Genomic DNA, 144,179 nt, shown 5'->3' on the forward strand with positions numbered 1-144,179 from the left:
GGGCTCTGTGATGTCTGTGAGATACTAACTGGAAATAATACCTCAGAGGCTGATTTTTTTTTTTTTGCAGATCAAGATTAACACAGATAGAGGAAATCTCCAGGCAATTCAAAAGCCTAATTTTAGCCTTTGCTTCCTCCTACCCATCATGCCTTGTTCCAGAGTAACTAAAAAGTTGTCAAAGTTGAATTTTTTTATGGTATTTGTTAAGAGCTTACTATGTGCCAGGGACTGTACTAAGCACTGGAGTAAATATAGGCCAGTTAGTTTAGTCACAAGCCATGCCCCACATGGGCCTCACAGTCTTAATCCCCATTTTACAGATGAGGTAACTGAGTCACAGAGAAGTTAAGTGATTTACCCAAGGTCACACAGCAGACAAATGGCAGAGCTGGGAATAGAACGCAGGTCCTCTGACTCCCAGCCCCATGCTCTTTCCACTAGAGCATACTGATGCTATTTTGATGCTATCGATGCCTGTCTACTTGTTTTGTTTTGTTGTTTGTCTCCCTGTGAGCCCATTGTTAGGCAGGGATTGTCTCTGTTGCCAAACTGTACTTTCCAAGCGCTTAGTACAGTGCTCTGCACACAGTAAGCGCTCAATAAATATGACTGAATGAAAGAATACTGGTTCTCAAGCCTTGCCTCAAGAGACAGGGTCTTTGGGTTTCTCAGGATCAAGTTCAGCTGTCGTAAAATGCTTTGGATCCTGAGATTTGCCCTCCATGACCCACCCCTACCCTCTTTCCAGTCACTGCCTCATCTCCACCAGGCAGTTTGTTTGGCTCAGTGGAGAATTCTCAGTTCCTGCAAAAAATTGACAGAGAAAGGTTGCTTAAGTGATAATCTCTACTGCTTTGTAGTATAGCAAGCAGTAAATGGCTGCCAGGATCGATTAACCATAGAAACAGTCTGAGGCCTTTAATCAATCACTAATGCTGGCACTTCAGCGTTTACTACAAAGGAAAAGCTTCCTGGGTCTGGAGAAAATTGCAGAAGAAAACCGTCCCCAAGTGACGGCCTCCTTGCTTGAAAGGACCTCATTACACTGGAAGCTCCCTGAGGTCAGGAGGGGTGCGTTTTGCTTTTGTCGTACTCTCCCAGGCGTGCAGGGCAATATAGGGGCTCGATAAATGCTACTGATTGATTGATCATTAAAGGGGTCAACAGGGACTCGTCTTAGAACTTATTTTCTACTGGGTAGGTCAGAGACCAGCCAGGAGAAAGAGCTGGTTATGGTGTGAAGACAGTGGGTCATCAGGGCTGGCAAGGAAGGTTGGGTGTCCATTCGTCTGGTTTTATATCAGGCTATTTGGTTTCCTGATGGTCTGACCCCTGTCTGGTACCATTACAGAACCAGACATCTCTATGTCCGTATTTATTTTAAGGTCCCAGCCTCCCTCTGCCTTGGCTCCTGCCATCAAGTCTCATCGCTCGGAAACAAGAGCAAAATAGAGGGGAATGAGATATTTGTCCTTTTGAGTCAAATGGTAATGGAACACAAGCAGCTTCAGACGTGTTTTCCTGAAGATCATTGAATCTGAAACATCAAACCGATCCCTAAAGAAGCCCTTGTTAACACTGCCTTGAAAATGGTTCTCAACACTCTGACCTGGGAATCAGAGGACCTGAATTGTAATTCTAACTCTGCCACTTGCCTGTGATATTGGGGAGGTCACTTGACTATTCTGGGCCTTAGTTCTCTCATCTGAAAAATCGGGGCTCAATACTTGTTCTCTCTTCTATTTGGTCTGTGAGCCCCATGTGGGATAGGGACTGTGTCCAATGTGTTTATGGTGAATCTATTCTAGCATTTAGTTGAGTGCTTGGCACATAGTAAACTCTGAACAATAAATCAATTAATCAATTGTATTTATTGTGCATTTACTGTATGCCCGGGAGAGAGAGTTGGTAAACTTATTCCCTGACCACAAGGAAAAGCAGTATTCCTTAGGGGAAAGGACATAGGCCTGGGAGTCAGGGGATCTGGGTTCTAATCTCGGCTCTGCAACTTGCAGGCTGTGTGACCTTGGTAAGCCATTTAACCTCTCTCTGCTTCAGTTTTCTCATCTGTAAAATGGGGTTTCTGTACCTGTTCTCCTTCCTTCTTAGACTGTGAGCCCCTTGTGGGTCAGGAACTGTTTCTGACCTGATTAATTTGTATCTTCCCCAGCATTTAGAAGAATTCCTGACACCTAGTAAGTTCTTAACAAATACCATCATTGAAGGACTTTTTGAATTATTAATAAACTTCACAGTTTTTACATGGGTTATTCATACCTACATTAACATCACCTCCTCTTCCTTCTACACACTCTCTCCTTTTTCTCCCACTCTGTTTATCGGTAACTATATGAGAACCCATCTGGGGAAAACTCTGACCCTCCAAATGCCCCAAGACTCAGATCCTACATGAACTGATCAGTCAATCAGTGGTACTTATTGAGCACTTACTATTTGCAGAACACTATACTAAGCACTTGGGAAAGTACAATATAACAGAGTTGGTAGACACATTCTCTGCCCATAGCAAGTTTACAGTCGGGAGGGGGAGACGGACATTAATTTACTTCCTATCACAGAGAAAGCAGAGAGACTGAAGATGTTTAATGGATTTTTAAGCCCAGTGTCTTAATTTCCTCTCTGCCTTGGGCCTATAGACGTCGGCTTATTTTTATGACTGTGGTAAGAAGAAGCATAACAGAATCTCATCTGCCACAGCACCGATGAACTTTTGCCGAACCTGGGTGTCTCGTGTGCTCTGTTAGATTCCCAAACCCATGAGGGGCCATTTTCACTCGAAGTGGTACTTGGCATTTGAGGTTACACATTCTTCACTGAAAAATAAGCCCCCCACAAGAAAACACCAACCACACAGAGAATAAAACTGAAGCAATCATTTCGCCATAGTTATAATGAACACTGCACCATCCACAACCACAATTAAAACACAAACACATTTTTCTTCAGAGATGGAAGCCATATTATAGGGAGAATGTGTATTGTAGTTTTTAAGCACTGAAGATTGTTCAATATTTAACAATATTTTGGGAAGATTTAGGTGATTGCATATTCTCCCGATACAAAATATAATTTAGGACTTTTGTAAGGAATGAACCTTTTGTGCATCCCATCACTCTCCTCCTAATGAGCAAGCACTCTCTCCGATATAATTCACTTATCTCTTATCTCTGTTACCTTGCTGTCCTGTGCAATTATCAAGAAGATGAGATTGTAACACCTAAATCGAGGTGCATTTTTTAGTAGTAGTTCCCAATTCTCTCAAAATCCATTCTTGTAATTTCAAATCCCCAGGACCCTTGTTTAGGATGAAATTTTCCAGCGTTGCTGGACGTGGCAGAGAAAAAGGTGTTAGGATGTTTCCCCAATAAGTTATCCTGCTAATGAACAGATGAAGGGCAGGTCAGAAAACATTAGTAACTTGTGGAGGGTGGAATTTGAAAATGACTCTCCGCAGGTGGCTTTATGGCTTGATGGAGACTGAATAGGGAAAGCGCAGTCATTTGAGAAAATATTGCAAAACCTGTGGGCTGGCATTAATTGAAAGTCGCTTCTCACATTATGGTAATAGTTAGATGTCTCAGTTTGCATCTTCCTAACGTGCCTTTTCCCTCTGTCTTCTCTTTCTCTCTCTCTTCCCTTCACTCTTCCGTAGAAACAGTTACCTTTGCTCCCTTTTTTCAACCCATCATCAATAGTATTTATCATCAATAGTATTTATTGAGCGCTTACTTTGTGCAGAGCACTGTACTAAGCGCTTGGCATGAACAAGTCGGCAACAGATAGAGACGGTCCCTGCCGTTTGACGGGCTTACAGTCTAATTGGGGGAGACGGACAGAAAAGAACAATGGCAATAAATAGCAATAAATAGAGACAAGGGGAAGAACATCTCGTTAAAACAATGGCAACTAAATAGAATCAAGGCAATGTACAATTCATTAACAAAATAAATAGGGTAATGGAAATATATACAGTTGAGGCTGGTGTGCCTGCTAACCTTTACTGGATTTGAGACGATGCTAGCTAAAAATATACCATCTGGCCCTTGGAGGGGCTTAAAGTCTAGGGGGTAACAGGCAGGCTCAAGCTATTTACAAAAATTGGGAGTAGGAGAGAAAACAAAGATATAAAAGAGAGTAGCAATAATGTGTCAGGATGAAATAATGAACTGTTATCTCAGCCTGCTTCAAGAGTAGTAATAGTTTTGACTAAGTACTTACTGAATGTAGAGCACTGCACTAAATGTTGGGGGGTGGGAATTGGACATGATCCCTACCCTTCAGGAGGGCTCACTCCTGAGGATATGTATAAATCTGTAAATGCTAGGGGTGGCTATTGAGTTAACACAATTTAGAGTGCAGGGATTTCACTGCAGAAGTCTCTTTTTACGGTAGTTGTTAAGTGCTTACTATGTGCCGGGCTCTATATTAAGTGCTGGGGTAGGTAATTAATTAATGTTGGTATTTGTTAAACGCTTACTATATGCAGAACACTGTTCTAAGCATAGGGGTAGGTACAGGGTCATCAGGTTATCCCACATGAGGCTCACAGTCTTAATCCCCATTTTTCAGATGAGGTAACTGAGGCACAGAGAAGTTAAGTGACTTGTCCACAGTCACACAGCTGACAAGTGGCAGAGCAAGAATTTGAACCCATGACCTCTGACTCCCAAGACCGTGCTCTTTTCACTGAGCCACACTGCTTCTCAAGCTAATCAAGGTATAAGCTAATCAAGTTGGACACAGTCCATAGCCTACATAGGGCTCCCAGTCTTAATCCCCATTTTACGGATGAGGTAACTGCGGCACAGAGAAGTTGAGTTACTTGCCCAAGGTCACACAGCAGACAAGTAAATATATATATATATATAGTTCCCAAACTGCAAATTATCCTCTCATTTTATAGCTCTTTTAGTGCTCTTTCAGGAGAGCATTATGGAATTTTCATGCTGCTCTCTAATTTTGAGATAACACTGCCTTTAACTGACTTGAATAGAGTAATTAGAGCCCATTTTACTTTAACAAAGATAACGACAGACCTCTAGTGTGTTAATGCAAGGTGCCTTTTTGCTAAATAGGCTGTAAAAGATAACACTTTGAAAATAGTCATATGTAGGCTAAAAAATACTGCTGCTTATTTTCAATGTGATAAGACCATAAGACATATTCATTCATTCAGTAGTATTTATTGAGCGCTTACTATGTGCAGAGCACGGTACTAAGCGCTTGGGATGAACAAGTCGGCAACAGATAGAGACGGTCCCTGCCGTTTGACGGGCTTACAGTCTAATCGGGGGAGACGGACAGACAAGAACGATGGCACTAAACAGCGTCGAGGGGAAGAACATCTTGTAAAAACCGATGGCAACTAAATAGAATCGAGGCGATGTACAATTCATTAACAAAATAAATAGGGTAACGAAAATATATACAGTCGAGCGGACGAGTACGGTGCTGTGGGGATGGGAAGGGAGAGGTGGAGGAGCAGAGGGAAAAGGGGAAAATGAGGCTCTAGCTGCGGAGAGGTAAAGGGGGGATGGCAGAGGGAGTAGAGGGGGAAGAGGAGCTCAGTCTGGGAAGGCCTCTTGGAGGAGGTGATTTTTAAGTAAGGTTTTGAAGAGGGAAAGAGAATCGGTTTGGCGGAGGTGAGGAGGGAGGGCGTTCTGGGACCGCGGGAGGACGCGACCCGGGGGTCGACGGCGGGATAGGCGAGACCGAGGGACGGTGAGGAGGCGGGCGGCGGAGGAGCGGAGCGTGCGGGGTGGGCGGTAGAAAGAGAGAAGGGAGGAGAGGTAGGAAGGGGCAAGGTGATGGAGAGCCTCGAAGCCTAGAGTGAGGAGTTTTTGTTTGGAGCGGAGGTCGATGGGCAACCACTGGAGTTGTTTAAGAAGGGGAGTGACATGCCCAGATCGTTTCTGCGGGAAGATGAGCCGGGCAGCGGAGTGAAGAATAGACCGGAGCGGGGTGAGAGAGGAGGAAGGGAGGTCAGAGAGAAGGCTGACACGGTAGTCTAGCCGGGATATAACGAGAGCCCGTAATAGTAAGGTAGCCGTCTGGGTGGAGAGGAAAGGGCGGATCTTGGCGATATCGTAGAGGTGAAACCGGCAGGTCTCGGTAACGGATAGGATGTGTGGGGTGAACGAGAGGGACGAGTCAAGGATGACACCGAGATTGCGGGCCTGCGGGACGGGAAGGATGGTCGTGCCATCCACGGTGATGGAGAAGTCTGGGAGAGGACCGGGTTTGGGAGGGAAGATGAGGAGCTCAGTCTCGCTCATGTTGAGTTTTAGGTGGCGGGCCGACATCCAGGTGGAGACGTCCCGGAGGCGGGAGGAGATGCGAGCCTGAAGGGAGGGGGAGAGGACAGGGGCGGAGATGTAGATCTGCGTGTCATCTGCGTAGAGATGGTAGTCGAAGCCGTGAGAGCGGATGAGTTCACCGAGGGAGTGAGTGTAAATGGAGAACGGAAGAGGGCCGAGAACTGACCCTTGAGGAACTCCAACAGTTAAAGGATGGGAGGGGGAGGAGGCTCCAGCGTAGGAGACCGAGAATGATTGGCCAGAGAGGTAAGAGGAGAACCGGGAGAGGACAGAGTCCGTGAAGCCGAGGTGAGATAAGGTATGGAGGAGGAGGGGATGGTCGACGGTGTCAAAGGCAGCAGAGAGGTCAAGGAGGATCAGAATGGAGTAGGAGCCATTGGATTTGGCAAGAAGGAGGTCACGGGTGACCTTAGAGAGAGCGGTCTCGGTAGAGTGGAGGGGACGGAAGCCAGATTGGAGGGGGTCTGGGAGAGAATGGGAGTTAAGGAATTCTAGGCATCGATTGTAGACGACTCGTTCTAGGATTATAACTAGGACATATAACTATATGATCGAATAGCACAGTTAGCGATACAATTTTTTTTAAAGTTACTTATGTTGGTTGGTTTTTGGATCTTGGGTAAACATTCTTGCACTTCATTTCCTTTGGGAAACTCAATTTGGCTTAACACTCTTAGTTAACACTGTTTTCAAGGAATCCATTAAGGAGCAGAATAAAGCTGAAAATATGAAAACACTAGCAGGTATTATTGATGTGTAAAGATATCTACCCATATATAAAAGTATATATGTACTATTTATATTAATCAAAGAATGGGTGTCCATCTCACTGTCAATTGGGGGCGGAGGTTACATCAGAAATAGTTCAACTACATTTATACTGTTCATTTTTCTGCAGGCTGAATGTCAAAATTTTCTCTCAAAATTTTCAACTCTCCAAGGGTTAGGGAAGAAAATACAAAGCAAACCGAACTTCCTTTGACTCCAAACTGGCCCCTGAATTAACAGCCCAATCCAGCCTTGGCCTTAAAGTTAGAATGAAATTGATTTCATGTTTATTGATTGTATATTGTGGGAGAGAGAGCTTGTTCTTTGTTTTTCCTTTGATTTAGTCTGGTCAGGACCAGGGTAGGGCCTTGGGAAAATCATAGACTATGACTTATTTTATTATTTGTATCCTGCTCTGGACAGAAGAGATTAGCACCAATAGAATTCTTTCCTGTGCTTTCACTAGCATTAAAAAAAAAATAATTCTAAGATCAATGATCCATATCTACTTCCCACAAGCAAAAATAGAAACGATTACCACTGAGATCCCTGAATATATTTCTATAAAATCTATCGCTCAATCAACTGTATGGATTTGAACAAGTTATGTTTCTACCGGTCTTCGTTTAACCCTTTCTGCACCTGCTTTTCTGTCTTCCTTTCTCGAGATACTGGCAGCAGTTTCCCCACTTCCCTCCACCAAATCTTTGCTCAAATCTACTTTCCCTATCTCTGCCCTTACAGAGCAATAAAAAGGCCAAAAAGCTGGATGCAGAAGGGAGCCTGGGTAATCCGGGAGAGAGGTTTGTTGGGAGAAGAGGGAAGCCTGTGTGGGTAGATCAATGTAGGAAAGCAAGATATCTGGAGAAGAAAAGACACACCCACCAAAAGAAAGAGGAGCACCGTCAGTTGATCAATCGGTCATATTTACTGAGCCCTTATTGTGTGCAGAACACTGTACTAAGCACTTGAGAGAGTACAATGCACAGTCGGTAGACACAGTCCCTGCCCGCAGTGATAATTTAGTTATAATAATAATAATAATTATGGTATTGGTTAAGCGCTTACTGTGTGCCAGGTACTGTACTAAGCAGTGGGGTAGATACAAGCTAATCAAGTTGGACCCAATCCAGGTCCCACATGGGGCTCACAGCCTTAACCCCAGATGAGGTAACAAAGTAGAACTAAGAAGTGAAGTGACTCACCCAAGGTCACACAGCAGACAAGTGGCGGAGCTGGGATTAGAACCCAGGTCCTTCTGACTCCCAGGCCGCGCTCTGTCCGCTAGGCCACGATGCTACCCAGATCCCATAGCGGGGAGAACAAAGAAATCGGTCTTCGACAGATGCTCACCTACACCCCTTGGAAGAATGAGGCGCGGATTCCTTAATGACATCTCCTAAGTGAAGAGCACTGACCTTTCTTTGAAACAGACGCCTGGACATTTATTAACTTAAAAGACATGAGGCTTCCAGGGTGTCAGCTTAATTTGAGTAGAAAGATCAAACACCGCATCCTCATGCCATTACAGGAAGTCCCTTCAGACATTTTCAAGTGTAATGTACGTTTAATAAAAGCATAATTTCCTTCTTGTGACAGTGCTCAGGATTTTCAATTTCCCCGACACAAAACTCATTAAAATTTTGATTATATCTCTTGCTGGTGAAATCTGCCGGGTCTTTGTTTATCCAAAGCATGATCGGTTCATTCAATTGTATTTATTGAGTGCTTACTGTGTGCAGAGCACTGTACTAAGCGCTTGAACTTAGCCGCTTGTCAGCTGTATGACTTTAGGCAAGTCACAACTTCTCTGTGCCTCACTTACCTCATCTGTAAAATGAGGATTAAGACTGTGAGCCCCACGTGGGACAACCTGATCACCTTGTATCCTCTCCTATGTGCAAAGCACTTCGTAAGCGCTTAACAAATGCCATTATTATTATTATTGTTATTATTGGAAAGTACAATTCAGCAACCGATAGAGACAATCCCTACCCAACGGGCTCACAGTCTAGAAGTTGTTGTTGTGATTATATTGCCACTGACTGCCATTTTCAATTCAATAATATTCATTTACCTTTACAGGGCCCCCTTATAGGTAAATACTTAGTTATAATACCTAGCAACACTAGAGTGTTATCCACAAATTGTATGCTTTTGTAGAGTGACACTGTACAATGAGGCACAAACTATTCTCCAAGGTGCTAGAGATGTTTAAGAGCTTCCAGAAAATGCCCCATTCTCTAATAAACCATTTCCCGTAATATAGAGATATGTATCTTGTGCAGCTAAGAAAACACTGGGTTTTTTATTTCCTAGTAGGCAGTAGGATGCTATGTAAGCAAAGAGAAAAAGAGAGTTGAAGCAATAAGATTTGGTGTGGATCTTACAGAAGTATTAGATTCTAAGTTAAGAGCAGGTGCCTGGTCATTTACTTTACCTCCGTTATCTGTTCTCAAGCCCCTAGTACAATGCCCTGCCCAAACAGATAAACTTGCTTCCCTTGTATGACAGTTCATTAGAAAATGAAACTTCGTAAGTCATCAAGAGAGTTAAACTCTACAGAGGACAGGGTGGCCTATGATAATGAGTCGGTTTTGTTATTTTGTTATCAAACTCCAAAATTAATCACTCACCTTAGCTGCAAGTCCCTCACAATATTTATTCAGTAGTATTTATTGAGCGTTTACTATGTGCAGAGCACTGTACTAAGCGCTTGGAATGTACAATTTGGCATCAGATAGACAATCCCTGCCCAGTGACAGGCTCACAGTCTAATCGGGGGAGACGGACATAATAGTAATAATGATAATAACTGTGGTCTTTGTTAAGCACTTACTACGTGACAGATACTGTTGTAAGCACTGTGGTAGATAATAGGATCAGACACAATCCCTTTTCTCACACAGGGCTCATACTCATTGGACAGATGAGATAACTGAAGCACAGAGAAGTTAGGTGACTTGTCCAAGGTCACACAGCAGACAAGTGGCGGGGCTGGGATTAGAACCCAGATCCTCTGACTCCCAAGCCCTTGCTCTTTCCACTAGGCCGTGCTGCTTCCCTTCCCTTCACTCATAAACTGAATATACGTTAGATGCTCAAATGTAAACTCCTTGAGGGCAAGAATCATGTTTGCTTACTCTGATATTCTCCTGAGCAAACTTAATACAGCACTCTGCTCACAGTAGGCATTCAGTGAATACTACTGAATGATCGATTGCCAAACTGTCTAGACATGTCCGCACTGGTTTATACAATTTTAAATTCATAGTCACGGAGCCAGCGCGGCAGTGTTTGAAAACAATAAAGGAGGCCCATTCATCCTGGGTCACACTCAGCGTGCCAGACTTGTGGCTGGCCACCTGGGGAATTAGAAAGTCATCAAGCCTTTGTCTGGGCTTTGTAGCCTCTGTAAAATGTGTATGGAAAGGGGTGGGGGTGGGGAGATGCGGGGACGGAGGGTCAAAGACTGGCCTGAGTTTGAGGTCAGAGCTTAATCTCCCCAGCGAAGACCTTCAAACCTGCTCCTCTTTTCTTGCTGACTCACAAAGCTTGTCTCCCACATGGGGCCCAAAAAATCAGCTTCCTCATTTTCAATTAACCTTTAGCAACTGAAATCAGTAGATGTGAGAGGAAAGAAATCTTAATTGAAATTTATTATCATCTCCTTCTGAAGCTTGTCGAGCAGCAACCCACAGATTCAGATTGGTCAGAGGCAGCGGGAACCAGTGGAAAGAACACGGAGTTGGGAGTTAGAAAACCCAGCTTCTAGTCCCAGCTGTGCTGCCGGACTGCTGAATGACCTTGGTCACCAGGTGACAAACTCTCCTTCCAGTTTGCGCTCGTTTTACAGATGGAATAAGTGAGGCAAACAGGGTGTAGTCCTCCTCCAAGATCATAGATTAAGATCACGTCTGAGGCTCAGGCCAGCTTTGGGATTCTGACTCCCCAGGTTCCAGTCTATCCACCTCCCCTCTCTGTGAAAGCTGAGATTTTTTGTTGAATACCTGAAATGAAGCCGAGACAATGCAGCCAACTGGGAAGAAGGTCACTGGCTTGCTGTGTGATCTAGGGAAGTCATTTAACCTCTCTGGGCCCCAGTGTCCTCATCTCTAAATTGAGGTAATAATACTCTCTCTTCCTATCAGCCTTGCTGTGAGGATAAAATGAGATTAAACAATGCGAATGTGCTTTGGGAACACACAAATGCTCTCGAAATTTCAGGTAGTCTTATGTCTACTGGACAGCCCTGACTCTACTGAAGATGATACAATTTTTTGAAGTTACAACAGAGAGAAACATCCTAGACTATGTATGACATGAAATGTGCTCGATAAACTCATTATTGTTCTAACCGAGACTCCCCTCTCATCTTCCCTAGGCTGTTAAAAATAATATATCTTGCTGCATTTGAAATATATATTTGTTCTCTTCTGAAGCAACTTGGATTGAACGTCCCTCACACTGCCATAAAAACAATTAATGGTAAACTCTGCCATTTGTCCTATCTTTTATTGTTGGTTTTGTGTGGGGCGCCTGGCGATATCTTATTCATGAACAGTTCATGAAAATGTCAGCTGGAGAGCCTGGGGCAATCAAGCATCTCAGCTGCTGGGGAGCTGGGCAGGCCTGTTCTCACTGGCTAGCCCTGGAAATTCCAACTTATCCCCACCTCCTTCTCAAACCTGAGTTTGACGGCACATCAATTGAAATACCACAGGGGTTTTAGGAGCATTTTTAGGATTATGCACTCGATGGGGCAAGGAAATGTATGCAAGAACTGGAAGTTCACCGTGGGCACGGAATTTGTTTACGGTTACATTGTAATAATAATAATGATGATGGTATTTATTAAACGCTTACTATGTGCCAAGCACTGTTCTAAGCGCTGGGGTAGATGTGCGGAAATCAGGTTGTCCCAAGTGGGACATTTTACAGACAAGGCAACTGAGGCTCAGAGAAGTTCAGTGACCTTACCGAAGTCACACAGCTGATAAGCGGTGGAGCTGGGTTTAGAACCCACGACTTCTGACTCCCAAACCCGTGCTCTTTCCACTAAGCCACGCTGCTTCTCAGTGTTTATGGAGTTCTACCCAAGCTGCTGTTTTGACTATCCACACTGAACCAATCAATGATATTTATTCAACATTGCTTAAATTTGTATAGAACATCACACTAAGCTTTTAGGAGAACACACAACAGCAGAGTTGGTAGAAATGTTCTTTATCCACAAGGAACTTTCAGGCTGGGTGAGAAAAATACTAATATAAATGGCTCATGCCCCTGGTCTAGGAGAACAGTAAGGCCTCCACCTCACCATGAAACTAATTCACCTGCTAAAGCATCTTTCCTTCACCACTCCCTCCAGACCTGGCTTAAATGGACGAGAAAACAGATCACATGACATCAAACAGTGCAGCAATTGAGGGAGGGGAGGGTATAAAGAACACCTGGCTACAAAGAATGGGGCTTCTTGACCTTGAAAAGGTAGAAGAAAGGATCTTCTTCAGCTCAGGAGGAGCTGAGGGAAAGTCATGAGGAGTAGTTTGGGCTCCTGGACAGGGAGGTGAGTCAGATGCAGTCCTGACTTGATAAGAAAAAGTCAAGAACCGTTTGCCCTTTGTAACTTGATTTGTTTTGTTCTTTTGATCTTGTACTATTAGGCCCTCTTTTCCTTTTCTTCAACTCCCTTCTGCATTGCCCTCACTTGATTCCTTTCTTCATCTTCCTTGGCACTTATGTACATATCTGTAATTTATATTAATGTCTGTTTCCCCCTCTAGACAGTAAAGCTCACAGTGGGCAGTGATTGTGCCTGTTATGTTGTTGTAGTATTCTCCCAAGTGCTCAATAAAGTGCTCTGCACACAGTAAGCTCTCAATATATACGATTGACTCAATTTTATTCTCTACTATAAACTTGTATGATTTGAATTACTTTTTATAATTTTGCACTGACACTGGAGTGACCTTTTTTTAATGAAGCTATATACTTCTTCCTCCTTTCTGGTGTAAAGAGGGGATCCATGCATACTTGTGGTCTGGGGACTCTTGCCCCAGTTAGGGTGACACTTTCACGAGGAGGGGCTAGGTTTCAACAGAGCTTCTCCAAAGTCAGCTCCTGGGAGTCAGAAGGACCTGGTTTCTAGTCCTTGCTCCACCACTTGTCTGCTGTGTGGCCTTAGGGAAATCACTTAATTTCTCTGTGCCTCGATTACCTCGTCTGTAAAATAGGGATTGACTGGGATTCCCGTTTGGATCATGGACTGGGTTCAACGTGATTAGCTTTATGTACCCCAGCACTCAGTATAATGTCTAGCACATAGCAAGCACTTAAATATCATTTAAAAAAAAAAGGGCCGGAGCGCAGCTCCATGAATGATCCCTATCCCCATTGTGGAGTGTTATAACTTCAAGTTCCAGGATAGAGTTAGTGCTATATCCCCCATAAAGTTGGGGTACATTAGCATTGATGCCAGAGTTGGGAAAGTGGGGAACTTTTTGCTCACAATGAAATTCCAGTGAATCAGGTAACAAATATTTTGGATGGGGCATGTGAGGCTGTTTGGCATCAGTACAGCTAGGGATGATACATTTGGTCTAATTAAGCAGCGGTGCTAGTGCATAACGAAATTGGAGTTTTACTTAAGATAACAGTTTGCTTGGTGGCCTGTGTTTTGCCTTGAATGAAAGCATTTAACTTTAAAAATGAAAGCCCCATCTCTTCCCAGAGAGCAGTAGGGCACGGCTAATCTCTATTCACGTCCTCTTTCATACATGTCACAATGGAGAGGTTCAGCTTTATCGGCGGGCGGTGGGTTTTCTGTTCCTTTGTCAGGCCTGTGCCATCCCTCGGCTAGAGACGGGGCCGGCGCCTTCATTGGAGAACCCTATAAAAATGCATTAATCTCTCTAAATTAGCAAAACGGACCAGAACAATGTCTCCATCTGGGACAAATGAGGTCGTTTTTCATTTTGAAGAGGCCCGTGCTGTCCCTTTGTTCCCCTGATTTCTGAGGTAGCCCCATTGGCCGGATGTAGATTTGCAACCCCGTGAAGTAGGTTTCCAAGACCCGGCCTCAGGCAGGAAGTGTTCTAAGCGTTCAGCTCTTACAGACTGCTCTCTCTGAGAGGTGGGCCCACTCTTCTATGCCATATGACAGAATTGGCAACAGAGAGGTGTCTAATCTTCTTTTGCACTTGGAGAAAGAGTTCGTTTTATCATTCTATTCCAACTTCCAAAAAGAATAATCCCAATTTTCCTGGCTTGTCAGTGCAGATCCTGCAAAATGGTGAAAGATGCGGCAACCTGTTTTCTCTTGAATTTGGCAAAAATGGGAAACGTTTTGTCTAACTGCAGTGATCAATATTAACTTCATCATCAATCTTTTTGGCAACTGATAACTGATGTGAATTTCTATGTGCAATGCCATCAATAATCGCTGCTTAATTACTCTAAATAGTAACGGCTACATTAAGCAGCAGCCACATTGCTGTTCAGACTGTCTGCCATTTTCAGAATCTCATGTAAACTATAGGCAGTGTTTTTTCTGAAACCCAGAGAAGCTTATTCTATTTTAACTTACCTGCAATCAGAAAGATTTCAAAAATGTATGCACTGAACCAAGAGAAAATGATGTTGGTATTTGTTAAGCGCTTACTATGTGCACGGCACTGTTCTAAGCGCTGGGGTAGGTACAGGGCAATCAGGTTGTCCCATGTGAGGCTCACAGTCTTAATCCCCACTTTACAGATGAGGTAACTGAGGCACCCAGAAGTTAAGTGATTTTGCCCAAAGTCACACAGGTGACAGGGCAGAGCCCGGGATTAGAACCCATGACCTCTGACTCCTAAGCCTGTGTTCTTTCCACTGAGCCACGCTGCTTCTCTAGACACCCTGCTTCAGTGTGGCTTCAAGAAAAGAACACAGGACTGGAAGTCAGGATACCTGGGTTTTAATCCTAGCTCCGCCACTTGCCTGTTGTGGAAACTTGGGCAAGTCACTTAACTTCTGGGTGTCTTAGTTTCCTTATCTGTAAAATGAGGATGAAATACCTCTTCTCCCTCCCTTCCTCTTAGACTCTGAACCCCTATGTGACAGACTGCCTGATCTGATTTTATTGTTCTCCACTGCTTGATCTTCTTGCATTGTTTCTTCTCTACTGCTTAGCACAGTGCTTGGCACAGAATAAATACTTCATAAACGGCACTATTGTTATTATTATTATTATTTTGCTACCCTTGAAGCAAAAATACATCACCCCAAAATAAATGGGAAGCATACCGGAGTATTAAAATTTGTTTTGAATCATATGAAGTTCCCTCTCATCCCTGCCTTCTGCACAACATTGTTAGGAATTTTAAATGCGATTTTGGCAGACTGCTTCTTTAATCACTGAAAACACATAGGGAAGAATGCGGGGACTGCGAACAACTTTGTCTTCGTAATCCTTGGCTTGAATCTGGGTAGCATCTGAATTTTCAGATCGGCACATGTTAAGCATCTTAGTTGCGTTGATGTGTGAATTGGGTGTTAGGCCGGTGAGTGAGGCTGAAATCAATCTGATTTTACTTGTACACTCTTTAAAGAAGACTGAGCAATTTTCAAAATCTACCTCATTCTGCCATTAAAGGAAGGGATGGAAAAGGCCAATAATGTCCTATTAGTGATTCTAAGTCAAACCTTCAGGAATGGTGCAGTGTTATTTTAATTTTGACAACTCAGTGACCCTTTTGGGTATCAAAGAAAATCTGATCATCCTTTTCTAAACAAAGACTATATAAGGGATTAAAAGACTGTTTGAGGGGCTGATGTTTATGTAAGTAAACAAAGGATAAAACTGTAGTTATATCAAAACAAGTCAAACAGTAGAATTTGAGTGCCTACTGTGTGTGGAGTATTATACTAAGAACTTGGGGGAGTACACTGAACAGACAGTAGCATGTATAATTTGTTTTAGACTAGGTCAGTACCAAGAAATTATCAATTACTATTCGACATCTTCTAAGTACAGGTGAGTATAGTTAGTGCTTGAGAGTCTACAAAAGAGCTTGCCCTGAAAGTGTTTGCAACCTAGTTGGGGAGACAGAAAAACTGAGGCGTGCACACACACACTATCTACAAGGTTCTGTGACAAGCTTTGGAGGAAGAAATTGGTGTGGATGTGCAGCTGCCTGTAGTTTGTTCTGGTTAGAAATGGTGCTGAGAATAGTCAAGGTGATCGAGGAGAGGTGACACCTCCTCTCCACTCCCAGTTTGCAAACCTTGGGCAGCTGGACTGACCCCATCTCCCTGGACAATATTCTATGAACTGGACTGACCCCATCTCCCTGGACAATATTCTATGAATACTGTGAACAGTGTGAGCATGTCAGCAATGGGAAGGTAGAATAGAAAGCTGGAGAGATGACCAGCTAAACAACTTGGGCCTAAAAAACTCTTTTGCCCTAATTATCGGATTCTTTCAGAAAATAAGCCCTGATTTTGGCTGCCACATATGCACACAGTGAAACCAAAGCAAATTTTAGAGGCTTGGAATAATAATAATAGTGGTATTTGTTAAGTACTTACTCTGTGTTAAGCACGGGGGTAGGCAAGAGATGATCAAGTCCACAGAGACCTCATGGTCTAAGTAGGAAGGAAAACAAATATTGAATTCCCATTTTGCAAATGAGGAAACTAAGACACAGAAGTTAAGTGACACACCCAAGGTCACACAATAGATAAGTGACAGCTGGAATTTGAACCCAGATCCCCTGACTTTCAGATCTGGCCTCTTTTCACTAGGCCACATTGCTTCTATTGATAATAGATTTGTGTGCTATTATAGCTAGCAGTTCTAAATTGTATGGATAAAACTGGAGGTTTTTCAACTAAAATATAATGCCACTCTAGAGTCAGTTTTCACAGTTATCACACAAGTGCTTTGTACAATGCTCTGCACATAGTTGGAGTCAGGGCTCATGAGTTTGAATCCCGGCTCTGCCACTTGTCAGCTGTGTGACTGTGGGCAAGTCACTTAACTTCTCTGTGCCTCAGTTCCCTCATCTGTAAAATGGGGATTAAGACTGTGAGCCCCACGTGGGACGACCTGATTCCCCTGTGTCTACCCCAGCGCTTAGAACAGTGCTTTGCACATAGTAAGCGCTTAACAAATATCACATTATTATTATTAGTAAGTGCTCAATAAATACGATTTCTTGATTGATTACCAAGTGTGTTGGAGTGAGAACCTAAATGTTTTAGGGGGTGTGGATTAAAGTGCATAGGTGATGCAGGAAGGAGGGAAAATTGGGTGGGAAGCAATGAGAGATTGGTCAGGGAAGGTTTCATGGAGGAGATTTTAGTAGCATTTTGAAGATGGGAAAGTAGTTGCCTGTCAGATGCGACGGGGTAGGAAATTCTAGGCAGGAGGGAGGGGATGATTAAGAGGCAAAGAGCAAGTCCCAGAAGGTTAGCATTAGAAAAGCAAAAGGTGTTGAAGCTTCTGGTTTCAATAATGTGGTGCTTAAAACTAGAAGTTAAATATCAGTTTTGCGAGAGTGTAAGCTCCTTGTGGGCTGGGAGCGTGCCACTTCTTAATTTCATACTTCTCAAGCCCATAATTCAGAATACCACACCAAGTGGGTGCTCTGTAACTGCCACAGCTACTTAGCTATGATTCTTGAATTCATGAACCTCAAGAGATTCTCATCTGTACTAATGCCAGAATCTGTACCTCTCCACCTTAATCCTCTGCCCATGCTGAGAGTTTGTTATCCTTAAAACCACAGTTGAGTGAGTTATCTACTGAGTCATCCATCTACTGAAAACCTTCAATTAGTGATTATTTCGGCTTGTGCATCAGTGATGCCTCACGGAGTTAGAATCAAATGGCCTTTCAGCAGAAACGACCTTTTGCTCTTGAAAATATCAATCACCTTTCCTGGAATGGAGGAAAGGCATATTTGTAGTGCACATATAAACTCTCCAGCTGTTCAGTGTCATCCCCAGGATCCTCAACCGCAGAAGCAGATGCAACAATCTCTTCATCTGGCTTCGTGTGCCCTTTGTCCCAGAATACTGAAACAGCTATGAAGGGATGTGTAGAACAAGACTTCAGGGTCTTCCAATCTGCTACGGAGAACCGAACGATGCTAAACGCTTTGAATTTTGTTACTATTTTTATCTTCACAATTTTGAGGCAAAGAGTCACCTAAAGAGCTTGTTTGTTTAGGTTGAAGTGACTTAAAACATTCCAAGTCCTTATTTTGGGAGCTTTCAATCACTTGTCAGAGTTGAGAACATGCTTTTCTCGGTCCTATGATTATGGAGCCATATTTAAAAATTAGAAAAGCATCATTCCCATTGCCAAAGGGCTCTCTGAGTTTCTCCTCATCATTGCTCTGATCCGAGACTCTGACTGTTCCATTTGCGTGGCGGTGTCCTTGGCCTGTTTTATTAATACCCATCTGCATTATCTATGGATAATCCCCTGATAAGTGTACCAGAGAGAAGCCTGGGTCATCTTACGTGGATCTCTGCTTCAGCTGGTCCAGATTTGCTTTCTTCCCCCATCATCTCTCCCTTTGGATAGCAAACACCTAAATCCTGACCGTAAACTCGCGCCTTAGACTGAGACCTGTCCCCAAAATGAACTTTCTCCCTACCATTATCCTTAACCTTCGCCAAAAGCAACAACCAAACAACGTCTAGTGAAAGGAGCCGTTTGAGCTAGGGTTAGGGCAGGGGCCACTGTTGGCTCCAAGGAGGTTCGATGCTGCAAATCTCTATGGCCAACCTATCAAAGAGGGCTGCCACACCGGTTCTGATCCGAGGGACGTTCTCTTTTGGGGTCAGTGTCGACCAAAGAGTCACTCTGACCATTACAATCTACCTGCTTACGTACAGCCTCCGTCGGGTCCGTTCTTCTGCTATGGGTTCTCATCTAAATCTGTGTCCTTCCATGATTGGTTGGGAGTGGTGATGGTTTGTGATCCTCTCCGTGGGCCCCCATCTCCTCATCTCAACTGGTTGCAGCGAGGGCTCGTGGTAGGTTCTGGCTTCCAGAACCTCTGTGGAGTCTTCTCTTCTGGTGGCCACTATTTCACAAGCCTAGTCTTTCATCCTACACCTAGCCTTCCCCCTTGCATCCTTACCTGCATTCCACCTTACACCCTTTGGTATTCCCTGTCTCTTAACACATAAATCTACACAATAGTAATAATAATTATGGTATTTAAGTGCTTACTAAGCACTGAGGTGTGTACAAGCATGTACAAGTGGGGACATACCTTCTAACTTTTGATGGATACCCCTAAGCCATCTTGACAACTAGAATTTGTCTGCAGGTGGACTTGAATTGTCATTTGGCTCTAGATGGTTCCTTCCACCCGCTCACCCGTAACCTCCTTCCTGGCCCCTGGACTTCACCCCCGCCGTTCTTCAAAAATCATTTCAATTCTCTACTTCTCAATGCTGTTGGAGACATGACCGTCGAATGACCATTTTTCCTGCTTTGATTTGGTTCAACTTTTGGCAGAGCTAAGCTTAGACTGTAAACCCCTTGAGGACGGGAATCGTGTCTACCAACTCCGTATACTGTGCTCTCCCAAGCACTTAGTTGAGTGCTCTGCCCATAGTAAGCACTTAGTAAATACCACTGAAAGCTAAAAGCTGAATGTCAAATGCTAGACGTGAGTGCAATTGACTTGAGGTGAATAACTGGTTTCTCCTGCAGTATCACTCAAGTGACATGGTAACTGATAATAGATGATGAGACAGAATTAGAATGTGACACAGCTTGATATTTCTCTTCTACAATTCCTAATATGGCTTTTCAACTTCATTAAGTTTGGGAATCTACAGGTCAGCAGTTTCTAACCTTTGTTGTACACTTCCCCACCTCCCCCGTCTGTCTCCTCCTCCAACTTCATCTCTCTCTGGGGCAGAGAGGTGCTTTTGACAACTGTGCTATTTTAGAATGAAATGATTCAAAGGGAGGAAGAATATTCTAATCCTGACAGTCACGCTTCAACCCAGAGCAATAATCATATTCAAAATGAAAACTCATCCCACAATCAATGTGAGCCAAGCAATTAGTTTAGTGGTACTAGGGCTGGAAATTCTTTCCAAACTTTCTAAAACAAGTAAGACAGTAAAAGGCAAGTAGAAGGCTATGTGACTGTGGCAATGAACGTCGCTCAGTGGAAAGAGCCCGGGCTTGGGAGTCTGAGGTCACGGGTTCGAATCCCCACTCTGCCACTTGACAGCTGTGTGACTGTGGGCAAGTCACTTCACTTCTCTGGGCCTCAGTTCCCTCATCTGGAAAATGGGGATGAAGACTGTGAGTCTCATGTGGGACAACCTGATTGCCCTGTATTTCCCCCAGTGCTTAGAACAGTGTTCTGCACATAGTAAGCGCTTAACAAATACCAATATTAATACCAACATTATTATCATAAGTGGCAAATATTAATCTGAGTTAATAATTTCAGTATTTGTTAAGCCCTTACTAGGTGCCAGGCACTGTACTAAGAGCTGGGGTGGATGCAGGCAGTGAAGGATAGTCACTGATAAAAATAAGTGGTATATGACTGCTTACTGTGTGCAGAGCACTATACTAAGAGTGTGGAAAAGCATAACGAAACAGAATTAGTACATGTGATTCCTACCCAAGAGCAGCTTAGAGTTAACAGCAGGAGTTAGCAGAGTGTTGATTTTTTTTTCTTCTGCTATCATCAGACCACTATACTAAGCTCTAAGGAGAGTTCGCTAGATGCAAAAGAGCCAATTCTTAATCTCTAATTGCTTACAGTCCAATGTGGGGAAGGGTTTATAAACAGGTTCTGTCATTTTTCCTCAGATAAAACTTTCTCTGTTGCCTGCCCTTTGTTCAAACTCAGTGTCTTCAATTCTCTTTGACACCCTCTTCTGAGGCAGAACGAATGCAGGGAAGTTTTGAAGATTTGTTCCTGAAAATTGACAACAAAATGTCTTTTGCAAAACGTAACAGAAGAGCTTCACCAACTGCCTGAGATGTCCCGGTTTGAGAAATTCTGTAGCTGACACAGCTTGACATTGAGAGCACCTTCATGTTTGTGCTGTCAAGAAGATGTCATTTGGGGGAGAATATGTTTCTTCCATAGACAAATAGCTCCAGTTCACAAAGAATTTGTGTCACCAGTGAGGGAAACACTGAAGAAGGGAGGTCTTCCTGATCGACCATGGGAAAGCAGCTCAAGAAACGGTGGCAACACCACGGCTCATGCTTTTACAGCAAAGTCTATTCAAATACGCAGTTGCAAAGTAATCTTTTAGCTGCCACTAGGATTTTTAGGTAATGGATTCCCCTTTCCCCTTCCCCCCTCACCTACCCCGGTCCCAGAACTTTCAGTTTTCCTGGAATTTTCAATTTTCTAATCTGGCTGTGAAATAGGGGGGCGGGGGGAGAGGGGGGTGGTCGGGTGCGGACAGGAGGAGGGGTGAGGGCCCCTGTGTCTGGACCTGTGACTTGTTTTTCCTGAAAATAAGGGACCTGAGTTCTAATCCTAGCTCTGCCACCTGTCTGCTGTGTGAACTTGGGCAGGTCACTTAGGTTCTTTGGGCCTTAGATACCTCGTCTGTAAAATGGAGGTTAAAACTGTGAGCCCCATGCAAGACATGGAGCAAGCGAGGATGATGCAGAAGGGAATGGGAAAAGAGGAAATGAGAGCTTAGTCAGGGAAGGCCTCTTGGAGGAGGTATGCCTTCAATAGGGCTTTGAAGGTGGAGAGAGTAATTGTCGGATATAAAAAAAAAAGGGAGGATGTGGGCGAGAGGTAAGCAGCGAGACAGATGAGATCGAGGTACATAGAGTAACTTGGCATTAGAGGAGCGAAGTGAGCCGGTGGGTTGTATGATTCTGAAGAAGACTACTCGTCCCTCAAAACTACCAATGCAGATCTCCACTAATGGATTTTGTTTCTAGCAAGAATATGGCAATGGGATGTAACGTGGGGTTAAATTTGGGAAAGTTTCTTTGTCTTGCTAGTGAGCTACCCTACTGACAGGAAACTGGGAAAGAGAGCAAACAAAAGGCCCAGTCAAAATCATGCAAGAAAAATGTGGGGTCTACTACATCAATTACCACCACACTAATTACCTACTAAAAGTTACCGGTTCCCATTAGGTGTATTTTTTTTTTTTTAAGAAAAAGCAAAAACGTTCCACATCTTTATTTTTAAAGAGCCTGCCTGAAATGAAACCCATTCTGTCTAAACTTTCTGTGGATCTGCCTCATACTTCAAAGGCACAAATCATCTGAGCTTCGTAGACTGTCACTTGAAACATCTTTTTTTTAAACGTTCAACTATCACTGATTGTGTCATGTGATGAAAGACCTCTCCTTGGAGACCTTATAATTAAAGAGCAGATTACTGTTCTTTCCTCCCCCAAATTTTGAGATCAAGAAGGCATCACAAAGGAATACTTGAAGAAGGGAAGCTAAAAAGAACTATCTTTTGTGGGCTTGGAGCAGCGGTACCTCCAACCGGAGTATATCTGGAGAGGAGAAAGATTCGTGAGCAAAAATACAAGCCTTATGCCTTTTCCCCACTAAGGTCACAAGGGTAGGGGCAAAAACTAGATTAAGACTCATGATTCTGAATTCCTTGTTTCCTTTCTGGGTTCCTTACCTCTACTCCAGGCCAGATTGCCTTTTGGAACCTTATAACCTCCCCTGGTTCTCCACTTCACTCTGTATTAAGCAAAAACTCTTTACAATTGGCTTCCAGGCTTTCCACCATGGTTCTCATCTTGCAAACTGACACTTCTCATATGCCTCGCTCTTGATTCTTCTGACCTCTTAAACTGTTTCCTCATCTGGGGACTCCTAGGCAACCACTCAAATGCCATCCTTAGCCCTCATGTATTTAATTCCTATCCTCGGGACTTGCATGCATACTCGTATTTTCATTTTAAAATCTCATTTTATATCGAGAAGCAGTGTGCCCTAATGGAAAGAGCATGGGCTTGGGAGTCAGAAGACCTGGCTTCTAATCTCGGCTTTGCCACGTGTCTGCTGTGTTACCTTGGGCAAATCACTTGATTTCTCTGTGCCTCAGTTCCCTCATTTGTAAAATGAGGATTAAGCCCTACTCCCTCCTTTTCAGACCGTGAGCCCAAGTGAGACGGGGACTGCGTTCAAACCGACTGACTTGGAACTGTGCTTGACACATAGGTAGTGCTTAACAAATACCATAATATTTAATGATTTATTTGGCTATTTCATCGGATGTAAATACATTACTTCCTGTTGTATTCGGTTGATAAATCTTTTTGGTAGCGGTAGTATTTAAATGCTTACTGTGTACAGACCATTATATTAAATGCTGGGGGACTAGACGCAGGTGTGAATTTAGTCATGTTAAATGGCTTGTCTTTATAGTTCACCAAAGGCTTAGTTTGGCGCTTTGCATACAGTAATAAAAATAATGATTTTAAGGGCTTACTAAGTGCCAAACACTGGAGTAAATACAAGATGATCAAATCAGTAGATGTTCAATAATAATAAATGCTGGTATTTGTAAAGCTCTCACTATGTGCCGAGCACTGTTCTAAGTGCTGGGGTAGATACAGGGTAATCAGGTTGTCCCACATGAGGCTCACAGTTAATCCCCATTTTACAGATGAGGTCACTGAGGCACAGAGAAGTTAAGCGACTTGCCCACGGCCACACAGCTGACAAGTGGCAGATTCAGGATTCGAACTCATGACCCCTGACTCCCAAGCCTGTGCTCTTTCCGCTGAATACTACTGATTGATCAGCAGAGACACACCAGAAATTCTTAAATTGTCAAAAAGCCATCAATTCAACTATGATGGCAGCTTCAGTCGTCACTGTTACAGCTAAGGAAGAGGCTGGTGGGTTTCTTCATTCCCCCTCTGTCCTACTTCTGTAGAACAGCACTGCCTTGGACTTTTATGTGGCAGACAGAATCCCCAAATCTGTGATTGCCCTGACTAACACACACAGGATGTCTGATCATGTTACAGAACCTGAGTCCCGGAGCCCGGTGAGGTTAAGGGCAGTGTTTGCGTTCTTCCTTCCTAGCCACAGGGAAACTGCATTTCCAGGCCTGGAGCCTTGTGGATAGGCACTGGACCTTTGGCCAAAATATTCTCATGGGAGCTTATCGGGGGCAGACCCAAAGACACAGGGAGCAGTAGGCCCGGTGTTCTTCATTTTGGGGGGGATCTCCATTGCCTCTATCTATTGAGATAGGTGCAAATAAATCGGAAAACCATACAAAGGAGGAGGGACCGATAGAGTTTGGGGAGAGCAGTACAACCTGTAAATATCAGTCTTAGGGAAATACCTGGTCAGACCTGATACTGAAGACATGAAGTTTCATATAATAATTCCTAGGGTGACCATGTCAACTAATTAATCCCTCTTGTCTTGGGGACAAGGTGTGGAGGAATACATTTTAGCAATTTGGTGGGGGAGATGGATGACCACCTGATCGCCCCAGAGAACCTCCCTTCCTTCCCCAGCTTCTGAGCACACTCCTCGGATGTCGCAGTAGGTGGGAGTGCAGAGAGCATGTCTGCAGTTGGCAGGAAACAAAGCCGATGAGGATACTAATTCAGCTGCTATTTTGGAGAAGCAGTTAGAACCCGGTGTCATTATCTTCAAATGGGAACAAATGTGTCCTTGACTGTAAGCCCTCTGGCATTCTGTCAATAGTCATATTTTTCGGGCTTCTGAGTTTGGAATGAGCATTGCCAATTGATAGCCCATGGTAAATGCCATCTCTCTTGTTTATTCATATCCAGTCTCTCGATTATTCATATCCATTAGACAATTACTCTTCCGCTCCTCCTTCAAAGCCTTATTGAAGGTACAGCTCCTCCAAGAGGTCTTCCCTGACTAAGCCCATCATTTCCTCTTCTCCCACTCCCTTCTGCGTCACCCTGCGCTACTCCCTTTATTCAGCCCCCGCCCCTCCAGCCCCACAACACTTATGTACATATCTGTAATTCATGTTAATGTCTGTCTACCCTCCTCTAGACTATAAGATCATTCCGGGCAAGGAATGTGTCTGTCATATTGATGTACTCTCCCAAGAGTTTGGTACAGTGCTCTGCACACATTAAGCTCTCAATAAATATGACTGAGTTACACCGTACTAAGCCCAAGGGTAGATGCAAGTTAATTAGGTTGGACACAGTTCCTGTCCCACTGGGGCTCAAAGGCTTAACCCCCATTTTACAGAAGAGGTAACTGAAGCCCAGAGAAGTTGTGATTTGCCCAAAGTCACACAGTAGATAAGTGACAAAGCCAGAATTAGAACCCAGGTCCTCTGACTCCTAGGCCATTGCTGCTTGGTGAAATCTTGGGGCCAGCTGGGCCCAGTTCCATCTTGGATTGTCAGTAGGATCACCAACTTGGCAAATGGGTGTGAATTTGTGCAGTGAATTTGGACCATAAGCATTGGGTCAATTATGTAGCCTCTAGGGCATGTGCTCTTCCTCCAGAAGTGTCCCACAACCACTCGGTCTTTACTCTCCCCTGTACTTATTTTGTTCTCATTGGACTTAGAGAGCAGGGCTTAACTTACATTGGGAGATGTTGAGGGGCTGAAAAATCATCACCTTTCCCTTTTGCTAAGAAAGACTATTTGGCTGAAGTACTGAAGGGTGGTGGACAAAGATCTTGCTAACCTCTCCCACCTCTGTCTCTCTCTCACCCCTAGCCTTGTCATTGTGGCTCTCTACAAAAGATGCAAGAGAGCCTAGGCCCTTGCCGTGCATTGGCTGGGGGTGGTTAGACACTGTTAAATAAATCTTGCATGGACCCACCAGTGGCATTATAAGATGAGTTTTCTTCTTAATGACTACAGAATCCAAAAGCAATAGATTACTAAAATGGGGAGTTGAGAGCAGTGGCTACCGAGGGTAGGGATGGTGTAGATTTTGGGAGGCTCAGTGAGTGATTTTTGGAAGTTCTCTGTGAAAATTGCAGTAGTAATAATTATGGTATTTGTTAAGTGCTTATTATGTGCCAGGCACTGTACTAAGCGCTGGGGTGAATGCAAGCATATCGATGTGGACACGGTCCCTGTCCCGCATAGTGCTCACAGTCTTATTCCCCATTTTACATATGAGGTAACTGAGGCACAGAGACATGAAGTGACTTGTCTAAGATCACACAGCAAAGTGGCAGAGTGGGATAATCAGCAAATGAGCATATGAAAGATATCTGATAATTGGTACTCATTAAGTGCTTACTATGTGTCAAGTACTGTTCTAAGCTCTGGTGTAGATTCAAGGTAATCACATCCCACATGGGGCTTACAGTCTTAACCCCCATTTTACAGATGAGGTAACTGAGGCCCAGAGGAGTCAAGTGACTTGCCCAAAGTCACACAGAAGACAAGTGGAGGAGCTAGGATTAGAACCCATGCCCTCTGACTCCCAGGCCTCTGCTCTATCCACTAGGCTTCATTTAGCAATCTGGCCTCTCTTTGGCCAATGCAATCTGAATATTATAAATATGTCTCCCTTATTCTTTGGGGGAAGGGAATGTGTCACTTTTCTGAGTGCTCAATAAATGCTTCTACTGTGTCTAGCACAACTTCTAGTCCACATTTTGAGAGTCTTATGAGGGTTAATGAGGACAAGGTCATTATTCTGAGGTCAGTTAAAATCTAAAGTAATCTTCCCAAATGATCTTTGCTCATAAAAATTAAACACTCCTGAATGAGTGTTTTTCTCCTAGGACACGCATCCTCAATCCTTTTTCTGGGGTAGAAACTTCCCTTAATCCTGAGGTAATTCATGAGAAGACTGAAATTGTGAACTCACAAGTAATGGATATGTCCTCTAATTGGCCAAAGGCTTCCTCTCCTCCTTGATACTTTGTATGGAAAATTAATGGGGAATAAGGAGCTTTAAAAAAAAAAAAAATGTAAATGTTCCCTGAGAAAGCAATGCCGTTTTTCAGCTCAGTGCTACCAAACCATTTAACACTCCAAAAGAAGCCTTACTCGAGATTAATGGTATTTTTTTCCACTTTACCAGGCTTTATTTTTTGTGCCCCCAGATGGCTGAAACCAGCCTTATTTCATCAGTGGCTCTCTCGCCGAGTTCTCATAAACTAGTGTCAAAATGTTGCACATGATAGTTCCTTGAGTGGCTCTTGAAGGTAATTATTCATTCAGTCAATCAGTGGTATCGAGTGCTTGCAGTGTGCAGAGCAAAGAAGGTAAAATGGAGTTGGTAGACACGGTCCTGCCCCCGAGGAGTTTACAATCTAGTTGCGGGGAAAGACACAGACACTCAAATTAAAGGTATGGGAAGCGGCAGACTATAAAGCTACATTCATAAGTGCTCTGCGGGAAGGGACTGACTGTTCTTTGAGTTTCCCAATTTGCCCAAGAGTCTCTGTGCCCAGTTTCACAGCTGTTTCCAGGTGTTGTTCATTGTGCCAGGCCTGAATTGTGTGGTTTAAATCCATCTGAGGAGTGCTAATTGAGTGTGCATTCTCATCTCCCTCCACCTAGATGTGGTGACAGGAGGAGGAACCCATTCATCTAACCCAGTATTTTGCACCTATTATTGTATTTCAGGAACTAGTATTTCCCTTGGCAGAAATTAAAGCTACAGTGAGCTCCACCTTCATGGGATTCTTGTCTAACGCTGATGCTCCTTTCTCCTCCTCCTACTATCTCCTCCCATCCCGCTATTTCTAATATTGCCCAGAAATATCAAGAGGGGAACTCAGGATATGGACACACATGCAAACAGATTCAACTTTGACCTGGTTTCCCTGCTAAATTGAAATATAGAAGGAAAAACATAGATGCAGTCAGTAGTCTGAACAAATAGCCAGAGGCACCGAAACTTGCAACAGTGCTGAAAACATAGATTGTTTCCTCATAAAACACCTCAAAAATGTTTTGAAAAATATTACCATGTAATAGCAAAGGGCTTCCAGCCTTAGTGGCCTAGGAAATGAATGATCGATTTACAAGATCTAAGTCAAAGGGATAGTTCTGTGAGTGGATTCATTATATGTGGGGATTCAGGTTTGGGGAAGGGAGTAGAAAATACTTGTATTCTAGAAATTTCAAGGCAACTCACCTCTGCATTGGACTCCTGTGTCCTTTTGCCCCACCAAATGAGTGATTTAATATGATAGTACTGATTAATGATAATAATGTTGGTATTGGTTAAGCACTTACTATGTGCAGAGCACTGTTCTAAGTGCTGGGCGTGGCTCGGCGGAAAGAGCACGGGCTTTGGAGTCAGAGGTCATGGGTTCGAATCCCGGCTCGGCCACTTGTCAGCTGTGTGACTTTGGGCAAGTCACTTAACTTCTCGGTGCCTCAGTCACCTCATCTGTAAAATGGGGATGAAGACTGTGAGCCCCACGTGGGACAACCTGATTCCCCTGTGTCTACCCCAGCGCTTAGAACAGTGCTCGGCACATAGTAAGCGCTTAACAAATACCAACATTATTATTATTATTATTACAGGCTCATCAGGTTGTCCCACGTGAGGCTCACAGTTAATCTCCATTTTACAGATGAGGTCACTGAGGCACAGAGAAGTGAGGTGACTCGCCCACAGTCACACAGCTGACAAGTGGCAGAGCTGGGATTTGAACCCATGACCTCTGTCTCCCAAGCCCGGGCTCTTTCCACTGAGCCACGCTGCTTTACTCTCTGCTAAGATAATCAGTTAGGATACTGGCCCTGTCACCAAAGGACTCCCTGACTGTGGGAGAGAACTGATATTTTATCCCTGTTTTTGCAGATAAGGCAACCGAGGCACAGGTCCTTATGACTCCCAAGCTCATGATCTATCTACTAGGCCTTGCTGCTTGTTAACAACTGTCATTAATGTGACATCACTGGTCCCTTGCAGTTTAACCAGGGTGCACCATGCCATTCAAAATTTAACCCGGTATACCTTTTCACAGAGAATGAATTAAACTATCTATCAGGGTGTCTCTCTCGAACTGCGTAATAAGGTTAATGAGAAAAGAAACAGCACAGATCTGCTTTCATCACTGCGAACAGACCTAAATCACAGCATAGGAGGTGCAGCTGCCCCAGAATCCAGCTGAGGAGTTGATCAGCAGCAGCTGATTACCTATTAATGAGCGGATTTTAGTGGTGTGCCCTAGTGGAAAACCCACCAGACTCTATTCAACGAGCCGTCGGCCGCAAGCACCATGTCTATGAATCACTTGATTGATGTACAAAATTGGAAACAGATTCTCCCCAGTGCCCTATGTCTTGTCATGCACCAGTGCTCTTTTATCTGTTTATGTTAATGAAACTGGATTCTGCGGTAAGTAAATGTGTGTGGGATTTAATTAAACTCGTGCTGGGCTCTGGGTGCCCTATGGGTGCGGGGTCCTTATTTGGTGATTATCTGATGGTGATGCTCCCTCTTCCTTCCTCTACCTGCTTCTTTGGTGGCCAGAGCAAGATGGAACAGAACCCAGGAGTAGAGATCAAGCTTCTCCCCCCGTTCTCTATATAACATTGAAAATGACCCCCAATAGAGCTTCAAAATGGCTGTTTCTCTTCCATCCAGCAGTGATTTCTGGGTGGTGTTCTCAATGGCCAACAGTGCATAATTCCTCCTGAACTTTGGATGTATTTGTTGATGGTCTGGCTTTGGTACATTATTATTCAATCAGTAATTTATGCAGTAGTGGGTGCCACAGGATATCCTGGCTGTGCATCCCCCAAGTAAGCACTTTTCAGAAGTTAACATCTCTAGCGGTGGTGATCGTTAACATTCCAATCCCTGAAGGACATGGTCATTACCCTTCCTTTGCCCACGTCATCCACAGGCCAGTAGCAACATATGTAATCATTTGGCATGTGGCAGTGGGTGTTTCCTTTTTCTTTCTTTTCCTCCTCCACCTGTTATGCTCACGCTACTTTATGATGTTTCTGGGGGCAGGTAGGTTAGGGAATAAAACCGAATGACCTTTCCTCCCCGCCTCCGCGGAATGAGACATGGCTAATGCATTCAACTGTGTTCATGGGTTTGAACTCCTAGGTGAAAGGTGTTTTGTGAAAGAACCTCATTGATCATTTAAAAGGAAACAGGGCAGATCACATTTTTCTAATGTTAAATCATTGACTGGAACTGGGGGGTGAGTATGAGAGTGCGTAAGGGTTGCACAGCCCAGTGCATAGTCTGTGGAGAGGGGGTGGTGGAGAGGGAAATTGAGGGCTCAGTCAGGGAAAGGGAGAACAAGTGGGAGAGGGTTTGAACTGGAATCAAAAGGATTTAGATTAAAACTCTAGAAGAGTCTTCAGAGAGTAGAGGGTGGAGAGGCAGTAGAATAGTTGCCAAAGGAAGATGAGGCATCTTCTTTGGGAAACTTGAGAAATGGCATAGGTTTGGATCATTTTTAGAATTTTCTTTCCTGGAGGCAGGGATGGAATAAGTGATCATTGGAAAGGGGGAGGGAAGATGTGTGTGGTGTCACAGAGAGAGAGAAGCAGCAGCAGCATGGACTAGTGGATAGAACTTGTTCATGGGAGTCAGAAGGACTTGGGTTCTAATTCCCGCTCTGCCACATGTTTGTTGTGTGGCCTTGAGTAAGTCTCTTAACTTCTCTGTGCCTCATTGCCCTCATCTGTAAAATGGGGATTAAGACTCTACAGGACAGGGACTGTGTCCAACCTGATTATCTTGTATCTAACCCAGCTCTTAGAACAGTGCCTGGAACATAGTAAGTCCTTAACTAATGTCATTATTATTACTGTTATGCCCTCACTGACTTCATCTGTGTAACCCAGGTCACCTCTGCTAGAAATACCCATTTTAAGTATTTAAACAGGGGGAAAATATATCTAGGTCCCTGATCATTTAAAAGACTCCTCCCCGCCTCCTTTCAGGTTGTAGGGTTCCACCGATCCTTCGGGCAGATGGTATTCATAATAATGTTGGCATTTGTTAAGTGCTTACTATGTGCAAAGCACTGTTCTAAGCCCTGGGGGGATACAAGGTGATCAGGTTGTCCCACGTGGGGCTCACAGTCTAATCCCCGTTTTGCGGATGAGGTAACTGAGGCACCGAGAAGTGAAGTGACTTGCCCAAAGTCACACAGCTGACAAGCGGTGGAGCCGGGATTTGAACCCCTGATCTCTGACTCCCAAGCCCGGGCTCTTTCCACTGAGCCACGCTGCTTCTCTAAATGCTGCTGAATTCTAAAGCAGCAGCAGACCCCAGCATCCTCCCAACCCCTTCTATGGTAAGAGAGCAGCATACAAATGGGATTTGATTTTTAGCTGCCCCACAAAGATGATGTACTGCTAAGAAAGAGCAGGGAACAAGGGAAGAAAGCAGAACAAGGAGACACCCTAAGTGAAAACAATCCCTTGGGATGTCCTGAAAGCAAGGTAAAACTGCAACATTTGAGCTTGCGATGTTTGGGAGCCATTATCAGGTTTAAAAGGGGAATTTCCAAAGAATGCTTCAATCTACACATGATTATTCTCCCTTCTGTTGGGTTAAGTATCTTTAAATATGCCATCCTCTCTAAATCTTTTCCCCCCCACCTCTGCCTCCTCTAGGACAGCCAGAATGCTCTGTATAATGATCATAAATTTTCTCCTCCTCTTGAAATGGCCGCTCTTCTGATCTGGAGGCTCTTGAAAGGTTCAAGTGAGAACAAACAGGCTTTTTTGGAGCGTCTGCCACCAAGGGCATAGCAGTCGTTCACACTGACGGGGGAGGCGGCACGGGCTTTCAATCACCCCTCCAAGCTGAGATGCTTGCGGTGACATTATCCCCTCCCTCCCCCGCCCCATCCAGACGTCTCTAGCGATAATGACTTGCATGATGGGAGATTCAAGAGTCATTCAGACGGGTTGGAGTGCCGAGGGGGAGCAGGAGACAACTCATAGCTTTCCTAATAAAGATCTAGAAGATGCTTAATATTCGTCGCAGGTGGCCTAGAAATGATAAAGCTGTTGAGTTTCATGTTGGAAGAGGAGAAGCATCGTGGCGTATTGAATACGGCATGGACCTGGGAGTCAGAAGGTCATGGGTTCTAATCCCGCCTCCTCCCCCTTGTCTGCTATGACGTTGGGCACGTCACTTCACTTCTCTCTGTCTCGGTTCCCTCCTCTATAAAATGGGGATTGAGACTGTGAGCCCAACATGGGACAGAGACCGTGTCCACCCTGGTTTTCTGGTATCCACCCCAACCCTTAGAACAGTGCCTGGCACAAAGTGAGAGCTTAACAAGTACCATAATTATTATCATTATTATTATGATGATGAGGAAGTTTTCAAATTGACGAGGAGTCAGGACAATTCTCCATATTTAAATTAATGTCTCCCTACATCTAGACTGTAAGCTCATTGTGGGCAGGGAACGTGTCTACCAACTCTGTTAGGTTGTCCTCTCCCAAGTGCTTAGTACAGTATTCTGCGGTGTAAGCACTCAGTACAGTTGATTGGAGGAGTGACACCTAAGGGGAGCTCAGCACAGGCTCTTCTTCCTCCCTCAAGTGGATAGGTGAAACCACTCCTCCAGTTCATAATTTCTCAATTTGCCCTAATGGATTCTTTCACTGCTTCAACTGGTAAACTAGGTAGCGGGTGAGGGGGTGCCCAAGGGCCGTAGCTTCAGCGAGCAACCGACTGAATCCACGGTCTCCCTTTCTTCTCCAGCGCACCTCTTGTCTGCTGCGTGACTTTGGGTAAGTCACTTAACTCCTCTGGGCTTCAGTTTCCTCATTTGTAAAATAGGGATTAAATCCTATACTCTTCTATTTTAGACTCCGAAGGCCTAGGTGGGACAGGGTTGTGACCAGGCTGATTATCTTCTATCTACCTCAGTGCTTAGGATAAAATGCATGCTTAACAAGTACTATAATTATTATTATTACTTGATTCTAAAATAAATTCAATTAAATGAACTGTCAGCTCTGTTCCGAATACATCATTCCAGGATCTTTCTAGTCCTCCCAAATTATTCCGTTCTCACTAAAACACCTGCAAATTTCTCCTTTTCTTTGCTGAACAATAATGTTGGTTATATATAATTACTGAAGCTCTGGTGTAAACTCGGCTTCTTCTGTGACATATGAGGTTGTGAATCATTTTTAAGTTATCACCAAGAGCCAAAGCTCCTGTGAAACCAAAGGGATTTTATTATTTACCTGAAATGTGTATTCTCGTGTCACACGTCCTTGAGAATCTTGGTACGCTAATTTCTTGTAAGGTGAATACATTCGTCTGTAAGATTCTCACCCATGCTAGCTAATTGGCTAGCATTTCCTTGGGCAAAACTGACAGTAAACATGAACGAGGTGGTTATGTGAAAAATCAGTAAGTACGGTTGACTAGGTCCCTTCCTTTCCCTGGTGTGAGGGAGGCAGTATGGCTTAGTGGCAAGGAATTAGGTTCTAGTTCCCCCTCAATCGATGGTATTTGAGTACTATGTGCAGAGTGCTGTACTAAGCACTTGACAGAGTCCAGTACAACAGAGTTGATAGACTCGCTCCTTTTCCACAATGAGTTTACAGTCTAGAGGGTGGAGACAGATATTAAATTATGTATACGGATGTAAATCTCGAAGGCGGAGTGAATAGCAAGGGCTTAAAGGTATATCCAAATGCATAGGTGACACAGAAGGGAGAGGGAGAAGGGAAATTGAGGGTTTAGTTGGGGAAGACCTCTTGGACAGGTTGTGACTTGCATAAATCCCAGCTCCGCAGCTAGTCAGCTGTGTGACCTTGGGCAAGTCACTTAACTTCTCTGTGCGTCAGGTACCTCATCTGTCAAATGGGGATTAAAACTGTGAGCCCCACGTGGGACTACCCGATCACCTTGTATCCCCCCAGCGCTTAGAACAGTGCTTTGCACATAGTAAGCGCTGAACAAATACCACAATTTATAAATCCATGTGGGACAGGGACTGTATCACATGGTTTTGTACTTACTCCAGAATTTCCCACTGTGAAACGTGGTACTTAATGAGCCCCATACATACAAATACCTAAATAATAACAAGTGTTGTAAGCACAAAATCCAACAGGCACGTTCCCCTCTAAGCTCCTTGTGGGCAGGGAATGTGTCTGCCAACTCCCAAGTGCTTAGTATGGTGCTCCGCACGCAGTAAGCAGTCAGTAAATGCCACTGATTATTAGATTATTTATAACTATTTCAGTGCTTAGTACAGCACTTTACCACAAAGCCAGTGCTTCATAAACATCATTATGAATTCATTACGAACTTGTTTCTTCATCCCTTCCCCTGTGACCAGCTCAGTTATCTGAACTTAGAGGTTCACCTAGAGTGAAAATGGGGCATGAGGAAGCCATGGTGCCCCCCTCACTGGCCCTGGTGAGTTGAGGTACCAAGAGCGATATCAAGGGTCACTTCACAGTAACTAGCGCCCCCGCTTAAACTCCTTAAGGGCAGGGATTGAGTCTCCTAATTTTGTCCTCTCCCCTTTTTTTTTAATGTTTTTAAATGCTAAAACTATGAGCCAGGCACCGTACTAAGTGCTGGGGGGTCAATGCAACATGTTTGGCATGTTGCCAATGTTTGCCAACTTTGACAATGTTGCAAACATCTATTGTGACTCTTCTCCCACCCTCTGCCCTAGTAAGAGAGCCCCCAAAGTGTTCCAGAGTGGAAGCTACAGATCTGGTATTTGTTTTAGATCCAAGCAAACATTCACCATGTTTCAATCTGGCTCACCCAGTGCTGACCTTTTTGGCAAAGCTGCTGCCTAGGCGAATGTTTAAACATTTGTTTGTCTCCACAATTCACCGGCTCCCCTCGACCAAAAATGTAGCTGAATTAATTAGCACATTAATCAAACTTCTATTCATAGGAACAGCCCTTTCATCCGCATTAGTATTTACTTAGCAGAGGAGAACAAGGGTGATTAACTGAAGAACATCCTTTTTACTCTGTTCCAAAAAGGTAAAGTGGAAATCTGCGGAGTGAGGGGAAAGTCTGTGTATGTTTTTTGTTTTGTTTTTGACAAGGATACTTTTTCAGATATGAGCTTGGATCTTCAGTAGAGAATCCATATTATGGTTAATATTGAATTGGAGTCTCCTATATTCTGGAAGGTATAGAAATTCAGCTCCTTGGGAATGCATTAGGAAAATTCTGTGTGTTCAACCTTGCAGGCTACTTAATATAACAGAAATCATGTGAGTTTGGTTGCCAAGAGTCCTCTTGTCTCTCTCTTGCTATTGACCAGTTAGGTCTCTTTGGACAAAATATCCTCTCTGGGCCTCAGTTTACTCATCCGTAAAAAAGGGGATCATAAGCAATTCCCCATCTACTTCCCAGAATTGTTGTGGAGAGAAATGAAACAATATGAAACCGCTTTGGAAAGTAAACACTATTATTATGGGCAAATCAAGGCATTGCTTAAGTATTGACGTAGAGGCAATATGGTCTAGTAGGAAAAGCATGGGTCTGGGAGTCAAGGAACCTGACCTTTAGTCCCAGCTCTCACTAGCTCACTCTGTAACCTTGGGCATGTTACTTAATCTCTCTAGGTTTGTGTTTCCTCATCTGTAAAATGGGAATACCCTCTTTCAAAAGGGCATTTTGAAGGTAAAATGAGGTCGCTTACGTGAAAACACTGGAAAAAGCCTGTGCTATACAGAATGCAAAATATCACTCTTCTGATTATTGCTATTCTACTTATATTAACAAGATCTGGTTTTGGAAGTTGATTTTTTTCAATGATTTCTCCTTGTGAATTGTCATCAATTCATGGAGGATGTGCTTCCCAGGTAAATGGGGAGTGGGAGGGAGAAGAGAGGAAAAGGGAGAGAGAAAGTAGGGTAGGGTGGGGGAAGAAAGTCTCTTGACCTATTGTTAGTCAGGAGGACTCAAGTATTTCTCAACACGTAAGATCTCGCTTTTTCCCCCCATGTCCCTCTAGCCTGTTAGCTCCTAGTGGGCAGGGATTGTCAACAATACTCCAGTATTCCTAGAATACTGTACGGTATACAGAATTGCTCTGCACAGAGCAAGTGCTCAATAAATATCATTGATTAGTAGCTGGAGGGATTCGCCAATTACATTAATTTGAGGGAAATGTGAATTTCCTGGAAAGATGAAAAGTGAATTGACTACAGAAACCGAGCCTGGAGAGAGAGGACGGGATGTAAAAAACCATCATCATCCAAGGTAATTATTGACTCTTACTGCGTGCAGAGTATTGAACTAAACACTTGGGAGACTCGAAAATAATGGAGTTGAAGACACAATCCCTGCTCTGAAGGAGCCTACAAGACAGACCATCACAAAACCCAGCATTAAGGGAAGCTAATGCTGGAATAGTCGTGTTGTCCAATGCTACGTGCGTCCTTCCAGACCTTTCTCCGGACTTTGTGTCTTTCTGTCTCCAGGCAGACTGCTGTGGCCATACAAATGGTACCCAATTCCTTTACAACGTCCTAGCCAAACTGGCCAATAAATGTTGTCAGATATTACCCTGTAGTAAATTTACTTATTGCCCAGTTATATTGCATCCCAATTTGTATCACCACCAGACAGGACATAAACATAATCATTTTTCTTACAGCCAGCAAATGGATTGATGGTTTCGGGCAGCTTGGTGATTTACAATGCGATTCCAAATAATAATCTGGGGCTTCTCTTCCCCACTGCCACTTCAACAGCTGTGTACCTGGTGTGGATTCACAGCATCCCATAATGAACTTACCCCATTACTTCAGCAATAACTCTTCCTACCTCCTCTCTCTCTCCCAGATAGATTGTAAACTCCTTGAGGTCGGGGATTGTATGTACGAACTGTAATCTCCTGAGTGATTAGTACAGTGCTCTGCACATTTCCACCTTTCCTTTAAGTTACCTCCTTCCCACCTCTAGTGGAAAAGGAGAGCTGACTAGGCCATTAGGGCATTCTCCCAGTTCTAAACGGCACCACCATAATAATAAAATAATCATAATTGAGCAGAGAGCACTATACTAAATGCTCGGGAACGTACAACACAACGGAACTGGTAGATATGTTCTGTACCCATAAGAACTTATAGTCTAGAGATGAGCTTACAGTTTAAATACTAAAATGAGCAATAAGATTTAAGATCATCGGATTCAATCCCTGCCCCAACGACAGCTCGAAGTCTAAAGGGAGGATGACAGGGATGTTAACCCAGTTGTACAGATGAGGAAACTGAGTTACAGTAACTTGTCCAAGGTCACACAGCACTCTACTTGGCTTGCTTTGGTCCATACACAGCTGTGTCAGTCATCAAATGCAATTGCTCCTCTTGGAAATCCTAAAGCGGCTTCTGGAGGGCAATGTATAAATGTTTTATTAACCACAGTGCGGGTTTGGGGAAGAGGCAAAATTAAACCAGTTTAGAAGTGGTTCCATCCTGAAGTATTAAAAGGCCTATTTATGCTGCTTCTACTGATGTTCCAAGGTAGGAGTTTCTCACCGAAAGAATATGTGGGCAGCATAATTCCTTGACATTGCAAATTCAAATTTTCTTCATTGTTGGAGAGAGATGTAATGTATCACACCATTTTCCCAAGCCCAATTTAAATTCTCTGATTACCCTCTTTTTACCTGGCAATGCTGCCTTATGGGCTAAAACTGAAGCACTGTAGCATCACTGTGTTTTTAGTAAAGATAAATTCCTTTCACTGCTGCTCGGTGAGTCACCGGAGCCTATGAAAGAAAAGAAAAATGGGCATAAAGGGAAGAGATACTTTTAATGTAATTCTTTTTTTTTTTCCTCCTAGTAGAAAGACTTTTTGCTTTAACATGTATTCCCCCTGGCCTGAGAACCGATTTCCCCTCTCCTGTGGCTCTTGTACCTTAGGTGTCCTGAAAATAATTGGGTATTTAAAGAACCTCAAAAATTGTCGATAGCAGAGCCTACCATCTCCTGCTACTTTACCTCTGAGGAGCTTATTAATTTTTAATAAGCACACTGCTGTTTCAGGTCTTTAGGACTACTGTAAGTAAAGAAAAATGCCATTTTGGCATCTAAGGAGGAAAGAATAAACAAATGGGGAATGAAATAGTCTTTCTTGAAAACACAAAACCCCGAAGCCGTGAGGCTTAAATGGAGAGCGCAATAAGTGGTTATTTGTAAAGCCATTCCTTTAGAGCAAGCAGAAATTAAAATTCCATTTCTTTTCAGCAGCCTGAATATTACAAGTCAGCAAACGTGTGTTCCCTCCTAGCTCTTTTATTTGCTGAACTCCCATTTGGATACTACCATGGGTTTTGCCTCCAGATTGGCATTAGAACTTGCCAGAAACACATTTGTTTCCATTTTTTTCTTTTAACATGTTACAATTATGAGATTGTAAATTAAACCCAGGCTCTCTTCCCCCTCCGTTACCCCCGCTCCCCACCACCCTTTTTTTCGTCCAATTCCCCAGACGATTCCAGAAGAGGGGATTGAGCAGTGAATGAATTTGGGGAGGCCTCCTAGAGGAAGTGGGATTTCAGGAAGATTTTGAAGATGGGGTGATCTGGGCTCTGGTCAATTTGATAGAGGAAATTCCAGGCTTAGGGGAAGTAGGCGTGAAGAGTCAGAGGCAGGAGAGGTGAGAGGGAGAGATGCTGAGAAGGTTTGCATGGGAGGAGCAGACAGTATAGTCTAGTAGGTAGAGCATGGGCCTAAATTCTAGGGCAGCGCCTAGCCGGGGGCTTAGGGCAAATCACTTATCCCCTCTTGACTTCAGCTTCTCTTCTGTAAAATGGGGAGGAAACAGATTGAGAGCCCCATGGAGGACAGGGCCTGTCAGATCTAATAATTTGTAATCGTGATATTTAAGCACTTACTGTGTGCCAAGCACTGTAGCAAGTTCTGGGGTAGATACGAGATAATCAGGTCAGTCTTAGTGACTTGTAAGCCCTTAATAAATGGTGTCGTTACTAGGAGCATTGAGGATGATTTGAAATTAATCTACCTGGCCAATTTTAGCTTTTCTTTTTCAACCTTCACTTTCTCCGGGTTTTCCTCCGTGCTAACACGGAGCAAAATAGAATCCTGTCCCCAGTGCCTTCACCAGCTCCTGAGTAAGCAGAAGGAGGGATAGCTGAATTAGCCCATCCACAAGGAAGGGCAGGCATGACCCATCCTTCCCCACCATCTCAGAAAAAGCCTGAAATTTGGAGTCTGAATTAGGAACCAAAGTGAAAAATAACCTTCACCCCAACACCCCATCCTATAACTATTTGGTCTTGACATAATTTATGCTGGAAGAGAGCATAAGATTAAGAGGAAGTAGGAAAGGGTTCTACAACATATCTACCACCATTTTTGAACTCACCCAAATGCTTGGTAAAATGCCATTTTCTCTTTATTGTGTCTGTTAAGTGCTTGCTGTGTTCCAGGCACTGAACTGAGCAATGGAGTAGATACAAACTAATCAGATTGGACAAAGTCCATGTCCTACATAGAGCTCACAGTCTTAATCGCCATTTTGCGGATGCAGGAACCGAGGCGCAGAGAAGCTAAATGATTTATCCAAGGTCACGCGGCCGAAAAGTAGCAGAGCCGGAGTTAGAACCCAGGTCCTTCTGACTCCCAGGCCCCTGCGCTTTCCGCTAGGACGTACCGCTTCTCTCAGGCCACGTTGCTTTTCTTGGACTGCTGTGGCTGGCTGAGTCTTAGGAGTTCTTGTATAAATCAATGGTGAACTGTACCTCACCAAATGGATCTCTGGCCTGGAATATGTTTCTTCTTCTGTTTCCTTTTTTTCCAGTTTCACAATCTACCAGGCATTGCCTGGGGAAAAGTAATATATTCTAGAGAAAAATGCAAATGGAGACGCGTGATGGGAAAACCAATATTTTGTCACCAGGTGCAGTTTGGGAGTGTTATGTTCAACATTCTGACACTCAGATTTACTGAATCCAACTGAGTTGTTGTTTTACAACTGACCTGAGTGCACAAGTAGTAGCAATTATGATATTGATTAATTGCTTGCTGTATTCCAGAGCACTGGGACAGATACAAGATGATCACATCAGACACAGTCCCTGACCCACACAGGGCTCCCTCTAGACTGTGTCTGTCTGTTGTTATATTGTACTCTCCCAAGCACTTAGTACAGTGCTTTGGACACAGTAATCGCTCAATAAATACTATTGAAGGAATGAATGAATCTAAGAGGTGGAGAGATCCGAGATCTCATCGCCATTTTCAGATGAGGAAACTGAGGCACAAAGAAGTAATTTTTTCCAAGGCTACGCAACTGTTCAGCTGGGACTAGAACCCAGGTTTTTCAACTCCCAGTCCCGGACCCTTCCCAGGTAGGAAGTGTTTTTGAGGTGGAATTTTGGTTGCCTTCTGATCTGTGCTTTCTGTGGAAGTTTCTCATTGTCTACTCTTACCTGACCCAAAAGTCCTTATATCCATGGTGAGTTTGTTACCAAATTTAGGTCCTGAGATAAAATTCCGAGTTTTTAAGTGGTAAGGGATGGGGAGGGGGAGTGAGAGGTGGGAAGGGAGTCAGCTGAAGAGTGAACTAAAAAGTTGCTAGAGATTTTGAAATCTGGGTTCTGACTACAGCGATTTATGGCTTCTATTGAATCTGGGTAGAGTCCTCAGGGGGCCATAATAGTCTACCGGGCAGACACTGCGGTAGAATTTAGGATTTATTATGTTCTTGCAAGCACATCATTGGAGTCCTGCACTTAGCCACTAAGGATTCTCTCTGCAATATTTCCATTTTAAAACCCAAAATAAATGTATCCTTGTTGTAGGGCATGTAAAGTATTTATGATTTCTGAAGATCCAATTCACTCCACCGGTTGGGCCAGCTGGCAAAGTCACCGATAGCGGTGGGGAGGGAGATGGTGCATGAATGACAGGGGCAGCTTGGCTGAAGGCTTGGGGATGGATGATGCGGGGCTCTGAGATGGCAGTCTGGGATGGGAGTCTTGGCAGGGGGACCTGGTGGCCCTGTGGTGAGCCTAGGGGCAACTCCAGCTGTTCCAATAACCCCTCCAGGGCTCCCCACCGAAGGCTCTGTTTCAACCACTTCCGAGGTACATAAACCCTCTCCACCGCACTCGGTGACACGGCTTGGGGGTGTAAATGCTGAGTGGTGGGGTCAGTGGGGAAGTTCTTTGCTTTGGTGGAAGTGCTTTAAGGTACTCAATTGGCTCTTTTCCTCTCCCAACTCCTTAATAGAGTGCCCTGCACACAGTAAGAACTCAATAAATACAATTGATTGAATGATGGCCTTCTACAACCCAGCCCCCACACTGCACACCTCTTACGCCAACCTATTCACTGTACCTCAATCTCATCTTTCTTGTCACTGAACTCCTTCTGGCCTGGAACTACCCCCTTCTTCCTATATGACAGAGCACTATTCAGATCATGCCTCCTATAAGAGGCCTTCCCCAATTAAGTACCCATTCCCTTTTGCATCACGTATTCATTTGGGTCTCTCCCCCTTTAAGTATTTTGATATTCCTTCCGGCCCCACAGCACTTATATATCCATCTATAATTTATTTTAATGTCTGTCTCCCTCTCTAAAATCCTGGGTCAGAAGGACCTCGGTCCTAATCACAGCTCCATCACTTGCCTTCCGAGTGACCTTGGGCAAGGCAACTAACTTCTCTGTGCCTCAGTTCCCTCATTTGTAAAATGAGGGATAAGTCGGTGAGTCCCACGGGGGATAGGAACTGCATCTAACCTGATTAGCTTGTATCTCTCCCAGCATTTAGTATAGTGCCTGGCACATAGTAACTGTTTAACAGATCATTTTGAAAAAAACAAAAGACCAAAACGGTGCCCTTCTCATCAACTCTTTGAAGCTTACTCACTCATGGTTCCCACTCCCCGCTAAAATCCCTGCTTCCTTTCCACCCCCATGCTAACAATGAAAAGCCGTCATCTACTTATGACTCTTTTGTAATCAATCAATCAGTGGCACTTACTGAGCTTCTACTGGGTACACAGCACTGTACTAAGTGCTTAGGGAAGTACGACAGAGACGTGATCCCTACCCTACTAACGATCTGTTGGGGAAGACAGACATTAAAATACGGATAAGGGAAGCAACAGCGTGTGAGGAAGTGGACTGAAAAGGACTCAAGTGTGTAGATGATGCCGGAGGAAGAGAAAACAGGGTGTGGAGACGGGAGATTAGTTCGCCTTTCTGGAGGTGATGTCATTTAAGGAGAGCTTTGAAGAAGGGGAGGGTAATGTTGGATATGATGAGAAAAGGAGCTGTACTCTCCCAACCCCTTAGTCCAGTGCTCTGAACAGAGTGAGTGCTCGAAACCTATTGATTATAACATTGGATTCATTTTTCCTGTTCAGTTAGGTGATGACACGAGTGACTCGGTTTAACCCCAAATGTCCTGAGGTTACAAAGCAGAGCTACTGACAAATCCTGATATGGACAGCCACGCTCACAAATATGAGAGGAATAGATGTAGTTTATGCAATGGGATTTTCAACCAGACGTAACTCGAGTCCATAATGTGTTCACCAGGCAATGGGGTGGTAAGGGAAATGTGTAGAGGAATGTAAAGAGAATACTGGTTTCTAAACAGCATCAACTTAAAATATTCTTTTATAATACACATCTGAGAGGTAAATATATGATTCTTTTTATCTACCCCAGTGCTCAGTCCAGTGCTTAGTGTGTAGTAAAGGCTTAACAAATCCCTCAACTATTATTACAATCAATCACTGTTACCTATCACCTTAAAAATTTCAACTTCCCTTAAACCAGATTCCTCCGTTGAGATGCAAATAATAATAATAATAACAACTGAGGTATTTTGTTAAGCGCTTACTATGTGTCAAAACGTTATTCCAAGCACTGGAGAAGATGCAGGATAATCAGGTCAGAAACAGTCCCCTATCCCACACAGGCTCACAGTCTAAGTAAGTGGGAGAAGAGATATTGAACCTCCATTTTACAGATGAGGTAACTGAGGCTCAGAGAAATTGTCTTGTCCAAGCACCCAGGTGACTTGACTCCTGGGCCTGTCCTCTCTCCACTAGGCCATGCTGCTCCACTGTACTATTTAATTAGTTGGAAGGATGTTATTATGAACCTGGAAATCTTGCTCATCCTCCTATATACTTACTGCTAATTGGAATAATACATTAAGGAAGCTAGCAGCTTTTAAAAGACATTCATTTCAGTTTATAGAAATAACCTTATTGCTGAAGAAATGGTTTTGGCTACAGGGTACACGGAACAGAAAACTTAAAAGCACGAAAAGTGACGTAAGTTTTTATTCCTCATTCCAACTACATTTAGAAAATGTAATTAACATTATGTTTTGGGGAGAGAATATTCAGGAACCAATCCCCCATCTAAAACTTCATTTTTATGCTAAAGTTGGTTTTGTCTTGTAATGTTTGGACTTTACAAAGTCCCAGTTTTCAGAAACCAATTGGGTAATAAATCCAAGGGTGGTTTATGTAGCTTTTCTTTTTAAAAAAAAAATAAATTCAGGGTGCTATGTGGGTTGTTTTAAATCCATGACACAAAGCAAAACCTGAATAAAAACTTTTTTCTTTCCCGGCAAGCTTGAGAGCAATATGTAATGTTGCATAGGCAAGAAGGTGCTTCTATTGAACCTCTTTCTTATCTTCAGAAAGAACAATGCTACCAAGTCACTGGGTTGATTGACATTTATTGAAAACCTCCTGGACACTTGGGAGAGATACAATAAAGAGAGAAGACTTGATCCATTTCCTCAAAGAGTTTAGAATCTTATAGATCCAAAACATACATCCAAACTTTAAAGACCAAATGGATTATCATCATCAGTGGTATTTAATGAGCTCTTACCGTGTGCAGAGCACTGTACTAAGTGTCTGGGAGAGGAATTCAAGCAGCCTGTCATAGTGGTTAGAGCACGGGCCTGGGAGTCAGAAGGTCATGAGTTCTGCCACTTGTCTGCTGCGTGGTCTTGGGCAAATAACTTCACCTCTCTGTGCCTCAGTTCCCTCATCTGAAAAATGGGGATTAAGACCGGGAGCCCCACGAGGAACAGGGACTGTGCCCCACCTGATTTGCTTGAATCCACTCCAGCGCTTAGTACAGTGCCTGGCAAGTAGTAAGCATTTAAATACCACAATAATAATAATTATTATTAGCAGAGTTGGTAGACACTTTCCAGTAGGAGGTTGACCTAAACGTTCACATAAACAGGGTGAAAGGAAGCCAGAAAATAAATTTGAACCCCACAAGGTAGCAATCTACATGGCAAAGTCAACTTAAGTCTCTTTGCATATAAATGCTTCCTCAGCACTTCAGCTGCTGGAAGATCATTTTGGGAATTTTTTTTTCATTGAAATAACCAACAAATGGATTAAAAGATGAAATGTTGACAGCTGGAAGACTGTTTGCTCTGTGTTGAGCAGTTCTGCTCACCACATTAATAGCAACATTGACAGCATCTTTTCCACATTACAGTCCACAGTCGGTATAAAAATCGTATCAGCCGATGGTGAGAAAGGGATTTGTCTGCAAAGGATGTGAGGCTACAGAGATTTGAATCCTCAAATGAAAACCTAATATTCATTTTATGCATCCAGCCATGTCAGATGGGTATTTTTTAGGCACACCACTCAGATCTTTATTTTCAGGAGAAATAGAGGAAACTTTGATTCAGGATCTGAGTTCCATAGTAGCAGTTGGCAGGTGGCTACTGTATATGACACATCTCCAACTTCCATCATCCACATGCCAATTATTGACTGCTGTGATCCTAAGGTAGAGAAATGGAAAAGGATGCAGCTGTGGTTCAGTGGAGATTAGCACAAAATCTCGAAGGGGTGGAATCAGTAAGAATTCCCATCACACTATCTAATTTTGGTTTTTCTAATGAATTCCTTGTGTGGGATTGGATAGCTTTTTTTTTTTTTTAAAAAAAAAGGTATTTAAGGGCTTACTATATACCAGACACTGTATTAGACATTGGGGTAGATAAAAGCTAATCAGGTCGGACACAGTCCATGTCCCACACGGGGCTCAGTCTTAATCCAGATTTTACAAATGAGGGAACTGAGGCACAGAGGAGGTGAGCGACCTGCCCAAGGACACACAGCAGCAAAGTGGTGGAGGCCGGTTTAGAACCCAGGTCCTTCTGACTTCCAGGTGCATGCTCCATCCACTAGGCAGCACTGCTTCCCGATAGAAAATCATCTCCAAATCCCAACATCTTACTTCCAGATTCCTCTGAATCTCTTAACATGCACATAGTGGTGTATCGTGTGTTAAATGTTAAATCTTCTGCACAGTGACCTTTCTTTCCTATGTTTAAATTCTAGTTGCACTAATTGTTTTAGGTGTATTTGTTTGCATGTATGTCTGGTCTTCTTTCTCCATTAAAGACCACATTCATTATACTTTCTATTTCCTTTGTCATTCTCATAAGTACCTAATTCTGTGCTTTGAAATTAATGGATGCTCAGTAAATTCAAGTGATTGGCAGGTATTGTTACTGATAAGGAAACGAAAGTGAAATGAATGTTCCAGCCAGGAGAAACTGAACATTAAATAGGCAGAGCTGACAAGAAGGAGATTTAGGTATGGAACAGAATTTGGTTAAGTGAGGATTTGGAATTATCTGAGAAATTCAATTGTCCCGCTCCCTCCTATTCCCATTACCAAGTTGGTGCCAGTCACTCAATAAATCAGGGTTGATGGTTGACAGTGATATCACACGTAATTGTGAGTTGGCAGAATTATTGAAATAAAATGGAAGTTATCAAACAGGGCATCCAGCCTTATTGCCTTTCCTAGACAAAAATGTTCCTTCTCGCATAGAGTTGGGAATTTATAAGCCTTTCCCACTCATCATTTTCAGGGCGATATAAACAGTTTGCTCTCACCGTTCTTCTTTTGTGACCCCTTATTTTCTCTCCCTCCTTCCAATTTCCTCCTCCTCCCCCTCCCATTTTTTCTCCTCCCCTCCTCCTTCCCCTTTAATGGTATTCAGAACTTTCTTTGTGTTAAAGGTTGGAGTAGATATAGTACCATCAAATCAGATATAGTCCCTGTGCCCCTTATGTCCATATTTACCTGTTTTGTCAAAAGTTTTGGATTTGACAGTCATTTGATGAATGGAGAACTTCAATAAAATGCTCTTTTGGTAAGAAACACAAGTTTCCCTGACAAAAGTAAACATTCTAAAGGGTCTTCATCATATTTTTTTCCCCCTGTTTGGTATTTGTTAAGCACTAAAGGGGAGCGAGAGCAGACTGGATAGATTCCTCATCCCCCATTGTACAAATGAGGAAACTGAGGCACAGAGATGGCAAAAGACTTGCCCACGTGACAGAGCTGGGATTAAGACCAAGGTCTTCTGACTCCTAATCCTGGGCTCTTTTCTCTACTTTCCTCCCTCTCCCCCTTCAGCTCGGAGAACACACAGATTCCTAGGTTTGGTGCTGGTTCGGAGAAGCAGCGTGGCTCAGTGGAAAGAGCACGGGCTTTGGAGTCAGAGGTCATGGGTTTGAATCCAGGCTCTGCCACTTGTCAGCTGTGTGACTGTGGGCAAGTCACTTAACTGCTCTATGCCTCAGTTGCCTCATCTGTAAAATGGGGATTAAAAGTGTGTGAGCCCCACGTGGGACAACCTGATTCCCCTGTGTCTACCCCAGCGCTTAGAACAGTGCTCTGCACATAGTAAGCGCTTAACTAATACCAACATTATTATTATTATTAAGAATGCATATCGGAGTTTACGAAGACCAATGCACACATGACCTTCTCTGGATCAAGAAGTCCTAGTAGTATCTGGACTTTAAGCAACACACTCCTCTTCCGGAACTTTCCCACCCTCAATCCAGCAAATCTTGAATAAGTGGAGGAGTGAACTCCCTCTGGGCAGAGAACCTGTCAACCAACTCTGCTATACTGTACTCTCCCAAGTGCTTAGTAGTGTACTCTACCCATAGTAAGCACTCAACAAATATGATTGATTGATTGACCCTGATGCTGAAGTTTAATTCAGAGGCTATTTCTCCTCCCTTAGGAGTTACTAAGATCCTAGAACAGTTCAGAGCTCCTTGAGGTTTGAATCTCAGAAGATAACAAATTAAATAAATGGTCATTCTCAGATCTCTTGCATGCCTTTTTCATCTTCAAAGCCCTTCATAAACATTAAATAATTAATCCCCACAATACTCCTTTGGCTCTCCACAGGTGCATGTTTCCATTCATGGTGAGAGAGGTCTCAAAAGAAGTAGGATTTGATTGAGGCTCTGAACTAGTTTTCAAAGATTTTGGACTCTATCCAACTGAAAATGCATTTTGTCCGACAATTTTCCTTGGAAGATGGGCCCTTTATTCCCATATTTACCTATTTTGTCAAGAGTTCTGGATTTGACAGTCATTTGATGTATGGAGAATTTCAATAAAATGCTCTTTCGGTAAGAAACTCAAGTTTCCCTGACAAAAGTAAACATTCTAAAGGGTCTTCACCATGATATTTTTTTTTCCCCTGTTTGGTATTTGTTAAGCACTTAAACCATGATGGGCACTGTACTAAGGACTTGGGTGGATGTAGAGTATTTCAGTTTGGACACCATCCCTGTTCCACCAGGGGTTCACAGTCATTCATTCATTCAATAGTATTTATTGAGCGCTTACTATGTGCAGAGCACTGTACTAAGCGCTTGGAATGAACAAGTCCTAATCGCCATTTTACAGATGAGGTAACTGAGGCATAGAGAAGTTAAGTGACTTGCTCAAGGTTTAGTAGTAGACAAATGAACCAGGTTTAGAGCCCTGGTTCTCTCTGTCCCAGGTCTGTGCCTTCTAATATTCCAAGACATCACCCTTGACCGTGGAGCTTCGAGTGTGTTGAGTAAATGAGCTATTAGAGACATTCTTCAGGAACAAAAGGTGACTTTCAGTGAGTGGTTTAGTGTGACATAAAATAGATTGAACAATTGGTGTCCTTGGAATCGTTTCCCACTAGAATGGAGCATGTGGTTTGGTGGTGTTTTCACTCTTAAACCAGAAATCGTATGTGGCTTCCCGAGCTTTCTTTAACTCTGAAAGGTTGGTTTGAGATCTGTGTCAGTAAAAAGTGCCTCTTTGGCTCACTGAAGAGACAGGCAGTCAAATCCACAACTGGCTTTAAGAATTTGAGATCAGTAAATCTACAGTATGTTTCTCTCCCTGTTGGTCTTTCTCAAAGAAATTGTTAAATAATTTTAATCTGCAGTGCTTTGAAGATATGCCTTGTGGCTGAAATTCATTTGGTCCATCTTGGAGGAAAACCTCTTCCCAAGTACTGTTTCTTGATGCTGGATTGTTTATAGAGGGAAATGAATGTCTTCCCCCGTCTTCCCCCAGCTCTACACAGATTGATAAAAGACAAATCTTCTCTTCGTTCTGGTCATTTTAGGCTATTCACAGTGGCCTTTGTCTATCCATTGAGAACATACGCAGCAATGAGAAGCAATGTGGCCTAGTGGAAAGACCCAAGGGCCTGGGAGTTGGAAAGACCAGGATCCTCATCCTGGCTGTGCTACTTGTCTTTTGGGTGACCTGGGGCAAGTCATTTAATTACTCTGTGCCTCAGTTACCTCATCTGTACAATGGGGATTGTAACTGTGAGCCCCATGTGGGAAATGGACATGATTAGCTTATACCAAGTGCTTGGTACAGTGACTGGCACATAGTACATGCTTAACAAATATCATTCATAAAAACTTGATGTGCAGCTCATGATTTTTCTCTGGAACAGTGTCTTAATATCCCAGGGATGCCCATATTTCAGCTTGGACCCATCTTGTGAGATGCTGAGGCTAGACCTTTTATAAAAACTCCATATTCAGGTCAGTTTTACAAGAAAAGGAAGCAAAATGAGATATCTGCTTCTCTCTGTTAGCTATGGGATGTGGTGATTCATTATTTAAGCAATTAGTCCTTGGCACTTGGGTGAAACATGCATCCTGAAGTTTATTAATGATGTGGGAGGAGTGAACAAAAAGTGTATTGAATGGTGAAATATCCAAAGAACTAAAAGGTTTAAGGTGATCTGAGCTAAGGTGGGTTGAGGAACTCCATGAGGGTCTTCGGATAATATATCGGCAGACAAAACTCAGTGCACTATATTCAAGCTGGTAAATAATAGGAGGAATGACAGTTACATGTGTGTCAGCAGGGACCTTTGAGTTAATGGAAAGGGAAAAGCTAAACCTGTAGTCAGGTGAGTTCAGGGCATTGACCAGGAAATTTAAGTTAGTATCCATGTTTAGGTGGGTGCTTAACTGATTTTTCAAGGAAGGATGATAATTGTGGAGGGTCTACAAATAGGATTAGGGCTCTAATTCTTGCCTTTATTTTAAACTCTTTATAGAGAAGCAGCATGGCGCAGTGGAAAGAGCACGGGCTTTGGAGTCAGAGTTCATGAGTTCGCATCCCAGCTCTGACACTTGTCAGCTGTGTGACTGTGGGCAAGTCACTTCACTTCTCTGTGCCTCAGTTCCCTCATCTGTAAAATGGGGATTAAGACTGTGAGCCCCACGTGGGACAACCTGATTCCCCTGTGTTTACCCCAGCGCTTAGAACAGTGCTCTGCACATAGTAAGCGCTTAACAAATACCAACATTATTAGTATGGATCTCTAGAGCCAAAGCGTGGCCCCTTTATGGTATTAGTGCTCGCAAGTCATGGGGTCATGCATAAATGTCCATCGTCATAATCAGTGAGGCTTTAACTCTATCAACTGGTGGCATTTACTGCGCGTTCTGTTTACATTTAAGCTCGCTCATTTATAGATAAATGAACACCAAGACACAGAAGCTTGGAATCCACATACATCGAAAGGTCAGAGAGTAGGTAATAGTGGTTACCTGTAATTTAGTGTCGGCCTCCATAGCTAGACTGTAAACTCCTTGAAAGCAGAGATCATGCCTCCTAATTTTTGCTATCTACCAAACAGTATAGTGTTCTGCACACACGAGTTCAGTGAATTCAACTGATGATGATTGTGAGAACATCACCAGTACAGTTTTGGATTCTCTACTAAACATATACAAAAGCATTTGATAAGCAAAGGGCAAAAGTCCTTATCCAGATGAAATGATTTTGGAAATTCGATTCCAAGAGAAGTCCTTTCTACTGAGGAAGAAAGATGGTGCTATTACAGAACATGACAGAAATGAATGTGGCCTCACTCAAATTGAGATTCTCCAATCTTGTCCATCTTTACAGTTCCAGCTTCAGTGATAAATTTAAAATAAGGCAATAAAAATATAGTAGCGTGGGGGTTTTGTTAGACACAATTAAGAAGTGCTGTTGAAGGAAAGCAGACTTTGGAGAATTGTACTGTAGTCTTTAAACCTTTGGCTGGGGGTGGGGAAAAACATGTAGGGAGAGAAAATATAATTTGGTGATATCTTTTAAATTGCTATATGTCTTTATTATTCTAATCATTTTAGGGATTGATAATCCAGAAAGCTAAAATTTCATAAATAATGATGATATTTGTTAAGCACTTACTATGTGTCAAGCACTGTTCTAAGTGCTGGGTTCGATTCATTCTAATCAGGTGGGACACAGTCCCTGTCCCACGAGGAGCTCACAGCCTTAATCCCCATTTTATAGATGAGGTAATTGAGGCACAGAGAAGTCTGTGACTTGCCCAAAGTCACCCATCAGACAAGTGGCCAAGATAGGATTAGAACCCAGGCCCCACTGACTCCCAGGCCCATGCTCTACCCAGTCCCAAGCAGAGACTTTGGCTCTGTGGAGGGAAGAGGCTCAATTTGGGCTGGGGATTAGAACAGAATAGATGAAGCAGACAAGAGGTGTAGGCTATTGTAAAGAGCCTGGTAGTCAGGAGAACCGAGTTCAAATCCCAGCTCCATCAGTTGCTTGCTGTGACACTGGGCGAATCACTTAAATTCTTTGCGCCTCAGTTCCCGCATCTATAAAATGGGGATTAAATAACAGTTGTCCCCACTTCCTTAGACTGTGGGCCCCATATGGGACAAAGACCGTGTCTGATCTGATCACATCTACCCCAGTGCTTAGCAGCGGGCTCTACACATTAAGCAGTTAACACATTTTTATAATTTGGTTGGGGAAAGGCATCCTTTCCCTTCCTGCTCCACCCCCTTCCTCTCCCCCACACCCCCCAGATCAAATCAACCAGGTTAATGACAGCCAGCTAAAACCCAGCAACATTTTACTTTTATGGACCCAGAGCTTGAGAGTGCCAATTCAAGACTGAGTGTAAAGATGGGCATTAAAAAGCACCACAGCAAAAGCTCAATCACATTTACTGAGCACTCTACTGCATGCAGAGTACTGTACCAAGCAGTTGGGAGGTAAAATAGAAGAAAAAGACACAACCACTGTCATCAAGAAACTTACAATCTGATGGGAGGTAGACACAAATAGGGAGATCAGGAGGAAGAACAAAGATACGAAGGAAATAGCTGGAATACAAATAACTGAAGAAAGATATTGGTAATTTACCTAGCACACATTCATTTTGCAAACAGGATTTCCTAGGACATCATATCAAAATCTTTGCTGAAATAAAGGAAAGAGGCAGCCTCTGGGTCCCATTCACAAATAAATGAACAATGCTATCTCCAGATGATCAGACTCATCTGAGACAATTTTCTCTTCATCCTCCTTGCATTATCTGTTGCTAATGATTCCATTCTCCTCTAGAGATTCTCTCTGTGTATTTAATACTGGGCTAAGGATGGAAGTGAGATTGAACGGAAGTTAATTTGCATGATCTTTCTTACTTTTGTTTATGCAGATCAACAATTCTTCCAATCCACCTCACCCCCTCCCACTTCTCCCTAATATCTCAGTAATAATTAGAAATGAAAATACTTAGCTCATTTGTAGATAAGGCATGTTCCCTCTTTGGATATCTGGACATACACACAAGATTACCTTCCTTAATTTTTTTTCCAATTGCATCTTCAATTTTTCCTGAATATTCAGAGACCATTCTGTTACTTTTTTCCCTGGGGAAAAAAAGGTAAAACTAATTCAGAATATCAACCAGTTTAGTGCCATCCTTATCCCAAGTTTAAAAGGTATTTGCTTCAATATTGTTATTCTTCCCCGTCATAACACTTAACTTTTATTTATCCCTGCTACCCCACGTGGATAGAATGAACCTGTTTTCATTTTAAGTAATTTTTATGATAGCTCTCATTTTTTAGGTCAGTGACTCTCCTTATGTGATGTCTTGGTTGTTTGCTAGCCCCTCTTGGTGTTGTGCACACCGTAAGTGCTCAATAAATGCCATTGATTGATTGAGACCACTAAGGTTTTGCTTGGTAGGCTGAGAAGTGCAGCGTTTATAACATGGATTCCACTAATGTGGATGCAAATGTTCATTATTAACCACTTTAGTTGTGAAGATTTGTTTATCATTCGTTCTTATCCAGTGAGTGCTTGCTTTGTGCAGAATACTGTACTTAGCATTTTGGGGGAGCACAAGACAGTTGATAAGATCCCTGCTCTCCAAGGAGCTTACACTCTAGCTGGGAAGGAAGACAGGGAAAAAAAATTACAGGTAGGGAAAGCAACTGAGTTGAAAGATCTATGTATAAGTGCTTGGGTGATTACTTAAGTATCCCTCTAGACTGTAAACTCGTGGCAAGGAATGGGTCTACATAATCCATGATTTTGTCCTCTCCCAAAGTTAGTCCAGTGCTCTGCATATAGGAAGAGCTCAATAAATACAATTGTTTGATTTCTTAGGGGGTGAGGACTCAAGTCTCTAGGTGATGCAGTAGGTTGGGGAGACCAGAGATTAAGATTTTACCATGTGCCAAGCACTAGGGTAGATACAAGTTAACCAGGTCAGACACAGTCCCTGTCTCACCTGGAGCTCACAGTCTAAGTAGAGAGAGCAGGATTCAATCTTCATTTTACAGATGGGGTAACCGGGAGGCACCAGAAAGTGACTTGCCCAGGGTCACTCAGCAGACGTGTGGCAGATCCGGGATGAGAATCCAAGTCTTCTGACTCCCAGACCTGTGCCCTTTCCACTAGACCACACTGTTTTGAAGTCTGTCTCTTATTATCTCAGGCAACATTTTGCCAAGAGAGCTTCCCCTCTGCGGATCATTGTCCTCTGGGCTAGCCCAGCCCCCGCAGGAGTCTCCCAGGTGTTCACTACAGTGCTGCGAGTTTCGAGATGGGTGTTCAGCATTCACTTTGTTTTTAAATCATTGATTTTTTTTTTCTCTCCCGGCTTGCCAGTGCCCTTGCCGAATTCGCAATTAAGTCGCTGCTTGGGTATCCTGCCGGCACAGGATGTGCCCGGGGCTTAGCTGAACGGTGCAGGAGAGCTGCATCACATCCTTCAATACTTTCTTTCTGAAGGATTCTTTGATAGGACTGAAAGGTTTGAACCAGTTTAGCTCTTAGGAATGACCAAACAGGACTCAGGACCTCTGACATCTTTCTTTTGTTTAAGTCTGATGGAAAGAGTCCATAAGGAGTGACTGCCAATGTTTTGGGCGAATTTTTGAGGCTGAAAATATCTGTGCTGGCTTGCTAGGGAGAGTTGCCTGTGGGAATTTTGTCAGGAGAGTGTAATTCCAGGGACTTCTGGCAGCAAAACTCCACACACACAAAAAAAGACGGGGCTTGTAGTCTTAGTAATTGCCTGGGGGCCACAGGAAGAAGTTTGAGCTTCCTAAAAGACTTATGCCATAAACTTCTGGATCTGTTCCCTTTTAAATACTTGATAGTCACCCCATGGCACTTATTATATATCTATAATTTATCATGGTACCTGTCTCCCCTTCTCAACTGTGCACTCTTGGTGGGTGAGGAATATATTTACCAACTTGGTTGCATTATACTCTCCCAAGTGCTTAGTACAGTGTTCTGTTCACAGTAAGTGCTCAGTAAATACCACAAATTGATTGATTCACCAGAAAGAATTCAAGCTAAAGGCGAGCAACAGGGTGCTCTATAAAATTCCTGTCCTCCCTTCTATAATGGCTATTCTTCATACCAGATCCTTCCTTTGGACTTGTCCTCTCTCTCTGAGGGCAGAGGTAGTGTCTTCTACCTAATATCCTTGGTTCAGCTCTCTGTGCATAGATGATCAATAAATACTATTGATTGATTAGGATCTCAGAAATGTTTCTCAGGGATCCCTACCCCCTCATAGGGGTGTGTGTGTGTGTGAGAGAGAGAGAGAAAGAAAGAAAGGAAAAATAAATCTGTGGGGTTTGATGTGCAAGGGCTCATGAGTGAAATTCAGTTTCTCCAAACTAGTGAAATAGTTTTGCCAAGTCCCTGGGGATAACCACCTCAAGTGACCTCCCGAACAGGTTTTTGATCGGTAAAACCAAGAATCTGGATTGGCTTACATCTGCAGTGATTACAGGGTCCCCTAGCTCTGATTTCATTATGATAGGGATAGAGCCAGCAGACAGTCGAACTCAGTAGATCGACTATGGTCACCTCTCTCGAAATGCAGTTTTTGCTGTGCTGGATGTTTTTCAGAACGAGCTTATTACATACCAGCAACCTATGGCCCCGGGCACTGGAAATGAATCTTCTCTGAAATGGAGAATTTGGGAGAGAAAGAAAGTGGGGAAGAAGTTTGTAGGAAATGTCACCACAGCTTTATGTTGCTTTTTAGAAATCAATGAGACTCTTCGGTTTTTGTTTGGTGTAGGCATATTAGAAGTGAGTAGCACCCCTCTAGACTGTAAGCTTCTTGTTCAGCGAATGTGAGTACCAACTCTAAGTGCTTAGTACGGTGCTCTGCACTCAGTAAGTGCTCAATAAATATGAGAACCACAAGACGTAAATGAAATACTCTTTCTTGCCTGGTGAGATTTTGGTGTACTGGTGGAATCATGAAGCAGGAATAATCTTTAAGCCTTATTACAGTTTTGTGTTAGTCCCTTATCCACATAGTAAATTCTTGGCAGATTAACTTGATCTTAATGAAACTATTTTCTCTGGGGACAATTTCTCTCCTGGAGTTTCATCCCCTCCGCTGCATCCTTCTTCTTCCTGCTCTGATTTCCCTTCTCACTGGCAGCTCCAGGCTATTACAGGGCTAAAGTAACAGGAAAGCTGAAAGGGAGAGAGGAAGGAAGAGATCTAGGACCTATGAGCATTTTCAAGGCCCAGAAGAAGCTGAACTCAGTTTCTTATATGGCCCTTATGTGTACGTATCTTTCAATATTATTATAAATGATTGCTATTGCCTGTTTCCTGCTCTAGACTGTATGCTCACTGTGGGCTGGGATGGAGTCTGCCAACTCTGTTGTACTATCCCAAGTGCTTAGTACAGTGCACTGCACAGGGTATGTGCTCGATAAATGTTACTGATGATGATGATCCAAGAGATAAACCCTTTAATATGAACTTAAGCAGGTTGAAATCAAAATTTCAAGATGCCCCTGTGTCCTCAACCAATTTCTTTTCTTCCTAACATTCCCCCTCTAGGAATTCTAGAAATAATTCTAGAAATAATTCCAGGCTAGAAATTTGTAGCCAGGCCGAGAAATAAGCTTTGTCCACTGATATAAATCCTTCAAGCACGTCACATAACAGTCATGGTTCGAGCCATGTGGTGAGCCTTTTCAAACTCCTCTCATTGTCTGAAAAGTAGTGATCTTCCTGGCCTATCGATGTAAAGACATCTGGTAGAGCAGACTGTTCTCGACTGCTGGTACTTTCTTGCTAGAAAAAATGTTGTGCAATTCATGTGCAAGGGAGAGTAAGTTTCAGCAAATATTCTGCTCTGGCTTGAAACAAAATCAAAAGGAAATCCCATTATTATTCAAAGCTTTGTTTACTGTCCCTTTTAACATCTAAGGATGAGATTTGGCATTTTTAATCTTGCCTCTTAAAGACAATTCTGTCCTCCCGCAAAAACCTAGCATCCACTCTAAGATGCATGTCTTCTCTCATCTTCAATGTAACTACTTTCATCTGAAGTAAGGTTTGCATATGAAAACAAAGCTGGTGTCTTCTTCAAACACCCACTATAGTGTATTGTTTTAACAACTTATTCTTCTCCCGCTTAAAAAATACAAACATTTAGATTCAATAAGAATTTAAATGTACAATCCGGTGCCATGAGCTAAGAGAAGACTGAATATGTAAGAAGACTGAATATGTAATTTCACTTCACAAGTTAACTTTTGTAAAAGCTCGGGAAGGATTCTAGCAGTTCCTTGCAAGTTCTCTAGATCATTTAAGTACAGTGCATTCTGGCATGCTTCTGAATAATATTTTAAACATACTATTTCTAAATGACAGGATCCTATTCCATACCACATTGTTTCAATAGGGAACATCCTCTTTAAAAGTGATATTTGTTAAGCTCTTACTATGTATCAGGCTCTGTACTGAACAATGGAGCAGCTACAAGAGGCAGCGTGGCTCAGTGGAAAGAGCACGGGCTTTGGAGTCAGGGCTCATGAGTTCGAATCCCAGCTCTGCCACTTGTCGGCTGTGTGACTGTGGGCAAGTCACTTAACTTCTCTGTGCCTCAGTTCCCTCATCTGTAAAATGGGGATTAAGACTGTGAGCCCCACGTGGGACAACCTGCTTCCCCTATGTCTACCCCAGCGCTTAGAACAGTGCTCGGCACATAGTAAGCGCTTAACGAATACCAACATTATTTTACAAGCTAATTATTTTCCACATGTGGCTCCCACTCTTAATCTCCAATTTACAGATGAGGTAAGTGAAGCACAGAGAAGTTAAGTGACTTGGCCAAGGTCACACAGCTGACAAGTGGTGGAGCTGGGATTAGAACCCAGATTCTTCTGACTCCCAAATCCATGCTCTATCCACTAGACCATGCTGCTTCTAGGCACTGATGCTCCCAAATAGGCATATGTCAAATCCATGGGGAAACCCATATAGATGGGAAGGGGTGGATACTTAATGCTGATAAGTATAAATTATTGTCCCAGATGGATGCAAAAGTATGAGAGCGTTTGAAGGAGTGAGCTGGGAAGCATGGAATTTCCTCTTGATGGATTCACTCCCACATCGTATCATATATTGTGCTTTGCCAGGGGCTTAGTCCAGTGCTCTGCCCATAGTAAGCGCTCATTAAATACCACTTATTGATAGCCTTTCTGGGGAAGGAGGGGTTACCTCAATATGAGAGTGAATGAGCTATACTGTGGAGCTATGGGAAAGATGAGGAGGAAAGAGGTCAGGGAGCTGGGGAAGGGAGGATACTCTACCTCTCAGTGAGATGAGGAGCCATTTTAGAGGTGCAAGTAAAAAGATAGGATGAGGGAAACTGAGTAAGCTTCCTAGGAGAAGTAGAAGAAAAGGGCAAGACAGTTGAAGATGAGAGCAGACTATCACCAGGTATCCCAGAGAATGGAATTAAGAGGATGGGGACCCCATTCCCATTTCTGGTGCAGTCACATATTGAAGAAGACATCTCAGTCCTTCATCAAGCAATCATGTCCTTTGAGCACTTTCTCTGTGCAGAGCACTGAACTGCACCATTGGGAGAGTATAATAGAGTTAGTAGACATGATCCCTCTCAGTCAGGAGCTGGGGGAGCGGCGGGGATGAGGAGGAAGCAGATGGGTAGACCCCAAAATAGATTACAGGTGGGGGAAAGCTAGAGAATTCAAAAATGTGTAAGCTTCGTTTGAGCAGGGGAAACACCTACCAACTCTGTTGTCTTGTACTTTTCCGAGCACTTAGTACAGTTCTGTGCACACAGTAAGTGCTCAATAAATTCCAGTGATCTGTATATAAGTGTTTGGGAGTGGGAAACGTAAGTATCCAGGTGCTTACATGATGTGGAAGTGCTGAAGTTGAAGTCTGAGAGGAAGGGAGGATATAGGATGGGGAGATGAGAGATCAATCAGGGAAGCCCTCCAGGAGGGGATGTGATGTTCTGAGTAGGGATTTGAAGATGGGGAGAGTAGTGCTCTGCTGGATGTCCAGGGGCAGGGCATGAGCAAGAGGTCAACAATGAGAACAATCCTAATCCACCTGAGGAGGGTCTTTTTCTGCATCGGGAAGATAATGGGGATCTACTGAATGAGAGATCGTCTGAGATCTCGTCTCATTCCCCCAATTTTTCCGCTGGCTTGGTCTCTGAGCTAGCTCTTACTCAGTTGATAGGCCGCTGTCAACATGAAGTAGCCCGTCCTAAACCTTACTCACTACAAGATAAGATGTTTAACATCCTACCAAACCATCGTTATTAGCTTCATCAAGATACTGGCTGGTTTTCATTTTAATTATCGACTTAAACACCATCACTTTGGAAACGGCTAGCTCCTGGAATACTCTTTTCCAATGTTATGTGCAAATAGATGTTGTTCATATATTTTGTTTTTGTTTTGAATTTGTTCTTCCATTATCCAAGAATGAGCGATGGTCCTTTTCACTCTGGCGAGGTAATTTTGTACATTATCCCTATAATGACTTCAAAATAGCAATCCATATTTCTCCTTCATTTCTCCATTCATAGATGTTTTTGTTAGGAATAATTGCAGCAGGGAACGAAATAAAAAGGGGCCCTCATTTTCAAGAACCCAACCCTTTCTTCTCCTCCTCCTCCTCCTCCTTGTCCTCCTCTGTTTTGTATAGGTCCCTTTTTTGTGCTTTTATTTTCATTCTTCTCCAGTCTTTCAAAGTGCTCTGACCACAGCAAACAGATCACTGCTTACATTGAACTCTTCCTCTTTCATGATAACGATGTACCACAAATAAGTCAGGGAATAATGGACTAGCCACCTGTAAATTGGAAATTAGTAAGGGAGAGAAGGCATCCTGTCCATTCTTTGTCCTGATTGGCATATAATTCCACAGTAATATCAGTTTCCATTTGGTCTTTTCTTTGACGGATAAGACCATAGGCTGGGCAAGTTTATAGTGGGGATTTGCTTTTTTTTTTTTTCTACAGAGAAAATATTTTACATGGGGAGTTTTGGAAGGGAGGTGCAAATGTGTTTATTCACTGCTAAAGGGATGACTGGATCTTGGATTCTTTTTCTTCAAGTCGCTTGGCATAATAACTAGAATTTGTGAACTACTTATTGTGAATCAGGCCTGATGCTGACCAAACAGTTGGTCAGCTGAAGCCTCCCATGGAGCCAGAGGTGGCCCATGATGGGGACAAAAGGCCGAGAGCCTTTTCTGCCACATCTTGGTCAGGATATCACGCGTTTCCAAGAGGCCTTCCTAGACCAAGTCCGCAATTCCCCTTCTCTCCCTCCACTCTGCGTTAACTGTGAACGTAGCTGTGTACCCGATCAATCAAATATATGTATTGAGTGCTTCTTGTGTGCAGAGCACTGTATGAAGAGCTTGGGAGAGTACATTACCTGCCCACAACGATCTTACAGTCTACAGGGAGAGAGAGACATTAATACAAATAGTAAATTAGGGGTATGTATAGAAATGCTGTGGGGTGGTGGGGGTGAATAAAGAAAGCAAGTCAGGATGATGTAGAAGGGAGTGGGAGTAAAGGAAATGTGGTTAGTCAGGGAAGGCCTCTTGGAGATGTGGCTTTGAACATGGGGAGAGTAATTGTCTGTCGGATATGAAAGCGGGAGGACATTCCAGGCCAGAGGCGGGTTGTGGGCGAGAGGTCAGCAGAAAGATTGATGAAATCGAGGTAGAGTGAGAAGGTTGGCGTTAGAGGAGTGAAGCGTGCCGGCTGGGATATAGTAGGAGAGTAGTGAGGTGAGGTAGGACATGGTGTGTTGATTGAGCTCTTTAAAGTCAATGGTAAAGAGTTTCTGTCTGCAGATGTGGATGGGTAACCACTGGAGGTTCTTGAGTGGAGAAACTGGACTGAAGCACTTTGATATTCACCTTAGGTCCACAGCACTTATGTAAATACCCTTTTACGGTTCTATCCCCTTATCTGTTCTCTATTTTAATGATTATCTCCCCTCGTAGATTGTCAGCTCTTTGTGGGAGGGGATCACACCTATATATCTCTTACAATGTACTTTTCCAAGTGCTTTTTACAGTGCTCTGGACATAGCCAGGACTCAGTAAATACCACTGATTGGAGTTGCCCCTAAGAGCTCTTAGAATACTAAGGGGAGGGTTATAATGTGGCAGGGGGAACTCCATGAGATAGGAGTAGAGGGAGGGTAAAAGATTATTTTCCCCCCCATATTAAAGCAAAGCATGTAACCATAAGTGCTGTAAGCCATTTCCCCAACATCCCTAAATGGGGGTGACTTGTTTTCCCCTGGCCACGTGCTATGTGGTGGAGACATTTTTCTTCCCAGGCATACAGTCATGGACAAATTCCCTCCCCCTGGATGCATCCATGAAGAATGTTCCCTCTCTTACTCTAGCTTGTTTCTCCATCTCTGGCAAGGAGAGGCAACCCACTTCATGTGGCAGATACAGACGTCGCTGTCTGTCCCTGATTATTTTTCTCTGCCAGGAAACAAATAAGGGAATTCCAGTCACTGGCTTTAATTTTAATCAACTCATACATCAAAAATGAATCCATGAGAAAAATGATTTGGAATTGGAAGTTTCCATTCGTGTGTCATATCGGGAGCACTGCTTTGAACGACGGAAGGAAACACGTGGGGAGACAAAAATGTAATTACACTGTCTCTCTGCAGAGAAAGTCCCCTTTCAAAATTCATCTGTCTCCAGGTCCCAGGTGAAAGATGAGTTTTAGCTGCAATGACTAAAGACAGCAAAACCACCTGAATGCATATCGTGATTTGAACATTCCAAAAGATTCTCCATTATTTTATTTGATTTGGCTTCCCAGTGTTCAAAGAGAGAGGCAGGGACAAGGATTTTGACTCCCATTTTAGCGATGAGGAAGCTCAAAACCACAATTATTATTATTTATTAAAGTACTAAGAGGTTAAATGACTTGATCATGGGTACACAGCAAGGTTAGTTATAAGACACTTAATCAGTACTCTCTGATTAATAGGTCTCTGTCTCACATGGGACTCATCGTCTAAGGAGGAGGAGGATTTAATCCCTGTTATACAGATGAAGTAACTGAGGTCAAGAGGAGAAAAGTGACTTGCCCAAGGTCACACAGCAGGCAAGTGCTTTAAGTGCTCTTCTGTGTACCTTGTAGGCTCCTTGAGGGCAGGTAATAATAATAAGAATGATATTTGTTAAGTGCTTACTATGTGCAAAGCACTGTTCTAGGCACTGGGGGGATACAAGGTGATCAGGTTGTCCCACGTGGGGATCACAGTCTTAATCCCTATTTTATAGAAGAGGTAACTGAGGCACAGAGAAGTTGTGACTTGCCCAAAGTTACACAGCTGACAGGTGGCGGTCAGGATTAGAACTCATGACCTCTGACTCCCAAGCCCGTGCTCTTTGCACTGAGCCAAGCTGCTTCTCTACGGGTCTACTCACTCTATTGTACTCTGCCAAGTACTTAATAATGTTGGTATTCGTTAAGCGCTTACTATGTGCAGAGCACTGTTCTAAGCACTGGGGTATACAAGGTGATCAGGTTGTCCCACATGAGGCTCACAGTCTTCATCCCCATTTTACAGATGAGGTAACTGAGGCCCAGAGAAGTGAAGTGACTTGCCCACAGCCACACAGCTGACAAGTGGCAGAGCCGGGATTCGAACCCATGACCTCTGGCTCCCAAGCCCATGCTCTTTCCACTGAGCCACGCTGCTTCTCTAAGTACTTAGTACAGTGGTCAGCGCACAGTAAGCACTGAATCCATTTGATTGAAGGAAGGTCAGTGCTGGAATCTGGGTCTCTTGGCTCTGCCTTTGTTTCAGAGGACAACACACCTTGGGTACCGAAAATCTTTTATTTCTGTTCGTGTAAGTAGTGGAGATGGGTGGAGCTAAGGAGAGAGACAGGAAAACACTTCTCGTGAACAATACTCAGGAGGTGACCCTTGCGTCCTAAATTCAAACCAACTTTGCCTGCTGCCTGTCTGCTTTCCCACCCGTGAAATCTTTCCAGCACTGTTGCCAACACCAGAACGCTCCCCCTTTCAAAGGAAAACACAAAAGAGACAAAAGCAAGGCAGCTCAAAGAATTTCCAAACAGCAAGACCTGGAGCCAGAAGGCTTTTTCCCCCCACTCTCTTTTTGCTTGAACCAAAAAGAAACAAAAGGATATTATTTTGACTTTGCATTTCTGCCAGGTTTCTAAGGAGGCTGGCCCTTTGGTATTCACTTCAGTCGGTGAGGATTCTTCTCAGAAGGCACCCACTGGAAAGATAAAGCATCAGGGAGGGAGCCAGCTGAATACCGGGTCTTTTGATAACATTTGTTCAATAATTTTTTTTTTAAAGTACATAAAATCGCTTTCAGAGGCCCAAATCTCCCAAGAAACTCCCCCAGAGGTTCCCAGGTTAGCATTTCCCTAGAATGGGACTAATTATCATGTTCATCTTTAAAGTCAGGAAAAGAAATATATCCATAAATGACCTCCCAGGAGAAAGCACAAATCAAACACAAAGAGCTACTCGATGTGCAAAGAGATGATGCTCCCGGGATATTCGGAGTTCAGCTAATACAAAAGAGAGGGGATTTATCGGGTTTATTTTTTAGCCGTCGGTGATGGAAAATTCTATATAACTTTCCACCACTTTACGGTCCCCGCACAAATCCGCAGTGCTGGCCTATTCTTCTGTTTTAACAAGGGCTCCTTTTGGGCAAAGAGACGCAGGGAGGTACTTTGGAAGGCAAATCATAGCGTTGAGGAATCGTTATCCTGGAGGGGTCTGACGCTAACCTCCCGTGGAAAAACTAACCATGCGTGGCCAGTTTTCGAAAACATAGACACCTCCTCCCTCCTGCAGGCAGACCCGCCGTCGTTTTCTAGTAATTCACCTTATTAACCTGCCTGGAAACCGAAAAGCGACATGTATTGAATTCAGGTTTACCAAGTAAATAGGTGCAGAATGAAGAGATATTAGTATTGACAATCTGACTGGCTTACAAATAATTTCAGACAAATGGGAACAATGATAACATCCCCAATCCAGGCTAAAGGAAAAGCTGAAGAGGTCTACTCTGAGTATTTTCTCCAGTAGGTCAGTGAAAATCAAATTTAGAGCTGAAACCTTCGTGGATTAGCTTGAACGGGGCTGTTTCGTGGATCACTTTGGTCCAATCTCAGAGAGGCTACCTCTTAGTCCCAGCTTTGTGCTTGTGTAAGAATGTAATTTCAGTCAAAATGATAATTGTGGTATGTGAACCCTTACTAGTTGCCAGGTGTGGAACTAGATAGAGGATAACAGATCAGAAACAATCAAATGTGTGTATGTATAACCTCACTTTCTCTCTCTCTCCGTATATATAATGTTGGTATTTGTTAAGCGCTTACTATGTGCAGAGCACTGTTCTAAGCGCTGGGGTAGATTCAGGGTAATCTGGTTGTCCCACGTGAGGCTCACAGTTAATCCCCATTTTACGGATGAGGTAACGGAGGCACAGAGAAGTGAAGTGATTTGCCCACAGTCACCCAGCTGACAAGTGGCGGAACTGGGATTAGAACCCATGACCTCTGACTCCCAAGCCCGGGCTCTTTCCACTGAGCCACGCTGTCAGGTTGGACACAGTCCGTGTCCCACATGGGGCTCACTGCCTTAGTCTCCATTTTACCTATGAGGTAACTGAGGCACACAGAAGTTAAGTGACTGGACCAAGGTCTCACAGCAGACAAGTGGCAGAGCTGGGATTTGAACTTAAATCCTTCTGACTCCCAGGCCCATACTCTGTTTCTCAGGCCATGCTGCTTCACCATCAAATACTCCTAACTTTTCTCTCCCTGTCCCTAACTCTCCTACTAGTAACCCATTATTTTCTACCTGATGTTATTTTCAAACAACCCAACTTCCTACGGTAACAGACACCATATGCTAGCCACCCACTGGGGAATAAAATGTTTTCACTTGACATTCGCGGCTCCTGAAGCTGTTTTTGTTGCTTCCTCTTAGTATCGTGATCTTTCCAAAGCCTCTCTTGAGGACCGAGTCAAATGCTAAATAATAATAAAAAACCCATTATTATTATTACCTTTATTATGCATTTTCTAAATCCAAATATTGCTCAAATTAATTACTTCCCAGGAATCTTCATTTCTATTCAGAATCTTCAGAGGCAGGTGATAAACATTTTCCTCTAAGGGAGTAATAGAAATTCCAAAGGAAACACCCTTTTCTCTGACTCTCCGATTTTAACTGGCGACATTTGCAGTTTCCAAAGATCATTCCCTTTGTCCGGCTTTGCTGCCGTCCATGTGGTGTTTCTTTGCCCACCAACCTGAGCAACGTCTTAGCCAGGTATTGTGGGAGACAGACTAGCTCAGTGGGAAGAGCATGGAACTGGGAGTTAACAGACCCAAACCCTACCACTCATCTGCTGTGTGACCTTATGCAAGTCATTGACCTCTCTGTGCTTGTTTCCTCATTTGTGAAATGGGGATAAGATACCTGCTCTCACTCTCTCTTGGATCACGAGCTCCTCCTGGGACAGGATGTTCTTCCAGGCAGGTGTTTGTTGGGAAGCGGTGTAGTTTTGGAGTAAGAGCACGGGCCCGGGAGTGAGAGAACCCGGGTTCTAATCCTGACTCAGCCACTTGCCTGGTGTTAGACCGTGGACAACTCATTTAACTTCACTGTGCCTCAGTTTCCTCAATTGTAAAATGGGGATTTCATACCTCTTATCCCTCTTAGACTGTCAGTCCTGTGTGGGACGGGATTGTGTTTGGTCTTAAAAATAATAATAATAGTATTTGTTAAGTGCTTACTATGTGTCAGGCTCTGTACTAAGCACTGCGGTGGTTACAAGCTAGTCAGGTTGGACACAGTCCCTATCCCACGTGGGGCTCTGTCTCAATTCCCATTTTACAGATGAGGAAACTGAGGCACAGAGAAAGGAAGTGACTTGCCCAAGGTCACACGGCAGACAGGAAGCAGAGCTGGGCTTAGAACCCATGACCTTCCGACCCCCAGGCCCGTGCTCTGTCCACTGTGCACCGCTGCCGTGGCTTTGACGTCTTTATAGATGAGGTAGGGCCCTGGAAAAGCCGAGTCGTCAGGTTGGAAAATTCAGGAATTGATGCATCCTTGAAAATACAGTAGGGCATCTCTTCTGAACCCTTCTCCCTTCACGGCGAGTATTACTCAGACACCATGGTTAAATGGGCCAAGTGTTTCCTGTCCACCGGCGGGGCAAGAGTTTAATTGTTTTTTTGGTTTCTTTTCCAGTAATAGTGATGGCTTCTACTGAATCACGCACACTCCCTCGCCTAATTCCCCTATGCTCAGAGGTCAGCTTTGTAGGGTGGCTGGCAGGGTCAGCGCGGACTGTATGGGGCAATCCCAGCTCTGCCACTTGTCGGCTGTGTGACTGTGGGCAAGTCACTTCACTTCTCTGTGCCTCAGTTCCCTCATCTGTAAAATGGGGATTAAGACTGCGAGCCCCACGTGGGACAACCCGCTTCCCCTATGTCTACCCCAGCGCTTAGAACGGTGCTCGGCACATAGTAAGCGCTTAACAAATACCAACATTATTATTACTGTTATTATTATTAAAGAAGCAGAATGTCACTTATCAAAGAAGAGTAGGCAATGGAAGGATGAGCTGTCAGCCACCTCTACTGTAAACTCATGTCGGCAGGGAATAAGTCACTTCACTTCTCTGGGCCTCAGTCATTTCATCTGTAAAATAGGGATTAAGATTGAAAGCCCTCTATGGGATAGGGACTCTATCCAACCCGATTATCTACCCCAGGGCTTAGTACAGTGCCTGGCACATCGTAAGCGTTTAATAAATACCATTAAAAGAAAGAAAAAAAAATCCTTGGCTTCCAGGAAACTTGGTAATAGAGTGGCCTGAAGGCAGTCTCTCCCTCATTCTCTTCCTCACTGCAATGACTGAGCACAGTAATGGCAAGAAGACCGGCAAACTAGATCTCCACACCTCGGGCTAGTGAAGGAGAAATAGTTCGAATACCCCTTTCCTTTCTTTTCTCTCAAAAGATTGAATGAAGTGCCTATGGCCCCGAAGAACTGTCAAGATAAATGCTCTCAGGGAGTCGGGAAGAGGTGGACTGTGTCCGTCTCCCTTCCTGTGTAGACTGTAAGCGCCCTGTGGGCAGGGATCGTGTCTACCAACTCTGTATTGTAATAAAAATAATAATGTTGGTATTTGTTAAGCGCTTACTATGTGCAGAGCACTGTTCTAAGCGCTGGGGTAGATACGGGGTAATCAGGTTGTCCCACATGAGGCTCACAGTCTTAATCCCCATTTTACAGATGAGGTCACTGAGGCACAGAGAAGTTCATTCATTCAATAGTATTTATTGAGCGCTTACTATGTGCAGAGCACTGTACTAAGCGCTTGGAATGTACAAGTCGGTAACAGATAGAGACGGTCCCTGCCCTCTGACGGGCTTACGGTCTAATCGGGGGAGACGGGCAGACACGAACAATAGCAGTAAAACGCGACTTGCCCACAGTCACACAGCTGACAAGTGGCAGAGCCGGAATTCGAACCCATGACCTCTGACTCCCAAGCCCATGCTCTTTCCACTGAGCCGCGCTGCTTCTCCTACCCTCCCAAGCGCTTAGTACAGTACTCTGCATCCAGTAAGCACTCAGTAAGTACCACGAATGGCGGCCTGTTTTTACCCACCTTGACATTGAAGTTAACCCTCTTCCCATTAGGAAGTAAATGTATATTTTTAGGGCTGATTCCTGGAGTACCCAGGGCAGCATTTTGAAAAATATTTTGAGATTATTCCATACGAATGCCTCTACTTAATGGACATCCCCATAATTGGAAATATCTGATGTAATAGCGCTGATAAATCTTCCTAAAAACTGGAAATCTGGGAACCGGATAACACACCCCTGGGTAATCATCCTTTGTGAATACTAATTTACTACTGCAGCAATGTGAGCAATAGCGTTTGAATGAACATCAGGTAATAGCTACCTTTTGAAAAAGAGAAAAAGAAAGCCTACAAATAAATGGACTTCTGCAAAGCCTTTGGAGAGCAGAAGATCATCAGGCGTAAGGCTTATCATCCCCTCGTGCTTCAGGATTCATCGCGATATCCTGTCCGGAGTTCCCATTGTTCGCTTCCCACACCGGGGATGTGATTCTTGGGAAGCCCGGTGAAGCATGCGGTGGTTTTCAAATCGATTTATTACCTGCAATGGGAGAGGGAGTTTTATTTCAATATTGCAAATGAGGCCTTTTTTTTCTCCTAGAGTTTAAATTATCCGGGAAAGGGTTTTGCCGATAAACACATTTCCTTATCGGGCTTCTCAGCGAACCACAGCTCTTTAAATTTTCAGGGCTTTGACACCGTCGAACAATTGCATCAGCCAGATTCATCTTCTGTGGTGGCGGTACAATAGACGTCTCGATCTTCGAATGGGTGGATAAATGATACGGTGCGATTCATCTGGGGTTGTGCACCGAGCCTGGTAAATGGGATCAGTAGCGGTTAGGAGGGTTTATAGTCTGTCGGTAATAAAATGTGGCATCCGTTCTGTGCTTACTTATGTCAAGCGCCGTACTGAGTACTGGGGTAGCTACAAAAGCAATTAATCATTTACTGCGTACTTTGCGCAGAGCACTGTATTGAGGGCTCGGGAGCGTACGATATAACAGAGTTGGTAGACGTGCCCCATGTCCCCTGTCCACGAGGAGCTCACAGTCTAGAGGGGGAGACAGACAGTCAAATTCTGGATAGAATAATCAAGTTCGACACGGTCTCTTGTCCTTCACCGGGCTCGTGGTCTAAATAAGAGGGAGAAGAGATAGAATAGGAGAGAGGAGACAGTTTGGATCTATAGGGTTCAAGGGTTTGAACCAAAGGACCCAACAGGATGTGGTCATTTAGAGGAATCTCTCGGACTTGAATCAGTGAATACCAATACCAGTCAGTGGGATTTATTTAGTGTGCAGAACACTGTCCTAAGTGCTTGGAAGAGTACAATGCAACAGGATTTGTAGATGTGTTCGGTGCCCAAAGATATTAATATAAAAACACAATCCATTGGGTTGGGATTATCTCTATCTGTTGCCGAATTGTACTTTCCAAGCGCTTAGTACAGTGCTCTGCACACAGAAAGTGCTTAATAAATACGATCGAATGAAATACGTAGCAGATATTTACGTAAGTACTGTGGGGCTGAAGGCGGGCTGAGTCCCAAATGCCCAAAGGGTACAGCTCCGGGTGCATAGGTGATGCAGAAGGGAGAGGGTGTCCAGGAAAATAGGGCTTAATAGAGGAAGTCCTCTTGGATTGTGTCCATCCGTGGTATTTACTCAGTGCTTACCATGGGCATTGTACTTACCACTTGGCAGAAGACGGTAGAGTTGGAAAATGAAACCCGAGTCTTTGATGAGCTTCAGATTGAGCCGGGGCGGAGGGGGTAGACGCTAACAGATAAAGCAGGAAGGAGGAAACAGCAGAGTTTAAAGATCTGTTTACAAGTGCCGGAGTCAGGACCGGGTACCCAAGTTATTCAGTTGTCATCATTAGAGTCAATATTATTCACTGTACCAGATTCTCCTCGGAGGAGTGTCATTTCCTGGTGACGATTTGGTGGTCACGTTAATGTCCTCTGATTTCACAAGGATCTACCTTATTAAGCACCAAAGGGCCGGGTCTTCACTAGTAACATCCTGTGTCATTCTGATGCACCTGTAAATTGCAAAGGAGTCAGTGCCTCCTATTGAAAAAGGAGCAACGGACAGAGATCGTCGCCCCAGCTCAGTCACTTTCCTTGTTGTTGAGACCTCCCTTGAGTTCAATATGTCTTTCCTCATCTTTCATTCAGTGGTACTTGTAGAGCACCTATAAACCATCAGTCATTTTCTGAGCCCTCTCTGTGTACAGAGCAACATATTAAGCCCTTGAGAGAGTAGGATTTAAAAGAGTTGGTAGACTTGTTCCCCGCCCACAACGAGCTCCCGCACTAGAGAGGGTGACAGACGTTAATATAAATAAGTTGTGGATATAAAAAAAAAAAATGTTGGTATCTGTCAGGCGCTTACTAGGTGCCGACTACTGTTCTAAGCGCTGGGGGCGATACAGGGTAATCGGGTTGTCCCACGTCGGGCTCACACACTTTTAATCCCCATTTTACAGATGAGGGAACTGAGGCGCAGAGAAGTGAAGTGACTCGCCCACGGTCACACAGCTGCCAAGCGGCAGAGCCGGGAGTCGAACTCACGACCTCTGACTCCGAAGCCCAGGCTCTTTCCACTGAGCCACGCTGCTTCTCCAAATGTACTCCATATGTACTCCAGTGCTGTGGAGCTAAGGGGGAACATCCCAGCGCAAGGATGATGCAGAAGGGAGTGGGAGAAGAGGAGATGAGGGTTTAGGTGGGGAAGGCCTCTTGCCAGAGATGTGGCTTCAGACGAGGCTTTGACGATTGAGAAAGCAACTGTCTGTCAGAGATGAAGAGGGAAGGGCCTCCAGACCAGAGGCAGGATGTAGGCAAGAGGTCGGTGGTGAGACGAGACTGAGGTGGAGTGAATAGTTTGGCATTAGAGGAGCGAAGCGTGCGGTCTGGGTTCTAATAGAGTAGTGAGGTAGGAGGGGGCAAGGCGTTTGATGCGGGGTCGTAAGGCGTGCAGAGCACTTGGATAAATGCTGGTGAAAGATAAGAAGATGGAAGGAAAATTATGTGCAATTCTTTCACCGTTTCCAGCTAGTCCCTACTCTGTCTGGAGTTTGGTTCAAATAAACCCCACTAATCTCAAGAGGGTTAGAACCCTGGAGCCAGCTATTTGCCATTCTTAAATAGCAGAAGGGGGGATAAAGGTATTTATTAAGCACCCAGTCGGGCATTCATTTGAATTGAATACTTGGGAAAGCACAACAGAAGTGTGAGGCACGTGGGTAAGCGGGCTGGCATAGTGGATAGAGCACGGGCCTAAGGAATCCGAAGGTCATGGGTTCTAATCCCGGCTCTGCCACTTGTCTGCCGTGGAACCTTGCGCAAATTACTTCACTTCTCTGTGCCTCAGTTTCCTCATCTGTAAAATGAGGATTAAGACAGTGAGCCCCACATGGGACCGGGACTGTGTCCAACCTGATTTGCTTGTATCCACCCCAGTGCTTGGTACAGTGCCTGGCACATAGTAAGCACTTCACAACGCCGTAATTATTATCCCCTCATCACAGTGAGTTCACATTCTGAGGCATAGTCATGAAAATAATGTGCGTACAGGGTAATCAGAATGCATAAATTGACTGTTCAGTGAATAATACACAAACAAGTGCTGGGGAGGGTGCAAATAAGTACCAGAGGTGGCCGATGAGTTAATGTGCTCGGTGAGTTGGGAGTTCACTGGGGAAAGCTCCTGGGAGGAGGAGGGATTACATGAAGGCTTTGAAGGTGGAGAAAACTGCAGTTTGTCTGATGAGGTGGGGGAGGGAATTCCAGCCAGAGGCTGGAGGAGGGGAGGCTGGAAGCTGGCATGAGATAAAGTGGGAATCTAGTTTCTCTCCCAGATACCTGCATGTATCAGGCTCCCAGCTTGGGCCAAATAAAACCTCTGGAGGTTTGGTGAAAAACTGCCTTCCTGTAGCTCTGGTCTACCCACGGATAGCTGAGAATGACTCTCGGGGTCTTATCCTCAGCGAAGCAGCCTCCAGAGCCGGGTCAGCCCCTTTCTTATTCACCTTTCAGCTACTTCCGGTTTAATCTGGAACATTTTGCAACAGAACTTTTCAGTCCATGTTTCCCCACTCCTCAAGAACCTCCAGTGGTTGCCCACCCCCTTCCACACGAAATAGAAACTCCTCACCATCAGCTTTAAAGCACTCAATCACCTTGCCCTCTCCTACCTTACCTCACTGCTCTCCTACTACGATCCAACCAGTATATTTCACTCTTCTAATGCCAACCTACTCCCTTTACCTCAGTCTCATCTACCTCACTGCTGATCTCTCGCCCACATCCTGCTTTGGGCTTGCATCGTCCTCCCTCCTCATATCTGACAGATGATCACTCTCTCTCAAACTTCAGAACCTTATTAAAAGCACAGATCTTCCAAGGGGGCTTTCCCAATTAAGCCCTCCTTTCCTCTCCTCCCGTTCTCACCCCCTACTTCAGCTGCACAGCACTTAGGTAAATAGCTGTAATTTATTTATATTAATGTTTGTCCCTCCCTCTAGACAATAAGCTCGTTGTAGGCAGGGAATGTTACCAACTCTGTTATATTGTACTCTCCCAAGTGCTTAGTACAGTGATCTGCACACAATAAGAGCTCAGTAAATATGATTGACTGATAGTCCATAGAGAACAGTGTCTGGAAATCAGCAGACTTGGATTCTAATCCCTGCTCTGCCACTTGCCTTGAAGAAAGGCAGTTTCTCCTTCGGCGTATCCATCTGCAGTCAGAATTATATCCTCTGGAGGTCACCTCCCCTCAACAGGAAGGGATCAACTCAGGAATGATCCCCAGCCTCAAGTTCCCCACAAGTCTCCCTTGGTTGTGTTGGATTGTGGCATAGCTGGTAGGGTAAAGGGATTTTTGAGATGAAGGATGGGTCTTTTTTTTTTCCTTCTTTATTTTAATGGTACTTAGTGCTTACTATGTGCCAGGCACTGTATTAAGCACTCGAGTAGATACAAGAAGATCAGGTCGAACAGGGTCCCTGTTCCATACGGGCCTCACCACCTAAATTGGAAGGAGATTTAATCTCCATTTTGCCGATGAGGTAACTGAGGCACAGAGGAGTTAAGTCACGTGCCCAAGTTCTTCTCTCAGCAGAAGCGCATCCTGGCATCCAAACAGCTGTTCTGCCTCCCAGCTTCTCTCTTCCTTTCGTTGTACTTTTAATTACAGTGAGGTATGACTACTGACAATTACTATGCCATCAAAGGGGACCCGATGGGTATCATTTCAGACCTTCTCCAGCTGTTCCTTCACAAAATATCATCTCCCCCTGTCAGAACTTTCACTGTCTTAGACACCCAGTTCCCCCATGCCCTCAACATGGTAACTCAGAGAGCCGGCCACCTGTTCTCTCGCACGCCCTCCCCTCCTGAAGCAACCTCCCAGTGCTTTGGCAGTTCAACTAAAGGGAAAGCACTGCACTATCATGCCTCAGAAAATAGTCTTTTATCACCTTTTCCTGGGAGGTTTACTCACCTTAAGGTGATCTGGTGTCCCCACATACCTGATGCAGGGTTTCAGAAACTCAGGAACAACAGAGGGTGATGATGCTTAACCCCCAAAGGAGCTTTCTCATTATGTTCCAGCACTTGAAAATAAAAGCAATTAAAACATCTTGCTGGGCTACAACTATTTGTTCTGATCAAGTAACCTGTTGTCAGTTCTGAAGCAAGAGTTGATGAGATGATCTGAGAATTTGTTGTTTCTTTAATTATTCAAGGATCATTAAATGAACTCCATTTTTATGATATTTATTAAGCGCTTACTATGTGTCAATCTCTGTTCTAAATGCTGGGGTAGGTACAAGTTAATTAGGTCGGACCAAGTCCCTGTCCCCCATGGGGCTCACAGTCTAAGTAGGAAGGAGAATAGGTGTTTAATCCGCATTTTACAGTTGAGGAACTGAGGCACCGAGGAAGCGAGGTGACTTGCCCAAGGTCACACAGCAGACAAGGGGTAGAGTGGGATTAGAACCCAGTTGACTCCCAGGCATGACCCCTTGCCACTATTACACCGTGCTTTCATCCAGCAGCTCCTTCCTTGTGAGAGTATGATAGTGGAAAAGATATGCTTTTTTCTCTTGAGTGCTTATTACAGAGTTCTGCTCACATTTGAAGGTCATTTGGGTGCCCTGCTCAAAACAGGTGTTCAGTGCGGTGCTCTGCTCAAAATGGGTGTTCAGTACGATGCTCTATTTAAAATGGGTATTCAATATGGTGCTCTGCTCAAAAAGGGTGCTCAGTTCTGCTCTCTGCCCACAGTCGGAGCTCACTACAGGGCCTTGCACGCAATAAGGACTCAGGTCACTACTCTGGCCACAGAGGTGCTCAACAAATACTCTAGATTGATGGAACTGGAGTCTGAGTCCCGGAATAATGGATCTGAATTAAAAGCATTATTAATTGTTATTAGAATACCTTTCTAATGATGGCATTTTTGTCCTTAGTCCAAATCTCCTTCCTGTAATCTTTTCTGCTCATTTCCTCAGCCTAAAGATGTAGACTATTACGTGTCATAAACTTAGATATACAAGAGATCCCTTTAAGGGAGAATATTTATGACATTTAGTCTAGCTGTTTGGTTGACTGAGATGCAAAACACATTGGTGGTATTCAAGCTGTCTTTCTGAGATAAGGAAGCACTGTTTACTTTCATTTCTCTGAAAAAGTTTCACTATTTTCCATTTAAATATTTACTACGAACAGATTTGTCAAGTCGCCTGGCTTCCGTTTGGTGGAGTAGGTGGAAGCGTGCATTTCAGACATCGCACGGCCTATTTGGGGTGGAAAGGGAGAGGGAGAGCTAAATGCTTGAGATTAAGGATGGGTCACCGTGATTTCACACAGGCCCAAAGCCCATTCATCTGAATAATCCCAAACTGGACCTTTCTGGGTGTAAATGTGTTCATCTGCGGGGAACAGCTTGCTGAATCTAAGGAAACCAACATCATATAGGCTTGGCAAGTGCATAGAGTTTGGGCCGAAACACATTTTTCAGGCTGTATGGTCATTTACACCAGAAACGGGGAGATTTTGTTTCCCTCAAAACTCACATGGATTTAAACATTCCCGCAGGCAAGTTGGCAGAAGCAAAGAATTGTTGATTGGTGACTTGGAGTCTTTTGACAATCTCTGAAGGTTCCCAAGTCCTCCCGGAAGAGCAAGATCAGAGTAGCAGCCTCGTGGATAGAGCATGGGCCTCCTAGTCAGGAGGGCCTGGGTTCTAATCCCAGCTCTGCCCTTTGCCTGCTCTGTGACCCTGGACAAGTCACTTAACGTCTCTGTGTCTCAGTCGCCTCATCCGTAAAATAATAATAATAATGATAATGTTGGTATTTAAGTGCTTACTAGGTGCAGAGCACTGTTCTAAGCACTGGGGTAGTCACAGGGGAATCAGGTTGTCCCACGTGGGGCTCACAGTCTTAATCCCCATTTTACAGAAGAGGTCACTGAGGCCCAGAGAACCCATGATCTCTGACTCCAAAGCCCGTGCTCTTTCCACTGAGCCACGCTGCTTCTCCAAATGGGGATTAAGACTGTGAGCCCCGTGTGGGACATGGACTTTGTCCACCTGATTAGCTCGCGTCTCCCCCAGTACTTAGTACAGTGCCTGGCAAAACAGTAAGCGCTACACAAATGCTTTTTAAATATATATATCTAATATGAGAGGTGAAGAAACGAAAGCTTTTTCCTCCTATGTAGAAGGAGGTGGCTGTCCCGGAGGCCGAGGAAGAAGTTTTAAGAATCCTTCAAGAACCTAATCCTAGGATCATCCCCGTATTCATGAGAACCACTGCTGCTTATTGTGTGGGCTGGCCCAAGGAAGAAGTACGGGCCTTCCTGCTACAATATGATAGTTGTCCTCTTGAAATCCCTCATGATATCCCCAAATTACATTGCTTCAACCATTCTTTCCTTGGCAGATGAGAGGGAATACGATTTGAAAACAATTCAATGGTACCTGGCTTCTGTCACTCCAGGTGAAATTCAAGAAGGTTGGGGTAAACAAAAAGAAGGCCGTTTCCAGCTACATTGTCTCATCACGGTCTCTGTGGAGAAGTACTATTTTCTTGCACAAAGCAGGGAGGGAGTCCCTTTTCCAGGTCTCCCATCAGGAACTACAGATGAAGCTCAGCATCAAGACTTCATGATGAGAGCCAGGGGGAAGAAATCGATTGCAGTGTCAGTAGTTTGTGCAGCGTTCCTGCCAGTATTAGTCTCTCTGAGACACAGAGCGCAACGAGCAAATAGGGAGGCAGGAGTGCTGCGCGACGAGAAGGGTGTAAAAGGACTTGGAGATGGTCGAATGGACCCCGTCAGTGCTCTGACATAGAGTTATTACCTAGGAGCCCTTGGGCTCAGAAATCTCTGTGGTCTTTGCCACCCGCTTTTACATTAGCCATGCATTTCTTGGCTTTGCTGATGGCCCTTTCCACCTCACATAATCCTTCATCCCTGATAATGAAGACCAACCAGGCAGGACCGGGGCTTAGAACCGAGGTTTCCTGATTTCCAGAGGCCTACTCTCTTCCTTGAAACCACAGTGGGGCTGTAGGACAACTAGGTTCTCTCAGAGAGAGAATTGCCTTTTTATGTTCCTTATGGATCGGGCTAGTTCACTGCTTCTTTCTGGCTGAGTATCCTTTACTTCCAGCTCTTAAAAAAAAAAAAAAGAACCAAAAAAAAAAAAAAAAGCCCCACCATTTTCATGGCAGTTTCTTAACTGCATATAAAAAAGGCAGAAAACTCAAAATGTAAGCATCAGCAGACTTTGCAGTTCGCTTCCTTTACTGAAATGATGAGATTCAATATAATAATAATGCGGGCACATTATTTATGTGAGATGGAAATTCTTCCACAATTCATATTAAGGGAGTTACTGTTGCTGGGCTTTCTTATGCTAATATAAAAATGGAGAATATGCGCTGGGAAAATGAAGCTGAAGAAGCATAAATGTTCCTTTATATATAGTGTGTGAAATGTCCAGACGCTACTAGGGCTCGCTTTTTTTTAAAAATGGTATTTGTTAAGAACTTACTACACGCCAGGCACTGTCCTAAACCCTGGGATAGATACAAACTAATCGGGTTGGACGTAGTCTGTGTCCTACATGGGGCTCACAGCCTCAATCCTCATTTTACAGGTGAGGTAATTGAGGCACAGAGAAGTTAAATGGTCACACAGCAGAACATTCATTCAGTTCAGTCCTATTTATTGAGTGCTTATGGTGTGCAGAACAGTGTCCTAAGCATTTGGGAGAGCACAATATAACAATAAACAGACACATTCCCTGTCCACAATGAGCTTACAGTCTAGGGGGGTGATGGAGGCGGAATTAGAACCCAGGTCCTTCTGATTCCCAGGCCACTGCTCTATTCACGAGGCCCTGCTTCTTCTCCCATCTCTCGACTTACAGAACATCCGGTTATGTCCCCCAAGAAAACGATTCACCCATCTAAAGGGAAATTCCATTCCATTCTTAACGTTGACCATTCCCACCTTCTCAGAAACTCCTCTCTTCTTCTTCATACCAGGTAGAGCCGACTGTGCCGAGATTCTCTCTACCCTCCTACCCCAGTTTCCTCCACTCCAGCTTGGCTTTCATCTGTCTGGAAAGAAAACTAGTCCAAGGTAATAATAATAATAGTCGTGTTCAACTGCGTACTACGTGGGGTAGGTAGGAGGTAGAAAAGAGAGAGACGGATTAGACATGGCCTCTGTTCCACATGGGGTTCATAGTCTAAGAAAGAGGGAGGACAGATATTGATATTGAATTGAGGAAACTGAGGCACGGAGTTGTGATTCGCCCAAAGTCACACACCTGTGGTCCTGTGTTCTCTTCATGAGACCACATCGACTCTTGTTAGCACAGGGCAAGCCCAAGCCCAATCAGTCCAGGGAGGCTCTCACAAAGTTCAGGGCCTACCTTACTCAGAAAATTGCCCTGAATAACCAACGGACCTCTCTCCTGCTCGGGGTTAAGCCCAATTTCTAACAGTCTATTCACAGCCAGGAAGGGGAGGACATCTTTTACCAAGATTTAAGCTTTAAAAGGCTTCCTAACAGAATTTCACAATCTCCTTCTCCGGTTTTGAATAGCTATTCTGAACACATCAGAAAGCAAAAGCAAAATACTATTAAGCAGAGGTAGAAATGGGGCCGGGGAGATGCAGTTGGGGGGAACCTGTCAGCCGCAATGGATCTTAATTATAATAATTTCCAGTTCCATCTCGGCAGCTGGATCCCGCTTTCACTTGGCCCGTTCTCGGAGCCTTGCCGAGCACAGATTCAGATGGGAAGTTCGGGGCCTCTCCTGAGGCCGCATCCTCAAAAGTCTTCTGGATCTGACTTCGGGAGACTTGAAGGTAGTTTGCTTCGTAGAAGCCTCCCCCGTCGATTTTCTGCTCCTTGGTTTGCAAGGCTCTTTGGGTGCCATGTGGTTATTTCATTTTTTCATGATATTTGTGCCAGGCTCTGTTCTCGGATGGGGTATACAAGCTACTCAGGTTGGACATAGTCCATGTCCCACGTGGGACTCACGTTCTTAATCCCCGTTTTACAGACGAGGGAACTGAGGCCCAGAGAAATGAAAGGACTTGCCCAAGATCACACCGCAGACAAGTGGTGGCACGGGAATTAGAGCCCAGGTCCTTCTGACTCCCAGGCTCGTGGTCTTTCCACTAGCTTCTCGTTGCATTTTAAACCAAAGGTGTTAGGTATACAAATAACATAATCGTGATGGGTCTATCTCATCGAATTAATGTTTAAGAGGCTTCCAACAGCTTCATTCTTTCTTCCATTAACGGTATTCAATCTGTTCAACTGAATGCATTTGCATAGGATTCTCATGCTTCATTATTTAAGTGAAAAGCCACTTGGAATCAAGTCCCACAGTGACTCTACAGAACAAGAATTATTTCGGGATCTTCTAAGAAGAGGCATCCCATAAATACACAAAATGCGAAAGCCCCTTCTATGGACTTTATGCTACGTGAGGTAACATGTTTTGTGGGAGAGGGAGGGTGGGGTTAAAAATGGCTGCTCCTAGACGCAGACTCTGTCTTTAAAATCTCACTGAATGTCAAGCTTCTGAGCGGAAACAGCGGAATTAACATAATCGCCCCCAACTTCATGTTTTCTTCCCAGCTACCGAAAGCTGGGTATCTCCTAACAATCAATCAATCGCTGATATTTATTGAGTGCTTACTATGTGCAGAGCAGTGTAGTGAGCGCTTGAGGGAGTTCAATACAACAGAATTAGCAGACAAGCTCCCCGCCCGTAATGACTGATAGTGCATTCACTACTGCCAGATCCCGGAGGGTCTGCCTTGTCAGTCCTGACGTGTGACATGCGACCACCCGGCCTGTCGCCGTGACAACTGTGGATGCACGGGGGACCTTGGACTGGAGCGTGAAATTTGCTTGGGTGATGTAAACCACAAGACCCAGAATACGGGCAGGAAATCTCCCTTTGCTGAAGAACCATATCGTGGGCTGATCTGGCTTGAGCTGCAGCTCCTCAATATCAGTTTTCCTCCTCTCCTTCAATACCCTATGAAAAGGGGAGACAGTGTCTGGTGGAAGCATCATGGGACTGGGAGTCGGGAGACCCGAGTTCTAGTCCCAGCTCTCCCGCTGACCCGCTGCGTGACCTTGGGCAACTCACTTAACCTCTCCGAATCTGCTTCCTCATCTGTAAAATGAGGATGAGTCCTGCTCTTCCTACCTCTTAGAATGTGAGTCCTGGGTAGGACAGGGACTGTCTAATCTGATCACCTTGTATCAATCAGTTGTACTTGAGTGCTCACTCTGTGCAGTGCACTGGACTAATCCCTGGGAAAGAATGCACTGTCCCGTGGGGAGGGAGGGACTCACAGTCTAAGACTTTAAGGGGGGGAGAAGGGATTAGAGACAGGTATATCAGGACTGAACAATTAACAAATGCTATCATTAAATTAGTGTCCATTCTCTGAAGATCACTTCCCTTCAGATTTTATCTCCAGTTCATATAAGGCAGAAAGTGTCACTTGGAAACTGGAAAAATGCTGCAGATTGTGTCAGAGAAGAAAGTGGCATGCAACCCCACCATCTCCCTCTGTTCCTCCCTCCCCCTAATCCGCTTGTTTAGGAGAAGGGCGAGGGGAAGGTAAATCAGCGGGAGAAGCGGCACGTGGATTTTTCTTATCCTTTCCCAGTATTAAATAATTACCTGTGATGAATTTTGGTTTTTGAAATAAGAGTCGGACCCTCTGTCCGCAGTTGATCAGAAATGCAATTGTACAGGTTTTCTTAGGCAGAAGAAAGTTTTATGAATCCAAGAAGAAAAGGGAGATGGAATCGGACGAGGGGATGTTTTTTTTCTCACTTATAGAACGAGAATCTTAGTTCTGAACCTCATATCTTGGGCAGTGAGTTGTTATTCATACAAGACTTCCAAGAAATAGTATTTTATCTCCTTTTCCAGATGCACTAAATTAAATTATGGAGGTGATTCAAAAGGGAACATTTTTTAGAACTTTAATAACATGATGGTATTGTTTTTCTATGTGCCGAACACTGTGTTAGGTACCTGGGTAGAGAAAAGGTATCATGTTGCTATATTACCGATTTCGTTTATTACTGTTTATTGTTGTCAGTGCTGCCACCCACCTCTCTGGCCTCGCCATGTCCCTCCTCCCCCCCCCCCGCCCCTTCCTATCCTCCCCTTCCCCTTCCCCTCTCTCGCTCAGCTCTTTCCCGCTCTCTCCTCTGTCTCCTCCCCCCCCCCCCTCTCCCGCCCTAGAACCCCACTTTACCAGCGCTACCCCTCTTCCCCCTCCCCCTACTCTTCCCCCCACCAAACCCCCTCTTCACCCCCTCCCCCCTTCTCTCTTCCCCACCCACGCCCCATCCCAGTCCTCTTGTCCCACCGCCACCCCTCATCCCCCTCTCCCCGTCCAGGGCCCCGCCACCTCCTTCCCATCCAAACCCTCCCCTCCCCCCCGCCCTTCCCCCCCTCCTCCCCTTGCACCCACAGCTACTTTCAAGTGTGGCCTCTGGAACCCCCGCTCTATTACAGGCAAGCTACCTTTCATCCGTGACCTTTTCCTCTCCCGCTCTCTCCTCCTCCTCGCCCTTTCGGAAACGTGGCTCTCTCCCGAAGACACGGTCTCCGCCGCCGCTCTCTCCGGCGGAGGCCTCTCCTTCTCCCACTCCCCCAGACTCGCCGGTAAGGGAGGAGGCGTCGGCTTCCTCCTCTCGCCCCGATGCCGCTTCCGCACTATCCCTCCTCCCCCCTCCCTCTCCTTCCCCTCCTTCGAAGCCCATATCGTTCGCCTCTACCACCCGCTCCAGTTACTTGTCGCCGTCATCTACCGCCCTCCCGGTCCCACCTCCGACTTCTTCAACCACCTTGACCCCTTTCTCACTTTCCTCCTCTCCTTCTCTCTGCCCACTCTGATCCTCGGAGACTTCAACATCCATACGGATGTACCCGACGACTCCTCTGCCGCCCGCCCGCTATCCCTCCTCGACTCTGCCGACCTCCTCCTCCGCCATACCGCGCCCACTCACCGACTCGGTCACACCCTCGATCTCGTCATCTCCTACCGCTGCACTATCTCCTCCCTCACCGACTCTGAAATCCCTCTCTCTGACCGTAACCTTCTCACCTGCCTCATCTCTCACACTCCCTCCCCCTGCAAATCTTCGCTACTGCCCCACAGAGACCTCCGCTCTCTCGATCCCATCCGTCTTTCCAATAGCATCTCTCCTCACCTTGCCGCCCTGTCCTCTCTTCCCACTCTCGACGATCGGGTCTCCGCTCTCGACTCCACCCTCTCTACTCATCTCGACTCTCTCGCCCCCCTTTCCCTCCGCCGCTCTCGCTCCACTAACCCACAGCCCCGGATCGCCTCCTCCGTCCACCTCCTACGCTCCTACGCTCGAGCCGCCGAGCGCCGCTGGCGAAAGTCCAAGCACCGAGCCGACCTCACACACTTCAAATTTATCCTTTCCTGCCTTAACTCTGCCCTCTCCTCCGCCGGGCAAAGCTTCTTCTCCTCCCTCATCGACACCCATGCCCGTCACCCCCGCCGATTGTTCCGGACCTTTAACTCTCTCCTTAGGCCCCCTGTTCCTCCCCCTCCCCCATCTCTCACCCCCAATGATCTGGCCACCTATTTCCTCACGAAAATCAACACGATCGGGTCTGAGCTCCCCAAAGTCATCCCTCCGCCTCTCCCCTCCCCCCCACCGACCCCCTCCCCTACTTTCCCATCCTTCCCTGCGGTATCCTCAGAGGAGATCTCCTCCCTCCTCGCAAGTGCCACCCCCTCCACCTGCGCCTCGGACCCCATTCCCTCTCACCTTCTTAAAACCGTCGCCCCTGCCCTCCTCCCTTCCTTAACTTCTATTTTTAACCACTCGATCTCCAAGGGCTCCTTCCCCTCTGCCTTCAAACATGCCCACGTCTCCCCCATCCTAAAAAAACCCGCTCTCGACCCCACTTCCCCCTCCAGTTATCGTCCTATCTCCCTACTACTCTTCCTTTCCAAAATCCTAGAACGAGTCGTCTACAATCGATGCCTAGAATTCCTTAACTCCCATTCTCTCCTAGACCCCCTCCGATCTGGCTTCCGTCCCCTCCACTCTACCGAGACCGCTCTCTCTAAGGTCACCCGTGACCTCCTTCTTGCCAAATCCAATGGCTCCTACTCCATTCTGATCCTCCTTGACCTCTCTGCTGCCTTTGACACTGTCGACCATCCCCTCCTCCTCCATACCTTATCTCACCTTGGCTTCACGGACTCTGTCCTCTCCCGGTTCTCCTCTTACCTCTCTGGCCGATCATTCTCGGTCTCCTTCGCTGGAGCCTCCTCCCCCTCCCATCCTTTAACTGTTGGAGTTCCTCAAGGGTCAGTTCTCGGCCCTCTTCCGTTCTCCATGTACACTCACTCCCTCGGTGAACTCATCCGCTCTCACGGCTTTGACTACCATCTCTACGCAGATGACACGCAGATCTACATCTCCGCCCCTGTCCTCTCCCCCTCCCTTCGGGCTCGCATCTCCTCCCGCCTCCGGGACGTCTCCACCTGGATGTCGGCCCGCCACCTAAAACTCAACATGAGCGAGACTGAGCTCCTCATCTTCCCTCCCAAACCCGGTCCTCTCCCAGACTTCTCTATCACCGTGGATGTTACGACCATCCTTCCCGTCCCACAGGCCCGCAATCTCGGTGTCATCCTTGACTCGTCCCTCTCGTTCACCCCACGCATCCTATCCGTTACCGAGACCTGCCGGTTTCACCTCTATGATATCGCCAAGATCCGCCCTTTCCTCTCCACCCAGACGGCTACCTTACTGTTACGGGCTCTCGTTATATCCCGGCTAGACTACCGTGTCAGCCTTCTCTCTGACCTCCCTTCCTCCTCTCTCGCCCCGCTCCGGTCTATTCTTCACTCCGCTGCCCGGCTCATCTTCCCGCAGAAACGATCTGGGCGTGTCACTCCCCTTCTTAAACAACTCCAGTGGTGGCCTGTCGACCTCCTCTCCAAACAAAAACTCCTCACTCTAGGCTTCGAGGCTCTCCGTCACCTTGCCCCTTCCTACCTCTCCTCCCTTCTCTTTTTCTACCGCCCACCCCGCACGCTCCGCTCCTCCGCCGCCCACCTCCTCACCGTCCCTCGGTCTCGCCCATCCCGCCGTCGACCCCCGGGTCGCGTCCTCCCGCGGTCCCGGAACGCCCTCCCTCCTCACCTCTGCCAAACTGATTCTCTTTCCCTCTTCAAAACCCTACTTAAAAATCACCTCCTCCAAGAGACGTTCCCAGACTGAGCTCCTCTTCCCCCTCTACTCCCTCTGCCATCCCCCCTTTACCTCTCCGCAGCTAAAGCCTCATTTCCCCTTTTCCCTCTGCTCCTCCACCTCTCCCTTCCCATCCCCACAGCACCGTACTCGTCCGCTCGACTGTATATATTTTGTTACCCTATTTATTTTGTTAATGAATTGTACATCGCCTCGATTCTATTTAGTCGCCATTGTTTTTACGAGATGTTCTTCCCCTTGACGCTGTTTATTGCCATCGTTCTCGTCTGTCCGTCTCCCCCGATCAGACCGTAAGCCCGTCAAACGGCAGGGACCGTCTCTATCTGTTGCCGACTTGTTCATCCCAAGCGCTTAGTACCGTGCTCTGCACATAGTAAGCGCTCAATAAATACTATTGAATGAATGAATGAATGAATGAAAAGGTAATCAAACCGAATATAATCCCTGTCCCACCGGGAGCTCACGGTCTTATCCCCACTTTACAGATGAGGAAGCCAAGGCCCAGAGAGGAGAAATGACTTGCCCAAGAGGAAGCACGGGGCTGGAAAGCATCTCTCCTGACCCCGACTTCTGTGCACTGTCCAATAGACCACACTGCCTTCATCCCAAGAAGGATCCTCCAGACGCCACTCCCTACAACATACTAGGGCTCTGAAGGAAGTTTGGTATGTATCCACTATAATTCATTTCACTCAAAAACTCTGAAGGGGCAAAGAAATATTCTTGCAGAATCGATTTCTCCCTCACTAGGTGGAGGGAAACAGGATTTATTGATCCCATTAAGGACACGTTCAGGAGACCAAAGCGGTAGGATGGAAGAAGGTTGCCTTTTTTGTCTTTGATGCTTAATGTCGGGTTGTTGCATCTGTGGAGCCTCGGTCGCTAGATTAGGGCTCAGTGCCAGCAATCCTGCCATTTCCACTGTTGAACTGGTTGTTCCCCCGGTTCGAAATGGGGATAAATGCAGTTGTGGGGAGCCACGTGGCACCACCACTGTTACACAACCATACATGATTTTACTACTTCCTAGATCACCACCCTTGACTCACCCAACCTCATGTCTCAGGGACTGGACATAGAGCTTCATAATGAGTGAAGAATTGGGCCACTGTCCATGGAGTCGTTACCCTCATTATCGTATGTAGTTCTGTTACTAATGAAAATAATTGTGGCATTTCTTAAGTGCTTACTCTGTGCCTCGTGCAGTATTAAGCTTTGGAGTAGCTACAAGATAAGCGGGTCACACAGTCTAAGTAGGAGGGAGAACAGGTACTTAATCCTCAGTTTTAAATAAGGAAACAAGCAGAGAGAAGTTAAGAGCCCAAGGTCACCCAGCAGGCAAGTGACGGAGCCGGGATTAGGACTCAGGTCCTCTGACTCCCAGGTCCGTGCTCTTTCCACTAGACCACATGGCTACTGTTCTGGGATTCCACCTCATACCCTGAATGTGGATGAACCGGTTTCACCGGTAACAGTGACTAAATTCTGGACATCAGAGAAGATATCTAAAGCCCACCGGCCGGAGAAGTTACTACTCCGGAGAGGCTCAAAAGAGGCAGGCCCAGATAATAGCTGGAAAAATGGAATTGGGGTTTAAATAGCACAGAAGAAGAAAGAGGAACAGATAGTGAAAAATAAAGCTGATTAGGTTTGGCCAAGTGCTGGCGCTCAGAATCGGTAGAGCCGCCCGCAAGCCCGTATTGTGAAAACATCTGAGCTTCTCCAAAGAGATTGTTATGGAAAATTACTGAGCAGCTATAAACCTAGAGTCATAAGTAATCTGATGTCGATAGGCTAATTCGACTCTATTTCTAAGTAGTCTGTTTAATTTGAGTTTGAAAACAGGTACGGAGAGAATGGAGGGGAGCTAGACTCCATTTCTGCTTTTTAGAGCGTAATATCTGGGTTTTCTCTGTTTTAGGAAAAAGGTGTGAAGCTACTGATGGAGAGATTTTTATCAGCGTGTGTGGGTGTAGCAGATAAAACCAATGAAGTGTTAAAACAAAAAAAAATCCCTTCCACGTCATGTGCTTGTGAGTTCTAGTCTCAGAACGGTAGCAACATGAGTCTCCTGGAAAGAGCTGGGGTCAGGGGACTTAAATTCTAATGCCGGCTGTCGCACGTTTGGTCTGTGACTTTGGGCAAGTCTCTAGTCTATAAGCTCATTGTGGGCAGCGAATGTGACTGTTTTTTGTTTTACCGTTCTCTCCCAGGTGTTTAGTACAATGCTCTGCACACAGTAAGCACTCAATAAATATGACTGACTGACTGAAGTCACTTAACTTCTCTCTGCCTGTGTTTCCTAACCTAAAAATGGGGATTAAGGGCCTCTTCTTCCTCCTAGACTGTCAGCTTGCTGTGGGTAGGGAGTGTGTCTACCAATTCTGTCGTACTGTGCTCTCACAAGCGCTTGGTAGAGTGCTCAGCACACAGTGAGTGCTCAGTAAACACTGCCGATCGATTTGCCACCGCAGCGCCTGGCAGTGTTTTCGCTTCTCCCTCTTGTTTTCGTGACCCGGTCGAAGCTTCTGCTTCTAGGAAGTCGCTCCTTTTCTGGTTGCCGTATACCGGGCGGATCTGTTTTCGGTTGCTCTCTCCCATGCTCTCGTGGGCACGTTTCTTCCAAACCCGGTGTCTCATATTGAAACGAGCTTGAACTGTCGGGAAACGTTCCCCAGTTCCCACACCCTAAATAGTCCACCAAAAACCTGTAGTGAAAAGATGTGCTGTGGCAAAACTGGGCACATTTTGAAAGTGCCCGCCTTAATGGTTCCGCGAAATAGAGTGCTGAGGGGCGGTGGCAGTCTAGAGAAGCAGCGTGGCTCAGTGGAAGGAGCATGGGCTTGGGAGTCAGAGGTCATGAGTTCGAATCCCGGCTCTGCCACTTGTCAGCTGTGTGACTGTGGGCAAGTGGCTTAACTTCTCTGTGCCTCAGTTACCTCATCTGTGAAATGGGGATTAACTGTGAGCCTCACGTGGGCCAACCTGATGACCCTGTATCTACCCCAGCGCTTAGAACAGTGCTCGGCACATAGTAAGCGCTTAACAGATACCGACATTATTATCAGCCCAACAGCAGGATAGTGTGAACGTGCGATGGCTGACAGCACGACCCTGTCGAAAGAACGTGGGATTTGGTGTCAGGATTCCTGGGTTCTAGTCCCAGCTCTGCCGCTGCTGTGTCGGGTGACCCTAGACTAGTCACTTAACCTCTCTGTGCCTCATTTTGCTCAATTTACTCTCATGCAAATCCTTGTGTGCAGAAAATACGTCTACCAACTCTGTATTGGACTCTCCCACGTCCTCAGTACAGTGCTCTGCACATACTAAGTGTTCAGTAAATACCGCTGATTGCAAATAAGAATGAAACCTGCTCTTCCTTCTTCTTATACTGTGAGCTCCGGGTGACCCCCTCTAGACTGTAAGCTCATTGTGGGCAGGGAGTGTGTCTGGCAGGGCCTGTCTCTGTCTCTTGACGATTTGCACGTTCCAAGTGCTTAGTACAGTGCTCTGCACATAGTAAGTGCTCAATAAATACTATTGAATGAATGAATGTTTGTTGTAATATTGTACTCCCCTGAGTGCCTAGTACAGTGCTCTGCACTGTGGTAAGCACTCGATAAATACGATTGACAGACTGACTGACAGAGACTGTATCCGATCTATCTTGAAACTACTCCGGCGCTAGGTACAATGTCTTGTACCCAGTAAGCACTTAGAACGTTTCGTTATTACTAAGAAGCAAAACGAAAGCCCGCGGTAGGCACTGAAAATAGTAAATGCAACAGCCTCGCGGGAGACGATCTTTTTGTGCATCCTTTGTGGAGAGGACCTTTGGACCCACACTTTGGAGGACAAACCCACGGCTAGCATTCCCTACAGCGGCAACCGGCGTTCAAAACTTCCAGCAGAATCCACGCAGGCTCCGCCGTCTTGAATATTTCAACCGTTATGAGATCAGGTCCGGTTTTATTTGTTCTTGCCGGCTCTGACTCCCACACGGAGGCTGGCTTGCAAGCCATATTATTAAATCTATGCAGGTTCCTCCTTCCAAACCTAAGTTTTCCCAAACAGCAGTTTAAACCCATTTTCTCCTGCTCTGTGCATAGCAAAAGAAGCAAGCAGCTGGTGGCTAATAACCTTTCTAAGTTGGCCCGTTACGGTGTTCTCCGCCTAGCTTGGCGAGGGCACGGTTTTGAGATAAACAAGCGAAAGGTATTATTTCAGTCAGACGTGCCTCAACAGGACCCCACTTAAAACAAAAGAGTGTGCTTAGGCCCCAGCTGTCCAATATTTCACCCTCACGTCCAACTTCAGTTGCTTGACTTTGTTCTTTCCTCCTGAGCAGAAAGAGGAGTTTGGGTTGAGCTTTGCTGCCGAGTGAAGGTACAGCCTCTCTCTGAGCTGACAGATTTAGCTCAGTGTATTATATGGGCTTTCTGGAAAGTGGGGTACAATCCAGTTGGATCCCAAACGGTCAGGCTCCGACCGGAATCCTATGGAGGAATTTGGCTAGCATATTTGATGCACTGCCCTCTGTTCAGTAGGTGTTCAATAAATACCATGACCACTCCTGCTATCCAGTCTGGCAGGTCCTCCCTCCCTAAAGATTGAAAAAGACAGGAATTTCAAATATTTAGATTGTGGTACAGGATTTGGAGCTCTTTAAGACATCTTAAATCATGATTTTAAGGCTGTGCCTCTGTCTCAAGCAATCAGTTTTATTTGTTGAGGGCTTACTGTGGGCAGAGCAGTGTACAAGCACTTGGGAGAGAACAATACAACAGAGATGATAAATGTTTTCCCTGCCCACTGGGAGCTCACCAACGAAGCCTTGCGTAGTTCTCCCTCTGACCTGGAGCTCCCTCCCTCTTCTTATCCTACAGACCACCATTCTCCTCTCTTTCAAAACCCTTCTAAAATCAAGTCTCTGCCAATATATTCACCCTGCCCTCGTCCCCAGCACGTATATATATATCTGCAAATTTTTTATAATGCCTGTCTCCCCCTCCCGCCCTTCCCCCCTTAGGGACTGTAAGCCTTTTGCAATCATGGAACATATCTATCACTTCTACTCGGTTGGATTATCCCGAGCACTTAGTACAGTGTTCTTCACACAGTAAGAACTAAACTACCATTAGCGATTATGAACTTTTACCTGTGAATGAGGGTGTGGCTGAAGAGACAATTCCACACTATATACATATAAACATAGATTCTTGTTTAGCTGTTGCATTTGCTCCACAGGGAGTCTATTTCCGTTTTTGAGCCTGACTCCACGGGATCCTGATTTTTGACCAGCAGCTGCCCAAGGAGAGCAGTCCCTCTCAGTCAATAGTATTTTTTTGAGGACCTACTATTTGCGGAGTACTGTACTACGTGCTTGGGCGGGTTCAACACAATAGAATTGCTACCTGAAAGAGAGTCAGAGTAAGACTGAATTTCAGCTACAGATTTATCCCTCCATCTTTCTCCTTTGAGACCTTATTCTGCTGCAGGAAGTTGCATGCAGATGCTTCATTCATTCGTGAATCTGGAAGTCAGCACAACATTGAAACGCGGTGGGCTTTCTTCCCAATGAAGAACAGACTGGTACCCGTAAAGTGCCCCCAAATATTTTGCAGTTTTCACAAAAAGCATGATCTTCCTCTCAGACCAAAGGGACAGGAATCTGGGCTCGGCAGCAACAATTACAGAAAGAAAGCAAAGCAAAGAAACCCCCTAAAATTCCGATAAGCAAAATGCCATTTAAACAGGAGCAAAATGCCTCTTTTGGTGGTAAAGTGGTATGACTCACAGGACAATGCGTGAGTGACAGGCAGTGACATTTCTTCTGAAGGACTGGAAAATAGAGAAGCAGACATGACATACTGGTGACTGTGTCTTTAAAGCAAAAAATAATGCTTCTGTTTGACAATAAAATAAGTGCAGCATACACAGGGGATGAGAAGCTTGACACATTCTTTATTGAATGTTCCCATCTCATCCTTAAGTCATTCTTCTCCCATGATGTCAATTTACCTCAAAGCAAAATGTTGTTTAATGTTAAAACTAGAATAATTTATTAAGTGGTTATTACGGGCCAAATACTGTATTAAACACTGAGGTAGGCCAAACATAATTCAATCCGATTAAGTTCTTCTCCCACATGGGGTTTGCCGTCTGAGGTAAGGTGAGCAGCCATCTTACTCCCATATTACAGACGAAGAAACTTAGAGGTGAAATGACTTGCCCAAGATCACACAACAGGCAGGTGTCAGATCTGGGACTAAGACCTCAGATTACATGATTTCACAGTTCAGAGCTCTTGCCACTGGTGATTCTGCTTCCCAATATCCAGCATGGAAAACTGAGGAAGCTTCATTCATCAGATAATTCTTTCCCTAGTTTAGGAACAACACAGAGAGGTCAGAAAGGGGCAAAGAGAAAATAATAATCGTATCTGTTCACTTAGTATGTGTCAGACACTCTATTAAGCTTGAGGGTAGATAGAAGATGATCAGGCTGGGTGCAGTCCCTGTCCCCCATGGGGGTCCGAGTCTTCATCTCCGTTTTACAGAGGAGGTCGCTGAGGCACAGAGAAGTGAAGTGACTTGCCCAAGGTCACACAACAGATAGGTGGCGGAGCCGGGTTTGTACTAGGGAATGTATTCCAACCCTTTACATTCCAACCCTTTATAAAGCTTTGCTTTTTAAATCTACAAGAAGGTTGAGGTGGAGAAGTGGTTACTGGGGTCTTATTTTGCCAGCTATTGGCATTATTAGTGCCTGAGGTTTAATGTGACCGGTGTTGGGCAGGGACATACAGTCTGTGATGGGTTTGGTTCAAGGATAATGCCCCTCTGAAAGAGGTTTCTGATCATCATAACAAGGAAATTCGTGGTTTCTAAAATGACTATTCAAGTGTCAAAACAAAATAATCCCAAATGCAATGCAGTTATTACACTGACTCAAGAAACAGATGAATTTGCCTTGTATTATCGAAGAGAGCCTTTGGCTATTATTGCAAGGGATAAAGATGAATGGATGTATTGGCTTGGTTCAAGGTGGGAAGCAGCTGTGGAAGTTCCCACATATGAGTGAAACACCTGAAAGTTCCCACATTCTAAGGTTCAGTATTTCAGTGTCCTTTTCTTTCTTTCTTCCCCCCATATCATGCTCCAGGATGGAAGTGAGCTACAACACGAAAGAATGGATTTCATGGGACCTTTTCCTTTTCTACCTCTTCCCCCTGCTTCTACTCTTTCTCCTCTATTTTATTTTTTCTCCTCCTCCTCTTTATGCAAAGTCGTATGGCCTAGTGGAAAGAGCTTGGGCCTCGGAGTCAGGGGATGTAGGTTCTAATCCCATCTTTTCCACCTGTCTTCTGTGTGACCCTGGGCAACTCACTTAACTTCTCTGTGCCTCAGTTAACTCATTTGTAAAATGGGGATTCAATACCGGGTCCCGCCCCCCCCCCCCCCCCCCCGCATATTTAGGTTGTGAACGCTGGTTGGCTCAGGGACGACATCTGACTTGAATACCTGGCATTTACCCCAGGGTTTAGTACGGTGCTCGGCATATAGTAAGCACTTAACGAATGCCGCATTGATCGCAATTCCCCTTCTCTCCTCTTCTTCCTCCCGTCCTTCTCCTCCTTTTTTCCCCCCTCTTTCTCCTCCTCCAATACTTAGCCCACTGCACATAATAAAAAAAATAATAATATAGTATTTGTTAAGAGCTTACTATGTGCCAGGCACCGTTCCAAGCTCTGGGGAGGTACAAGGTATCACTCGGGAGGTGGAAGGTAATCAGTTATCCCACATGGGGCTCACAGTCTTATTCATGTTTCCTGCCCACACCAAGCTTACAGTCCAGAGGGGGAGAAACACATTAATATAAATAAATAGTGATATGTACAAACATGTGTGCTGTGGGGCTGAGGGTGGGGTGAATATCAAGTGCTTAAAGGGTATAGATCCAAGGGTAGAGATGACACAGAAGGGAGAGGGAGTCAGGGAAAGGGGGAATTAATCGGGGAAGGACTCCTGAAGGATATATGACCTTAATAAGGCTTTGACAGTGGGGAGAGTGGTCGTTTGGCATATGCGTAGGGGTAGGGAGTTCCAGACCAGAGGGAGAATGTGTTCAGTGTTTAGAACTGTGCATCTTAAATAGCTCCAAATCCACCTCCAACCTTTATCATGGGAGCGGAAGGACAATCTTGATAGGGAGGGAACAAGGCAGGTGTAGGAATGTAAGGAAGATGGGGTTAGGAGAAGGTTAGTTGGGCTGGAGCAAACGGGAAAGATTAAAGGAGTTGAGGGGAGAAGCTTGAACCGATTAAGATTAATGAAGGCTCTTGAGGAGAGGTGGCAAAAACCAAGCAGAAGTGCAAGCAGGACTTCGATCACAGAGTTGGCCCACAGTCAGGTGGGAAGGACGGGCTGGGTTTTAAAGGAGGAAGAAGTCATCAACCAGTCCTCGTTCTGCCTAACGCTGATAGCCAGCCCATCTTCTCTCCCGCAGCCAGCGGGGTGGAATGTGCTAGGCAGAGTGTGGGCTCGAACGGTAGCGGGAGGCAGCTATCCTGGATCATGCTTTTTGGTAATGGAATATCACCAAAAGCAGCATGGCCTAGTGGATACGGCTCGGGCCTGGGATCAGAAGGACCTGGGTTCTAATCTCAGATCTGTCACGTCTGCTGTGTGACCTTAGACAATTCACTTCACTTCTCTGGGCTTCAGTTACCTCATCTGTAAAATGGAAATGAACACGGTGAGCCTTATGTGGGACAGGGACTGTGTCCAACCTGATTAGCTTGTATCTACCCTCGCGCTTAGTTCAGTACCTGGCAGGCACGTAGTAAGCACCTGACAAATACCGTTTAAAAAAATATTCATGGCGTGGTGCGGATAGAACACTGGCCTGGGAGTCAGAAAGTCGTGAGTTCTAATCCCGGCTCTGACACCTGTCTGCTGGGTAATCTTGTGCAAGTCACTTCACTTCTCTGTGCCTCAGTTACTTCATCTGTAAAATGGGGATTGAGACTGTGAGCCCCACGTGGGACAGGGACTGCATCCAACTTGATTTGCTTGTATCCGCCCCAGCACTTAGTACAGTTCCTGGTACACAGTAAGCGCTCAACAAATATCATCGTCATTGTTATTATTATTATTAATAACCATCATCGGTAGTATTTATTGAGCTCCTTCAGTGTGCCAGGGCACTGTACTAGGAAATTTAGAATAGAAATAGTAGACAGGGTCCCTTCCCTCAAGGATCTTACGATCCAGATGGAGAGATCGACACTAAAGGCGATTATAGATAGGAGAAAGTAATGGAGCGGGCACTATAAGACATGTTCATTAAGTGCCATGGAAAGGGAGAAATACTTAAGTGTCTGTAGACAGTAAGATCTCTGTGGGCAGGGATTGGAGCACCAACTCTATTGCACTGTACTTCCCCAAATGCTTAGTACAGTGCTCTGCGCCCAGTAAGATTCTATAAATACTATTGATTAGTGGCACTAATAATAGCGGCTGAATAGTGGATGGCTGAAATGACAGTTAGGGGTCACAGGGTGGGGAGATGAGAGATTAATCATGGAAGGCCTCCTGGAGGAGATGCGATTTCAAGGCTTTGAAGATGGGGAGCTCCTTTAGACCCTTTTGCGTTTAGAACAGAGTTTGGCGCATAGTAAGCGCTTAACAAATACCCTCATCATCATTCAGCAACCAACTCTGATATATTGTACTCTCCCAAGCTCTTAGTGCATTGCTCTGCACCCAGTAAGCGCTTAATAAATAATAACTAGAGAGAAGAAAGAGGCCCCGTGAGTCGGTTATCTTGAGAGAAGGATCAGTAACAAACGTAATGAATGTCACCAAGACTTTGCCCTCAGCACGGTGTTAATGGAATCGATTTCGACATCACCTTTGCCTAGAATCGTCTTCCGTCTGCAGGTGCATAGGAAGTGGCTAAGTGACCTTTCCCGGAGCCGGTGGGAAATTAGCGGCGGAGCTGGAGCATCGGGTTGCATTCACCACGACGTTCCCCGAAACTCGCTCTGGGCCCCGCAAGTACACGTGACCCATTTCCTTAGCTTTCCAAAAGTATCCGAACTTCAGAATGATTAACAATGCCAATTTCCATTTAATTGCAAACTTGGAAAGTCTAATCTGAGTGTAATACGAAACACTTTCCGTCTTCTGGAGCTGATATTCTATTAAAACATAAGCAACCTGAGAATGCAATTTGCTTGTAGAAAGTATATGACCGTGTGTGCGTGTTGGCAATGTGTGTGCATATCATTGCTTCACATTGTCTAGCTATAAATGAAATTTCCCCTCAATTTTAAATTGGCTTTTCTCTAGTGTCCCTGTCTCTCTCACAGAGATATAAAGTTATCTCATGCTGATTCTTCATCAGTGGGGAAGACTAACTTCAATAACACTAGACAAATGCATTTATCACTCTCCCATACGAACATTATGTCAGTCAACCCAGTGGCGCTCTGCACTGGCTAACTGTGTCCTTAATGTGGCAGCAGAATTGAATATGGATTGAATAGCTGGCAGTAACTGGGTTTGAATAATAGAATTGGCTTGACTGACATTTTATTTATGTGTTAAAGTTATCGAATAATTGTAATAGAATTACCACAGTCTCCGTCTTACATGGCCAGGAAGGAAGTGCAGAAAAAAGAGCTGATGCTCCCAGGGTGAAGGAAATGATCCAGAATCCACGTCTCCCTGTGCAGTCATTGATAAGGGGAAGCAGGGTAGCCTAGTGGAAAGAGCACACATCTGGGAGTCAGAGGATCTGGGTTCTAATCCTGGTTCTACCACTTGTCTGCTGTGGGACCGTAAGTCACTTAACTTCCCTGTGCCTTAGTTTCCTCAAGGGGATTTGATTCTACTCCCTCCTACTTAGATTGTGAGCCCTATATGGGACGGGGATTGTGTCCAACCTGCTTAAATTGACTATACCCCAGCAGTTAGAACAGTGCTTGGCACACAGGATTGATCTATCACCCCGCTGACTCCAGGTCATCTGCTCTTTCCACTAGGCCAAGCTGCTTCTCTTGGATTTTAGATCCAACAGTCTGGTTTCCAGCAGGTCTGTCCACTCCTGTTATGCTCCTGGAAACCTTTACATATGCTATTCTTTTATTTTTCAGCCCCAGCCTTCCTCCGTCCCAGCTGCTGCTGCTGCCCAGTCCTGGGACTTAGAAGCGGAGCCTGTGTCTGTAGGATCCCAGGAGGGGAGAAAAATGTTTCCGGGGAGAGGAAGGAGGTCCCAGATCCCACCAACGACATGTCCTAGGGTCAGCAGAGCTGTGCGAGTGGTTCCCTATGATGTCACCGTGTCACGTTGCATAACCGGTGTCACACACTTGATATATGCCTAACAGTTCATGGGATCCATCAGTGGCCACCCTGGGGTGAGGGTTACCCTATTACCCCAACTTGAAATATTCATGGAATTCTGCTGGGAGCCTGGAGGGACCAGGAAGTGCCAACAGCTTCGTTTTTCAGAGGCTTTTTCCTCATTTAGCGTTATATTTGTGGAGCTGAATTTTAAGCACAAAGCTGTGCTTACAGAGTCTGAGGCAAATTGGAATCTTGACTGGAAGGATTGAGGGTGGTTAATATAATTTGAAGACTCCTTGCATGCCAATGAATGTTTGTGCACTTTCTGGTCCCCTTCTGCTTGTGATAAAATGCCAGGAAGGTTTTTTTGTTGGGTTTTTTTTTTTTTAAGTAAAGAATGTGTTACATTACCAGGAAGACTAGATCCCCACCACATGCTGAATCCTTCTGGCCTCCCAAACAACATAAAGTAAAAATATCTGAATGCACATGCAAACATTCACACACACACACACACACTGAGAGACACACATATGTGCCCTTTCTCAGCACTGTATAGTATGCAGAAGAGATCTTTATATAAAAGTTTCCAACTTCCAGAGCGATTTAATAAATGACCAGAAACATTTAATAAAGGGGCACCAGAAACACCCCCAAAAAGCAGGTCAAGCCTCTAGGGCAAACCCAGCAGCTATCTAACAGCTCTAAGTCACACTCCAGGAGAAGTAGCTTGGTCTAGTGGCTAAAGACGGGGTTTGGGAGTCAAAAAGAAGCACCTGGTTCCTAATCCCGAATCCACCCCCTTTGTCAGCTGTGTGGCTTTGGGCGGGTCACTTCACTTCTCTCTATCTGTTACCTCATCTGTAAAATGGGGATTGACTGTGAGCCCCATATGGGACACGGACTGTGTCCAACCAGATTAGCTTGTGTCTACCCTACAACGCCTGGCACTGTAAGCATTTAACAAATGCCTTAAAAAAAAGATGAAGCAAATCCACTGTGACCCTGAAGGGGAAATTAGGCAGGAAAAAGCTGCCCTATGGGGACCTGATGACAGCAAGGAAACACTGGGGTCTGGGAGACAGAGTTGGAGCAGGTGGGAAGGGGTTGGGAGGAAGTGGAGGACTAAACGAGAGGGGAGATCACCATCTCTCTTCCTTACAACCTCCAGCCACGATCCTATCCATTGGCAGTCGTCCTTCCAGCCGCAGCATTCTAGAACCGGGTGAGCAAAACTAATGCGTCCATGCTGACTTGACGGAAGACTTTTTGGAAGTCTGTTCTGATGCCCCAAAATACACATTTAGGCTCTTCGTACAGTTTGATTTTGTTTAAGCTAATTTCACAAACCGTTGCATTTTTATTTTACTTTGAATGGGGTACATTTATTTGTAGGTGCAGAATGTTTAATTAGTAAGATCAAAGACTCCCAGGGCTGGAAGAGGCTTTGAAAAGCTCCAACCCACCCACTGCTCTTAGAGAACCCAGGAAAGTCATGGATGGCCCTTCTCATTAAAATCACCGATACGATTCCCACTCCATGATCAAGGTATCTCTTTATCTCATAGCCCTTGGGTCTAACTTCTGTCCATCCTGCTGCAATCTAAACTCGTTAAGCCTTCTCATTGGCCCAGTGAAGCAGGCTGGCTCCCTCTTAATACTAGTATTCAAGGAGTCCTGACTCTGGGCAGAACACTGTAACTAAGTGCTCGTGAGAATACACAGCCAAGGAAAGGGTAGAAAGCTGCAGGCCAGCTATCTGGGTGGATATGACTTCATATTCTTCAAGACCTGGAAAGAGTCATGGAAGCTTTTGCCTTATTACTAGGTGGGGAACATATTTTTCCTTTTTACAAGCATGGCTGGCAATAAGCACATTTCTTATAGAGTAGCAATAAAAGTCACCTAAACCAGCAAAGTCTCGCCAAGCAAGAAGAGATTTAACATGAACTGAAATAGCAGATTAGATGGTGATAGCTAAATTCCTACTTAGCAGGGAAAATTTATTGTTTTAAGGTTGTAAGATTACAGTTTATAAGAAGAGGCAGAAATTGTCCATCTGTAAATTTCTGCCTCTTCTTATAAACTGTAATCTTCTTGAGGGCAGAGTTCATGTCTACTAAATCTAGATGAGATGATCTAGATTAAATCTATTAAAACTGTGAGCCATGTGTGGGATAGGAATTCTTTCCAACCAGATTATCTTGTATCTACCCCAGTGTTCAGAACAGTGCTTGGCACATAAAAACTGCTTAATACCACAATTATTATTATTATTAGAATCAGCCCTCTCCAAAACCTGCTTATCGGGAAGTAGCAAAGCTGGGAGTGATGAAACTGCGGGAAATGGTCCACTACTGAAACATAACTCATCAGCCTTTGGAAACCGGTCCCTGAAAAAACCCTTCAAAACCCTCTGAGATATCCTCTGATTAATCCACTGTACTCATCCAAATGTTTAGTACAGGGTTCTGCTCATACTAGTCACTCAATAAATACTATTATTGATTTGTTGATTGAAAATGGCTAAACCTCAATCTTCTATGCTAGGAGGGGACAAGGACAGTGTCGATTTTTCCAATTAATAAATCACCCCTAATTTTCATTATTTCCCTCCTCCTGCCCACCCACAAACCTTTTCTAAGTCCTTATGAGTAGTCAATCAATTTTATTTCTTTTGCTACTTTCTCTAGAAGGTAACATATAGGAAAATGGGAGAAAGGGACAAAAATTACTGTCAATTCATATTCATATCTGTGTCTCCCTTTAGATTGTAAGCTCTCTTGGACAGGGAATGTGTCTACCAACTCTCTCCAAGTGCTTAGTACAGCTCTGCACATAAGCACTCAATAAATACCTTTGATTACACTGCACATGAAAGCACTTGATTTTTTTTTAATGATGCTTCTATGAGACTGACGACGGCATTCTCGGCCAGACTAATGGTTCTTCCTCTTCTGGAGTGGGAAAAGCAGATAGCCCTCCTTCCCCCCCAACCCCTGGCATATTGGGTGAGTTGGGGATGGGGTGGGGGGAGTGTGTGTGATTTGTTTACTTTGCTGTAGAGACTGACCCTCCCCAGGAATCAGAGGAAGGAATGCAGGGCCCTGCTTTCTGAAGGTAAGCTTGAAGAGTGATGTTTATCAGCTCTTGTCAGAAAAGGAAATGTTTTCATTCACACAGTGGAAGCTCAAAAGAAGAGGACTATCCTCCTCTCCCTACTCCACTGCCTTCTATCCCACTTATCCCCTTTTCCCAATCTAGGCTGTGGAATGTGAAGTGAGCTCTCCTCTATCAATCAAAGCCTTCTCCCCCACACCCACCTTTTTCCCATTCCCACACCATTAGTCTAAGAGAACCCAAGCATTCACTCAGACCCGGTTCAGTCCTTCCTCTCAGAACATTGTGTTTTCATCACCCATGTCAACTCAAACCCTTTTAAGGAGTGAGAGAAGCTTCTTCTAACACCACCTGACCCTCTGGCCACAGCGTGATGCAGGATGGGAAGAAAAGACTATGTCCAGGCCCTCCGTGTTTGGACACAGTGAGTAGCATGAGCTTTCCTTGTTGGTGGGTTGGGCTTTATGAGAATGCAACCTCCTCCATTATAAAGCTTTCTGTACATGCCATAGTCTTTCTCACACCCACAGATGTCCCCCCAGCCCCCTCCCCCCATTTTTATGATATTTAAGTGCTTACTATATGTAAGGCAATGTATTAAATGCTGGTGTAGAGACAATCTAATCAGGTTGGACACAGTCCCTGTCCCACATAAAGCTCACAGTCTTAATCCCTATTTTATGGATGAGGTAACTGAGGCACAGATAAATTAAGTGACTTGCCCAGTGTCAAACAGCAGACAAATGGTGGATCCGGAATTCGAACCCAGATCCTCTTGACTCCCAGGCCCATATTCTATCCTCTCAGTCGTACTGCTGCTTCAGGCCCCTGAAAACTAAATGCCAAGAGAACCAATAAAGAAAACCAGTGTTGATCACAAATCTTGTTGGCCTGATTTCTGTAGATTCATCACACTTTTAAAATGTGGTCTGCAGATAAGGGCTGAGCCTTGCTATTAGATGATGGAGAAGCAGCGTGGCTTGTCCGAGGAAAGAACACGGGCTTTGGAGTCAGAGGTCATGGGTTTGAATCCCGGCCCTGCCACTTGTCAGCTGTGTGACTGTGGGCGACTTCACTTAACTTCTCTGTGCCTCAGTTCCCTCTTCTGTAAAATGGGGATTAAGACTGTGAGCCCCACGTGGGACAACCTGATTCCCCTGTGTCTACCCCAGTGCTTAGAACAGTGCTCTGCACATAGTAAGCGCTTAACAAATACCAACATTATTGATTATTATGATGATGAAGCAGGCGCTAGACAGCGATGTAAATGGTGATGGTTCTCTCCTGTGTCAGGATGCATACCAGGAGATGGAGGTCACCAGCCTTCTGAGCTAGGCCAGATGAAGCTGAAATCAGCAATGCCGTCTGCAGCTGAGTCTCTGAAAGGCCCCTGTCAAACCACATTTCCATCATCCACTGGGAGCTAAGAGGAATTATCCCCACCCCATCTGTTAACAGCCCACAGAAGGGTGTCTGATGAAGGATTCCACCTTCCTTGGGTGCCTTAAACATGAACCAGAGGCAGGTGGGGAATAATGATCTGGGGCGGCTTGACTAGAAAGGTGCCATGAGCCTGGGATTCCTGGCTTCTATTCTCTGGCTCTCCCACTGACTTGTGGAACTTGAAACCAATTTCTCTCTTTACACCTATTTTCTCCTCTTTAAACTGGCCTCCAGGCTGGATGGCAGTTTATCTACTCCCTAAGAGATACCAGTCTACCTGTGCCCTATCTAGTGGGTAAAACATGGGCCTGGGAGTCAGGAGGACAAGGGTTCTAATCCCAGCCCTTACAGTTATCTGATGTGTGACTTTGGGCAAGGTACTTCACTTCTCTGTGCCTGTTTACCTCATCTGTACAATGGGAATTAAGACTGTGACCCCCGTATGGCACAGAGACTGTGTCCAACCTGATTATTTTGCTTTTACCCCAGTACTTAGCATGGTGCCTGGCACAAAATGCTTAGTGCTCAGCTAATAGTATAAAAAAAAATTCCTCAGAGGAGGAGAGTCTACACATTCATTTAGATTAGATGGTGTTAGCTAAATTCCTACTTAGCAGGGGAAATTTATTGTTTGTAGGTAACGTGAACACTAACTCATGTCCATCTGTAAATTTCTGCCTCTTCTTATAAACTGTAATCTTCTTGAGGGCAGAGTTCATGTCTACTAAATCTAGATGAGATGGTGATAGCTAAATTCTACCTTAAACTGTGAGCCATGTGTGGGATAGGAATTCTTTCCAACCAGATTATCTTTTCACATTCATTTGGTGACAACCAGTGTTTTACCCATAATCTGGACTTTCTTCATAGTATGATAACACAGCACGTATATACATATCTCTGAATTATATATTATAAAGTGTTTATATTAATCTCTGTCTCTCCTTCTAGCTCACTGTGGACATGTCCAGCAACTCTTGTATTTTATTCTCTCGATCCCTTAATACGACTGCCATACAATTTGGTGGGACTCTCGGGGCTAAATTTGCTCCATGCACCTTCTTGGAGTCTCTCCAAGGATCCACTGATGTTCTTGACAGCGTGGCTCAGTGGAAAGAGCGTGGGCTTGGGAGTCACAGGTCACGGGTTCTAATCCCGGCTCTGCCACTTGCCAGCTGTGTGACTTCGGGCAAATCACTTATCTTCTCTGTGTCTCAGTTACCTCATCTGTAAAATGGGGATTAAAAGTGTGAGCCCCACATGGGACAACCTGATCACCTTGTATCCCCCAGTGCTTAGAACAGTGCTTTGCACATAGTAAGCGCTTAACAAATACCACCACAATTTTGTCAAGCACTAACTACGCATCAATCACCGTACTAAGCGCCGGGGTAGGTACGAGTAGGAGGGAGAACAGGTATTGAATCCCCATTTTGCAGATGAGGAAACTGAGACACAAAGAAGTTACGTGCCTTGCCCAAAGTCACACAGCAGACATGTTGAACTATTCTTCGTTGAGCATGTTTTGGTACTGAGAGGAAATATTACCTCGCAGCACTGTACTCCCGGTCATATGCCCCTTTTTAATACCCGCTTTTCGAACTTCAGTGGTGACTCATTTTTATAATGGAGTCCACTATGACCCGCAGATCTTAATTTAGCCACTCTTGCCTTAATTCGGCTACTTTTCTCCTACTTAATACTCCAGGGCAGATAAAGATTTGGGACCCAAATCACCAAATCCCCTCTCAGGATGGCACAATATCAATTTTAGGTTACTATTCACTTAGCCTGAAAAGAGAAGTACCCCTCAGTGGACAGCTTTCAAGAAATGCTTTCAGTGATGTGATGGTAATGATAATAATGATGACGAGCTGATCCTGTTGATTTTCAGCCAGCTTAAGATGGATTTCCTATAGCTCTGTTGAGATGCTGCTACACAGCGAACTGACCCTATATATTGTTCGACTGAAGCTCCGGAGGTCACTCTAGGTCAAGGCTGAAGAGCCAAAATAGGCTTATCCAGTTCTGGGTTAGATTTACCCCTTTTGCTGCTGTCCTCAAACACCAAGCTTGTTCCTGGCCCTTAGTATGTTTTAATTCTAAAAGTTTTATTTCTTAGAAAATTATGATGGATCGTAACCTTCCTTGCCCTTCAGGGCATCCACCTGAGGAAGAGGGCAGCTCAGACACCTCTATCCACAACTGTCTGCCCCTTTCCAAGTCCAGACAGGCTATCATAGAGATGAAAGAAACATAGCACCCAATGCATTAACTGTCAATCGTTCATTCTCTCAAGCCAATCAGAAAGCTTGCTCAAGATGTCTACTCCAGAGACCTACCACGTTGTTCTCTCTGTCAGCCCAATCTGTTGTTCCTTAAAGTAATAATAGTAATAATAATAATAAAATTGATTGCAAACAAGACAGTTCCCTCCACGCATCAAACAGCAGCTAGAATGTCTAAGGCTTCTTTTCAAATTGCCATTGTGATTCTGCAGATGTAGACAGGTTTGCTTCAGGCTGGCTCGTTGCTCTCTTAAACCAGTGATTCGGGCAGTAGGAGAAGACAGTAGGGGTGGGTGGGAGTGGGAAGGATCATATTAGATACCTATGGCTGAGTCCGTTGTGAGTTCTGCCTTTTTTTTTTAAAAAAGGGGTATCTGTTCTGACCTGATGATTTTCGGATAGTGTTTGCAAAGTGGCTGAGTGACCCAGCCCACTCTGGAGGAAGGCAGGAAGATTGGGTCTATTTTTCAAGTTGATTAGAGGAGTTTGTTGGCATCCAATTGGGGACACTGGAAACAGAGGGCAATTTTGATGGTATTGTTTCAGAAACAGAACAGATTGTCCATGTTTCTCTCTCATTTCATTTTTGAGTTATCGGGGCTCAGTAGAGAAGAGCTGCTAAAATATGTGAGCGTTTTCTCTTCCAGACTGCAAAGGAGAGTTTGCCAGTGAAGTCACTTTTGTCTGTGCTTGCACTTGGCAGAGAAGGCTTGGATATATGCAGTTTTGATTTGGATGATGACAAGAAATTTCTTGAAACTGATTTACAAAATGCCAGAGATGCAATTGGATTTGCGAAGTGCTGAAGCAGATGGAGAAACTGTTAAAAATTTCACAGTGGCCCGTTTAAAAAGCTGCCTCCTTTAATGTCAGGAGGCTTTAAAGAGCCTCTTCTAAGTGGGCCATGTTACAGTTGTAGCTACTCAAGCAAAATAAAATGATGAGTCAAACTATTGTCTGGATAGAGACACTTTAGAACATAAGAAATGCCATCAGTGGGTAAGTGCTATCAATCCTCCCAGCCCACTGTGAATGATATCGCCAACTGGATGCTCAGTGGATCAGATAATGTTTGCCCTCCTTGACCTTCATCCCATATTTAGACTGTGCCATCCTGGACCAAAACTGAATTGTAAATTCTACTAATTTGTTAGATCTGGAAGTGATCACCGGCCTATAAATCCCAGGATTACCTCAGGAACCCTTCTTACAGATGAAAATCCATAAGTCTTTTCAGTACAGGGTCCGTTTGTAAAGATAGGTTACACGTACAAGTAGAGGAGCCGGGAACAGAACCCAGGTCCTCTGACTCCCAGGCCTGTGCTCTTTCCACTCGTGGCTCAGTGGAAAGAGCATGGGCTTTGGAGTCAGAGGTCATGAGTTCGAATCCCAGCTCTGCCACTTGTCAGCTGTGTGACTGTGGGCGAGTCACTTAACTTCTCTGTGCCTCAGTTCCCTCATCTGTAAAATGGGGATTAAGACTGTGAGCCCCACGTGGGACGACCTGATTCCCCTGTGTCTACCCCAGCGCTTAGAACAGTGCTCTGCACATAGTGAGCGCTTAATAAATACCGACATTATTATTATTATTCAGATAAGTGCCTCAACCATCCACTTCGCCTTGCCTATGTAGGCCAATCTGCTCCACTTGGCTCTCTCTTCCCACTGCCTAATTTCTCACAGCCTCCTCCCCGCTTAGAACTCCCTCCCCCTTCACATCTGGCAGACTACTACTGTCCCCACCTTCAAAGTCCTTCTGAAATCCCATCTCCTCCAGGAGAACTTCCCTAGTTAATCTCTCATCCCCCCCCCGCCATACCGTCACTAAGCCCTTGGATACTCACACGGCCACATAGCACTTAGGTACCTATCTCGTAAGCTTCATGATTTCTTCCTCTCGGTAACGTATTTTAATATCTGTCTCTCCCGCTAGAGTCTAAGCTCCGTGAGTGGAGGGAATCGTGTCTATTAACTCTGCTGTGCTCTCCCAAGAGCTAAGTTCAGTGTTCGCTACACCGGTTCTCAATGAAATTTGATTGATTCTCCCAGATCGGATTTCCCCCTCTCCCGTCCCCACTCAGGGAGGAATCCTTTCCTTCTGAGTTTTCTGATGAAGATTGAATCCCTTTTCCCAGCTTTCGGGGGCTTTTGATATAAGCTCCATTCAGATTGATCTTTCTTCCACTGCAAACAAGAAGCAAATGAATGCAGATGAGCAGAAATGAAACTGGGGACTATCGTTCCGCCCCCTCTTCTCAAAGAATTGTGTTTTCACATAGTTTATTTTGCATTTGGGGATAGTGACTCCAGACTGCTCTCCTTGCTTCTGGGCTGCAGATTTAGTTCCCAAACTGATAAAATGCTTCCTGACCTTTACCTTCATGCCTTTTGCTCCCTACTCAGCTATTTATTCTTTTCTTCTATGCATCTCATACGCCATTCCCCTTCAGACTGAACAGGTCTGCGGAGACTGAATGGACTGCAGAGGAATAATGCTGTAATTATCTCTGCATCAGCTTTGGGACATAATTCGACCTTATTTTACAACATGCTTTTCTCTGTCATCTTTTTCTGCTTTGTTCTCCACTGTGCACTGCTGTTGTAAAGTCTTCCTGCTTTATTTCCTTCTGTGATGCTGATTATTTTGGAGCTCAGCAATTAGAGGAAAGGAACTGGGAGTGGATGCTATTTCTTTGTTACTTCCTTGATCCATTCGAAGACCCCAAATTTTAGTCTGTCTCCCTGACTCGATTATAATTAATCAATCGGGTATTTATTGAGCACTTACCTTGTGCAGAGCACTGTACTAAGTGTTTGGAAGAGTACAATACAATTGGAAGACTCGCTCCCTGCCCCAGTTTACTGCCTAGAGGGGGAGACAGTCAATCGCATTTATTCATTCAATCGTATCTCAGTCTTATTTATTGCGTGCTTACTGTATGCAGAGCACGGTACTAAGCCTTTGGGAGAGACAGACGTTAATATAAAGAAATAACGTACAGTATTTAAGTATAAGCACTGTGGGGTTGAGGATGGGGTGAATATCAAAAGCCCAAAGGTCATAGATACAGTTGCGTAGACGTTGTAAAAGGTAGAGGGAGCAGGGGAAAAAATGGGTGGGCTCCTTGGAGGAGATGTGATCTTAGTAAGGCTTTGAAGATGGTGTTGATGATAATAATAATAATAATAATGGCATTTGTTAAGCGCCTGCTATGTGCAAAGCACCGTTCTAAGCGCTGAGCACTGTTCTGATAAGCTCCTCGAGGGCATGGATCATGACTACAAACCCTACTGTAATCTCCCAAGTCTTAGTACAGTGGCCTGCATAGAGTCAGCACTCAATAAATACCATTGATTGATTGATTGATACAACTGTCAAGTGCCTTTATTATCATTAATCAAGAACTCCCTACAAAGCTCAGCTCAAATTGCAATGCAAATAACAATCTTATATCTCCTTTTCCCCTCTAGGCTCAAAAGACCAATCCATCAGTAAAATCTGAGCCTGTACTGTGCGTCTATACTATCCTCATTACGGGCAGGGAACATGCCTGCTAATTCTGTTGTATTATTCTCTCCAGGCACTTAATACAGTGGTCTGCCCGTAGTAAGCACTCAAAAAATACCATTGATTGATTAGTATTGCTACCACTCTCAACCTTCTGCAACTACAATCCACAAAAAATGAATTTTTGGAATCCAACTGAAGGAATGTTAAGAAGGTGAGCCCTCTGACCCCGAGAAGAAGGGTAGTGACGAGCCTGGAAGTCTCAGCTCAATAGGGATCCAGGCTTGGAAGAACAGAGGGGATGGCAGGCAGAGCCAGGAAGCCATCCGAGGGAGTAGAGAGGCTTGTGACAGGTCCCTGCCAGAATTTAGTTATTTGATGCCAGCGGCAAAAGGGGAGGAAAAAGCCAATGTCACAAAGTTTGAAACCGACAAATCTGTTGCCGGAGCACAGTGACATTTATTAATATTGTTCTGGGGCTGTGAGAAATATTACATTTCGCAGCCCGGAATTTCCACTTCTACAATTCTGCTACTGGGTTACCCTTTGCAGTCACCAGTGAAAAAGCACCAGAGTCCCTGGGAATTTCTTCCCCGGCTCTCCTGACTGGATCAATTAAGAGTATTAATTGAGCTCTTACTGTGTGCAGAGAACTGTACTAAGTGCTTGGGAGTCTACAGTACAACAAAATTGATAGATCGAGATCCCCATCAACAAAGGGTTTATTGTCTAGAGAGGATTTCCCTACCCCACGTTCTTTCCACCAGGCCCTGCTGCCTCCAGGTCACTGGAACGAGTGTTTACTGGATAACAGAGGTAAACTGCTAGTATTTAAAACGGCAGGGGTACCCCCAAGGGAAGGAGATCATCATCATTATTATTATTATTATATTTATTTATATTAATGTCCGCCTCCTCCTCTAAACTGCTTGTTGTGGGAAGGAAAAGTGTCTATCGTTTCTGTTGTACTGTGCTCTCCCAAGCGCTTAGTACAGTGCTCTGAAGACAGTAAGTGCTCAGTAAGTAAAATTGATGGTTAAGCCCTTACTGTGTGTCAAGCACCGTTCTAAGCACTGGGGTAGATACGAGTTAATCAGTTTAGACAGAGTCCGTGTCCCACCTGGGGCTTGTAGTCTAAGTAGGAAGGAGACCAGGTATTGAATCCCCATTTACCAATTGAAAAAACTGAGGCACAGAGAAGATAAGTCATTTGCCCAATGTCACACAGCAACCAATTGGCACAATAGGCAGAGTTGGGATTAGAAACCAGGTCTCCTGACTCTCAGGCCTGCGCTCTTTCCACTAGACCATGCTGATTCTCAAGAGTCATTCAGATAAATCAGTTTTCTGGCAACGCCAAAAACAAGTTGGGCATCACCAGTTAATTTTCAGGAGAAACAGCATGTCACAGAGTGGGAGTGAGAAGGTCAGGGGTCTAATCTCAGCTCTACCACTTGTCTGCTGTGAGACCTTGGGCAAATCACTTCACTTCTCTGTGTCTCAGTTACCTCATCTGTAAGATGGGGATTGAGACTGTGAGCTCCCCATGGGACAAGGACTGCGTCCAACTCAATTTGCTTGTATCCACTGCAGTGCTCGGTACAGTGCCGGGCACACTGTAAGCGCTTAACAAATACCATCATTACTACGGCAGTCTGGACAGGGCGAGGTGTGAGTGGCCCCCTGGTCTCCTTTTTAGGAATGGAGTGGTTCAAATTTGCAGCCTTAATTTTGGCAGAGAATGACGTTTTCACAGAAATGCTGGGATTTCTGGACGAAGGCTGAAAGGGGGAGAATGCCGTGACCCTGTCACGTCCTCTCCCCGTCGACCCTGCTGAGAGGCACGACTGTGCAGCCAACTCTGTGGAGAGAAGGTATCAGCTGTTGCTGCCCAGCCCTCTCTGCCCAGGGGCGGACATCCTGTTGCCCACGGGCGCTAAAATTATCCCACCTGTTCCTTTTAGATTAAAAGACAAAAGTGGTTTGACCGAGATGCCCCTTGAGGAAACTCACTTCAGAGTCATCGCGGTCAGACGAAGAATCCCCTCTCACTGACTACTACTAGGTGGCCATGTGATCATAGAATTTGTAGGGCAGAAATTGATACTGAATGTGAGTATTTATTACGCACCTCCTGGATGCAGAGCACTGTGTTAAGCACTAGGAAGAGAGCAACAGCAGCAGGACTCAGTTCTGCCCTTAAGGAGCACTGAATGGAGGAGCTTACAATCTAAAGATCTGAAGGGAACTTGTATTGAATATAAAAGCTTTTGGGTTTGGAGGGGGTGGTCCCTATTGGGAATTCTTATTGGGAATTCTGCTGGTGCCCAGTGTCCCCTTGCCAAATCCTGGACAAAGGGGAGAATTTCAAGTGAAGAGGAAAAGGGAAAATAATAATAACGAAACAGTAATAATAGTAATACCACGTGCCAAGATAATCAGATGGAGCTTGTGACGTTCACAGCTTAACTGGGGGCTCACTTCCTAACAGCAGCCCCCCTGAAATGCCAAGAAGAGAGCCAAATTCCGGGTTTTTTGTCTAAGCAGCGCTTAGTATTTTGCCACATATTTCTGTGATACTTTTTGTTCGTGCTGATGATCGAGTAGTCAATCAACCCTATTTATTGAACACTAGAGATGCAGCGTCCTGTTCTAAGCAGCTGATAGAATCCAGTGGAGTTCAAAGACCAAATCCCTGCCCTGCAGGGACTTCCACTCAAGGGAGGGAGGTCATCAATCCATTGTATTTATTGAGAGCTTACTGTGCGCAGAGTACTGTATTATACCGATGTGTACATTCTAAGCGCTTAGTACAGTGCTCTGCACATAGTAAGCGCTCAAGAAATACTGATGAAAAGAAAAAGGACTTAGGATAGTACCAACGGATGGAGTTGGTAGGCATATTCCTTGCCCACAGCGAGCTTACGGTCTAGAGCTGGAGACGGTCCTTTTCTGACTCTCCACTGTCGTAGAATGGTTAAGGCTGAGCTCTGCCTTGACTGATCTGAGATATGAAATGAGTCAGATTTGATCACTCCAACTGGGAGAGCAAGATGATCCAAAACAGTCTCCAGTGGGGACCTGTGAACGCTTCATCTGCTCATGCCATTTGGAAAATGATTAAACTGCAAATGGCAAAGAGAGAAACAAACATTTACAGACTTCATCTGTAATACACACTTGGAGAAGAAATAGACCGGTCATTTATTTGCTGAGGCTGAGTAGGGGCAGGCAGTAAGAGAGAAATAACACTGCAGTAATCTTTTTTTTTTCCCTAGATCTAGGAAATGCAGTCCTGGTTTGATTGAATGCATCCACTGGATGCAGTCTTTACTCCATTAATGTAAATCTTATTTTTTTAACACCATCATCATAAACAGTGAATAGCTCCCTGGGGCGATCAATCAATCAGTGGTATTTATTGAGCACTTCTCGTGTGCAGAGTACAATACGGCAGAGTTGGGCTGACTGGAGACTGGTCTGGCTTCTGTCCAAAGAAAGTTGGGTTTTTTTTTACGGTATTTAAGCGCTTAGTATGTGCCAAGCACTGTACTAAGCACTGAAGTAGATACAAGATAAGCAGGTTGGACACAGTCCCCATCCCATGTGGGGCTCACAGTCTAAATTCCCTTTTACAGATGGGGTAATAGAAGCACAGACGAATGAAGAGACCTGCCCAAGATAACACAGCAGACAAGTGGCAGAGTCCGAATTAGAACCCAGGTCCTCTAACTCCCAGGCCTGGGGTCTTTCCATTAGGCCTCGTTGTGGTCTTTGCCTGCTAAGAGCAAATAGTATGGAGCCAGTAAGCGCTTAGTACAGTGCTCTGCACATAGTAAGCGCTCCGTAAATACTACTGAATGCAAGCCCCCAACACACAGGACAATGTTTGCAATGCTCGTTAATTCTGATTCTTCTTCTCTAGTGTTTTATTCGTAATAGACTTTGGGGAGGTGGGAGAGGGGTGAGGATGGCGGTCGGGGGGAGAGTCTTTGGTGGATGCACAAACTCCAGATCTGTGAAAGGCCAATTCCAGTGATCCTGGGTGGAGTTTCTGAAATTACTGTTTTGCACTTAAAGGGTCTTCCCCAATATCCTCAGCTTTCCAGCTTTCTGGTGGGCAGCAGAATGGAATTCAAGAAGCCTCCTGTGAGTAGGCCCCTCTTTTAACTCTCTTCCACAATAGGGCAATCGAATTTTAATGACTCTACTTCTCACTTGGAGATAACATTGCCAAGTTTGCCTTATCTTAAATACCTCAAATCCTCTCCCTCTCAATCTTTGAATTATTTTAACAGGCTACAGTAGAGTGATTAAGCCCTACATCTTCGCAAATATTTTCGTTGGCAGTTCCTTGCGATACACTGTGATGGAATTCTGTTCCCTAGGCCCGGTCTGATGATGCCCTGAACATAGATATTTGAAATTCAACAAAGAGGATGCTACTGAGAGGTAGATTAACAAGATGCCTGATAAAACCCGTGTGTAATTGTAATTCTGGTATTTGCTAAACACTGACTTTGTGCCGGGCACTGTACTAAACCCTGAGGTAGATACAAGATAATTGGGTGGGACAAAGTCCCTGTCCCAAGACAGATTTACAGTCTTAATCTCTATTTTACAGATGAGAACGCTGAGGCACAGAAGAGTGAAGTGACTTGCCCCAGGTCACCCAACAGACAAGTGGCCGAGGTGGGATTAAAGTACAGGTCCTTCTTACACCCAGGCCGGTCCTCTATCCACTAGGCCGTGCTTCTTCTCCGTGTGCGTCTGGCCATCGTCTTCCCTTGGTGACTACAGTACAGTTTCATCACTGTAAGCTTCCCTCATATTGCATTAATAATAATATAACAATGGTAATAGTGGTGTTTGAGAGTTTACTATGTGCTACGTGCATGGGGTAGATACAAGTTAATCAGGTTCCACACGGGGCTCACGATCTAAGTAGAAGGGAGAACAACTGCTGAACCTCCATTTTAAATCGAGGAAACTAAGGCCAATAGAAATTAAATGACTTGCCCAAGGTCACAGAACAGACAAGTGGCAGAACGGGGATTATAATCCAGATCCTCTGACTCCCGGGCCAGGGCTCTTTCCACTAAGCCATGGCGGTGATCTGCACGTCACCCTGGCCTTGCAAATCCGCACTGCTCCACTCCCCAAGGTCTAGAAGAAATCAGGCTGGCTTTAATAGAAATCAGGCAACAAGCAGAACAAAGCCATGGGCCTAAAATAAACATTCTCCACTCCACCTCTCCCTCCTGTTGATTTTGAAGTTGGCTTTTGCAGGTCATGTTGTTGTGGAGACGTGTCTGATTGGGTGTTGGTGCTTGAGTTTTTACAAAAGATTTACCATCAGCCTAAAATGGAGCCTTTTGCAACGTCACTTAGCTTTGTGCTCGGCTCTGCGGGCAAACCGATGCGGGGCATGCTAATTTGGAGGGTGGATTTTTTGCAGCCATTTCCTTGTGAAGCCTTAGCCTGTGAGAAAATGCCTTAATCGGGAAACTATTGTGGATCCCACACTCTACTGTAGATAATATAAGAGCATGGCGGTGACCAGGAAAAGCAGAATTCGCATGTGTAATTTCCGATAGAAATTACAGAAATAAATCGTCATTTCTAATTTCTGTCTCTTCCCCGATTAAGCCCTCGTTTCCTCTTCTCCCACTTCTCCCTTGCATTTGGATTTGCACCCTTTATTGATCAAACCCTTGGATTATATGATTCCTAGCAGTGGGTTGTTCTTATTATCGCCAGATAAAGTTAATTGTATTTTGCTGCAAAGCTTGGATAATCAGAATAATGATAATTATGATATTTAAGTGCTTTCTATGTGCCGTGTACTGTACTAAGCGCTGGGGAAGATACAAGAGAAGACTGTAAGCCCGTCAAAGGGCAGGGACCGTCTCTGTTACCGATCTGTACATTCCAAGCGCTCAGTACAGTGCTCTGCACATAGTAAGCGCTCAATAAATGCTATTGAATGAATGAAGATAATCAGGTCCCACGGTCGGGCCGTGGGGGCTCACAGTCTAAATAGGGGGGAGAACAGGTATTGAATCCCCCTTTTGCTGAGGAAGCAACTGAGCCAGCCCCAAATCAAGAGTTAGGATTAGAACCGGGGCCCTCTGACTCCCCAGCTTGTGCTCTCTCCACTAATGATAATAATATTAATTAATGATTATGGTATTGGTTAAGCACTTTCTATGTGCCAAGCACTGTTCTAAGCACTGGAGTAGAGACAAGGCAATCAGGTTGTCCCACGTGGGGCTCACAGTCTTAATCCCCATTTTACAGATGAGGAACCCGAAGCACAGAGAAGTTATTGTGGCTTGCCCCAGGTCACACAGCAGACAGGTCAAGCAGGCCGCTGTGGGATTAGAACCCACGTCCTCTGACTCTTTCCACTAAGCCTCGCTGCTTCAGTAGGCCATGCTTCATCTTGAGTTGCTTTCAAACTCAAGCAGACTAAAATAATAATAATAATGATAATAATGTCGGTATTTAAGCGCTTACTATGTGCAGAGCACTGTTCTAAGCGCTGGGGTAGATAAAGGGTAATCAGGTTGTGCCACAAGGGGCTCAGAGTTAATCCCCATTTTACAGATGAGGTCACCGAGGCACAGAGAAGTTAAGTGACTTGCCCACAGTCACACAGCTGACCAGTGGTGGAGCTGGGATTCGAACCCATGACCTCTGACTCCCAAACCCGGGCTCTTTCCACTGAAGTTACCACCTTATAGCCCCTTGGAGAAAAAGACTCATATCCAAGGGGGCTATAAAGTGGGAGATTGCTTTTTAAACCGGTAAAAGACAAGAAGTAGCCGACATCATAAATCCGAGCTTTTCCTCCCTTTTAATCACTTCCAACCCTGGCTGCTTCTTTAAGATTCCATCTTGGGCCAGAGGGGCGAGAGCTGAGAATAGCCTGAAATCAACCGCAGACAATTCTCGGTATTTATCAGACCACCTATCTGACTGTGGGCTTCCAGGTGGGAATCCGCCAGAAACTTTTGACTTCCTTTGATTTGGGTTTCTGGTCTTAATGTAGTGAATGATTGTTCACCTTTCCCCCCCCCGCCCCCCGAATGTTAGAGAGGGAGGGCTGATGAATATCTCGGTGCCCTGAGGCCCAAATCCCCACTAAGCCCTTTCCAAACCCTCTCTCCGATCCTGGAGTGGTAAATTCTTTTGTTCGAATGGAAACCAGGCCTGGCCAGAAATGAGCAAATCCCCATTAATCCAGGAGCTCTGACTCATCTTTCGTTTACAGGAGTTGTGTTATAAAACTGGGCTTTCCCGAGTGGGCTGACCAAGAGGATATGGATTTACGGTGGCTTTCTATTTCTCCAGAAATGGGTTTTTCCCCCGTGGTAAAACCTAGTGATTCTCAGCCAGCCTAGGCCGACTTGTTCATTCCAAGCGCTTAGTACAGTGCTCTGCACATAGTAAGCGCTCAATAAGTACTGTCGCATGAATGAATGAATGGGTGATATCCAATGTCCGGCCGTCTTCCAACCTGTCCACTAAACGCAGAGCTAAATTGGCACTTAGGAAGGTAACACTGATGGGAGTGATCTCCATGTCCCTCCCTGGAAGCATCTACAGTGAAGACGTGTGGCCTGATACTAATAATGTCGGTATTTGTTAAGCGCTTACTGTGTGCAGAGCACTGTTCTAAGCACTGGGGTAGATAGAGGGTGGTCAGGTTGTCCCACGTGAGGCTCACAATCTTAAGCCCCATTTTCCAGATGAGGGAACTGAGAGAAGTGAAGGGACTCGCCCACAGTCCCACAGCTGCCAAGTGGCAGAGCCGGGATTCGAACCCATGACATCTGACTCCCAAGCCCGGGCTCTTTCCACTGAGCCACGGGCCTAGTGGAAAGAGCACGGGCCTAGAAGTCAGTGGATCTGGGTTCTAATCCCAGGTCTGTCATGTGCACACAGAGCTGGGTTCTAATCCCAGCTCTACACACACAGTAAGCGCTTAATAGAGAAGCAGCGTGGCTTAGTGGAAAGAGCACAGGCTGGGGAGTCAGAGGTCATGGGTTCTAATTCCAACTCTGCCACTTATCAGCTGTGTGACTGTGGGCGAGTCACTTAACTACTCTGTGCCTCAGTTACCTCATCTGTAAAATGGGGATTACGACTGTGAGCCCCACGTGGGACAACCTGATTACCTTGTATCTACCCCAGTGCTTAGGACAGTGCTTGGCACATAGCAAGTGCTTAACAAATACCATAATAATTATTAATAAATATGATCGATGATCAAAGAATGTGACTAGGTGACGATAATGATGTTTTTAAGCCCCGGAGCACTGTCCTAAACCCTGGTTCTTGGGCTGTGCCTCATTTTCCTCTCTGCAAAGTGGGGATTAAATCCTAGTCCCTCCAATTTATGCTATGAGCCTCGTTGGGGACAGGGACTGTATCGGAAGGATTATCTCCTATCTTTCCCAGTGTTTAATTCGGTGCCTGACACAAGTAAAAGCTCAACAAATACTACAATTATTGAATCCTTCACCATAGAACTTCATCTGTAACCGCTATATTGCCATTTTCAACCCAGCCACCACCTCTGCACTTATTTATTAATTCGTGCTTCATATTCCACTGTTTGTAAATATTTTTACATCTGTCTCCACTAGAGAATAATTTCCTTATGGGCAAGGAATGCGCCTGGTGCTTTCCCAAGGATTCAAGTGAAGCAGCGTGGCCTAGTGGATAGCGCATGGGCTTGGGAGAAAGAAGGACCTGAGTTCTAATTCCTTCTCTGCTGCTTGCCTGCTGTGTGACTTTAGGCAAGCCGATTAACTTCTCTGTGCCTCAGTTACCTCATCTTTAAAGTGGGGATCAAGACTGTGAGCCGCACGTGGGACAACCGGATGACTCTGTACCTATCCCAGTGCTTAGAACAGTGCTTGGCACATAGCACTTAACAAATACCATCATTACTATTAAATCCCTGCAGTTAATAATAATAATAGTACAATAATAATAATAATAATAATTGTTAAGCACTTACTAAGTGCCAAGCACTGGGGCAGAGACCAGATTATCAGGTCAAGCGCAGTCCCTGTTCCACTTGGGACTCTCAGGCTGAGGTGGGAGAATATGTTTTAAACCCCATTTTACAGTCGTGGAGACTGTGGAACGGAGCAGTTAAATAATAATGATGTTGGGATCTGTTAAGCGTTTACTATGTGCAGAGCGCTGTTCTAAGCGCTGGGGTAGACATAGGGGAATCAGGTTGTCCCACGTGGGGCTCACAGTCTTAATCCCCATTTTCCAGATGAGGTAACTGAGGCACAGAGAAGTTAAGTGATTTGCCCACAGTCACACAGCTGACAAGTGGCCGAGCCGGGATTCGAACCCATGACCTCTGACTCCAAAGCCCGGGCTCTTTCCGCTGAGCCTGACTTGCCCAAAGTCACCCAGCGGGCAAGTGACACAGCTGGACTAGAATCCCAGTCCCCTGACTCCCAGTCCCATGCTCTTTCCACTTGCCATATAGCTCCGGTCCACCATCTATTTCTTCTCCCGATGTCCCAGGTGGAATTCCCACATCCTTTCCCTTGCCTGACCGTAGATAAACTATTTTCCCACCAGATTCCAAATTTGAGTTTGTAGGCCTGGATAACTTCGCGATAGATGACCGAGCGGCAAAGGTCGGAGAAATAGCCAAACCTATCGCCTTCCGGGCTCGATTCAACCTCGGACTTTCCCTGGGTCCCTTGAAAAGGAAAGGAATGAATAACTTCACCTCATTCAGTAATTCGTATTTGCTCTTTGTGTATCAGTTAAAGATGGGGGAAAAGCATTATCAGATTAATTAGTGGGACCTTTTAATTTGGCCATCCCAAAGAACCGAAAGGAAAACTCTATTTTTATCATTCTCGTTGTGTAGCAGAAGAGCCCTCTTACGACACTTCATTTTCCTTTCGTCGGAGGTCAGGCGGCGCCTGTCATTAGTATGCTGTGTGAGTTCCCAAGGACGATTTCCATATTTCTTGCCAGTTAGAAAATTTCACCTAATTTCCAATTGTGAACCCACTAGGCAGAGACCATGTCTAATTCTATGTTCTGAACGGCTCTTGACATGTTGTTGGAACTCAATAGATGTAAAATAATAGCGCAGATGAATAGGTTTGCTGGGGAAATGGGAGACGAAATGCAGCAGCCTCATCTGCGGGAATCAAAGATTCAGGAATTCCACCTCTAATCCTTTTATGATTATTCCTACTTAGACTGCGAGTCCCACGTGGGACGGGGGCTGTGCCCAACCTGATTATCTTGTACCTACTCCAGGGCTTAGGACAGTGTTTGACACCGAGTAAGCACTTAAGCAGAACACAAGGAAACAAAATAATCAGATTGAACAGTGTCTGTTGTAATAATTATAATTCTGGTATTTGTTAAGCGCTTACCCTGTGCCAGGCGCTGTACTAAGCACCAGAGTGGATAAAAGCAAATCGGGCGGACACGGTCCCTGCCCCACGTGGGGCTAACGGTTTCAATCCCCATTTTACAGATGAGTAACCGAGGCAAAGAAGAGTCAAGTGACTTGCCCAAGGACACACAGCGGACAAGTGCAAGAGCTGGGATTCGAACCCACGACCTTCTGACTCCCAGCCCCATGCTCTATCCACTACAGAAGAGCATGGGCTTTGGAGTCAGAGCTCCTGAGTTCGAATCCCAGCTCTGCCACTTGTCAGCTGTGTGACTGTGGGCGAGTCACTTAACTTCTCTGTGCCTCAGTTCCCTCATCTGTAAAATGGGGATGAAGACCGTGAGCCCCACGTGGGACAACCTGATTCCCCTGTGTTTACCCCAGCGCTTAGAACAGTGCTCGGCACATAGTAAGCGCTTAACAAATACCGACATTATTATTATGGTTTGGTTTGGTTTTTGGAATGGTGTTTGTTAAAAGCTCTCTAGGTGCCGGGTTCTTCCCCTCGACTCTCTTTATCGCCATCGTTCTCGTCTGCCCGTCTCCCCCGGTTAGACCGTGCGCCCGTCGAAGGGCAGGGACCGTCTCTCTCTGTTGCCGACTGGTCCATTCCAAGCGCTCAGTACAGTGCTCTGCCCATAGTAAGCGCTCAATAAATACTATTGAACGAATGAACGAATACTAAGCGCTGGGGTAGATTCAAGATAATCTTATTAGACACTGTCGCTGTCCCACATGGAGTTCACATTCAAAATCAGAGGGAGGAGGATTCAATCTTCATTTTACAGATGAATAGACTGAGGCAAAGAGAAGTAAAGTAACTTGCCCGAGGCCACACAGCAGGCAGGTTGTGCTCAAGTCCATGCTCTTTCCACTGGGCCATACTGCTTCTCTGGGCCAGGGAATAGAATAACAATAATGCTTTGTTAAGGGCTTACTATGTGCCAAGCACTGTTCTAAGCGCAAGGGTAGATACAAGGTAATCAGGTTGTCCCACCTGACGTTCACAGTCTTAATCCCCATTTTACAGACGAGGTAACTGAGGCAACAGAGAAGTTAAGTGGCTTGCCCCAAATCGCGCAGCAGACGAGGGGCGGAGTCCGGGATTAGAACCCACACCCTTTGGCTCCCGGGGCCGTGCTCCTTCCACTACGCCACGATGCTTCTCTACTTTGCCAAGCACTTACTACAGTGTCCTACACATAGTAAGTGTTCAGTAAATACCGTTGATTTGTTAGGTGCTTAGTAGGGGTCAAGGACCGGTCTAAGCACGGGGTTAGAAACACGTTAATCGGGTGGGACATGGTCCCCGACCCCACCGTAGCACAGAAACCTGCTTATTCCACTCCTCGTGTGTCTTCAATCTCCGGGCCTTTTTCAAGAAGCAGTGCGGCCCGGAAGCAACGGAGGAGACGTCTAAGAACTGGACCCGGTAGCAGGGCGGCTTTGGAGGAAAACTGTGAGGTAAGCGGCTGGGCCGATGAAATTTATCAACGGTATTTCTAATGTTGGTATTTGTTAAGCGCTTACTATGTGCGAGCACTGTTCTGAGCGCCGGGGTAGACACAGGGGAATCAGGTCGTCCCACGTGGGGCTCACAGTCTTAACCCCCATTTTCCAGATGAGGTAACGGAGGCCCAGAGAAGTGAAGTGACTTGCCCAAAGTCACCCAGCTGACAAGTGGCAGAGCCGCGATTCGAACCCATGATCTCTGACTCCAAAGCCGGAGTGCTTACTGTGTGCAGAGCGCTAGGAGTTGCTAGACACGTTCCCTTTTGGGAAGAAAAAGCTACAGGGACTCTGTTGTGTTTGAGCAGATATTAGAGACAAGTTTATGTATCAATGATGACGACGCTGGTATCTGTTAAGCGCTTACGACGTGCCAAGCGGTGTTCTAAGCGCTTGGGGTAGATACAAAGTAATCAGGTTGTGCCACATGGACTCATAGTTCTTAATCCTCATTTTACAGATGAGGTCACTGAGGCCCAGAGAAGTGAAGTGACTCGCCGAGGGTCACATAGCGGACAGGTGGCGTTGCCGGGATTGGAACCCACGTCCTCTGGCTCCCAAGCCCGGGTTCTGGCCACGCTGCTTCTCTATTATCACTAGGGCTTCCTCTAGCACTAGTAGGGAGAGGCAGTTGAGAGCCAGAGTTTTCTCCGTCCATCGAGGCCAGCGTGGTTCTGAGTAAAAAAGATCTAATTCAACCAAAGTACGATAATAACGTTGGTATCCGTTAAGCGCTTACTCTGTGCCGAGCACTGTTCTAAGCGCTGGGGGAGAGACGGGATCATCAGGTTGTCCCACGTGGGGCTCACAGTCTTCATCCCCATTTTTCAGATGAGGCCCTGAGGCCCAGAGAAGTGAAGCGACTGGCCCACGGTCACCCAGCTGACAGGGGGCAGAGTCGGGATTCGAACCCATGATCTCTGACTCCCAGGCCCGAGCTCTTTCCACTGAGCCACGCTGCTTCTGGGTAGGTTAAATGCATCTAGTGGATAGAACACGGGTCCGGCAGTCAGAAGGTCATGGATTCTAATCTCGGTTCCACCACTCGTCGGCTGTGTGGCCCGGGGCGAGTCACTTCCCAGCATGGCTTAGTGGAAAGAGCTTGGGCTTGGGGGTCGGAGGACACGGGTTCTAATCCTGGCTCCGCCACCTGTCTGCCGCGTGACCTCGGGCCAGCTGCTTAACTCCTCTGAGCCTCAGTTACCTCATCTGTAAAATGGGGATCGGGGCTGTAGATGACCTTGTATCTACCCCAGCGCTTAGAAAAGTGCTTGGCACACAGGGAGAGCTTAACAAATGCCATAATTATTATTAGTTATTATGATTCCCTTCTCTGGGCCTCCGTTACCTCATCTATAAAATGGGGATGGAGACCGTGAGCCCCACATGGGACAGAGACCGTCTCCAACTCGATCTGCTTGTATCCATCCCAGCTCTTAGTACGGTGACTGGCGCATAGTAAGCGCTTACCAGAGACCATCGTTATTATCATTATTATTATTATATCAGGATGGGCAGCAACGTTCTTTATTCCCACCGAAGGAGTAGCTTCGATTTCTTTTCAGCTGGTCCTTTCAGAAGACCTCGAGAACAAAGCGTGAACTAGACTGCCTTAGTAACTAGAGGTGATCAAGCAGGCCTATAGCTGAAAAGGTTTGGAGAGAGAAGGGGGAAATGCCGGACCTTGACCATTAATACCTGCCCTCAGTGAGCTTATTCATTCAATAGTATTTATTGAGCGCTTACTATGTGCGGAGCACTGTACTAAGCGCCTGGAATGTACAAGTCGGTAACAGAGACGGTCCCTGCCCTCTGACGGGCTCACGGTCTAATCGGGGGAGGTGGACAGACGAGCAATGGCAATAAATAAGAGTCGAGGGGAAGAACATCTCAATAAAACGATAGCAGATAGAATCAGGGTGACGTACATCTCATTAAACAAAATAAATGGGGCGACGAAGATATAGACAGTCGAGCGGACGAGTACGGTGCCGAGGGGATGGGACGGGAGAGGGGGAGGAGCAGAGGGAGAGGGGGGAGAAGAGGGTTTAGCGGCGGAGAGGTGAAGGGGGGATAGAGGGAGCGGAGGGAGAAGGGGAGCTCGGTGTGGGAAGGCCTCTCGGAGGAGGTGAGCTTTAAGTAGGGTTTCGAAGAGGGAAAGGGAATGAGTTTGGCGGAGGTGAGGAGGGAGGGCGTTCCGGGACCGCGGGAGGACGCGGCCCGGGGGTCGACGGCGGGACGGGCGAGACCGAGGGACGGTGAGGAGGCGGACGGCGGAGGAGCGGAGCGTGCGGGGTGGGCGGTGGAAAGAGAGAGGAGGGAGGAGAGGTAGGAAGGGGCGAGGTGATGGACAGCCTTGAAGCCTAGAGTCAGTCTGGAGGTTGGAAGATTTAAAAGCCCCAAGCCCTAGTTGGAAGTGATCTCCGTCCAACGGGGATTTAGGAAGGTATGGAGAATGCTGTGTTCCGGAGCAATACGGGGGAACCCCTCCCCTCCTCCCAGGAACACCTCAGGTTTGGGGTTTCCAACGGGTTCTCTTGCGGTTCCTTAAAAGGATCCTCCCCTGATCCTTGAACCGTGATTCTACTGCACTCTCCCAAGTGCTTAGAACACTAAAAAAAGGGCTCTGTGCAATGCAAGTGCTCAATAAATTCCACTGATCGAGAGGAGTCTTAGAAACAGTGGCAACATCCTTCTAGTTTTTCAGAAACAGGACATTCCTCTAGGGAAGCAGCCAGCTTATCTCACAGATAAGACACCTGGAGAGCAGCTCCGACTCTGAAAGGCAGTGACCCAGTTCCAGTAAAGACCAATCTAAAGGCTTTCGCGTGCTAAAGAAAGAGCGATAAAAGAAAAGGTCGGGAGCAAACATATGTAGTCATAAAAAGGTGGCATTTATTATAGGAGGGGACAAAAAAGAGAAATCATGAATAATAATAATAATAACTGTGGTATTTATTAAGTGCTTACTCTTTGCCAGGCACTGTCTTAAGCCCTGGGTAGATTTTTCACTCATTCAATCGCATTTACTGAGCGTTTACTTTGTGCAGAGCACTGTACTAAGCACTTGAGAGAGCATATTACAACAATTAACGGACACACATTGCCTGCCCACGAGTTTAGTCTAGATACAAGGTGATTGGGTTAGACAGAGTCCCTGTCTCCCATAATAATAATAATAATAATGTTGGTATTTGTTAAGCGCTTACTATGTGCAGAGCACTGTTCTAAGCGCTGGGGTAAACACAGGGGAATCAGGTTGTCCCACATGGGGCTCACAGTCTTAATCCCCATTTTACAGATGAGGGAACTGAGGCACAGAGAAGTGAAGTGACTTGCCCACAGTCACACAGCTGACAAGTGGCAGAGCTGGGATTCGAACTCATGAGCCCTGACTCCAAAGCCCGTGTTCTTTCCACTGCGCCACGCTGCTTCTCATAAGGCTGCTTCCCATAAGGCTCACAGTCTTAGTCCCCATTTTCCAGATGAGGGAACTGAGGCAGAGAGAATAATAATAATAATGGTATTTATTCATAATAATAATGGTGGTATTTGTTAAGCACTTACTATGTGCAAAGCACTGTTCTAAGCACTGGGGGAGGGATACAAGGCAATCAGGTTGTTCCACATGGGGCTCAGAGTTTTAATCCCCATTTTACAGATGAGGTAACTGAGGCACAGAGAAATTAAGTGACTTGTCCAAAGTCACACAGCTGACAAGGGGTGGAGTTGGGATTAGAACCCATGACCTCTGACTCCCAAACCCGGGCTCTTTCCACAGTGCTTCTCGAGTGTACTGAGAATTGAGCGTATTGAGTGTGTTCTCGCTTCTCAAGAAGTTAATTGACTTGCCCGAATTATGGATATGTACATAAAAGCCATGGGGCTGAGAGACGGGTGAATAAAAGAAACAAATTTGTGTGCAAGGGCTCAACAGAAGGGAGGAGAAGAGAAAACGAGAGAGTTTAGTCAGATAAGATTCTCATTCTTCCCAGTGGGATTATGCCTGACCTAATTATCTTGGGTCTTTTCCTAATAATAATAATAATGTTGGTATTTATTAAGCGCTTACTATGTGCCGAGCACCGTTCTAAGCGCTGGGGGAGATACGGGGTCATCAGGTTGTCCCACGTGAGGCTCACGGTTAATCCCCATTTTACAGATGAGGGAACTGAGGCACAGAGAAGTGAAGTGACTCGCCCACAGTCACCCAGCTGACAAGTGGCAGAGCCGGGATTGGGACTCGTGATCTCTGACTCCCAAGCCCGGGCTCTTTCCACTGAGCCACGCTGCTTCTGGCACATAGTTAGTGCTTAATAAATACCATCACTCTCGTTTTGATGTCCACTGGGCCATTCTGGGCTCTGAAACTACACCGTAATTCCACGATTGGGCAGGGCTCAGTATTCCTGAAGTATCGATCCAGAAAGACAAGTTAGGTTCTTGTTAAAGAGCTGTAAAGCGCCATGATTATCATCACCGTCACATCTTTCTTCTTGAAAATGGTGGTACCATTAATAATAATAATGTTGGTATTTGTTAAGCGCTTACTATGTGCAGAGCACGGTTCTAAGCGCTGGGGTAGATACAGGGCAATCAGGTTGTCCCACGTGAGGCTCACAGTTAATCCCCATTTTACAGATGAGGTCACTGAGGCCCAGAGAAGTGAAGTGCTTGCCCACAGTCACACAGCTGATAAGTGGCCGAGCCAGAATTCGAACCCACCACCTCTCACTCCCAAGCCCGGGGCTCTTTCTACTGAGCCACGCTGCTTCTCATGAAGTTGAGATGGCTTCTCAGAGTTTCATGTGTAGAAAAAAAAGTTTGTGAAAGCATTTTTGCGAGTAAATCTCGCCGGGCAGTAGCTGATTTGAGCTGATTCAATTCAATCGTATTTATTGAGAGCTTACAGAACACGGTACTGAGCACTTAGGAAAGTACAATGCAACAATTGACGGTGACATTCCCTGTCCTCAGCGAGCTAACAGTCTACAGGATGAACTCCGTAGCTTTCGACAGGTTCCGATTGTCCTCTAGACGGCTAAATTCCTTGCGGATAGGACACGCGTCTACCAACTCTGCTGTATTAAACTCTCCCGAGCATTTTTTACAGTGCTCGGCACGTGTTAAGCCCTCGGTAAATATCCTTAATTGATTTTTACTTGTCCGCAGGAGCCTGCCCACACAGAAAAGGGACTCTGACCCTGCTGATGGCTTAGACATGTGATTTGTATGACCTGACCACGTGACACTGATCAGCTTGCATCCACCCCAGCGCTTAGTACAGTGCCTGGCACATACTAAGCGCTTAACAAATACCATTATTCTTCTTACTGTTATTATTATCAGCTTCTCAATCAAGCAGGGGTATTTATCAAGCTCTTAAACACGACCCCTGAGCTCAAGGAGCTTGCAGTCTAGTGAAAGAGCCATATTAAAATCTTTTACAGCTAGGGGAAGCAGCAAACTATAAAGCTCTGTGCATTAGCGTGGAGGTGGGTGGGAGTGGGGAGAAGAGAGAAGCAGCGTGACTCAGTGGAAAGAGGCCGGGTTTGGGAGTCAGAGGTCATGGGTTCTAACCCCGACCCCGCTGCTTGCCAGCTCTGTGACTTGGGGCAAGTCCCTTGCCACCTCTGTGCCTCAGTTCCCTCGTCTGGAAAATGGGGATGTGAGCCCCGCGCGGGACAGCCTGATTACGCTGTAGCTACGCCAGCGCTTAGAACGGGGCTCGGCGCATAGTAAGCGCTCAACAAATACCGACATTATTATTATTATTAATAGCAAAGTGCTTAGAGGGCACGGACCCAAGTGTACAGTTGATGCAGGAGGAGGGAGAATAGGGTGAGGAGATGCTAGGCTAGGCAGGAAGGCTTCTTGGAGGCAGCGTATATTTTGTATCAAATATGGGCGTTATCACCCACTGGAGAGCATCAGAAAGAGTTGCCAGGCTAGCGAAAACCTGCAAAAGGTCAGTTCATTTTTCCCCTGAAGTTCTGGTTCTATTTCAGTGCACTAATACCTAGGAGCAAGTATCCTGTTTCAGAGCTATGGGGCTTTGAAACAGCATGAAACCACCATTACTTAGAGAAACCAGAGGAAGATTTGCATAGATCAAAGCTATGATTACGCCTGAGGCATCAGCAGCCAACAGAAGAGAATACCAACAACATTCGGCTTGAAGGGAATTGGTAAAAAAAAAAAACACACAAAAAACCCACCCAAAAACAACCCGGCTTATAAATACACATTTTTTTTTATGGTACTTTTTAAGTGCTCACCCTGTTCCAGGCATTGCAGGAAGCAGTGGGATAGATACAAGATAATTAGGTTGAAAACAGTCCTGTCCCACATGGGGGCTCACAGTCTTAATCCCCATTTTACAGATGAGGTAACTGAGGCACAGAGGAAGGGAAGTGACTTGCCTAAGGTCACACAGCAGGCAAGTGCAGAGCTGGCATTAGAACTCAATTCCTCCGACTCCCAAACCGATACTCTTTCCAACAGGCCGCGCCGCTTCTGATTTATCTGCAGATTGCATCGTTTCAAGCCCCATCCATGTATTCACTTTGTTCTTAGCTCAGTGAGAAGTAAATGCTTTTTCTAAAGCAAGCAAGGCGGAAAACAATCTGCAGTCGCACGATACGTGAAAATGACAACAGCTTTCACCCTGCTTCTTGTTTCCTTCTTTGAAACTACGACTGACAGATTTTGTATCGAAGAACAGCAGCTTAATATCAAAGATGACATCCCATAAAATCACCGAGAAAATATAACCCACCTTGCTGTGAGTAAATCAATGTATTACTCTGGGAAATTACTCTATTAGTTGGCTGGTTATTACTTAAAAACAAAACCCAAACGTATCGGCTATAGGTTCATCAGCCAATTCTCTCCTGGGTATTCTTTTATGATTGCCCCCTTCTTCGCGTTGCACCAATCAATTTAAACTTTTAACTGTGTAACACACTCTGCTGTTAAACCAAGGCAATTTACATAATGGGGAATTTAAAAAGAAACACACACAAATGAACTAAACACAGGGGTAAACAAACAGATGGCAGAGACCTATTTGCCGTTCTGAAGTTTCTATGCACCTGAAAAAAGCAAAACAAAATAAAAAACACGAGAAAAGGTATGAAAAAGAAGCATAGGAAGGGCCCAGTGCTTAGTGCAGTGCCTGGCACGTAGTAAGCGTTTAGCAAATGCCATGATTTATTTAAAGCTCCTCTTCTAGACTGTAAACTTGGTGCGGTTAGAGATCCTCTCTACCAACTGTATTGTCTTCTCCTACGTGCTCAGCACTGGCTCATCCACTCTTGGTCTAGACACCGTCTCTAGCCTCACTGACTATAGCTAACCAAAGCAACTGCGTTATGTCACAGTGTTCGGATATCAAAGACAAGGATTAATCAATCAAGAGTTATTTATTGAGCACCTACGTGGAAGGCGGTGTGACCTAATGGAAAGAACACAGGCCTGGGACTCGGAGGCCTGGGCTCTAATTCAGGATCCACCCATTAGCTGCCGTGTCACCTCGGACAAGTCGCTTAACTTCTCTGTGCCTCAGTTCCATAATCTGCAAAGTGGGGATTCAATACCCGATCTACGGTGTGACCTTGGACGAGTCACTTCTCTGTGCCTCAGTTCCATCACCTGCAAAATAGGGACTCAATACCTGATCTCCCTCCTACTTAGCCTGTGAGCCCCATATGGGACCTGATTATCTTGTATCGACCCCAGTCTTAGTACAGTGATGATGATGGTATCTGTTAAGCGCTTTCTATGTGCCAAGCACTGTCCTAAGCGCTGGGGTAATAATAATAATAATAAGAATGTTGGGATTTGTTAAGCGCTTACTATGTGCCGAGCACTGTTCTAAGCGCTGGGGTAGATACGGGGTCATCAGGTTGTCCCACGTGAGGCTCACGGTTAATTCCCATTTTACAGATGAGGTCACTGAGGCACAGAGAAGTGAAGTGACTTGCCCACAGTCACACAGCTGACAAGAAACAAGGGAATTAGGTTGTGCCACGTGGGGCTCACTGTCTTAATCCCTGTTTTACAGATGAGGTCACTGAGGCACAGAGAAGTGAAGTGACTCGCCCAAAGTCACACAGCTAAGTGATGGAGCCAGGATTAAAACCCACAACATCCGACTCCCAGGCCCGGGCTCCTTCCACTAAGCCACGCTGCGTTTGGCACATAGTAAGCACTTAGGAAATACCACAGTTATTATTCTTTTTATTACTGGAACGGTACAGTAGAGAACGTAGACATGATCTGAGCCTTCAGTTTGCAATCTAGTGCAGGAAACAGTTGGTGAAATATAGACAGGAGGAAAATATGAGTAAGAATTTTAAAAGTCAGGTGCGTGCGTGGATGTGAAGAGAAGCAGCGTGGCTCAGGGGAAAGAGCCCGGGCTTGGGAGTCGGAGTTCATGGGTTCGAATCCCGGCTCTGCCACTTGTCAGCTGGGTGACTGTGGGCAAGTCATTTCACTTCTCTGGGCCTCAGTGACCTCATCTGTAAAGTGGGGATGAAGGCCGTGAGCCTCACGTGGGACAACCTGATGACCCTGTATCTACTCCAGCGCTTAGAACAGTGCTCTGCACATAGTAAGCGCTTAAGGAGTCAGAGGTCATGCGTTCGAATCCCGGCTCTGCCGCTTGTCAGCCGGGTGACTGTGGGCAAGTCACTTCACTTCTCTGTGCCTCAGTTTCCTCATCTGTAAAATGGGGATGAAGACTGTGAGCCCCACGTGGGACAACCCCATTCCCCTGTGTCTACCCCAGCGCTTAGAACAGTGCTCTGCACGTAGTAAGCGCTTAACCAATACCAACATTATTATTATTAGAAGTGCTGTGGGCTCTTGCTCGAACTGAATACGTGACATCTTTGGTCTAATTGAAAGAGCACGGGCCTGCAAGTCAGAGGACCTGGGCTCTGATCCGCTGGGTATCTGCTGTGTGACCTTGGGCAGGCTGCTTAACTTCGTTAATGCCTTAGTTTCTTCATCTGTAAAAAGGGGTTAAATATTTATTCTCCCTCCTACTTAGACTATGAGCTCCATGTTGTCTGCTTAACATAGGCAATGCTTAACACATACCATTATCATTATTGTGAATAAATGATGATAATGATGAGAAGTGCTGCGCGGAAACCATTATCCAGATAACTAACACTTAATCACTTATGCAGTTGATACCTATTCTCAGCACTTATGTATACACGTTATTTAGTCGTACAATTAATTTGTTTACTTGTTTCATTGTCTGTCTCCCCCACTTTAGAATAAGCTCCTTGAGGGCAGGGAGCAAGTCCTGTACTTCTCTTGTACTTTCCAGGAACTTAGCACGATGCATCGCACTAGAAGGTGCTTAGTAAGTTTTACCACTGCCCGCAGATAATTCTGACTAAGAACCTACTCTTGTTTTGTGTAAACTTATATCAATTTTTATCTCCTTTTTGAGAGTGCAACGCTTGGTTTGAATATTTGGGGATTTTCTGTTGTTGTTGTTGTTTTGCTACCCAGTTGTTTAACAAGAAATAGGTTGAACAGAAACAGTCACGTTTAACCTGGGAGGGATTTTTTTTTAATGCTTTGGGCTATCTGAGCCTCCCCTGATATGTTTTTCCTCCCCTATCTAGCCTCTAGCACCCAGATGGACAGGCAGACTTGCTGAATCCCTTTTGTGGCTCAGGCGTGCTTGGTGATGTCAACTAGACAGGAGTCACAACAGGGCAGCCGGAATCCCATGATCAGATCTCAGTAGGTCATCTGAAGGACGGATTTAAAATCATTCTGCTTTGAAAAGCAATTGTCATGTCCGAACTCAGACATCCACCACAGAGCATGCCCTGAGGTTGACCAGCTGTACCAGCTAGCGTTCACTGCCCAAGGCAAAATCCTGTAGAAAATCCTTCTGCTCTTTTCTGAACAGCATCCGTATCTAGAATGGGAATGAGTGATAGGGCTGGGGGCATTGGTCTGAAGTGACCCTTCAGTTGGAGCAGGGAGGATGAAAAGGGGCAGTTTGAGAGACGGGGAATTTCCTACACCAAGGAGTCTAATAGAAACTGAATTGAGAGTCAGAAGACCTGTGGAGGTTTGTTGTCTCTTTTTCTGACATTGTACTAAGCGCTGGGGTAGAGACAAGCTAATCAGGTTAGACACAGTCAGTGTGTTCCACATGGGTCTCAGAGTCTTAATCCCCATTTTACAGAAAAAGTAACTGAGGCACGAAGAAATTAAGTGATTCGCCCAAGGTCACACAGCAGACAGTTGGTGGAGCCAGGATCTGTAAATTGGAAGTAAGATTCTTTCTCTAGTGTGAAACAGGGACTGTGATTTGATTATATTGTATTTTAGCCGGATGGTTGGCACATATTAGGTCCTTTATTATTATTATTATTATCATCAAAGCTTTCTCTGGAAAATAGGAGGCTCTGGCCTTTTTCCTGACAGTGTCTTTTCTTCTCCCAAAAGGACAAATTCAGCACTCCTTTCTAAGGCAAAGAGAATCAAGCACCAGAAAAGATAAGTTGAGAATGATCTCTCCCCTAAGCTCTGCATGAATTTGGAAAGTTAGAGGATTCTGAAATAGAACTAAAGTGCAATTGCTAATAATGTTTATGTCTGCTATACAATTTATTTTCTGCTCCAGTTAGGATATTTCAACATGGCAAATTGCATTAGAAAATTGATTAGATATATCACATCTATTGAGCTAGAGAGGACCACAGGCATGTGAAAGACTGAGCAAAAAACAAGGGACTTGAGCCTTTGTGAACAAACTAGATAATTCAGGGATTTGTTTATCACTAAATATCCCCCAAGAACAGATTTGGGGGAGCACATTTCTAAGTATTCGTTTTGAGTCTTCCTCTATGGACAGATTCTGGCTAATGGATTTATTTCTCTATTTTGGGAGAATATTTCTGAGTAACTGCCTCACTTTTCTGGTCAGGGAGAGCAAATGTCTGATCAATCTATTTCTCAATCAGGGGTCAATCAATAGTATTCACTGAGCACCTATGTCAACGTCGACATTTCTGGAGTGCTTGCTTGGTGTGATACACTGTATTAGGCACTCGGGAAGTATAGGATAACGTGACAAGACCCCTGCCCAGAAAGTGCTCATCCTCTATCAGGGGAAACATAGTAAAGAAAAATGTATGGTTTCCCCACTAGATTGTAAGCTCCCCAAAGGCAGGGCTTGTAAATTCATTGTACTCTGCAAATTGGTTAGTGCAGTGCTCTGCACGTAGTAGGCATAGCGTGGCTTTGCAGAAAGAGTCAGAAGTCATGGGTTCGAATCCTGACTCTGTCACTTATCAGTTGTGTGACTTCGGGCAAGTCACTTAACTTCTCTGTGCCTCAGTTACTTCATCTCTAAAATGAGGATTAAGACTGTGAGCCCCCCGAGGGCCAACCTGATTACGTCGTATCTACCCCAGCTTTTAGAACAGTGCTTGGCATATAGTAAGCGCTTAACAAATACCTCAAGTTTGCCAGGTGATAGGTCACAACCCCAAAGAGCGTGACCATCCCACCAGAAAGAGAGCAAGCTCATCACCTGGCCCAGAGAAATCTGAAATTTCCAGGTTCTCCCGGATTCTCCGACGAACTGTGGAATGGGTTTAACAGGAGGCAGTAAAGAATTTATTTGCAATGTTCCTTGGAACTGTGTAAAGTAAGTAGGCTATCCTGTGGTGTGTGCTCACTGTGATTATGTTGATTTTACCCCATAGGCTTTAATACAGCTGCTCTCACCAGTCACCATCCAGTTTTATCGAGTGGCTTATTGTGACCGGATTGAATTCAGTGATGAATTTGGGTTGGATACTAATTAGTCTGGGTTGCTAGAAGCCCGCCAGGTCTCATTTCCATGATACAAAGCATGACCGTGGGCTTTCTCTAAAGATTGTTTCTGCAGTCCGTTTCTTCCCAGTGAGAGGATTCCGAAGCTTGCTTGGGTTTAGGAATGTTCTGCAAGTTTGCATTCTTCACCTCCAACTTTCTAACCGCTTTGGAATGTAGGGTGAGTTGCATTGTTGGTTCCTGGGGTTTAAGAAGGTTATACAGCACTGGAAGAAAAGATGGCTTCCATTTGTGTCCCTCAGTGGTATAATGATCACTATTATAATAGGGGTATTTGTTAAGCATTTTCTATTTGTCAAGCATGGTACTAAGCACTGTGGCAGGTACAAGATAATCAGGTTGGAAAACTGGGAATAAAGATTAGTTTTAGAGCCTCTTGTTAATATTTTTGAGTTTCATTTTATTTTGATCTGCTTCAACTCCCCGAATATTGATGTGATTTTCTTCTTCATTTGTTCACAAGACCCATTTTTTTCTTCCCAAATTCTCCATTTTTAAGAGCTTCAGATAGGCTTTGGGCACCCCTTCATTTTCTAATAATAATTATGGTATTTGTTAAGTGCTAGTGCCAAGGTCTGTTCTAAGCACTGGGGTAGATGCAAGGTAATCAGGTTGTCCCATGTGGGGCTCACAGTCTTAATCCCCATTTTACAGGTGAGGTAACTGAGGCACAGAGAAGTTAAACAGCTTGCTCAAGGGCACACAGCAGACGAGTGGCCGAGCTGGGTTTAGAATCCACGTCCTCTGACTCCCAAACCTGTGCGCTTTCCACTAAGCCACTCTGCTTCTCCCGCTACTTTCTCCTCTCGCATCAGGATTCCATTTTTGGTTTTTCCTCCCTTGGCTTTCTGGAGGGCAGCTTGGGCAACTTTCATCCCTCCCAAGATTTTCTGCAATAAAATGTCTGCCTATTCTGTCCCTAAATATCTTAACCCTGCTTCTATTTTTTTCCTCAGGAGAGGGAAAGCTGCCATCAAATTGATCCTGTCGGTGGTTCTGGGGAGGTAATCAGAGAAGAGCATACCAGCGGTTAGAGCCAGTGGTGAGTCGAGGTTCATATTCATTCATACATTCAGTAGTATTTATTGAGCGCTTACTATGTGCAGAGTACTGTACTAAGCGCTTGGAATGTATAAATCGGTAACAGATGAGACAGTCCCTGTCCTTTGATGGGCTTACAGTCTAATCAGGGGAGACAGACAAAAACAATAGCAATAAATAGAATCAAGGGGATGGACATCTCATTAAAACAATAGCAAATAAATAGAATCAAGGTGATGTACATCTCATTAACAAAATAAATAGGGTAATGACAAAATAAATAGGGTAATGAATAGGGGGGTAAATAGGGTAAATAGGGTTCATAAGCTCTTTGGTGGTAGGGACCATATCTGTTGTATTTTCCTAAATGCTTAATTCACTGATTGAATCCAGAAGGCACCCAAAATACCATCAATAGTGGTATTTGTTAAGTGTTGACCATGATGCCAAGCTAGTGCCAGTGCTTAGAACAGTGCTTGGCACATAGTAAGCACTCAAATACCATTATTATTATTATTTACTTAAGTGCTGGGATAGATACAAGATAATCCTAACAGACACAGTCCCTGGTCCTACACAGAACTCACCGTCTAGGGGGAGAGAGAACCGGTTTTGAAGCTCCATTTTACAGATGAGGAAACAGGACCAGAGATTAAAACCCAGGTCTCCTGACACCCAGGCCTGAGTTCTTTCCATTAGGCAATGCTGCCTCCCGTTATTATTATTATTAACGCTACCGTTATTTGTGCCGCCTATTAGTTGTTCTCCGACCATAACCCTTGGTTAGCAGTATCATTTTTCAGAGAAAGGGGCCTTCATGAACTTCAAAGGATCAGAGAGATTAATCCAACTGATCAGCAGAGGACTCAAAGTAGTGGGGGAACTGAAAAAGGCCCCAGGTCTCAAATTTTTCAGGGACCAGCATTTTTACTTATTTGCCACTTACACTTGACATTTTTAATCCTGGGAAATTTTCAATCAGTAAGGGAGTCCAGAATCAGCACCTCAGTAAGTACTGAGTAACGTATTTCTGCGTCCTCCTGTACTGATTACGATGAGGCACAGATCCAGGATTCAGGGTGGCTTCCAAGCCTTTCTGAAGTCACATCTCCTACTGGAGATTTTTCCAGATGAGAAGCAACATTGCCTAGTGAAAAGGCCACGAATCTGGGAATCCAAAGGACCTGGTTTCTAATTCTGGATACACTACTAGTCTGCTGTGTGACCTTGAGCAAGTAATTTAACTTCTCTGTGCTTCAGTTACCTCATCTGTAAAATGGGGATTAAGGCTCTGAGCCCTGTGTGAGACAGGAACGTGTCCAAACTGATTATCTTGTATTTACCCCAGTGCTTATTGTTATATTACACTCTCCCAAGCACTTAGTACAGAGCTCTGCACGCAGTACGTACTCAATGAATCCAATTGAATGAATGCTTAGGAGAATGCCTGGCACCTAGTAAGTGCTTAATAAATACCACAAAAAAACCCTCTCTAATCTCCCCTGCTTATATCTGCCACATAAACACCAAATACGCAAACTCCTGTAACACTTATGTACCTATTTTACAAGCCTTATTAAACACTGACCCCGCTGTCCTCTTCCTTCCTCTTATGTTAGTGCCTTTCTCCGTATTCTAGAAGGCAGGGATGATGCCTACTAACTCCAAGGCACTCTCCCAAGCACTTAGTATAGGTTTCTGCACACGTTAGGTGTTCAGAAAATGCTACTTATTAATTGGCCACACCACACTTACATTTTTTGCTGCATTCAATTACAGTCTTGACGTAGGAAACAACCTCAAGATCTCTTTAGCAGGATCTCTTGGATAACTCCACCTAAAAGACTGGAGTTATTTTGGAAACAGAAGCTTAGGAACGGGCAGAATAATCTTTACCCTTTAAAGAAGTCTTCCTTTTAACATAAAATATTGTAATATCTTAAGGAATCGATTTTAAGCAAATGTTTAGAGATCACAGATAACCCAGTTAATCACTAAAACCAATGCATTTCCAACATACCATTCACCCTTTCATGCCCACTATCCTTTCTTAGATTATGGAGAACAAGCATAATAATAATTTGTTAGAGTCCTTACTATGTGCCAAGCATTGTGCTAATCAGAACAAAGTCCAACGTTAAGACTGGAAAATGTCCAGCCTGTATCAGCTACTCACCTTTTACGGCAATGAGAGGAAGGCAGATCAGTATATATTTTTAACCCAAAGTATTTTCTCTTTAAATTTTGTGAAATATTTTACATAAATGCTGAAAACTCAAAAATTGGTGTCCTCCACTCGACTCTGAACACTTAAAGAAGTCTGAACCACCCCTTCCCTTTCCCTAGGCCCGCACAAGCGGATGGGGAAATTTTATTAGTATTTCATTTCCCTCGAATGGCAAAAATCTATTTTGTGGTTTAGCCTCAGTTAAGAGAAGAATAAAAAAAGGAACTGTTCCTCTATGAAGCTCTTATCCTGAATGAGGCTGTGTTTGCTTGCTGCTAGCCATGAGTGAATAGCTTATGTGTGAAATTTAATTTATATCAATTACAACTAAAATATGGCAAGTGTAACACTCATAATTATGACATGGAAACCAGCCATGATATTCTTCCATCTGTGGGAGGGTGCCATTTTCAGCATCACCTGTTTACAGAAACTTAGTGGATGCAAAATTGATGTTAACTGCAGAATAACCAATTGAGCTTGCACCATTCCAATCAACCCACTGCTGCCTGTCCTCCTTGCATAAGATGAAAGGAACGTAAATATATCTGACAAAGTCATCGGGCATTAGAAAAAGGAATCTGACTGTATATATGGTAATTAGGCAATTTGAGACATAAAGCCCAGGGTTCTGGGAAATGCAATTTCAAAACTGAGGACCAGGCCGAAAATGTGTGTCGTTAAGGAGAGTTATGATGGAACGGAAACTTTTTAATAATAGTTAAGCAGTTTTTATTGGTAAATATTAACTTCTCTGCCCATGCCAGGGGAGCTGTAATGATGGCACCACGCCTAGAGGTTTCCCAGGAGTAGACTGACAGCACCTCCCCTATAATGTCAAAATGTTACTTTGGTTGGAATTGCAAACGTGAGATCGGTCAGTGTCTACACAATCTGTTCAGCTGCTTATTTGGGCAAATAGTAGTCTTTCATTCATTTACTAGCTCTGAAACTTTGTTTTGCCCCTCTGCAGAGGGGAGCACTGCTCTTTTAATCAACCTGCATTCCAGACTCCGGATTCACGGGTTTGCCAGGCCGATCCTGTGCTGGGGAAGCTCGCTTTTCATTGGCAACGTGAGAGACGATCAGTCTGGACGCAGTCCTTTTTCCGCTTGGGCCCGCAGTCTGAGTAGGAAGGAGAACAGGTAATGAATCCCCATTTTACAGATGAGAAAAATTGAAAGATAAAGAAGTGAAGGGATTGCCCAAGTTCACCCAGCGGGCAAGTGATGGAGTGGAATTAGAATCCAGGACCTCCGACTCCCAGGCCCGTGCTCTTTCCATTATGCCACGTGTCCGAGACCACGTCGCCTCTCTAGCTACGCTGTTGACCAGGGATGGATTTGTCAAGCGATGATATTTATTGAACGCTTACCGTGTACAGAGCACTCTACTAAGCATTTGGGAGAGTACAATATACCAGGGCCGGTAGACACATTCCCTTCCCACAACAAGCTTACCGTTCAGAGGGATGATTCCCTCTTGCAGTAAGCTAAGCTCACTGAAGCTCAGTGAAAAGAGCCCGGGCTTCGGAGACAGAGGTCATCGGTTTGACTCCCGGCTCTGCCACTTGTCAGCTTTGTGACTGTGGGCGAGTCACTTCACTTCTCTGGGCCTCAGTTACCTCATCTGTAAAATGGGGATTAACTGTGAGCCTCACGTGGGACAACCTGATTACCCTGTATCTACCCCAGCGCTTAGAACAGTGCTCGGCCCGTAGTACACCAGGAACGTGTTGCCTTCCTCTCAGTAACATATAGAGGTCCACATCCTAAGGCTAGAATGGCTAATTGGGTCATTAATAATACTTAGCATCTACCTAGTGCTTTTCCAAATTAATCCAAACCACATCCTTGCCAGGCAGGTCAAGGGATGAACAGCAGCATCCCCATTTTACAAGGCAGGAAAGAGAGATCCAGCTATACTCTCTCAGTAAGGCATATTCCAAGAGAAAAATCCTATTTCAGCCACAGTGGCCCCAGACACCGGTCTGATGGTCTGGACTCTTGCAACCACATCCCAGAAGCCCACCTACCATGTTGGTCCAGGAGGCGGGGGTCTGACGTGAGGCTGGGGACATCCGCTCAGCACAGTGCAGTGGCAGAAGGTAGTAATAAAAAACTCTCCCTTCTGTCCCCTCCTTCTCCTTTTCTCTTCCTTCCTCTGCAACTCCCACTCCATCCTGCTGTTTGTCCCCCCCTCCTACAAAAGACCATTTTATTTCTGGCCAATTAATAGAGGTCAGCTATAAAACTAGTACCCAGGGGGAGGGACCGTTTGATTATTTTTGTTCTTCCCCCTTCCCAGCCCCACGGCACTTCAGTACATAGCTGTAATTTATTTGTATTGATGTCTGTCTCCCCATCTCTAGCCCGTAAGCTCATTGTGGTTAGGGAATGTGTCTCTTTATTGTTGTACTGTACTCTCCCAAGTGCTTAGAACAGTTCTCTGGACACAGTAAGCACTCAGTAAATACACAAATGAATGAATGAATGATTATTATATTTATTAAGAGATTACTGTGTGTCTAAGCACTGGGGTAGAAGTTAATCAGGTTGCACAAAGCCTCTCTCCTGCATGGAGCTCAGTCTAAGTAGGAGGGAGACACAGTAATAATAATAATAATGTTGGTACTTGTTAAGCGCTTACTATGTGCAGGAATCAGGTCGTCCCAGGTGAGGCTCACAGTCTTAATCCCCATTTTACGGATGAGGTAACGGAGGCACAGAGAAGATAAGTGACTTGCCCACAGTCACACAGCTGACAAGTGGCAGAGCCGGGATGAATTCCCATTTTACAGGTGAGGAACCGGAGGCACAGAGAAGTTAAGTGACCCACCCAAAGACACAGCAAGCAATTAGCAGAGCCAGGATGAGAACCCAGGTCCTCTGACTCCCAGCCCGTGTTCTTTCCCTCGGGCCAGGCTGGTTGTAGAATGAGCGGGGTCAATTAGGGATTATGGCGCATCTGATCAATACATCTCAGAATACTGTAGCGTTTAAACATGTTCCAGCACAGAAAACAGAGTCTTGACAATTACAAGGCAAGGAGGGATGGGAGGAGGACAGCTATGCATATGTTTTTGAGAAAAAAATCCTAGAAAGCCTGCAAAAATCTGAGACTCTTGACTCCTGCAGTCTAAAGGTCATGCAACTTCAGGGCACTGACGTGAACTCTGACTAAAGCCCTGATTGGTGTCCATGGCAAACTCCTTCCCACTTCCCGCCTCCCAGGAGAACATCCACCACTTCCTCCTCACTCTGACAAAAGAGGACTCTGTGGAGGGGAGTCCTCACCCCCGTACTCCTTCCTCACCCCTACCTGGTCTTGACCTTTGAACCCCTCACCCCGGTGTGGGGTTAGAACGACGTCTAGATTCCTGCAGCTAGCAAATGAGTTAGCTACTGGTCCACCCTGCGTTGTCAATCCTTACCTGCCTTGTGGTTTCCCCAAACATGAGCACTTTAAACGTATCTACGGGAGTCCCATGTGTGACAGGGACTGTCTCTGATTTGATTTTATCTGCTCCAGCTCTATGTAAAACCTGTTTTTAGCAGAAGCTGGGAATGAAACACCCCACTTTCCAACACACTTAGGTCTTCAGCAGTAGGTTTGTCCCTCAGCAGACCGAAAGAGTCTTCCAGGAGAGGGCAAAGCGAAGATACTTTCCATTATTATTATGGTTATTATTACAAGCATTTAGTACAGCACTCTGCACGTAAGCACTCAGATATGGTCGAAGGAATTTGTTTAGCACTTACTATGCGTCGAGCACTGTTCTAAGTGCTAGGGTAGATACAAGTTAATCAGGACAGACACGGTCCCCATCCCACAAGGGGATCAGAGTCTAAGGAAAAGCAACAAAACATTCAAATGCAGCACGTACCAGATAATTAGATGGAAGTAATTGTATCTAAGATAAATAATCACCCCTGCATTTCTCAGGGAAGCTGTGAACTACACAAACAAGAGGAATAAATCAAAGACTACAACCTCCTCTTCATAACGCAGGTTGATAAACCATCTGTTACTACATTAGCTCCGAATTAGGAATCTCCTAATTTAGGGCGTGCTTCTACTTTGAATAAAAGCAAAATAAACACCATTTGAGAGGAGAATCAATCAGATATGTAGTAATTAGTTCTAAAGAGCAGGATTTTCATACTCAAGTCCATCTCTGCAGACAGCACACTCATCTATCAAGGGGAGAGCATCTGGGATGAGAGAAAGTTTTTCAGAGAAAATTACCCAGTAGATCAGTGTTGTAGAAAAACGACAAGTCACAGAAGAGGAGGAATAAAAGTAATAAATGGTACTTACTGAATGACTACTGCATGCAATAATAATGTTGGCATTTGTTAAGCGCTTACTGCGTGCAGAGCACTGTTCTAAGCGCTGGGGTAGATACAGGGTAACCAGGTTGTCCCACGTGAGGCTCACAGTCTTCACCCCCATTTTACAGATGAGGGAACTGAGGCACAGAGAAGTGAAGTGACTTGCCCACAGTCACAAAACTGACAAGGGGCAGAGTCGGGACTCTGCAACACCCTAAACTAAGCACTTGGGAATACAGGAAAGATGTCAGGAAACACCATATGGGCTGCCTTGGCTGCCACAAAATGGAGGGGGAAGGAGAAAGGATCATTTCAGCTTTCCTGGAACACAATTTCCCCAAATCCAAATGGGCACAATTGCCATCTAGCTCAAATGGGAGTAGAGACAGGCTACCCTGATGTCCCCTCCAAGGAGAATGGAAAAAGAGACATCGATACTGCTCGGCTTTTGTTTCAAATCGAAACCTTTTCTTACCATCGGTATCTGCAATGTAACACTGAACTGAGAGACAACTTTGGGTGGTGACTGGGGAATGGAGCCAGTCATGAAAACAACCACGAAACACAAGGTCCCCAAGGGGAAGCTGAAGACCGTTTCTCTGAGCTCCAGACTATGAGAAAAGAAGTCAGGAAACCCAGGTTCTAGTCCTGCCATGCCTCAGTTTCTTCATCTATAAAATGGGGATTAAAAAATAGGTTTTTCTTCCTTCCCCTTAGACCGTGAGCCTTGTACATATGTTGGCAATAGTGCAATTCCAGAGTGCCAAGCAGGGAAACCATTTCACCGAAAAAGGAGGCTGTTGATCCGATCTGGAGAATCTTGAAGGTTCCTGGGGGATCAGGCATGCAAAGGATAGGATAAAGATTCAGAGAAATCAGGTGAAAGCAAACTCCGTGTGGACAGGGCTGTGACTCCGTACGCTATTGTACTTTCTCAAGCACTTAGTACAGCGCTCTACACCCAGTCAATATTCAGTAAATTCCACTGATCGAAGGGGGATTGAGGCCAGCCACGGTGTAGGTGATAACGTTGGGAGGTGTCCAGAGGTTGGGGATAAGGCAGCAACAAGGAGCGGAGGTGGTTGGAGCCCACGGTGAGTTAGTGGGAGCTGAATCCAAGCCAGGAGAAGCAGCGAGACCATATGGGAGAGCTTCGTATTTAACGGATCGGAGATCCTGCATAAGATAGTACAGCCAGATAGCAGAGCCCATAGGCAGTTTCTGACTGAAAAAGCACGTGACCCCCCACCACACTGTTTGAGCAACAATCTGGGTGAGCATTCAGTCCATCGAGCTGCAGAAACTGTTGAGAAAGCATTGGATTCCCGGCTAGGAAAGCCGGTGGAAATCTGCCTTCGAAGGGGTTCCTTTAAACAGGGCTCCAAATTTGCTGACTGAACCTGCTAAGGGAAGAGACCTGCTGTATGTTATGCAATTGACCAGCTGAGATCCACACAGACAAAAAAAATCTATCAGAAGAGAACGGGGCTTATGTCTCACTGGAGACTGGCTACTGACCTTTGACCAAACAGTTGAGGAGGAAAAACAGGTTTGGATCCACTAAAGCAGCATTAACTAGTATATAAGGCATGGACATGGGAGTCAGGAGGACGTGGGTTCTAATTCCAGCTCCTCCATTTGGGTGCTGTGTGACCACAGCCAAGTCACTTCACTTCTCTGTGCCTCGGTTACCTCATGTGCAAAATGGGGATTAAGACTGTGAGCCCCACGGAGGATTAGCTTGTATCTCTATTCCAGTGCTTAGTACAGTGCCTAGCACATAGTAAGTATTTAACAAATATCAATGAAAAAATTAAAGCGAACTGCCGAGCCTGAAGAAAAATAAACTGCTCTCCTCCCTTGAACATTTTTTATTCCTATAGTTGTCCTTCACCAGGTGATGCTACGGACATTGATGTTCACCTATAAGTGCATGGGAGGTTGGAAAGACCATTCTGGGACCCTCAGTACTGAGCACCTCAAAAATTACCTGAGGCTCTGTCCTGTGTGGGTCTGTTAGTCACCGTGGCCAGCAAAAACTTCTGACCTCTGCTTTCGAAGCTCTCCACGAGCAGTTGCCTTACTAATCCACTCTTCTCCTGCTGTCCTCCGTCTTGAACTCTTTCCTCCTCTCAAAATAACTAACTCCTTGGCACCTGTGACTCCATACCATCGCTCACAACTCCTCCCCCGAATGAACTTTCTTCTCTGTTCAGATCTGCCAGCTCCATTTTTCCCCTCTAATGATATTAATAGGAATTTGCACTAAGATACAAGTTTATCAGGTCAGATATATTTCCCGTCCCACATTGGGCTCCCAGTTTAATTAAAAGCCTTCATAATAAGCCACCTTCTCCAAGAGCCATTCTTCAATTAATTCCTTCCACTTTTGGGTCACACCATTTCTCTCGGCAATCTTAGCACTCATGTGTATAATTTGTTTTTGTGAATTGCTAATTTTTGTTTTTAATCACTTGTGTCTGCTTACTCTTTTACGTACTGTATGTTTTTCCTCTACTCCATCCTAATCCTCCTGACCTCTCAGCCACCCTAGATACTGTGAAGCACCCTTCTCCTTAAAACTATTATCCAACTTTGGCTTCACTGACGTTGTCCTCTCCTAGTGCTCGTCCTAACCCTCCGGTCACTCATTTTCAGTCTCTTTTGCAGGCTCCTCTTCTGCCTTTCCACCTTCTCACTGTGGGAGTCCCTCAAGGCTCAGTTCTAGGTCCTCTTTTATTTCCCCTTCTTGACTCTAAGCTCACTGTGGGCAGCAGATGTGTCCACCATCTCTGTTGTATAACGCTCTGCTCGTAGGAAGTGCTCAATAAATACGACTGATTCTCCACCTACATCTACTGCTCCCTCGCATGGTTTCATCTACCGTCTCCAAACGGAAGAGTCCCAAATCTCTCTCTCCAGACCTGACCTCTCCTTCTCTGCAGTCTCGTGTTTCCTCCAGCTTTCAGGACATCGCTACTTGGACGTCACACTCCCACCAACACCTCAAACTCGACAGGTTCAAAACAGAACTCTTCATTCACATGTCCCATTCCTCAAGAGCCTCTATTAGTTACCCATCCACCGCCGCATCAAAAAGAAACTCCTTACTAACAGTTTTAAGGCACTCAACCAGCTTGGCCCCTTTCACTTTACCTCCTTGATTTCGTACTACAACCTAGTCCTTCCGCTGAATTTCTTCTATGATACCATCGACCTCTTGACCATGTCCTTCCTCTGGCCTGGAACACCTTCCCCTTTCTTATCCACACCGTCACTCTCCCCACCTTCAAAACCTTATTAAAAATCACTTCTCCAAGCCCTCATTTCCTCTACTCTTTCTCCCTTCTGTATCACCTTTGTACTTGGATTGATAATTCAATCATATTTATTGAGCACTTACTTTGTGCAAGGCACAGTACTAAGCATTTGGGAGAGTTCAACAGACGCAGTCCCTGTCGACAACAAGCTCGCAGTCTATTTTTTTAAACACTTTATAGTCACCTTTCCCTCAGCCCCAAAATACTTATGTACATATCTAATTTATTTTAATGTCTGTCCCCATCTAGACTGTAAACTCTTAGTAGGCCAGTAATATGTCTACCACCTGTTGACCTGTACCCTCCCAAGTACTTAGTAATAATAATAATAATGTTGGTATTTAAATGCCTACTATGTGCCAAGCACTGCTTTAAGCGCTGGCGTAGATACAAGGTAATCAGGTTGTCCCACGTAGGGCTCACAGTCTTCATCCCCATTTTACAGATGAGGTAACTGAGGCACAGAAAAGTGAAGTGACTTGCCCAAGGTCACACAGCTGACAACCAGCGGAGCCAGGATTAGAATCCATGACCTCTGACTCCCAAGCCCGGGCTCTTTCCACTGAGCCACGCTGCCGTAAGCTCTCAATGAATAGCACTGATTGTGTCTGCTTAGCTCCCCAGCCTTAGATGGTAAGTTCCTTCAGTGTAGGGACATTTTTTACTTCTAAGATAAGTTCCCAAGTTCCAAATTCAGGGTTCCACACACAGTAGGAGCTCAGCAGATACTGAAAAACAAAGGTGAAATGGCCATGACTTCTTGGGAATAGGATAGAAACCATAGTCTATCACAGTTCTATCTCTTCTACTGCCTGTATCACCCCAGTTCTGGCCTTGACTCTACACGGGAGTGGGGAATCTGAGATGAGGACAAGAAGTAATTGTGTCCTGGCTTCTTGTCTCTCTGTTTCATTCTCCTCCCACCTGTCTCATTGTGGTATTTGTTAAGCATTTACTATGTGCCAGGCACTGTACTTAGGGCTGGGGTGGCTACAAGCAAATTGGGCTGGACTCAGTCTCTGTTCCATGTGGGGCGCACGGTCTCCATCCCCATTTTACAGATGAGGTAACGGAGGCACAGAGAAGGGAAGTGACTGCCAGGGCCACACAGACAAGTGGCGGAACGGAGATTAGAATCCATTACCTTCAGACTTGCAGGCCTGTGAGCAGGCAAGGGCAGAGAGAACCCACTGTAGATAAAATCTTCCTCAGTTTTTACCTCTAGGCTGGGCAATTTTTTTCTTTAATGGTATCTGTTAAGCACTTACTATGTGGCAGGCACTGTACTAAGCTCTGGGGTAGAGACAAGATTATCAGGTTGTCCGTGTCCCATATGGAGCTCACAGTCTTAATCCCTAATTTACAGATGAGATAACTGAGACATAGAGAAGTGAAGTGACTTGCCCAAGTCTCACAGCAGACAAGCGGTGGAACACAGATTAGAACCCAGGTCCTCTGAACCCCAGGCCCCTGATCTTTCCACTACGCCACGCTTCTCTATTACTTACTGTCCGTTGCCTGTTGCCCTCGCTGTTACCTTGGTGAAACAGTCTCAGGAAGAGATGAAGGATAATGTCCTTTTCCACTTAAGGTAGGCAAACATAACCCTTCCAAAGCGCTTTCAGGAAACAATCTACACTCACAGCCAGAAAAGAGCAGCAGTTGCTGTTGGAAGGAGAGTGCTCAAGGGGAGCATCAAGGGAAAGTAATCAGACAAAAATTGTTGGCAGGCCTACATGGGACGTGGCAAAGCCCAGACGACCAGGGAGGTAGCAAACATCAGGAATCGTGACCCTGGTCGGTTCTTCCGGCAGGAAGCCCATGTAAAGGGTCAGGAGCCGGGGAACCGAGTTCAGATTCCTCCTCCTCCTCCTCTGAGGTCTTCCACATCACTTGTAGTTAAGACTTGCAAATCCAGAAACTTTAATTATTCAGACTTTTCCCAGAATGTGTGAAATCGCAGAAGGCAGGAATCATGTCTACCAACTTCATGCGACTTCTCAAACGCTTACTGCAATGCTCTGCACAATGTAGGCACTTTTTATGGAATTTGTTAAGTGCTTTCCATGTGCCAGGCACTGCACTAAGCAATGGGGTATATTCAAGCTAATTAGGTTGGACACAGTCCATGTCCTACTGGGCCTCACAGTCCGCGTCCCCATTTTACAAATGAGGTAACAGGCACGGACAAGTGACTCATCCAAGGTCATGAAACAGACAAGTGGTGAAGCCGGGATTAGAACCCAGATCCTTCTGTCTCTCAGGCCCATGGCTCTATCCGCCAGGCCTCGCGGCTTCTCTCATTCAGCACATACTACTGATTGGATCCGGTCTTCTACACACCGGAGTTTTGTGCAAGTGTAAATCCCCATAGAAAAGGCAGGAGAACACCAAGGGCTCTAAGGATCAGAGTCTCTGGAAGTAAAATAGGAATTGAAGCTAGGTTGGAGTGTTACTGTGGAGCTCTGGGGAAGGATGTTAATAGACATTTCAGGTCAGACAACTCCAAACAAAGTGTCCAGGTAGATGAATGCCCTCTACAGCACTTTTCAGACCTTTAATCTTACATGTCATCTTATTTACAGGGGATATAATAAATGTCACAGAGTGAAAAAATCCAATTATCCATAAGGGTACCATATGTTCCCAGTTGCTCTGGGGAAATCCTAGCAAGATCTGATTTCCAGACAAGGTCTGGAAATGGTCAAAAGTGGCTCTCTCGTAGGCAGGGGAGTTGCAGTGGCTGGTTTGGAAACATCCGGTGGCTATCTAAGCTCCAATCAAACATATTCAGACTTTATGGGGCCCTATGACATCCGCACTGAGACCTTGTGGAGCTAGTTCTGATGACAGACTCTCAAAATACCTAATAATGGTCTTCAGATCACTCTCTATTTTGTATAAGGCTTTAATAACAATAATGGTACTTGTTAAGCACCACGTGCCAAGCACTAAGTGCTGGGGTAGATACACGTTTATCAGGTTGGGCGCAGTCCCTGTCCCACAAGGGGCTCACAGTCCGAGTAGGAGGGAGTAGGATTTAATTCCCATTTTTCAGATGAGGGAATTGAGGTACAGAGAAGTTAGGTGACTTGCCCAAGTCACAGTATACTCACGTATACTCAGGTCCCCTGACTCCCAGATCCATGCTCTTTCCACCACGAAGTTATGCTGCTTTCCTTTGTAAACCATTTCAAGTACCAGAAACGCTGGCCATGGAGCCTGCACGCAAAAGTTATTGAGAATCAAGGGCTAAGGGCTTTCCTTTGGCCCAGGCTATTTTAGTCCAGAAGACTCACTATGGTTATAAATTCTCAGATTAATGCGGCGACATGTACTTTAGGACCCAAAGTTCCACCCAGTTCTCAAATATCCCTTCTAAATTCTGGTAAAACCCGCACTAGTGAAAACTTCAGCTGCAATACTGTGTCAAACACCATGCTCCAAACAATTTTTCTGCTCTTGGACTGCTGGCATCATCTCTCTCATCCACTGAGATGCACTCTACAAATTCACCAATGGCCCCACAACTATCCATATGAGGGAGCTCATATTCTAAATAGGAGGGAGAACACATAATGAAACCCCATTTTTCAGGTGGGGAAACTGAGGTACATCAAAGTTAAGCGACTTGTGCAGGGTCGCAGAGCAGGCAAGTAGTGGAATCAGGGTTAGAACCCAAGTCCTCTGATTAGACTCTTTCCTGGGCTCTTTCCACCAGGCAACATTTGCTGACTGAACTAATCCCCCGGAGATAAACCAGTTAAGCTACCAGCTCAAGTCTCACTCCAGATGTCACCCTGTCTCTCAGGCTTAATAAGCCCCTGGAGTCTGAGGTTCTACTATCTGTAATTTGTCCTCTCCCTTTTAAAATTGTAAGTTCCTTGTAGGCAGGGATCAGGTCAACTTCTATTGAATTCTCCCAAGCTCTCTGTTGAATGCCCTGTATACACAGAACAAACTCCACTGACTGATGTAACAGTCAATTCTGGGCGGCTTTCCGGGCGGCTTTTATAACTCATTTTACCAAGGATTTAAGGAGAAAAAAAAAAGAAAAAGAAAAATCTGTGGTAGTGTGTGTTTACTTGAAACTAGAGGTCACCTTTCTACCGGAGCAGATTTCTTATCCATCTCCACTTTTCTCTTTGAGTGTCAGATTTAAGCACAGCTTGCGGTCCTGGGAACGTAAGTCTAGAAGTGTACCTGCCTAGATAGAAAGAATAATGCACACCTTAGAGATCCGCAAGGAACGGTTAATAAGATAGTGAAATGATTGTCCATAATCCGAACCACATCCTGCTCTATGTAAGCTGAATGTTGCCAACCCCTTGGCAGCAATACGAACGACAACTTCGCAGACACGCCGTTCTGTAAATCACCACTGTCTCCAAAGACTCACCAACCCACATTCGTATAGACACCAGCTGGCCTGTAAATAATACCAAGAGTGAATCCACACTTAAATAACTTCGGAGTGAATATAGCTGTTGCCTTCTGTTAGGAAAACACAATCCCCTTCTTCCCCCTAAAAGAATGAGTTTCCTAGAATGGGCAGATTCATAAAATAAGAATACATTCAGGGCCGTAAATAATTCTTGTAGAGGAGAATGTAAAGCCCAAGCCGGCAACATTTATCAATGAGTACAATTTAAGCACCTGTGAGCACAGCACTCCGCTGAGCACTTGGGAAATCTTTATTCCTCTGAAGCAGACCTTCTAGATGTACTTCACTTTTGATTGTCTCACTATGACCTCCCGCTCAGGGTCCCTCTCTACAGATAGATCACAGCTCTCCCCACATGCACATCTCCTCTAAAATTCCACCCCCTCCAACAAGCTTCCCCCGGTTTAACTCCCCAGTATCCTAAACCAAATCAATCCAGCCAACTCAGGCACTTGTGAATTTATTTACAACTTCCTTAGAACGATAAATATCTGCTCAATTTATTTTGACTACTAGTTGTAAATATTTTTATGTCTCTGTATAGCAGAAGAACAAAGGCTACTTTATGTGCCATGTCAAGGGACTCTCCTTGAGTGGGACCTGGAACAGATACAGTTGTGATAGTCAATCCCCCAGGGGAGGTGTGTGTGTGGGAAAGTGGGGTGTTAGATGCAGCTATGCAGAGCACTCACTATACCAAGTACTTGTGAGTATACAGGT

General features: G+C 45.0%; 1 long non-coding RNA gene across 1 annotated transcript; it reads left to right on the forward strand.

The window, feature by feature from the left end:
* The first annotated feature begins 12,586 nt into the window (after positions 1-12,586).
* LOC114811096 lies at positions 12,587-94,253 on the forward strand. The gene is made up of 4 exons (XR_003758795.2): positions 12,587-12,678; positions 76,265-76,361; positions 83,021-83,200; positions 93,697-94,253. It is a non-coding gene; the product is annotated as an uncharacterized LOC114811096 (long non-coding RNA).
* Positions 94,254-144,179: the final 49,926 nt, after the last annotated feature.

The sequence above is a fragment of the Ornithorhynchus anatinus genome, chromosome 4, assembly GCF_004115215.2.
Source record: "Ornithorhynchus anatinus isolate Pmale09 chromosome 4, mOrnAna1.pri.v4, whole genome shotgun sequence".
In the NCBI taxonomy this organism is placed as follows: Eukaryota; Metazoa; Chordata; class Mammalia; order Monotremata; family Ornithorhynchidae; genus Ornithorhynchus; species Ornithorhynchus anatinus.